This window comes from Neomonachus schauinslandi, chromosome 8 (genome assembly GCF_002201575.2).
Source record: "Neomonachus schauinslandi chromosome 8, ASM220157v2, whole genome shotgun sequence".
Lineage (NCBI taxonomy): Eukaryota > Metazoa > Chordata > Mammalia > Carnivora > Phocidae > Neomonachus > Neomonachus schauinslandi.
The window spans coordinates 95,849,141-95,964,256 of record NC_058410.1 but is presented as its reverse complement, the minus strand read 5'-3'; the positions used below and the strand labels follow the sequence as shown (position 1 = coordinate 95,964,256).

The 115,116-nt window shown below is 36.5% G+C and overlaps 2 protein-coding genes across 2 annotated transcripts; both read left to right on the top strand.

Moving 5' to 3' along the window:
• The first annotated feature begins 17,462 nt into the window (after positions 1-17,462).
• Positions 17,463-84,033, top strand: GFRAL (GDNF family receptor alpha like). Its single transcript, XM_021691943.1, has 9 exons — positions 17,463-17,484; positions 21,950-22,084; positions 24,153-24,311; positions 36,608-36,664; positions 37,516-37,846; positions 43,372-43,622; positions 80,884-80,979; positions 81,080-81,152; positions 83,961-84,033. Exons 1-9 carry the CDS (start codon positions 17,463-17,465, stop codon positions 84,031-84,033), a joined length of 1,197 nt encoding a protein of 398 aa, XP_021547618.1.
• On the top strand, positions 76,168-76,446 carry LOC110582141 (small nuclear ribonucleoprotein E-like). The gene has a single exon (XM_044917502.1). The coding sequence runs from the start codon at positions 76,168-76,170 to the stop codon at positions 76,444-76,446; it is 279 nt and encodes a 92-aa protein (XP_044773437.1).
• Positions 84,034-115,116: the final 31,083 nt, after the last annotated feature.

Sequence of the window (115,116 nt, the reverse complement as noted above, 5' to 3'; positions counted from 1 at the left end):
TTTCTTTCTTTCTTTCTTTCTTTCTTTCTTTCTTTCTTTCTTTCTTTCTTTCTTTCTTTCTTTCTTTTCTTTCTTTTTCTTTCTTTCTTTCTTTCTCTTTCTTTCTTTCTTTCTTTCTTCTTTCTTTCTTTCTTCTTTCTTTTCTTCCTTCCTTCCTCTCTTTCTCTCTTTCTCTCTCTTTCTTTCTTTCTTTCTTTCTTTCTTTCTTTCTATTTGACTGGTATTCATATGGTTATAATAATTTGGGACAAGTGAAGAAAAGACGTCTATAAACTGCCTATCTCCTCCAAAATTCCATATAAATAATAAGAATCTGAGATTTTTTTTAAAGATTTTTTTTTTATTTATTCATAAGAGACAGAGAGAGAGAGGCAGAGGGAGAAGCAGGCTCCCCGCTGAGCAGGGAGCCCAATGCGGGACTCGATCCCAGGACCCTGGGACCATGACCTGAGCCAAAGGCAGATGCTTAACCATCTGAGCCACCCAGGTGCCCCAAGAATCTGAGATTCTTGATGCCACAGACCTTCTCTGTGTTGTTTACTGCTATATTTCTGGGTCCTAGAACAATGACTGGCATATAGAAGTCACTTGATAAATACTGCTTGAATTAATGAATTAATAATAATCACATGGCAATTCTTTCCCCAACTCATCTTTTTGTTTTATTTTTTCTCAATTCTTTCCATGTGCTCTCTAAAACCCCTTTTTCACTGAGAACAAAATGCCCTGTATTCCCAGAGTCTACACTGCTTGGACCTTCGTATTTTTTTTTAAACCAAAATTAAACCACATGTTGAGAACACTAATTCCCATTCTCCAGTCACCATGGAATTGGGAGGTAGCACCAGCATTCTCCCTGTCACCCATCGTAGGCCCAGATGACTACTTTTCCATTCATTAGTAAAACTTGGCCCTTTTGAGGGCTTTCTCATCACTGACCTCTCTCTTTTGCCAGCACTGTCAACCTCTTCATCTCTTCTCCCCTCATTCACATACATTAGCTCCTGGATTGAGGTCACACTCTCCAGCCCCGGGTCCATGTAGATGATGCACCCCGCATCCAGCTCTATACTCCCCTGGTCTCCTTAATGTATAAGACTTTGACTTCCACTATTCTTCACCAAACCACTCATAGTTTTGCTTAGTGAAGTTCATAGGCTGCACTTTGTGCCTTATTATCCCCTATGGCAACATATCCTCCTCTAAAATGCAAAACTCTGTTCATTTATTCTGAGCCGACAATTTATTATCCTTTAATCTCATACTTGTGTTCCCACTATAACTTCCCCCAAACCCAAAGGGACAAATGGATTCTTCATCCTTTCATTTTATTCCCAGTTTATCAGTTACATCTTCGATTTATCTTCTTCCCCATCCAGGGAAAAATGAGATCATCAGGTAGTACTACACTCATTACTTGACATTATTTACTTCGAAAAAATTCTTACTTTTTGCTTTAATGAAAATCATGACATTTCCCATACAACAGAGTGCCTGCTCTCCAACAGTGTCGAAAATAAATTCGAGCTAGGCATAAAACCTTACTGAGTTAGACTGTCCAGCCATCAGAGCCAGCCACTCTTCTCTCATTTGGGATTGCATGCCAGAGACTTACATCTCCAGATGGAGAGTCTGCTTGGCATGAATCACATCACTTACTTTACCCTCTCTCTGCTATCGGGGGGCCTTTCTGGTTTTTGATCCTGCAGAAGTTGTTTTGAAAATTATTTCATTATTTACAAATTATTCTTAGGACCATATACATTTGCTTAATTTGATCTTGTAAATCCTCTACAACTCTTCCTATTGTCCAGTCTTCACTTTTAACTGTGTATGATTGAAGGCAGGAGTGGGTCATACTGCTTTTTTTCTTGGCTAGCTATTAATAATTTCCTTATTGATTCATCTTTTAAAAATTGTAAATTATCCATTTTGAATATCTCTGCAGATGAGGCCCTTTTACTTTATAAATCCTATGGCTTTATTCCCTCTGTTGAGAGCTGTTATAATAATAGAACTTACCCCACTCTGGTATCATGAAAAGGCAGCAGAGCTCCCTTCCTTGGATTCTAAAACAATCATACTGCATTTTTCCCACTCTGAGAGGAGGATTCCTTCTCTGCCAAACATTTTGGCTTTTAAGGATTGACTTAACAAATTTAAATATCATTAGAAAACTGTACCTTTCTCTTTACAAAGTATGTATCCTCCATTGCATCTATATTTTATCATATTTTTTTGAAAATGTCAAATCTGTTTAAATCCTTTCCCAACTGATGGGTTTCAAATCCTGATGAACATCTGTTATGATTTTCTTAAGACCGAAAAGGTAAACATTTTTAAAGAAGTATAAACAACTGTCCTCTCAGAAATTATTCAGTAATATACTAGAAATCCTTTCAGAATCCAGTTATTTTCTTTCCTTTCAGTACCAGTTATTTTCTCAATAAGTTAATTATTGAGATATTAATATTTCTCAATAAATTAGATTCAGACCTTTTGATTTAGGCATTTTCTTCCCTGGTAGCACATAAATTATTTGAAGGCAAGAACTAGGCTGTATTTATAAGATTTGTGTGTCAGCCCCTGGACCTCACACAGTGCCTCATAAGATGTAAGCCCTCAATAAACCTTTGTTGACTAAATCAGTCAATGAGGAATCCTTACCCAACATTGTACTTCTACTTTACTGAATTCTGAAAAGCGTTAGGAGCAATATGAGACATTGCTCACGAAGAACAAAAATCGTGTGTTTACGACTCACCTGAACATGGTACTAAGAAGGGTTATACAGCTGAAAAAGATTCAACCCCTGCCCACATGAAGCTAACCCTTTTGTAAGGAGGAATGTAAACAAAGTGAAAAATCAGGTGTTAGGTGCTAGATATCAGACAGGATGACATTTTGGGCTCTGCCTAAAGAAAGGTAGCTGTGGAAGCAAGAGGCTTTGCTGGAATTTGAAGGCAGAGATGAGGAAGGCGTTCTGAGCAGAAGGGACAGATCCACAATGTGATAGGCATGTGCCACAGCATGACCCCTTCAGGATTTGCACACAATTTAAAGGGACAACAGGGGCCAGTGGTTAAAAAAAATAATAACGTTGGTGGTAGGGGGTAGGTGGTAAAAAGTTTTGTTTTGTTTTGTTTAAAGATTTTATTTATTTGAGAGAGAGAATGAGAGACAGCACGAGAGGGAAGAGGGTCAGAGGGAGAAGCAGACCCCCTGCTGAGCAGAGAGCCCGATGTGGGACGCAATCCCAGGACTCCAGGATCATGACCTGAGCCGAAGGCAGTCGCTTAACAAACTGAGCCACCCAGGTGCCTGGTAAAAAGTTTTTTATAACATTTAAGGAAATTTAAAACTTGTGTTACATAATGGAGAACAATTTAGGAATTCTACCCAGAGGAGTGATGTGATTAGATTTGGGTTCTGGAGAGTGTATTAATGGCCCTGTAGCTAGTGAATTTGAGAGTTGGACATTGTAAGTTTAGATCTCAGATAAGGTTTTATGGAACTATTCATCCTCAAGAATAACGACTGGATCTAAGCCAAGGCAGTGGCAATGGGGCTGGAAAATAAACATTAGATTTAATAGATGTTAAAACTAGATGAAGATTTGGGGAATAAGTGAAGTCACATTAATGTTTAATTTTATTTACAGTGGATCTAAGCCACCATCCACTTTAACAGAGGGAGTGCTGTTCTGTCGATGACGTGCTTTAAATACATTTGTGAACTTGTCTTCCTCTTGTTAACATGCTTTTTTTCTGACTGTGTGTGTTTATGGGAGAGGGCAAGTTAGGTAGATATTCACCCTGTGAGCTGTCCTCTTTCTTTTTTACTCTAAACCAATGACGTCTGCCCCCTCCTGTGGCATATGTTGCCCCTGGCACCCAAATACTGCTGCCAATTTCTAGTCTTAGAGCCAAAAATCTGCCACCACCTTGAACACCACAGCTTGCTCTGCTAGCTGCTCCCTGGCTAATGGAGGCCTTGGTGTACAAGCATGGGTATTGAGGATTTTCCCTTCTCCCCCTCTATCTTTGCGTCCTTGTGAGAGTGTTCTTGTGAGTGTGGTTGTGTCTACTATAAATAGAAGAGAGCAAACTACATTTTCTACTCTTTTGTTATAAATATCTAAGGGAGCTTCACATCAAAATCTGTCCCAGGTCCAAGTCTTAGAGGCTCTTTAGTGGGGTAGCTTACACTTGAGCTGCTATTTCTCAAGGGGCCACCTGCTGTCAAATGAAATTGAAAATCCCATTTTAGTGTCCTCAGCCTGTAGTCCTCAGACCTTCTTGAATTATTCACCTAAGCAGGAGCAGAAGTCAGCTAACATCATAGTCAATGACAAAAGGTTGAAAGCCTTTCCTCTAAGACCAAGAACAAGACAAGGGTGTCTATTCTCACCACTCTTATTCAACATAGCACCGGAAGTCCTAGGTAGAGCCATCAGGCAAGACAAAGATATAAAAGGATTCAAAATTAAAATAGAGAAGTACCATTGTTGTTATTTGCAGATGATACACTCTTACATATAGAAAATCTTAAAGATCAACAAAAAAATGTTGAAACTAAGCAATGAATTCAGTAAAGTTGCAGAAAATAAAATCAACTTACAGAAATCAGTTGCATTTCTATTAGTAACAATGAAACATCTGAAAAAGAAATAGAGAAAACTATCCCATTCACAATAGCATCAAAAAATTAAAATATTAAGACGAAATTTAACCAAAAAAATGAAAGATCTGTACCATGAAAACTATGAAACTTTAATGAAAGACACTGAAGAAGACACAAATAAATGGGAAGATATATCATGTTTGTGGATCAGAATTGTTAAAATGTCCATAGCTATTCAAAGCCATTAATATATTCAGTGCAACCCCTATTAATGTTCCATTGCATTTTTCACAGAAATAGAAAAAAAGTCCTAAAGTCTGTATGGAGCTACAAAAGACCATGAATAGCCAAGGAAATCCTGAGAAAGAAGAAAAAAGCCGGAGGCCTCACACTTCCTGATTTCAAACTATATTAAAATGTTGTAATAATCAAAATAGTATGGTACTGGCACAAAAACAGGCACATAGATCATCATCAGAACAAAATAGGGAGTCCAGAAATAAACCCACACATATATGGTCAACTAGTATTTGACCAGGGAGCCAAGAATACTCAATGAAAAATGGATAGTTTCTTCAACAAGTAGTGTTGGGAAAACTGGATAACCACATGCAGAAAAATGAAATTAGACTTTTTTCTTACACCACTCACAAAAATTAACTTGAAATGAATTAAAAACTTAAATATAAGACCTAATACTATAAAACCCCTAGAAGAAAATTGGAAAAGAATCTCCTTAACGTTGTTCTTGGCAATGATTTTTTAGATATACACCAAAGCATAAGCAACAAAAGCAAAAAATCAACAAGTGGGACTACATCACATTAAAAATCTTCTGCACAACAGAAGAAACAATGAAAAAGTATAAAAAGAAAACCTATGGAATAGGAGAAAATATTTGCAAACTGTATATTGGATAAGGGTTTAATATCAAAACTACATAAGGAACTCTTACAACTCAATAACAAAAAAAAACAAGCACCTGGATTTAAAAAGGGGAGGGGCAGAGGAACTGAATAGCATTTGTCCAAACAAGATATCCAAATAGCCAACAGATACATGAAAAGATGCTCAATATCGCTAATCATCAGGGAAATGTAAACCAAAACCACTGTGAGCTATCACCTCACACCTATTAGAATGGCTATCATCAAGAAGACAAGAGACAAGTGCTGGTGAGGATGTGGAAAAAAGGAATATTTGTGTGCTACTGGTAGGAATGCGCATTGGTGCAGCCACTATGGAAAACAATATGGAAGTCCTTCAAAAAATTAAAAATAGAACTACCATATGATCCAGAAATTCCACTGCCTCGTATATATCCAAAGAAAATGAAAACAGGATATCAAACAGATACCTGCACTCCATGTTTATTGAAACATTACTCACAGTAACCAAAATATGAAAATAACCTAAATGTCCACCAAAAAATGAATAGAAAAGAAGATGTGGTATACACATATATGCAATGGAATATTATTCATCCATGAGAAAGAAGGAAAACCTGCTATTTACAACAACATGATTGGGTCTTGAAGGCATTATGCTAAGTGAAATAAATCAGACAGAAAAAAGACAACTGTATGATGTCATTTATCTGTGGTACCTAAATAAGCCAAACTCTTAGAAATAGAGTAGAATGGTGGTTACAGGAGCTGGGAGGGGGGCAATTGGGAAGATATTGGTCAAAGTGTACAAACTTGCAAATAGAAGATGAATGACTTCTGAAGATCTAATGTATAGCACAGTGATTATAGTCAACAATACTGTATTATATACTTCAAAGTTTGTAAAAGACTAGAAATTTAAAGTTCTCACCATAAAAAAAAATGATAATGATGTGAGATAGTAGAGGTGTTAGCTAATGCTATAGTGGTAATCGTATTACTATATATAAATGTGTCAAATCAACACATTGTACACCATAAACTTACACAACATTATATGCCAATAATATCTCAAGAAATAATTGAGCAAAATACAGACAGTATAAAAGACTGATAAAATTCAGATTATCAGGCAGTATTAATATATTTATTGCAGAAAGTAATATATCAAACAAAAATAAAAATATATGTGAGTATATATATATTTAAAACTTATATCTGAATACTACTCTGTATCCTGAAAATGCAAAGATAAATTATCTTAAGATATTGGAAAATTTGAAATAACTGAAAATGTATTTGGCCACTCAGAAAACCTTAACAATGACAAGAACGTAGAGATATTACAAGCCAATTTAATAATAATGTGATAATATTAGGCATAAAAAGAAGAAGTGTTATACAGTGGTTATGAACATAAACTGGACAATTAGCCTACTCTTGTAGTAGAAAACTTGGAAAGTTATGTATCTTCTTTTTACCTCAGTGTAATGATCATAATAGTTTCTGCAACTTAGGGTTCTTTTGAGGATCAAATGATTCACTGTATATAAAACACTTAGAACCATTATTAGCATGTGACATGTGCTAAATACATATTAGCTTAAAAAGTTAAGAAACATGCTGTGAAATAATATTTGATTTGAAATAAAATTAAAGCTTAAAATATGTTATTATTCAAAAATAATAAAGAGAACACTTCAAAACAATAGATGTGAAATAGTTATATCTATAAAAAATAGAGCACATGTCATTTTTTTAGACAATGAAAATAAATTAATTTTCTATTTTTAGAAATTAAATGTTGAGGTGTTAAAACAGAAGTTAATAGAAATTTTTATTAGAAGCAGACTAAAATTTCTGGCAAGAGTTGTGAAAAGGTACATTTTATAAATGTGGTAAATGTTTGCAATAGCCATCTTTGAGAATGGGGAATATTTTTAACTAGTTGACCGAGTGCTGTTTGCCATTGTCAAATACTCTAGGTGAGGATAGAAAGTAATAATAATAATGATGATGATGATGTTGCCACCAACAAACGTGGTCATACAGTTTTCCCCAGTATGAGTCAGTGGTGCAGATGCAGAGCTCATTTGATTTGGGGATGGACAGCTGTGGTGTATTTAAGGATCCTAAGTAGAAGCATCTGAGAGTACTAAACAGTGTGAAGAAATTTCTTAACAGGCTTCAGGATGGGAGGCAAGGAAGTGAAACCAGGAGAGTAACGAGAGAATAAAAAAATAAAAGTATGGAAAACTGGAGATTATGTCGAAGTATAAGAACATAATCTTGTTGGAAAAGAAACAAGATTTGAAAAGAAAAGAGATTTGTGTGCAGATTGTAATCTTTCAAAGATGGCTGCACCAGTGTATATCCAATCCCACATGCTATTTTTACAACACCGGCTTGATATTCCTCCATTAGGAGGTGAAGGTTCTATTTCTCCTTGAAACTAAGGAGAACTTCACAATTGCCTGACCAATAGCATGCAGTGGAAGTGATGTGGCATAAACTGAGAAGCTAACTCACAAAAGGCATTAATGGCTTCCATCTGGCTTTCTCTGGAGACATACCCTGTGGGAGCCCTGAACTGACATGTAAGAAGCTCAGCTATCCTGAAGTTACCATCTAGAGTGACCACATGGAGAAACTACATAAAGATAGGGATATGCGCAGGGAGTCCCAGCTGTTCAAGGCTTCCCAGTTCAGGTGCCAGACAAGTGAGGAATATGCTTTTGAGATCTTCCTTCTGAAATAACTCACAAGAGTCCTGAGCCAGAACTACGCAGGCAAGCTTCTCCCAAATTGCAGACCCACAGAAACCGTGAGTGATGCTAAATAATTATTATTGTTTTAAGACACTGATTATGGGATAATTTTTACATTGCATAGATTTAAAAAAGAAAAAACCTGATACATTGGAAATGTGGAGAAAAGGATCCAAAGTAGGAGAAAATATGGAGACATTAAGAGGAAAAATAATACCCTGCAGGAAAAGCCAATTGAATGACCCTCAAAAGGAAAGTTTGTTCTGAGCATCTCAGCGAAGAAAAGCTCAGATTATGTGGAAAGATCCAAATTCAGATACCATTAATCTCGGGCTCTATTTGTAGTAATTCACCCATTAGGAAAATATGAGTTGGAAATGAGCTTTACATCAACAGCGAAGTTGAATTTATTTAGAAATCTATAATGAGATAGAACAAATAAAAGCTGTTGGAAACAATTTTACGATAATTCCATTAAGTAGACAAAGTCCTTTCCAGGAAAGAATTAAAGGGAAGTAAACATATGATAATCTGCTTAAAATGATATAACATATTAACAGTTGCAGTGAGGCAACACACAGACGTAGAACACAGAGAGGGAAAAACAAGCAATAACACCGCAGCGAGGGAGGAGAATGCTAACTTCAGGTGGGTGCTTCCAGTTGCGAGACAGAAGAGCTAGAGGGTTACAGCCAGGATTATATTATAGATGTGACTCAAGCACTCATTTGATTTTTATTTGTCGTCAGGAAAGGTGTTTAAGGTATAGAATAAATATAATCTAGTATCTCCAATCTCTTCCTTGATCACATATCCCTCTCCAGACCCTTCCCCGATTCTCTGCTTCTCTTTATAGAAAATTTCCTTGAAGAAGAAATAACCAGTTATCAGAATTATTTTGCTTCCTTTTAATCCTGAATGTACCCTGTTTAGGTTTTTGCTCCCATATCCCACAAATACGTCTCTTATTATCATCACCAATAATCTCCACATTGCTAAATTAATATTCTGTCTTAATTTTACTGGAGCTATTAGTGGTGGCTTCCTCCCTTCTCCTGGAAACATTTCTCCTTGGCTTCAAGGATGCCCTGTTCTCGTGGATTTCCTTTCACTTAATTCATCATTTCTTCCTAGTTCCTCATCATCATCCCAAACTCATAGTTCAGTGCACCCAAGGCACAGAACTAGCTTCCCAAGTAGGCTTTCTGCTTTCACCTTGACTCCCCATGTGCTATTCTCCACACGTCAGTAGTTGGGATCCTTTTAAACAAAGCAAACAAATCTGCTCAATACTCTCCAATGACTCCTTATTTTATTCAAGTAAAAAAAAAAATCAAAATCCTTACTGTAAGCCTACAAAGCCCCACAACCTATCTGACCCCATGTCCTATCACTCTCCCCCTTCCTCACTCTGTCCCAGCCACAGTGGCCTAATAGCTGATCTGTGAACATAGAGAGTAATTATCTATCTCCCTCTGCCTGGAATCTCTCTCCACTTTTTCAGCTATGTGTCTTGTCACTTTACTTACTTATCCTATATAAAATAGTAATTCTTTTCCGTACAACTCTGGAATTTTTTATCTCCTTTTTTCTTTCTTATTTTTCTTCTTAGATTTACAGGTACCTGATGTAGATGGTATATACTTTTTATTTGTTTATGTATTCCCCAACTAGAATATAAACTCCATGAAGGCAGAATCTATGTCTCTTTAATTACCTATCTGTAAAACACGAGCTGTGCCTGGAATATAGTACATGTAAAATAAATATTTGTTGGATAAATGAAAGAATATTAGACTAAATAAAGTTTAAGTAATAGAATGCTACATAGACATAAATCTATGTTGATATTTACATATGGACATGGAAAGGTGTTCATGATGCATTGTTAATGGAACAAACCAAATTATAGAACAGTATGTAGCATATAATCTTAAAATATATATGGTGAATATTTATAATTATGCCTGGCAAATTTTTGAAAGTTGCACATCAAATCTCAACATCATTTATCTCTGGGAATGAAATTATACATTATTTTTATTTTCTTACTTAGAATTTTCTGTATTTTCTGAATTTTTGCCAATGATTATAGGTTTACTTGCATAATTAACCAAAAACAGCTCAGTAGTTTCCACATGCAAAAAAATGCATTACATGGACAAACCATTTATTTTATGTGTTAGTCATGGAATTTTAGTTATTTGGATTTCTATTTTAAAAATTTACAGTTTGAAAAGCCTGATTTTTTTTTTAAAGATTTCTTTATTTATTTGAGAGAGAGAGAGAAAGAAAGTCCGTGCATGCTGGGGTGGGAGGGGAAGAGGGAGAGGCAGAGGGAAAGAGAATCTTTTAAGCAGACTCCTCACTGAGCGCAGAGCCCAAGGCAGGGTTGGAACCCATGACCCTGAGATCATGACCTGAACTGAAACCAAGAGTCAGAGGCTTAACCAACTGTGCCATCCAGAAGCCCCAAAAAGTCTTTAAAAAAATTTATTCATTTAAATCCAAGAAGTGAATGTAGAGTTTTAATGGAAATAGCTGAAAATTTAAAATAGATAAATTTGCCATCTTTTTTCATATTATTTCCATCTATAACTTATTAATATTTCTGTGCTATCTATGCTTTGAAAAATGATATATAGGATACATATGGATGTATATGTATATGTAAAAAGACCTAAGAAATATAACCAAATATTCACACTAGTTACCCATAAGTGATAAAATCACTGATTTTTCTTGACCTTTGCAATGAGAAAAAATAAAGATGCTATTAACATTTTATTGTACAAATGTATATACAAATCCAACAAGGATGCTTCAAAAATAATTAAGTAAAATAATTTAAAGAAAATACACCAAAAGGTAAACAGTAGATATCTCTTGGTAGCCTAAATATAAATATTTTCATTTGTTATTTTTCAAATGCTATACATAAATATCAAATATTTTACAATGGAAAAAAAATTACCTTGAGAAGGAAAAGAAGATAATTTAAACAATATAAATCTGTTTCCAGCAGACTTAATACCATATTGAAAATAATATGTCTTATGTATTATTGTAAGACATCTCTCCCATGGGATGTCCAGAGTCTTTCTTCAATACTTCCCTGGGAGAATTAATCTTACAAAAATTGTCCAGTCTATAATTCAGCAAAAAGCATCCATCCACTACCCCCAACCATTCATCTCTCTGGAGGACAATGACTGCACTGTGGATGACCTCATTTCAAAGGCTACTATATCCTATAACAAAAGGAAGAACTATATTAAATTTAAAAATAAATCTATAGTGCTTTGAGGTGATCTGGTAATGAGTGGTTCCCTCTCTATTAATAATAAATTTGCCAATCAAAAGGCACGCAATATCTTCCCACCATGATAAGAACCTACAATAGACCCTAATATTAACATGAAATGGGAAGCAGAGAGCAGATGTGAAGGTAGGAAAAGGAAAATTTAAAGAAATTAAAGATCGTTTTCAACAGTTGGTCTTGATTATGTTTTTAAAAGTGTCGCTAATTTCTGAAAATCTGACCCCACTAATAGAAGTTATAGAACAGTTGAAAGCCAGATTTAGAACTGCTATTTTCAGTTACCCATATTAGCTGCTTCATAGACAAAACCTTCTATGGCATGCATTTGACCCTTATGATTAGTCCAATTATATGTGATGTTCTAGTATAAAATTTCTAAATTATTTGTGTCAAAGCAAAGGATATTATTAGTACATTAGAGTTGCTATGTTTTCTTAGAACTTGAAAGATATTATCTACCAAAGCCTAAACTATAAAATCAATAAAACATAACCATGGAAAGATGTCCAATTTCGCTGAAAAAGATAGCACTGTGTCCAAATTGGGCTGCCATGATTAAATAGATTAATTTACCCAAGGAAAGCAACAATATAGCATATACCTCATTTTTACAAAGAGCAGTATCTGGGGACTATCTTAACCTGATGCCATTAAATAATTAGTAATATAGAATTCATTACAGAACTAATCCCCTCAACCCAAACCTTTCATCTAAAAACTTTCCCCTATTGGCATGCCTATATGAAGTAAATATACAGGCTATGAGCTAGGTTTCTTTTTATGAATAAGTAAATTGGCAATATGATTAATGTTTCTATGGTTTTTTTTTTTTTAATGTTTGTGAATTCCTAAAGGATGAATCCATTCTTGATCCTATTAGATTGAGAGCCAGACCATGTACAGCAGGAATCCCCCAAAGCAACGCTGTCTTGCAGAGATGTTTTGATTCTCTTGGAGACAGCCAGCCTATCTTCCCCAGTGACACATAGACCCTAGGAACTCTTGTTTCATCCTAATGTTTAACTTCAACTGATAGAGTTATACTGTAGAGAGAGCATCTAATTGTGAGACGAGTGCCTCAGTAAGTGGCTCATCCGGGACTTTTCCTTCTCCCCATCCCCTCCTTCATCTCAAAGGGTCACCAGATCACGTAAATTTCAAATTGTTCAATATTTTGGATCTACCGTCTCCTCTTCATTGTCAATACTTTTTAGCTCATCCATTACCATGTCTCTCCTGAACTACTGGAATAACCTCAGAACTGGCAATTATCCTTATTCCCAAACCATCCTCCAAGCACTTTTCAAGCAATTTTTAAAAACATCAACCTGGTTGCTTCCTGTTTAAAATCCACCAACAGCTTCCATTTTCTTTTTGGATAAACTCTAGTCCCCTTGGTAAGGCATAAAAGGCTGCCCATAATCTGGTCATTTCTCTTTTCCTCTCGACCCACCATGAGTTTCAAAGATATTAGTCCAACTGTAGTCCCCCAAACAGACCTCAAGGTTGTCTCTATGCTGTTTCTCAGTTTCTTCTCCCAGTCTTGCTGCCCTGTCCCCTGAATCATGGTCATCTCCTGTCAGTTTGTTAGTAAGGAAACCAGTGAGCAGTTCATGGCAAGGTAATTCATCGTGTTGACTTAATTTTTCTTTTCTGGTGCAGATCTCCGGTAAAAGACAGTGAGTCTCTTATTCCCCCCCCTCCAAATGCTGTATAATGTCATCCTTTATTACTAAGTGTCTTAGAGCCTTATTGATAGGCCTTATAATCAAGGAGCTCATCACCAGATATATATATTCTTTCCAGAGCTGTCAATTTTAGGTTTACTCAGAATCTGAAGCTGATCAGATTTTATTTCTCTCTTCCAGATATGAGCATCTTACAAAATATTAAGTGGACAAATATTGGAACAATGCAGGAGTGGTTGGGGGAAGTCAAATGTCATTAAACAGAAAGTAGTTGCCTTATGTTCCAAAAATAATGTCTTCTAATAAATGTCTAATATATAGATGTTTCACTGATTTATTATATTTTTATTTTTTTCAACAATTTTTTCTTTCTTTTTTATACTTAGTTTCATCTGCACCCTATTTTATCTAAATGACACTAGGGACCATTCCTTATTTTTGGTTTTGCACAGAACTTTGGATAGCACCTGAGTAGGGGGAGGGGCAGAGGGAGAGGGAGAGGGAGAAGGAGAGAAGCAGACTATCCCCTGAGCACAGAGCTAGAGGCAGAGCTTGATCCCAGGACCCTGAGATCATGACCCAAGCTGAAATCAGAGCTGAAATCAAGAGTAGGTCTCCCAAAGGACTGAGTCACCCAGGACCCCTCTCACAAATTTGTTTTAAAAAATATTTTGGTGAATATATTTGAATATGATTACTTTCCTTTGTAATCCTTTAAAACAAAATGTGTGCCTTTAAAAATATTCTAAGGAGAGAGTTCTATGGAGAAAGGGGACTAATGACAAAAAATGCTAAAAACCCCTGCTTTAGATAATGACACAGCTGATTCTTACTATGGGATGAGCAGGTATATTGGCACAGATGTTTTCTCTACCTGTAAGCACTAGACCTCAGCAGCTGTACCTGTTTGGCCAAGATTAGCATCATTCACTGTGTGTCTTAACATTCAGTTTCTGTATAGCACTGCCTTCTAGAAGTCCTAACCAAATCACCTTCCTTGAGCAAGAAATTGTGTTTTGGTATTCTTTTCCTTTGTTTCCTTAGTTTATTTTTTCTTGTGGTGCCCTAATTCAGAATTGAGATGCTTTGCTGAGATTTTATTTTTTGTTCCTGCCCAGGTCTCTTCACTTGTCTTCTAATACCTTGACTTTCCTTGGTGATGCACCCCTCTCCTACCATCAGTTTCTGTGGTTGAAATAGGGCCAGTCCCACCTATATCCATGATGCTGGACACCAAGTGGGGTCAGTTCCACTTGGTGAGATTGATGGGTGTGGGACACATTGAACGGATGTGACACAAATCTAGAATTTTACTATGAAGAGTCATACTTCCTGCTCTGGCTTTGAAGAGAGAAGGATGTATGCCAAGGGCTTGATGGTCCCCTTCCCTTCCAGGGGAGAGAAGCTGCCTGAGAATGGGTTAGACACAGAAGAAAACAGCTAAGAGACAGGAGGGGAAACCCTCAGGCCCAAAACAAGGTTAAAACATGTCTGAAGTCAATTCTAGCCCTGGACTCTTCAACTATGGGAGACTGTTTTTTTTGTTGTTGTTGTTTGTTTGTTTGTTTTTAAGATTTTATCCGTTTACTTGACAGAGAGACACAGCGAGAGAGGGAGAGAGGGAACACAAGCAGGGGGAGTGGGAGAGGGAAAAGCAGGCTTCCCACGGAGCAGGGAGCCCGATGAGGGCCCCAATCCCAAGACCCCGGAATCACCACCTGAGCCAAAGGCAGATGCCCAATGACTGAGCCACCCAGGCGCCCCTATGGGAGCCTGTTAAAGGAGGTCATTGAGAGGACATGGCCTCCAATTGACCCGAGAGCTGAACCTAGGCAATAAGAAGCTCCTAACCCCTCCCTGTCCTTGGAATGTAGGTTACATTTACCACTCCCACCACAGGAGATGTTTCAAGGATGCAGCCCTGAGAGAGGACTGTGCTATTGAGATCCTCTGGACCATGGACATGACTGAATCCAGGTAAGGGTTCTATGTAAACATGTAAGATTCTGGCAGGCGATGCAGTGATCTACTCATCTTGAGGCTTCTGGAGACAAGCCTCATGTGTAAGTTCCCTTGCTTATTAAACCTGCTGCCTACCAGTCTGCAGTGCCCTGCCTTTTTCTTGAGTTCTCCTTGCCCTCCCTGTCGGGGGTGGGGAAGGCAGTTTGTGAACCAACAGAGCCACTGAATCTCTCTCTAGCTTTAGCCAATTTTAGTTGGCCTATATCAAAAAGAACAATTATCTCAGTAAAGTTTATAATACAAGTTTAGTAACTCAGTATCTTTAAAAGATTTTTATTTATTTATTTGAGAGAGGGGCTGAGTGAGAGAGAGAAAGAGAGAGAGAGTACATGAACAGGGGGAAGGGAGAGAGAGAAGCAGACTCCCCACTGAGCAGGGAGCCTGATGTGGCAGTCGATCCCAGGACCCTGGGATCATAACCTGAGCTGAAGGCAGACGCTTAACCGCCTGAGGCACCCAGACACCCATAACTCAGTATCTTTAAAAGGGAATAATTAAATTATTTTATGATATAACTCTTTTGTTAAATAATTAAGTCACTGGCTGTAGTCTAACTGGCATTTGTTGATCTCTGGGATATAAGCCCCATATGCATACTTAATGTATATAGCAACCATGGATATAATCAGAGCATTTTACAGAGGAGTAAATAAATATTAACAATTTCTGCTATAAAGTCATTTACCTACATTTATAGAGAAAAACAACTTTCAACTTGTTGGACTCCCAAGTCTATTTTTCCATTACGCATTCTGAAACCAAAATATGTTGTAACTTCTCTCTAGTGGAAAATAAACATGGAAATTAGAATCAACAATTCTTCCATTGTGTCACTGTGGATATAAAATGCTTCTGTCTCATCTCAACATAGTAGCTTACCCACACCTGTATTTTCCTAATTTCTTGCCGAAACAGCAGTGTATATTTCCAAGTACCATTACAGAAAGGTCTCAGGTGTGTTAAAAGTGGAAGCCCCCGTGGAGATGATGTGCTCCAGGGTCTTGTGAGGAAGAATACGACGAAATACAAGGTAAATCCAATCCATCCAGGCTGCTATAACAAAATACAACAGTCTGGTAGTTTATAAACAACAGAAATCTATTTCTCACAGTTCTGGAGACTAGAGGTCCACCATCAAGGTGCCACTATGGTCACATCCTCACGAGGACCCTCTTCCTGGGTCGTAACTGGTGCCTTCCAGCTGTGCCCGCACAGATGAAAGGAGCAAAGGGATCTCTCTGCAGCCTCTTGGTTGTATGGGACACTGAATCCCATTCATGAGGATTCCACCCTGACAACTTAAGCACCTCCCAAATTCTCTGCCTGTGAATATAATAATTTTACAGGGTCAGAATTTCAACATAAGAATTTGTGCAGAGACATAAATATTCAGACCATAGCAATGTCTCTCATCAAAGCTAGGAGAGAAACAGTTGTCAAGTGATGAATGCAAGTGGAGGCTTACCTTTCCAGGGGAGCCGGGCATTTCTGCATCGCTGCAGGAGTCATTTCTTACACTGTCACCGTCTCTGGTGGGTTTGGGGAAGTGTAGCTGAAGCAGTACAACTTGAAAGTATACTGGAGTGTGTGACACATGTAGAGAACATTTCTTGTTTGGGAAGATGAGGCACACCAGTTTGATTCCAGTGGAACTTGAATTCCCCATACATTTGCTTGGGCTGCTTAGCACTTTTCTCCTTTTCCATATTCTCAGATAAAATAAAATTGCTCTGGTGAGGCTTACTTAATGAAGTGGAAACTGAGGATACTCAAGCATCTAGGAAGTTTTTGGGGTATAGTTGGGAGCTTTTACACAGTTTAGAATTCTAGTTAAAGGGAAAAAAACTTTCTCATGAATGTGCTGAGCATGTATCATTTCTTAGTATCTGGCTTGTGGGCTTTCTTGGAAACCTAATATCTGAGATTAGTATGCTCAGAAGAAAATAATTGAATTTGGCCATAATTAGGAAAGTTCACAGCTCAGGAAAGATTGGTGAGGAGATGGTGACAAAGGAAGCTGACTTGAATCAGTAATGCTTTCAGGAAGCAAGAGCAGAAGCTGAAGCCTTATCTGGACAGTTACCGTTCAGAAGGCGGTTGGAGTAAACACATCTGCCTTTCTTTCCAGGTGAATATCCCCAAGTTGTCCAGCATGATAGTCTTCATTTTCCTTGGTAAGTGAGTCATGTTTCTAGGTTACCTGGATTCATAACACCAATTCTTCATGAACTGAATGCTGTCTTATCTGACTTATCTGTTGATTAAACTAATGGGCTTATAGTAAGTATCAATTACAAATGCATACTTTAACGTGGTTTATAACTTTTTCAGAAATGTACACTTATTTATAACTGTAGAAAACACATAATGCAGGAATTGCAATGATCTCTCAGGCTGTTTCTATTTCATTGTGTGAGATAATCCAGTTACTTTGAGTTATTTATTAGGATTTATGGAATTCTAGTATATATGGAATCTGTACTAGAGCCTTTGAGAAATGAAACCTTCCAGTATTTATTTACAAGTTATAAGATGACAAATTTCAAATTATCTATTTTTCTTTGAAATTAAATTAAAATGAGATTAATTTAAATCACTCAGTTCCCCTAATTTTAAAGCACTAATATTTACTGAGTAGGAGTCATTTTGTAGGATAAACCAACTTAACGTCCCATCAAATGCTTCACATTTCAGTCAATTTTTGTGAGCCAGAGATAAGGTTTGGATTTATCCTTCTTGTGTTGGGTAGTGTAAATGTATTGTAAGATGTTGGTAGAAAAGAATTCATTTATAGTTAAAGTAGAATTCATGAAGATCTACTTCCTATATGTGTTATTGGGGATGCTACTATATTTTCTTCAGAATTTAGTAGAATCTATAAAATGAATTCAGGAAAAGAGATAGTTATGATTATAGCTGAATATTAATATTCCATTCAATAAAACAAAGCCAGTATTGTTTTTTCTTATTCTACACTAATAGATATTGATGAATAAAGACATAATTGTGGGCATGAAAATGAAGAAGGTTATTTCAAATTATGTTGAACATAAAAGGAGAGTCAAAATAAATCAAGTGCAAAAATTAAGGGAAGAAGGAATGGAATCTTTTATGTATCTTCGGTTTTTCTTTAGTTTAAATAATAGTTATTCATTAGCCCAAAATTTTGCTTCTTGTATTTAGTTTAATAATATTTCCTTATTTCTATTCTTTATTATAAAGAGAAATCTAAGAAACTTTAACTTTTGTAGATAAGGCAACAATAAAACAGAACACATAAAATACACTACAATCTCATTATGGCCCCAGTTGAAAAAGCAAGGATGGCCGCTTGTTTTCAAGTTTCACTTCTAAATTAACCTTGACATTAGGATGCATGAAGGAGGGAAAGGATTTCTTTTTTTTTTTTTTTTTTTTTTTTTTTAAAGATTTTATTTATTTATTTGAGAGAGAGAATGAGAGAGAGCACATGAGAGGGGGGAGGGTCAGAGGGAGAAGCAGACTCCCTGCGGAGCAGGGAGCCCGATGCGGGACTCGATCCAGGGACTCCAGGATCATGACCTGAGCTGAAGGCAGTTGCTTAACCAACTGAGCCACCCAGGCGCCCCAGGGAAAGGATTTCTAATACTGCTAGGGTCAAAATTGTACTATTTGATAGGTTTAACCAGTATTTCCCATAGTGCATTCTTCAGAATACTTGTTTAACATCATCTAAGTAGGTCTTGTGATGTGGGAAAGTTTATATAGCCAAAGAAATGTTTGACATAGTGAATTTTTAAAATAGAAAATGTATTATCATGATAAGCCTTAAGAGGGTGATATTATGTACAGTATTCTTCATCTTACTATTTTAAAACAGAACTTGGGGCACCTGGGTGGCTCAGACAGTTAAGCATCTGCCTTCGGCTCAGGTCATGGTCCCAGGGTCCTGGGATCGAGTCCCACATCAGGCTCCCTGCTCTGTGGGGAGCCTGCTTCTCCCTCTGCCTCTCTCTCTCTCTCTCTCATGAATAAATAAATAAAATATTTAAAAAAAAATAAAACAGAACTTGTTTTTCACTGAGCATTTCAAGAGAATCCTTGGAAATTCCTGGATTAAGTATGTGGCTACAAATCATAGTAGGGAATGACTAAAATTTTGGAAAGTTATTTTCATTCTTGTGGGCCAGATCTCTGAGATGGTTTTCCTAGTAGATTCAATATTTCATCCAAATGGAAGGTGTGGAAAATCACGTAAAATAAACAATCAAGTGGAACTTAAAATTTTAAATATGGAAGAAAATGAAATAAATTTGGGAAAGATAATACGTAGAATTCATTAACCATCACTAGACTGAGGTACTGGTAAGGTTTTGATGATATATTCAGAATACTATCACATATAAGTTTCCTGAGGGAGCTATTCCCAAAATGTAATGATCAATGTCAAACAAATTCCAGTTTCTTATGAGTTGAGTTTCTGACATAAAATACCTGAGGGTCTTTGGCAAGCTGGATTAAAACAAATAACTTTGGGCCAGAATCGAAGGGGCTCTTTTCTCTTTCTCCAGGCTTGCTAACCTAGGACAGGATTTTGGCTAGATGAGGTTATCTATGAACACATGAAAAAACAGAAGGCTGATATGTCAATTTCCACTCCAGCCCTCGACAAGAAAAATGTGACCGAACCACACCCTTGGGCCTAATCTCCAAATGCAGTGACCCAGCAAATAGTACATATGATCCTATGAGTTGTCTTGGATTCTCCTTAGGAGAAGAGGTTTGAAAGAGGTAAGATAAAGACAAGATTGTAGATTTTACTTGAAGCCTATAACTCTGCATTGTCACAGGTGATTCAGAATTAACATCTTTTTAAAAATCCAAATAATTTGGCTCTAAGACATAGCTTGAGGTCTCTTGATTATACTTAATATATTGTCTCTATAATTCAACTGCAGTTCCCATATTTTTCTACGGATTGATTAAGCAAGTGTCAGTTTGTATGCTTGCAGAATCAATTCAGGTAATTTGAACAATATACTAAATTAGCGTTGCTACTTTCTTGATATTTTTAGAAAACTTACTGGAAACTTCTCTTCTACCCAAAATAACTTGTAAATATCTGGAAGGTGTTATTTTTATTATAGTATCAGTTACTTATTTATAATTCATTCTTAAACAACTATTCAGGTTGGTTTAAGTCAGTATACATACATAATGTGTCATTGTGTTTGATGATGAGGATACAATTATGAATTATGTCTAATGCCTGTCTAATAAAACCCTAGAACCCAGCAGTGGAGACAAGCATGTAAATACATACTTTCATTACAGAGCAGTAGAGCTATGGTTGGGGAAATCCTAAGATAGTAGTGAAACAAATGAGGGGTGTTAAATCAATTTGGATATAGGAAAAGAGGGTATTGAAGTCAGGGAAGGGTTCCATAAAACAGGTAATCATTGTGTTGAGTATTAACAGACCAAAAAAAAAAAAAAGTTATTCCAGCAGAAAAAGAAATGGAGTGCCTGCTAATAATCATAAAGTAAATACTCAGAAGTATAAGACAGCATGGAGTATTTGGGAAACTATAAATGTTCAAGGACTCCCCAGATTGCATATGATAAGGAATATAAGAGTTATGCTATAAGGAACCATCTAAAGGGTGAAGCAGAGAAATGGCAGGGCTAAAATGGTACAGTACGCAGGTTAGGGGGTGTAAAGAACCTATGTGAGTAAGATGAAACTGGAGGCACATTGAATAATTTGTGAGTTGGTCAAATATTCAAAATAAGAGTCAGGGAACTATGTAAAAATTGATATAGGAGAGTGAAGTTGAGGATAAAAAAGGTGTCTATCAGGAATCCAAGGTTTCTAGTGCGGGTGCTTATGAGAATGGTGAAATTGGTGGAGCAGGGTGGTCTACCAGGGAGTGGTGATGATAGAAAGATATTATAGTCTGGAAATGTGTCTGGAACATTTAGGTGGAGATATCAACAAATATAACTGGAATACTGAAAAATAATGGGATTGGGTGATACTTTTGAGAATCATCAGTCTAGAGGTTTTAGTTAAAATTATGATAGTACATGGAAGTACCCACAGAGAATGTGTAAAATGAGAATGGGAAAAATCTGAGGATAGACATTAAGCTAAAAATATAGTTCACCAGAAAAAGACGAGGATTCTGGGAAGAATTCTAACTATGGTCGGAAAAATATCAAATGAATAAGTATCAAGGGAACTAGAAGAGAGGGTTGCCAAAGGAAGAGGAGTTTCAAGAACAAAATGGCAACAAAATGTTCAGTGATAAAAGTAGGCAAGATGAAGTCTTAAAACTATTAAGTTTGATGTTTTGGAGATGATCAGGGAAGTTTAAAGAGCAGTTTCAATAGAGCAATGGTCATAAACCTATAAATCAAGGAATGAATGGGCATCAAATAAGAACACGAGTGTAGGCTCTTCATTGAAGAATCTTCTATAGGAGGAATCTATAGCTAGAAGGAAGGTTAAGATCCACTCCAACCTTGTAATGATTTTATCAGATTGTATTTTCATTAACTCTGTTCTTTATCATCAATGACTTAGTTTTGAGGTAAACAACTGCCATGCTGTAATATTGCAAACGTGTGGTTGTTGTTCTGTTCCTGTTGTTATTTCAGCTATGGTGCTAGGCTTTGAAAATGAATCTGCTTCCCAAACCACTGATTGCACGTATTTAAGAGAACAATGCCTAAGTGATGCAAATGGATGTAAATATGCATGGAGAATAATGGAAGATTCGTGCAATGTTTCAGGTAAAACATTATTTAAAACACACTCGAATGATTTCCTTTTACTGAGATAAAAATAGGTTTGGATTTTTTCTGTCACTATCCTAGGAACTAAGTTAGCTTTGCTCTAAACGCTTTACTCAAACTTGATATTCAAGTGATTCACCTTCAGTTGCTTATTAGTGAATGTGGTTACAAAAACTCAAGAGTCCTAATGCACTGTGGGTAGCTTTATGAAAGATTTCAATTTTTTTTTTTACTTACCTCACCATGTATAATGTTATAATTATATGCATGCTTGTCAGAAGTATGGCAAAAAATTTTCAAATCTCTTTTTGCTTACATGTTAATATCACAATGATAAAATAGAAAAAATAACATTTGTGATGATCAAAAGCATTGTTATTATTTGTATGTGTAATACATGTTACACACATCACACATGTTGTAATTCACATTTTATTTTCTTGTAACAGATATGCTGTCTTCCATTCCACCTGTGTCAAGAACAATTTAAATATATATTTTTTATTTTTAACTTGTCCTACATTCCAAATATTTGAGGAGAGTCCCACAGGGTAGAGAATATGAAGATAGAGTTACTGTTACTTGTGTAAAAGAAAAAAAAAGCCAAACAATATATCAATTAGTTGAATAAATATTGAATGGAGCATTATAGCAGAACTCCATTCGCTAAAAATAGATAAACGATGATATAGTGAGACATTGCCCTAATACTATTATCCACAAAATGTTACAAAAAATTGTATTCTAACATAATTTATCATCCTGTATAATGGATATTATAATACTATAAAAATGTAATAAACTTTCTGGAATATTCAGTAAGAAAAATTGAAAAGGGAAAATAACAATAGATTCTTCCATGTCTCACTTGCTCTATTCATTTCAGAAAGATTGAATTCTGTACTGCTCATGACTCTTGCCTATCTGCAATGTGCTTCCTCTACTTCCCAAAAGATGTAGAGGGGAGCGTGTTGGGTTAAAAGGCAGCAACCTATAGTTCTGATGGCCAACGTTTACAATTTCCATCATCAGAACCTCTGCCCATCCACAGGACCTCAAGGAATTACATGGAATGCAGAGGAAGGGAGAAAGATTTCCTTCTCTTTCCGGCCCTTGAAAGTAGTACATGGACTGTTCATACTCCATAGAAAGTTATAACTGTCTAACCCAACCTTCTTATTATAGTTCATGAAAAGAATTTTAAAAGCATAATTTGCTCAAGGTAACACAATAACTTTAAGATGAGACTAGAAGACAATGACAAAAAAAATCTGTCAATGGTTTTGATAATGCAGCTCCTCATTACATTTTATAAGGCAATTTAAAATACTGCATTCAGTGTGTCATGAATTATAACATTTACTTCAGTATACAAATAGCAAGTCATTTTCAGTGAATTGCAGTATTATTTGCATAATTATCCCATGCATAAAGCTGAAATAGAAATATTCTCAAATACACAGATGAAATGAACTCAAGTAGTTTTATTCAGAAAAATGAATAAAAGAAAATTGTTGGGTAGATGAATATGGTTTTGTAAATTAAAGCAGAAAATGAAATATTGGTAATTATGAAAGATTCATTATTCAATAATATTTACTGAGTGCTTACTAAGTGTCAGGACAACTTCATTTCTCATGGTAAATTCTGAGCCACCTGCATGTCTCTTATTATAATCTTAGAATGACATATGAAATAAAATAGAAGAGTATGACAAATAGCTAAAAAAATAGCTAAACCGAGAAAACGGTGAGGATTATAGATCATTCTGACCACCTTGATAAGGACAGCCTTGATTACTACTGAAGAGTAAAAGTTGGCATTCTAAGTGAGGACAAAGTCATGTTAAAATACAGCAAGCTTTAATCTATTTTAGAAAGTAAATACTGGGGGAAAAGTCAGTAAAAAGAGATTTTGTGATTAAAAAGTCACTTCCGTGGACATCTTGCAGCAACCCCAGAAACTCTTACTACAATAATGAATTCCTTAGGTTAATACGTTAAAAGCATTTGGGGTAGGGCAATACTCAGATTAATATCAGGAATATTTTATCTTTGACTGTGAAACCCAGGTAACCCCTGCAAGATGAAGGACTCATCAAACTGTAACCTGAGCATCCAGTCCTTGGTGGAAAGCAATTTCCAATTTGAAGATTGTCTCTGCACTGATAACCTCTATTGCACTATTAACAACTTGCTTGGGGAACAATGCATCAATGAATCAGGTAACAATAAATTGTTATATGGAATATAAACAGTTGTGAGAAAGAAAAGTACAGTTTCAAAATTAACCACATCTATGTAATTTAATTAATTCTCCTTTTTTGATAATTTGATCAATTCTTTGTGTAATTTAAGGTTCAGTGAGCTGTAGATCTCAGCAAGTGCCTAACATATTTCTGTAGTTGCTAACCATAATTTCAAGCTTCACTCAATTATAATTCATTAGAATTATAGATTCACTTGCTCAATTCATGTATTTGTGGGGTTTGCTATGGCTTTGCACAAGACCTAAATGATAGAAGACAAATAAGATATTGGAGAAAGTCCAAAATATAACCATGTGTCTAGATTTATACTTGCCTTTGGATAAGATCATTTAATCATTTAATATACATTTATTTACTGCCTGTTTGAGGGGCCAGGCTGACACTGAAGTAGTGGTAATCAAAGTACTCTGCATGTGTCCTTAAGGGTTCATAAAGATTTTCAAAGGATATGTGTGATAAAATAGTTCTAAAGTGATCAGTGTTTGGATCCTCAATGTCCCTATGCACTATCTCTGAAAAGTGGTCAGCTTGGGAATACACCTGCTGTCATGGGGTTCTTGCCTCTTCTTTCACAATCAACCTCCCATTTTATAAGAAATAGGTTTACCTCTAATCTATCGTGAATTGTCCCATTGTCACACCTCTTAAATCATCCATGGTGAGCTCACTGGACAATTTTCAGCTCCATGATTTTGCTTTTTCCAGAATTTCACATAAATGGAATTATGTACCATGTAGCCTTTTGAGCCTGACTGATTTTTTTTTTTTATTTAACATAATGCATTTGAGTTTCACCAATGTTTCATGTACAAGTTTGTTCTCTTTTTTGAGTAGTATTCCATTGTGTAGTTATACCATACGTTTGTTATCCATTCACCATTGAAAATGATTTGCATTGTTTCCAGATTTTTAGAAATTATAAATAAAGCTGCTATAAATATTCACATACAAGATTCATACAAATAGAAGTTTTTGTTTCTCTTGGGTAAGAAATTGTTGGGTCATATGGTAAAGTGTATGTTTAACTTTATGGAGAGCTTCCATACTGTATTCCAAATTTGATGTAACCATCAATGTATAAAAGTTCCAGTCGTTCCACATTCTCAGTGATACCTGATTTTGTTTTTTACTTGTTTTTGTTTGGGGGCCATTCTAATATGTATTTAATAGTGTCAAATTGTAGGCTTAATTTCCACTTGAATAATAGTAATGTTGAACATATTTTCATGTGCTTACATGCCATCTATACACATTATTTAGTAAAGCATCTCTTCAAAATTTTGCCTGTTTTAAATTTGAGTTTTGGCTTTTTTACTGGGTTTTAAGAGTTGTTTCTCTGTATTGAATAGGGTTTATCAGAATATGTGTTCTGTAAACAATATTTTCCTCTCTCTGTCTTTTATTTATTTCCTTAGGAATATCTTTCAAAAAACAGAAGTTTGTTGTTTTTTAAACTTTAATGATAACCAGTTTATTGGGTTTTTTTTTTCTTTTATGAATAATACCTTTGATGTTGCATCTAAGAAATCTTTATCCAACCCCAAATCACAGAGATATTTCTCATATGGTCTAGAAATTATGTAGTTTAGGTTTTGAGTTAATTTTTGATTTTGGTACAAACAATGGGTCAGATACTTTTTTTCCCCATAAGGATAGACAGTTGTTGTACCCCATTTGCTAAAGAGACTATGAGTTTCACCTTCCTCAAAAATCATTTGGGCTGTATATTAGTGGCTCTATTTCTAGATTTCCTATCCGGTTCCAATAATCTATATTTCTGTACTTTTGCCAATACTGTATAGTACTTTTGCCAAGCTTATTATAGCTTTATGGGGTGTCTTATATTCAAGTAGTATAATTCCTTAAACTTTGTTCTTTTTAAAAAATTGTTTTGGCTATTCTTTGATTTTCCATATAAATTTTACAATCAGCTTGTCAGTTCTACAAAAAAATCTAGCATTTTGGGGGCTTACATTGAAACTATAGATCAGTTTGGGTAGAACTGACACACATGCTATATCTCCCCCATTTATTTAAGATTTCTTTTATCAATATTTTATAGTTTTCAGTATATAAGTCTTACATTGTGTTAAGATATATACAAATATGCTTCATTTTTTGATGCTGTAGTAAATAGTAACTTATATTTTAATTTCCAATTGATTATAGATAATCTATCAAAATAAAATTGGTATTTTATATGGACCTTATATCCTGTAACTTGCTCAGCTCACTTATTAGTTCTTATGCATCTTTTATTTTGTAGAATCTATAGGGTTGTCCATATAGATCTAAATATTCATATCTGTGAATGGAGAAAATTTTATTTCTCCCTTTCCAATCAGTAGGTCTTTGTTTCTTTTCCTTGCTCTATCGTTCTGGGTGGGACCTCCAGGATAATGTTAAATAGGATCCTTGGGAGTGGCCGTCCTTGTCTCTTTACTTATCTTAGGAGAAATGCATTAGGTTTGCACCATAAAGAATGGTTTTTGCAGTAAGTTCTTTTTAGGTTCCCTTTATCAGGCTGAAGAATTCCTTCTTATAGCCCATTTGCTTAGAAATTTTATCACGAATAGATAAACGATGTTAAATTTTGCAAATGCTTTTCCTGCCTCTATTGAAATGATAATGTTTTACTTTTTTTTATTTTGTGAATTTTATTGTTGATTTGTGAATGTTGGTTCTAACCCTTCATTCTGAAGCTATATCCTACTCAGTGATGATGTATTACTCATTTTATATATTGCTTGATTCAATCTGCTAATATTTTGTTAAGGGTTTTTAATCTATGTCCATGAGGGATATTGGAATATTGTTCTCTTTTCTTACAGTGTATTTGTCTGATTTTGTCGTCCGAATAATGCTGGTTTCTTAATGTGTTAGAAAGTATTTCCTCCTACTCTTTATTCTAGAACAGTATACAAAGAATTAGTATTATTTCTTCCTTAAATGTTTGATTTAATTCAGCAGTGAAGATATCTGGGCCATTCTTCATTGGAAGGTTTTAAAATGTTCAATGTGTTTAGTTGTTACAGGACTGTTTTTACTTACCTATTCCTTATTGAGCAAGTTTGGTAGTTTGTGTCTTTCAGTGAATGTTCCCATTTGTTGGATTTATGTTGAATTTTTGTTTTTAGTGTTTCCATGTTACTTTTTTTTTCTTTTTTCTATCTCTCTGCTAAGTTGTCCCTAATATTCTCAAATTGTCCTTTAAATGTCTGTAGGAGTTATAGTGATGTCTTCTCTTTCATTCAGATATTGCAAACTTGTCTCCTCCTCTCTCTCTGTCTCTCTGTCTCGCAATTTTGCTCTTCATTATTTTTGGTTGTTGTATTTGATTTGACTTGAAGTTGCTCCTCATTTTCTGGTTTCTTGAGATAAAGGCTTATATCACTGACTTGAGATTTTTGTCTTTCCTCCTATAATCATTTCATTAATGATAAATTTCCTTCCAAGTACTGTTTTAGTTAGATCCACAAATCTTAGTATGTTGTATTTTCATTTTTATTCAGTTAAAAATGTTTTCTCATTTCCCTTGTAACTTCCTCTTTGATTCATCATTTATTTATAATACTGTTGTTAATTTCCAAATATTTTGAGGATTTCCAAGATACCTTTGTTATTTACTTTTAGTTCAATTCTTAATTAAAATGGTAAGTGATACATGCTAGATGATACACACACACACCCGCCACACACACTCTTACAAAGTACTTGAAGTTATAGAGGAATAAAGAATGGTGACTCAGAAGGTTTCACAGAAGAAATGACAGACTTGGGATTTTAGGGTGAATTGGGTTCATTAGGGAGACAAAATGGATGTTCTAAGCAGAGGAAATAGAATGAAGCAGAGTGCATTCGAGGAGAAAAAATCCTTTGTTAAGCTGGTCTGTAGAATGGAACAGTATTAGGAGAGGATGCTGGAAAGAAACCAGATGTTAAAAGAAGGAGGAAAGCTGAACTTATGGATCTTTCTAAAGGGATTAGACTTCAAACTGTTATTGCAAGGGGCTCTTAATGCATTTTAAACAGAGGAATGCAGAATCAGCTTTTCAAAGGGTATCACTGGCAGGAGTGCAAAGGACAGAATGGAGCAGAGGGAAAGATTCAGGCTAGGGATATCAATTAAAAGGCCATCAAAACCATTTGGGAGAGAGGTGATGCAAGCCTAAACTAACACAGTGGTGCTGAGGACTCTGAGGAAAAGGCCAAAGTAAGAGATGTTTATGAATTATAATTGATAGGAATTGGTGAGAGTTGGATATGAGGAATATGAAATGTATGAAGCATGTTCTACAAATTGCTGGCTTGGGACAGGATACTGGATACACTGAGATAGGGAAGAAGCAATAAAGTACAGGATTGGGGACAGAAGTGATGAGTTATATTTTGGAGACATTGCATCTGTGGAATGCTTTGGAACATTCATGTTAGGAATGTTGGCATTTTGTTTTAAGTTTTACATGATACAAATAATTTCAAAAAAAGAAAGGAAGGAATGTGTGTCATCTAGCTTGCATTTGGAAACATGGATCTTGCACTGAAGAGAGTAATCTAAAATAGACATACAAAAGAAAAGATAAAATTAAATAGACACACAGGTTTTTGAGTTAAAAGTTTATAAGAAGTAGATAAAACCATGAAGGAAGATAGGATTGGTCTGTAAAGGCTATAAGGTGAGAATATAAAAATTTTGATAACAACATTCATGATCTAGTTGAAGAGACAAAAAAGAAGATTTCAAAGACAGGAAAATAAACTACAGAAAGAGTTTTTGAAGTCAATGAAAGGGACACAAAGAAAATAGTCAACAATTACAAATGCTGAGATGTCATCAAAAAGAATAGAGCCCGAAATGAGATTAGTTAGCTAATTAATGGGTCTTTACTAGTTTTAGACGGAAATAGGCTGAAATGAAAACATATTGAAATACTAAAATATTTATTGACTTTTGTTTCACAATGGCAAGACAACTTAATTTTTCTCTCTCTAGCCACTTTTAATCATACCAAGTTTTGACAAAATGTAGTTACCAGTCAACAGGTACATAACAAAGAGCAGTTAAACTGAAATCAGTTCACGTATTTAAACCTTTTTTTTTTTCCCACAATAGATACTTATTAAAGACTACTGTGTGGTAATATTGATAAGCCAGGAATATAAAAACCCTGTAGAGGAGAACACTTAAACAATCTCATAAATGCACTTCATGATGGACATGACCTAGTTGTTATGTATACAGGGAGCACTAGCTGATTGCTTATAATTTAGCTTAGAGTGAGAAAGGAAATAATTGAAATCTTATCATTCATCCTATCTTAACTATGGCACCCTCACAAACTCTGATCATCAGTCCAGAAAGCCATGATCTCTCTCTTTCTCTCTCTCTCCCTCTCTCTGTCTCTCTCTTCCTCTCTCTCTCCCTCTCTCTGTCTCTCTTCCCCCCCATGCCCCCCCCCCCCCACTACCCTCCCCCCCCCCCTTTGGACTCCCAAAACATTCCCCAACATATATAGGCATGTACTTTTCTATTCTTCATTGATATATTGTAAACTTCTTGAACAAATCAGCTTTAGCATTTCTTTTTTTTTTTTTCTTAATATGATAAAGCACTCAGTGTAGTACCTGATACTTAGTACATGACCAATAAATATAATGTAAGTATTTTAAATTTTTAAACATATTTTTGAGCACCTAAATCATGTATCCATTTGTATTTATTATTCAGTTAATATGTGTAGACATTTTATAAATGCTGAAGGATGGATATAAAGCTGAATAAAACATGGGACACCTGGGTGGCTCAGTTGGTTAAGCTTCTGACTCTTGATTTCAGCTCAGGCCATGATTTCAGGATTGTGAGATGAGCCCTGCGCATTGGGCTATGCATTCTGCAGTAGTCTGCTTGAGATGCTCTCCTTCTCCCTCTACTCCTCCCCACCTGCTACCTCTCACTCTTTCTGTCTCAAATAAATAAAATCTTAAAAAAAAAAAGTGACTAAAACAGTCCCTGCTCTTGATAGCTGAAAACATAGTAAAATTGACATTTAGCCATATTATTTCATTTAGCCCAGCTGATTAAATATATAAATAGAAAGATATTTAGATAGATTGATTGACCTATAGACAGGTTTATAGATTATTTCAAAATATATAATTACCAATGTAATAGAGCTAATTCTATGAGGAGAGCATTAAATCACATGTATCCTATTCATGCAAGCCTGCATATGCTAGCCAAAAGGAATAGGAGAGAAGGCCTCTATTCTAGTAAAGGAGCCTGATTTATATAATTATAACAATCCATTGTGAGCTGTTATTTGAGAGATGTGCAAAATGCTATAGTAGCATATGTTTTCAAACACATACAGTACAGAGGCTAGACTTAGGATATGCTTATAAGGATGCCCTAACAATTTTTAAGGAAACATTTTCATACGATAAAACTGATTATGTTATCTTTGTCTTGTGTAAGAATGAGACATTTGTAGAAACTAAGATGAAAGAAAACTAATAAAACAAAATTAAACAATCTTTTTTTTTTTTAAATCATAATACTCCAGAAAAAAAAAAAGGTGACTTTTGGAAGAATGGTAGGGTCAAGGAATTTTTTATTGTGGAGATCTATTTGAAGTACCTCAAAGGAAGATAAGACATTTTAGAAGTAGACAGTATACCTCTGAAAGCCTATGTTAAGCTAACTCGGAGTCTCATGTTGAAGTTGTTTTTCTGATCTTTTCTTCTATAAAGTTCATATAATTATGGGCTTGTTGGAACTATCTAGTAGAACATGTGTTCTCAATGAGGAATAGAATCTCCAAGGGGTGAAAGTTGGTACATGGGAGTGGGCAAAAAATCTTTTACTCTTTATTATGTATGAAACACATATATACATCCAGTTCCTAAACAGATATACAGTATATCTGTGGAATTAAAATTTTATAAGGAGGCTTGTGAATTAGAAAAGTAAATGTCCAAAAAGGCTTGTTAAGGGGAAAATAATAAGTTTTTAAAAAGGTGGAGAAACACTTTGAGTACATTTCTAGTAGAAAATAGAAATCCATAAAAATTTATATAAGGGAAATAATTTATTACTTTATAAGTATCTTAAGTTACACACGATTTCTACCAGTCATCATCAAAATGTAATGAAAATTTGGACAAAAGTAAATGATGAGAACCAAATGTCATCAAAAGAAATTGAGCATTACCATTATGTGGTTACATAAACTATAAATAATCAGTGTTTTTATTTCAATTTTTAGAAATTCAGGATCATTTGTAATAACTCTCTTGAAATTTTTTAATGGTTTTTGCAAGACAATATAGATATAAGTATATAAAAGATAAGTCTAGGGGCACGTGAGTGGCACATTCAGGTGAGTGGCAGACTCTTGATTTCGGTTTAGGTCATGATCTCAGGGTCCTGGGATCAAGCCTCAGGTAGGACTCCATGCTTAGCAGGGTGTCTGCTTGAGGATTCTCTCTCTCCCTCTCCCTCTGCCCCTCCCCCTGCTCACTCTCTCTCCATCTCTGTCTCTAAAATAAATAAATCTTTTTAAAAAAAACAAGTTTATATACTTTTTATAAGACATTAAAATATAAGTAAATGAATTCATTTAATTTTTGGTCAATTTTTTAAATTTTATTTAAAGAAAAATCAGCTCTGTCTTTACATTTGGCTGGACAGTCAAATATCACACAATGGCTCCCTCAGAAAGACACATCATTAATGGTTGGAAAAAAGAGTGACTGTGTCAAAGCAGCACATATCTGCCAAGAATCAGAACATTGCATTCTGTTGTATGAAAATTTTAAGAAAACCTGTGGGAGTGAATCAGAACAATGCAAGATCCTTGATGGAGGCTACCTGTGTGCCACATTAAGAGAAAGTCTGAAAGAAACGATATTGTGGAATTGTCATTGCAACGACCCTTCAAAAGTAGAGTGCATTGAAATTTGGAAAAGTTTGTTTGAAGACGTTTGTATACAGGATGCTCAGATAGTTCCAGCCTTCAGTGACAACTATGAAGATGGATTCAAACAGGACATTTTTTCAGGTTGGTATTCTAAAGAGGATTTAGGAACATTAAGTATATAATCACAAATATGAATTAACTAAAGAATATTTAATTTCGGATTCCTGCTTTGTCATTTCAACCTGTTTCTCTTAAAAAATTAAAAATAAAAAATTAATGCCATGACTATGTCCGAAAGGGATTATGAAGAGGCAAGAAAGGCAAATGCTAAAAGGTTTTAGCATAATGTTAATTGTATTCATTCATTCATTCATTCATTCATTTGAAAAATACTTATGAGACATTTAAATGTGCTAGGTACTATACAGCAGGATTTAAAAAAACAATAACAAAACAAACACCTGTCCTTCATTTAAGGAGCTTCTTGTTTGTTAGAAGATTTAAGAAATTAAAGAAATAGATAAAGCGTGGTTACGTGCTAATTATTTATTTGATAGATACTTCTTGTGAGTCCCTACCATGTCTTAGCCCATGTGCTCAGAGCTGGAGGGAAAGTAAACAAAACAAACAAATCATTGCTCTCTAGGACATTACATTCTATATTGAGGAGCATCTTGAATCACATTCCCAGGCAACAGCTCTGAGACAGAGGTTTGCACACAAAGGATGTGTTTGGGCTGACGGTTTAGGAACAAAAGCTAGAAGGAACTGAAGAAAACAGGATTAGGTGGAGGGAGAAGCTGAAATACAGAGCTGCTACCATAGCAGACAGGAAGTTTGGACCTGGAATGACCCGTTGAGGCAGGGGACCTGATCCTTGAACCCCTCCTGTGGGCTAGTCTTTATAGATGAGATGTCCCCTGGGAAAGTCTGTCACCTTGCCTGTGGCAACTTTCTTCAAATGAGGGCAATGCCTAGGAAAGGACCGGTGTGCGTCATCACCCTACCAAACTTGTAGCAGCTGAGGAAATGAAAGCCTGGGGGGCATCTTAGTAGTGGGCCACAGCATCCACTATGGGGACAAAGAGAAAATTAGCAGGATAAATGACTTAAGATAGATATTTTAAACAGCATGAATGCTAAGGAGAAAACTGAAGCAAAGGGGGGAAAAAAGAGGTCTGAGTGGGTGATTTGTAATTTTAATAAGATGGACAAGCAGTTGTACTCTTAAGTTAATGTTTGAGCAAAGATTAAAAGAGATAAGGGAATGAGCCTTGTGTTTGTTTAGGGAAAGAGCAGTTAAGGCAGAAGAAACAGGGAGTTAAAGGCCTTCAACTGGACATGTGTCTGGAGGTTTGAGGAAGAGCTAAAGGGAGACACATAGGTAGAAGAGAGAATATGGGAGAGAGATGTGGGAGGTGAGATCAGAAGTAAAACAGGGACAGGATCAGGTAGGACTTTCTAGGTCATTTCTAGGTCATTGGCTCTTTCCCTGAGCGATACAGAAAATCACTGAAGAATTTTCACTAAGAGATTGTCATGATCTGATTCCTATCTTTAAAAGGATAATTCTGGTTTTTTTGTTGTTGTTGTTGTTGTTGATCATTGACTGGAAGACAAGCAAAAGCTCAAGTAGGAAGACCAGTTAGGAGGGTTTTATAACGACACAGAGAAAAAAATGATAGATGATGGACCACTGTGGGAAGTTGTCAGTTCTGGATATATTTTGTTAGTAGTAAACCATGTGGGGATGCAAGAAAAAAAAGGAAATGGAGGTTGATTCCAAGGTTTTTGTCCTGAGTTACTAGAAGGATGTGGTTGCCATTATTTTTGTTAACTTTCTATGGGAACAACTATAGGAAGAAGAGGCTTCAGTGAGGGACAGAGAAGTCAGAGGTCAGTTTGGGACATGTTAAGTCTGAAATGTTTATTAGATAGATACCCAAGTAAATATATCAAATTAGGCAGCCCCACATACGGAATTGATGTCTAAATTATCACTATCAACAAAGTGAGATCTGTGCAATAGGTGTAAATCTAAGGGGGGAGGGGTCTTTCACTTATAGATAATAAATAAGCCCATGGCCTAGATGAGGTCAACAGAGAAATGCATGCTATCTCGGGCCAGTGTGGTAGCAAGGGGAGAAAATATCAGATTCTGGATATATTTGACATTAGTGGATGAATAAGAAGGAACATTGTGCATTTTTTGATGTATATGATCTATCTCAGATGTAGATTGGATTGATACAATCTTTTATTTATTCCCGTGACATATTTAGCTCCTCTTCAGCATTAAGCTATGGTTTAAAATATCCTCCCGGAAAAATATGTATATACATATGTTGGTACCCTATGAAATTAGAATTTAATGTGCTGAGAATTTATATTAAATTACTCATAGGATATAAAATAGTACACATCCAAGATAAGGTTTATTTTACCATGCTAAAATAAATGTTTAGTTGTGTTTATAATAATTACCCACATAGTGAATATATTAGTCTGCTGGGGCCGCCATAACAAAAATACCACAGTGTGGGCAGCTTCAACGACAGAAATGTATCTTCTCATAGTTCTGGGGGCTGGAACTTCCAGATCAAGGTCCAGCAGGGTCGGTTTCTGGTGAGAGCTCTCTTCCTGGCTTGCTGACTTCCTGGTTTCTCTATGTCCTCACATGACCTTTCCTTGGTGTGGGAGTGCATGGAGGGAGAAGAGTAAGTAAGCGCTCTGTGTCTCTTCTTCCTAGGATGATCATCCTATCAGATCAGGGCCCCACTCTTATGACCTCATTTAACCTGCATAACTTTCAGAGACGCCGTCTTCAAACATAGCCACACAGCGGGTTAGGGCTTCAACATGTAAATTTTGGAGGTATATAAACATTCAGTCAAAGTGTGTAAATTTATACTAAGTGCATAAATACTCGTAATTTATGTTTCAGTGATAGATTCTTGAATATGTTATATTTAGTCAGTGGCATAGCCATACCAATCAGTCCCAAAGCAGAGATATTAATCTATAATAGAGGTCTAGCCTAGACTTTTGTATCTGTTACAGAAGCTATATGCCTCTCTGAGATTCGCTTGTGGGATTTCACTCACTATGGGATAGTGCATGGAAGAAGGAACATCTCAGGCTTCCTCAGGGACACAGGAGGGTGGATCTAGAAACATTGTGATTCTTGAGCTGAGACATTATTGGTAGAAAAGTGAGAAACCATGTATAGATGGAACAATGCAAGGGAATCTGGAAAGACTGTGACCCAATTGGGAATAAAAAAGAATTTTCTTGTGGTTGTACCTTCTTTTTTTGTGCAATGGATAGGCAGGCAGGGAGTTTGGACAGGCAGCTCAAGTAGGGACAAATTGAATCATGAAGTCATAACAGAAGTTATTATCTTAATAGCCAATGGCAACAATTCAACTTTTATTTTAAAATGCAAATCTGATCGTACTATTCCTCTATTACTTTATGCATATGTCTATTTGCACTCCTTATATTTTATTTGGATTTTTTATTATATCTCTCTATTCCATGCCAGGCTGTGGGTGCTCCATGACAGGAACTACACATTTGTGTCTTCAGTATGGCCCCTGGTACATAGTAGGGACTCAGCCAATGCTTCTTGAATGAAAGAGTTTGGAAGTAGCTGTCCACTGAGTTCACTTCCATCAACACAATTCTCTAGTTCTATGATTATAATTCCTAGGAACTCTAAGAGACTAAGATAATCAGAGGTGGAAATCATCTTTAAATTGCATTTCAATTTAATTAAGACCCTACTGGGAAGGATTTTTTTGATTCAGACAATACTGCTTCTATTCTTTCTCCCCAGATTCTTTGTTTACTTCAGTACACATGGTCTGATTGTTAGCATTTGTTTAAATCTTCAAGTAACTAAATCCTCAGAACAGGGCTGTTTAATTCACTTCATATTTGGGGGGGGGGTGTTTTTCTTTTTCTACACCTAACTAATTTTGAGTATCAAGGGTTAAATTAGTGTTACATGAGCTCAAATGGATTTTTTTTTATTATTCATTTATAAATGTAATCCGCATTCTTCTATTATTTTATTTTATTTTTTTTAAGATTTTATTTATTTATTTATTTGAGAGAGAGAGAGAGCACAAGAGGGGGGAGCGGGAGAGGGAGAAGCAGACTCCCTGCCGAGCAGGGACCCCGATGCGGGACTCGATCCAGGGACTCCAGGATCATGACCTGAGCCGAAGGCAGTCGCTTAACCAACTGAGCCACCCAGGCGCCCCACATTCTTCTATTAAATTTAAAAAACTGTTCACTAATGAATTAGTCTCTTTGTTTTTCTTCTAGGTAACGTGAAAGAGGATAATCAATCCAAGTGGAATCTAACTACTCTTCCCTATCATGGTAATATTTATACATTGTAATTTTTATCTGCATTGTAAATACTAGACAGTATAATTTAAAACATAGTTACTAGCTTTCTTAAAGATATGCCAATATAAAATTAATTGTGTGGCTTTTTACTTGTCTAATATTGCAAAATGCAACAAAATTACTGTGTTTCTTCCACTCATGTGTCAAAGCAACTGTTTTGCCCATCCATCCTCTGTTTACAGTTATGCTGAGGAATACATTATAATTAAAACCAAAGACAAGATCTTGGTTAAATTTCACAGGTATTTTGATCATATAAATTAATTGTTTGAGGCTGTTTTTGTGTATATATGTTTGGTGGGGGGGGTTGTGGAAGCACTCACATGTATCTGTGTTTTCCAGAATGTGAACATCTTTATGTACTAGAATAAGTATGTAACTATATGGAGCCTTTAGTCAAAATTTTTGCCCAAAATAAAAAGTGGAACAGAACAAAAATCATTTTGATTTGAGCCCATGAACTCACCATAAGCTATATACCTCAAATGCAATTTCTGAAGATTTATTGTTTACATTTGAGAAACTTGGACTCAAGATTTTTTTTTTTTTCCACTCAGTTTTGGCCCTACACACTTCCCATCACTTCTAGATCACAATATGTACCCAGTATAAATGAAAGATGATTCAAATAGCCCACTACTCAGGCCTCAGTAAATTTATACTAACTCTTAGAAAAAAAAAAAAAAAAGGAACATTGGCCCCAAATAGCACATTAGTACATCATTGTGTTTTGCTCATAGACTTCTCACAGTGTTTTGCAGATTCTGTATGTACAGATTTGTGTTTACTTTTCCACGACCCGGACATATCCTTGCTTTCAGGAATCAAAGGGATCCAGTCCTGTTTGGAAGTGGCAGAGGCATGTGTAGGGGATGTGGTCTGTAATGCACAGTTGGCCCCTTACCTTAAAGCTTGCTCAGCAAATGGAAATCTGTGTGATGTGAAACACTGCCAAGCAGCCATACGGTTCTTCTATCAGAATATGCCTTTTAACATTGCCCAGATGTTGGCTTTTTGTGACTGCGCTCAATCTGATATTCCTTGTCAGCAGTCCAAGGAAGCTCTTCACAGCAAGCCATGTGCAGTGGACGTAGCTCCACCCCCTACTTGCCTCGATTTAATTCACAGCTGCCGAAATGATGAATTATGCAGGTGAGTAGAAACATGCATACCTTACTTATTTCAGCACCTTATTTGTTACAGTCCAGTCCTAACACTTGATCTCATTACATTACCTAGAGTTCCCACCCTCATCCAACATGATGTAAACAAAGCCAGACAACTCATATTTTTCTATCATGTGTAGTGTCCTTTTTTGAAATTCAAATGCAGAACACGTTTTTGGAATCAGCGAATTCAGTGTGTCAGGATTTGGTAGCCATGAAACAGCATTATTAAAATTATATATTCAAGTTAGACTAATGAATTAGTAAATAGACATGATTGGCATGTCAGTTTAATTTGGTTTTTGGTATGATGATGTAAGGCTGTTAAATACCATAGAGCTTTGGCAAGGTGCCTCTTCAAACTTCAAAATGAATCTTTCTCTCTTAGGCTGGAGATCCGGAAGGAGAAGGTAACTTTGGACATCCCCAGCACATATGTATGCCATGGTGTCAGAAATGTACCCATTCTCCTCTTCCCAACTTCACACCCTTGATTTTCAGGGGAGTAATGTTAGTCATTTATTTGTTTATTTAAATAAATAATTATCAAGCACCTACTACTATTCTAGGTTCAGTGCACACAAGACCAATATGCTTGCCCTGGGGAGCTTATGTTCTGGTAGGGGGAGAAGGATAATAAATAAGTCAAATGTATATTATAAGGTAATGAGTGTTGTAGAGATTAACAGGCAAAGGGAGAGAATAGAATGAGTGGCACTGTGAATGGGCAGAAAGAGTTGCAATGTGAACAGTGTGGTCCGAGTAGGGGGCATTTTACCAGATTTAAAGAAGTGGGAGAGTGAGCCTCTCTCAGTCAGCATCTGAAAAAAGAGATACCAAACAGATCAGCCAGTGCTGAGGAAGAAATATGGCATGTCCAAAAAGCAATGAAGGTCGAGCACACACGGCAGAGAGCAATAGGAGATGCAGTTAGACGTTTAACTGGAATGGGGGCCAGGCAGGCCTAAATCACATAGGACCTAGAGGGACACTAAGGACTTGGTTTTTACTCCCAGCAAAATGGAGGAGTTTTGGAGGATTTTGAGCAGAGGTATGAATGATCTGGCTCACTTATTAAAACTTCCACTCTTGCTGCTAGCTGAGACTAGATGGAACTTTTGGGTAATTACTCTTGGGAACCATAAATCTAATTCAACACTGGCTTTTTTCTTTTCCTCACTGCAGTCTTCATTAACACATTTCCTTGTATATTCAAGATGAATTTATCTTTTGTGTGGTAAGAAATCCACAGTTAAGTGGGCCTCTTTGGACGAGTAAGAAAATACAGAAAAGAATGAGAGTACTGAATAAATCTGATGAATCAAAATGATTTGTAACATTGATGTTACCAGGTTAAAGGAGTTTTATTTAAACAACCAAAATTAAACATATAATTTATGGTTTCATCTTTTGCTTCTTCTTGGAATAATTCTTCATATCAATTTGCCCAGTGTCTTGAATTTTATTTAATTTCATTTAAATAAATAAAACTCCATAAATAGCAAAACCACTTAAAGATCAAAATAAACATTTAATGTGGAAGAGTAGTGTAGTGTGTGATATCTCAGAGTAAGGATTGTCACATTTGTCACCTTGCTTTGACCATTGGCAAGTGAGCTGAAAGATTTAATATCAACTGCCCGAAGGGATGGATTCTTGGTAAACTGCTTTCTTTTAGAATTTTTTTTTTTTTTTAAAGATTTTATTTATTTATTTGAGACAGAGAGAATGAGAGAGACAGAGAGCACATGAGAGTGGGGAGGGTCAGAGGGAGAAGCAGGCTCCCCGCAGAGCAGGGAGCCCGATGCGGGACTCGATCCCGGGACTCCAGGATCATGACCTGAGCCGAAGGCAGTCGCTTAACCAACTGAGCCACCCAGGCGCCCTTTCTTTTAGAATTTAACTATCTCCACTCCTTTACTCTGCCATTCCAACTTTCAGCGTAGGCTCCAGATCTTATAAATATTCATCAAAAAAGACAATTGCTTTCCTACAACACACATTCTGTAAGATAAGGGGTAGAGATCTAAGCAGAGTGCTAAAACACTGGTGTATTTTTTATTTCATATTATCACATAGATGGCCAAAGTTCTTAAGAATGTCTTATTGAAGATTCTATTTTATAAAAGTTTATCAGTAGTCTGAGGCTTTTTAATTATATCTCTTGAGTGAATAATAAAATTAATGATAAAAATATGTCTTACAATGCAATTTAGATATCCTTATTTAGTGAAAAAAGTTCTTATTTAGTGAAATATTGTATTTCATTGACTCTAAGATGCAATTTTTTCTTACACATTTTAATATCCCTAACAGCTTTGGAATGAGTCTTAAGCTCAACGACAAGAAAGTATTTATGAAATTAAAACAATAATTTAATTTCCAACAAGTTATTTGAGTTATAATAAGATAATGGTATTTCCTATAGTCAATGAAATGGGATGAAAATGTTTGATTACACTATTTTTATCATCACAAATAGAATATTTATACCTGTCAATCATCTATCTACACTAACAATGAAAACTAGTAATATTTTAATGAGCCAGGAAAACTTTTTTTAAAGCAATCCCTGTAAAAATACTAGATGTCTCCATGAATGGGTATCCAGCTTCACCTGATACCAGTGCCAAGACTGTAGGTATCCTACCTCATTATCCTAAAGTTATTTGCATTCTTTCAGAATGTCCTATATCTAGGCTTCCCTATCAAATTAAGTATTTTAATGGCAAGTGATGGGATCTGCTGTTAGAGTCCTTGAGAAGCCCCCTGATGGATTCTGAAGCACACACTCCTGAAAAAACTCATCTTGGCGTCAACACCTTCTCAGATTGATTGGTACAGAGCTGGTAATTTTTCTCCACCAGGACTCCTGGGTTTGACCACCTTTCTGAAATGCTTGGTGCACAGTCTGCAAAATCAGAGTCCCTTAAAAGATGTCATCCTGTTTCCCTCCACCTTTGAATAGCTTGCAATTAACTTTTATGATTTTTAATGTACATATACATATCTCTTCTTGTATAATTTCTGTCTTTCATGGATTAATTAAAATAAGAACTGTGTACTTTAGATTTCTTTTCACTGTGAGCAAATAATCCCTTAATGAATATTTTATAGAGGCAATGGAAATATTATGCAATATTAGTAGTCAAGATGAAAAGACAAATCCTGTCATTTTCTCAAGCAAATTTTGCCTTAGGGAGATTTCCAGGATTTATATTAACTTATTGTTAATGTAATTCAGATGGAAAAAAATCCAAATTCTTCAGTAAGGATGTTAAGTCCTTCATCTGCTACCTTTTTTGCCAAAGAGCTTATATGTGCAGAGAGAAGAGCATTTGGTCTTAAAATAAAACTTCTGTCCCTGTTCCAGATTCTCCAGAACAGGAGAGGTTTTGAAACTCCTTTATTTATTTGAAAAGGCCAAAGAAGGCTGTATAAAGACCATTTTATCAACCAATTTTGTCTCATAAAGATGTATACTGAGAAATGAGATTGTTTTGCCAATTATAAATGTTTAGGCGCTTACAGAAAATTATAATACATTATATTTTCATATAATACATTATATATTCATATATTTCATATATATATTTCATATTTTCAAATATGAAAAATTTTCATATTTTCATGAACTCAAGAAAGTGAAACAATATTTGCTTAAAAAAATTCTACTTTTTAAAAATAAAAATCTGCAATGTACACACTTATTTTAAGTGCCATGGAGTATTTACAAAATCTGATGACATATTAGGTCACAAATCCATGTGCAGAAATTATACCAACCACATTCTTTACATTTCGTAATGTAACTGGAAATCAATAGCAAAAATGAAAACAAAATAACTCTATTTTAAAAATTACCTTTAAATAATTGTTTGAACAAAATACAACATAGAATATCAAGAAAGCAGAATATCAAGAAAATAAGGATAACGAAACATTATACAGCAAAACATTTAAACCTGAAACAGAATTTCTATCATATAAAATTTTTTTTGCCATATTTAAATCCTTTTAAATCATGTAGGTAATGTGTACTAATTTTATGATTTTTTAATTTAATTTAATTTTTTAAAATTTTATTTATTTATTTGTCAGAGAAAGTGAGAGAGAGCACAAGGAGGAGGACTGGCAGGGAAAGGGAGAAGGAGGCTCCCCACTGAGCAAGGATCCCAATGCAGGACTGGATCCCAGGACCCTGGGATCATGACCTGAGCCGAAGGCAGATGCTTAACTAATTGAGCCACCCAGGCATCCCTGATTTTTTAATTTTAAAATATCCTTTAATTCAGCATATTTTGCATAATTTCACAACTAATTTTCTGAATGAAATAACTTCCATGAGCAGATAACTCACACAACTTAACTGTAGCAAAATGCATATTTAAAAATGAATAAATGGCACCAAGGTACAAATCTATTCTCTATCAACTCATAAATGATAATCCACACTGTGAATACTTATATTTACATGATATTTTCCATATAACCTTTAATTGCATTAAAGGAACATATTTGTTCTTCTGGCTCAAAACTTTTGTAGGATTTTCTTAAATATAAATTTTAATAGATACTAATTATTTTGTCCATTACATTAAAAAGCTGATTACTTTAAGGTTACTTAAAATATGCAATTATTAAAAATAATATTTATGGATTTAAGCAGCACCATGTGGACAAATAAGCTCATGATAAATGTCTATTTACTCAGAGGGTTTTCATGCTTGTTTGATGGTGATCTATCCAAGAAAGGGTAAGAAGTAATTTTAGGTGATAAATATTAAGTAGGAAGATTAATATCCTTGGTTCCACTGAGAATATCTTCTTTCTGTGAAAGTTTTGAAAATGAAATTATTGTACTTTATCCAGACTTTCATTCAAAGCTAGTATAGCATGAATCAAATACGTAGTCAGAAAAGTTATGAATTGATGGATTCAACTCAATTCTAATGGATTATCTCAGTCATTAAGTAAACTCCTAATTTTTGTGTTAAATTAGCTCTTGCTGCCAGAGAAGCTCAAAGTATTTTATAAATTCTAATTAGTCTGCTCAGAAATATTGAGAAAAAGAGTACAGTACCTTCCATCCTGTGGGAGAACTGGCTGGAAAGATCAAGAGCCTTATATGAAATCACTTGGTGTGAGATAGTGGCCAAAGGCTAGCCATAAAAGCACATTCTGCCTCAGAAATACTGCTACTAATTCCACCAAGTAGTTCATACTGCAAATCATCACCCATTGAAACAAAATTAGTAGTGAAGGATGATTCAACCAGGGAATCCTAAACTTAGCCTCTGTCTTTCATTGCAAAAGGAAAATAATTCACAATGTTTCTCTACTCGGACAGTCTCTATTGGGATGCGTGTGTGTACTAACTTTATTTTCAGCTATGTATTGGCATTTAGAAGGCCTTTTGTTTGATGCCAGTCTTTCATTAGGTGAGGCAGCACCACATGCTATTGCAAGATAATATTATTCAGACTAATCCCATTTCTTGATTCTTTCTAGGAGGCGCTATAGAACATTTCAGTCAAAATGCTGGCAGCATGTGACTAGAAAGTGCCATGAAGATGAGCTCTGCATCAGTACCTTAAGCCAGCAGGACCTCATTTGCTCGGGAAGTGATGACTGCAAAGCAGCTTACATTGGTACCTTTGGGACAGTCCTTCAAGTACAGTGTACCTGTAGGACCATTACACAAAGTGAAGAGTCTCTGTGCAAGATTTTCCAACATATGCTTCATAGAAGATCATGTTTTGGTAAGTTATATATATGCAGTAAATTATACACTTTTTTTTTTTGTCTATGCAGCACAAAGTGATAATCTAGCATAGAAAATTTAACAAAGACAACCTATGTTTGCTATTCCATGTTTTTTATTTTTTAAAAGATTTTATTTATTTGAGAGAGAGAGAGAGAGTGAGTGAGTGAGAAAGAGAGCACAAGGGGCGCAGGTTGAGGAGGCAGAGGGAGAAGCAGACTCCCTGCTGAGCAAGGAGCCTGATGTGGGGCTTGATCCTAGAACCGTGGGATCATGACCTGAGCCAAAGGCAGATGCCCAGCTGACTGAGCTGCCCAGGTGCCCCTGCTATTCCATTTTAAAATATATCTTCTGATTATGTTTTGTGTATTTGCTTTTACTCATTTATATGTGAGTGGTAGATGTTTTTTAATGTCTATGATTGGTCACTCCTAGGTATTATTTACTGATTTAAATATCAACAGCATGCAAGGTTTATCCTACAAAATTACTGAATATGTCAGTTATCTATCGTGAATAACACCACCAAAATGTAGTAGCTTAAAATAACCATTTATTGGCTCATAATTTTGCACAATGGGCTTAGCTTAGTTGGGTGGTTCTTCTGATGGTCTTGCTTGGGGGACACTCAAAGTAGCTACTGTGAGCTACTCAGCTGAGGCCAGGTGGTCCAAGATGGTGTCCAGCAAGCGCTACTGGTTGGGATGCACGATTCTCCCCCATGTGTCCTCTTTAGCAGTTGACCCTGGACTCTTACACAGGTGACAGCAGCATTCCTAGCAGCTAAGCCCCTATCTGCATGTACTTATCAATTGTCTGCCTCTGTCACATTTGCTAATGTCTCATTGGACAGAGAAAGTCCTGTGGCCAAATCCAGAATCACTGTGAGAGGAAACTATACAAGGATGTATATTTTTAAGGTTGGATTCTTTGGGCGATCATTAATTTAATGATCTAATATGGCTGTCCCAACCTCTGTAAAACATTGACTTTTGGATTTAGTTTTTCCACTCTTGGTCTTACCATGTCTGCTGATCTACCCATAATGAGAGGATGGAAACACATTTTTTAAAGCTATTATTTACCCAATTTTAAGAATAAAAAAACTGAGACTTAGGAATTTAACTAATGTATCCAGAGCCTCAGAATGAGCAAATGGTTGACAGGGATATGTGTATGAGTTTTAGAGAAAAAAATCTAAGGATGTGATTACACACTAATTCAGACTTCTCTATCATCCATCTTCAAGGGTTTGTCCTTATAACTATCCATGTCTTAAAATACCCCCAGGCCCGTTGGCTCCTCATTGTAACCATGGAACCTGCAAATACCATTCCCAGGAGAAAATAATAGATGTTTACTGTTTTACTGCAAACCAGATATTTATATTTACCCATAAATTTGACAGATACAGATATGAATATGTCTATACCATACCAATTTAACCATACATAGATACACAGATTTTAAATGTTTTCTTTTTCTTAGATACTAAAGAGATACACATTAACTAATGTGATCAAAATTGTGATTTGTTGTGTATTAGGTAATAGATACACAACTCAGAGTGTATGGTTTTAATTCCAACGAGGTCTCTGTGCAATTTCTACAATTTCTATAATTAGCACTATTTGAAATCAAATTTCATATTCAATTGAAATCATGATACAGACTGGAAAATTGTAACTCTACATGTGTTGAGTCATATTCTGTAATAGTCTTCTTCTCTGATTAATATTAGGTGGCTAATTCTGTTAGAACTAAAGGTACTTATAATGAATGGCTCATAGCATTATAGAAGGAAATACCAAATAAAAAAATTTAAACCAGCAGAAATACATACAGTTACATTACCATGGTAATTTATAAGTGGGTTTCTCCATATTAAATGATATCCGGGAAAAAAAATATGAAAATCCTACAGGTCAGCGATAACTCAGTTCCTAAAAATGCCATTCCCAACAACCTAATTCTAGTTCCAAGCCTGGTTTTCTCCCATGTTTGTTTGTTTTTTTTTTTATGTTTTGTTAATCACCATACATTACATCATTAGTTTTTGATAGTGCTCCATGATTCATTGTTTGTGTATAACGCCCAGTGCTCCATGTAGTACATGCCCTCTTTAATACCCATCACCGGCTAACCCATCCGCCCACCACCCTCCCCTCCAGAACCCTCAGTTTGTTTCTCAGAGTCCATAGTCTCTCATGGTTCATCTCCCCCTCCGATTTCCCCCCCTTCATTTTTCCCTTCCTGCTATCTTCTTTTTTTTTTTTAACATAAATGTATTATTTGTTTCAGAGGTACAGGTCTGTGATTCAACAGTCTTACACAATTCACAGTGCTCACCATAGAATATACCCTCCCCAATGGCTATCACCCAGCCACCCCTTGCCTCCCACCCCCCACCACTCCAGCAACCCTCAGTTTGTTTCCTGAGATTAAGAATTCCTCATACCAGTGAGGTCATACAATACATGTCTTTCTCTGATTGATTTATTTCACTCAGCATAATACCCTCCAGTTCTATCCACGACATTGCAAATGGCAAGATTACATTCCTTTTGATGGCTGCATAATATTCCATTGTATATAGCTACACCACATCTTCTTTATCCATTCATCTGTCAATGCACAGCTTGGCTCTTTCCAAAGTTTGGCTATTGTGGACATTACTGCTATAAACATCAGGGTGCACATACCCCTTCGGATCCCTACATTTGTATCTTTGGGGTAAATACCCAGTAGTGCAATTGCTGGGTTGTAGGGTAGCTCTATTTTCAACTTTTTGAGGAAGCTCCATACTGTTTTCCAGAGTGGCTGCACCAGCTTGCATTCCCACCCATAGTGTAGGAGGGTTCCCCTTTCTCCACATCCCCACCAAGATCTGTCATTTCCTGACTTGTTAATTTTAGCCATTCTGACTGGTGTGAGGTAGTATCTCATTGAGGCTTTGATTTGGATTTCCCTGATGCCAAGCGATATTGAGCTCTTTTTCATGTGTCTGTTGGCCATTTCGATATCTTCTTTGGAAAAATGTCTGTTCATGTCTTCTGCCCATTTCTTGATTGGATCATTTGTTCTTTGGGTGTTGAGTTTAAGAAGTTCTTTATGGATTTTGGATACTAGCCCTTTATCTGATATGTCATTTGCAAATATCTTCTCCCATTCTGTCGGTTGTCTTTTGGTTTTGTTGACTGTTTCTTTTGCTGTGCAAAAGTTTTTATCTTGATGAAGTCCCAATAGTTCATTTTTGTCCTTGCTTCCCTTGCCTTTGGCGATGCTTCTAGGAAGAAGCTGCTGCGGCTGAGGTCGAAGAGGTTGCTACCTGTGTTCTCCTTTAGGATTTTGAAGGACTCCTGTCTTACATTTAGGTCTTTCACCATTTTGAGTCTGTTTTTGTGTGTGGTGTAAGGAAATGGTCCAGTTTCATTCTTCTGCATGTGGCTGTCCAATTTTCCCAACACCATTTGTTGAAGAGACTGTCTTTTTTCCACTGGACATTCTTTCCTGCTTTGTCAAAGATTAGTTGACCATAGAGTTGAGGGTCCATTTCTGGGCTCTCTATTCTGTTGCATTGATCTATGTGTCTGTTTTTGTGCCAGTACCATACTGTCTTGATGATGACAGCTTTGTAATAGAGCTGGAAGTCCAGAATTGTGATGCCACCAGCTTTGCTTTTCTTTTTCAACATTCCTCTGGCTATCCGGGGTCTTTTCTGGTTCCATACAAATTTTAGGATTATTTGCTCCATTTCTTTGAAAAAAGTGGATGGTATTTTGATGGGGATTGCATTGAATGTGTAGATTGCTCTAGGTAGCATTGACATCTTCACAATATTTGTTCTTCCAATCCATAAGCATGGAACATTTTTCCATTTCTTTGTGTCTTCCTCAATTTGTTTCAAGAGTATTTTATAGTTTTCTGAGTACAGATCCTTTGCCTCTTTGGTTAGATTTATGCCTAGGTATCTTATGGTTTTGGGTGCAATTGTAAATGGGATCAACTCCTTAATTTCTCTTTCTTCTGTCTTGTTGTTGGTGTATAGGAATGCCACTGATTTCTGTGCATTGATTTTATATCCTGCCACTTTACTGAATTCCTGTATGAGTTCTAGCAGGTTTGGGGTGGAGTCTTTTGGGTTTTCCACAAAAAGTATCATATCATCTGCAAAGAGTGAGAGTTTGACTCCTTCTTTGCTGATTCAGATGCCTTTTATTTCTTTTTGTTGTCTGATTGCTGTGGCTAGGACTTCTAATACTATGTTGAATAGCAGTGGTGATAGTGGACATCCCTGCAGTGTTCCTGACCTTAGGGGGAAAGCTCTCAGTTTTTCCCAATTGAGAATGATATTTGCTGTAGGTTTTTCAGAGATGGCTTTTATGATATTGAGGTATGTACCCTCTATCCCTATATTCTGAAGAGTTTTGATCAAGAAAGGATACTGTACTTTGTCAAATGCTTTTTCTGCATCTATTGAGAGGATCATATGGTTCTTGATCTTTCTTTTATTAATGTATTGTATCACACTGATTGCTTTGCAGATGTTGAACCAACCCTGCAGCCCAGGGATAAATCTCGCTTGGCCATGGTGAATAATCCTTTTAATGTACTGTTGGATCCTATTGGTTAGTATTTTGGTGAGAATTTTTGCATCCCTGTTCATCAAGGATATTGGTCTGTAATTCTCCTTTTTGATGGGGTCTTTTTCTGGTTTGGGGATCAAGGTAATGGTGGCCTCATAAAATGAGTTTGGAAGTTTTCCTTCCATTTCTAATTTTTGCAACAGTTTCAGAAGAATACGTATTAATTCTTCTTTAAATGTTTGGTAGAATTCCCCTGGAAAGCCATCTGGCCCTGGGCTTTTGTTTGTTGGGAGATTTTTGATGACTGCTTCAATTTCCTTAGTGGTTATAGGTCTGTTCAGGTTTTCTATTTCTTCCTGGTTCAGTTTTGGTGGTTTATACATCTCTAGGAATGCATCCATTTCTTCCAGGTTATCTAATTTGCTGGCATAGAGTTGGTCATAATATGTTCTTATAATTGTTTGTATTTCTTTGGTGTTGATTGTGATCTCGCCTCTTTCATTCATGATTTTGTTGATTTGGGTCATTTCTCTTTTCTTTTTGATAAGTCTGCCCAGGGGGTTATCAATCTTGTTAATTCTTTCAAAGAATCAGCTCCTAGTTTCGTTGATCTGTTCTACTGTTCTTTTGGATTCTATTTCATTGATTTCTGCTCTGATCTTTATTATTTCTCTTCTCCTGCTGGGTTTAGGTTTTATTTGCTGTTCTTTCTCCAGCTCCTTTAGGTGTAGGGTTAGGTTGTATATTTGACACCTTTCTTGTTTCTTGAGAAAAGCTTGTATTGCTATATACTTTCCTCTTAGGACTGCCTTTGCTGCATCCCAAAGATTTTGAACAGTTGTGTTTGCATTTTCGTTTGTTTCCATGAATTTTTTTTAATTCTTCTTTAATTTCCGGTTGACCCATTCATTCTTTAGTAGGATGCTCTTTAGCCTCCATGTATCTGAGTTCTTTCCGACTTTCTTCTTGTGATTGAGTTCTAGCTTCAAAGCATTGTGGTCTGAATATAGGCAGGGAATGGTCCCAATCTTTTGGTACTGGTTGAGACCTGATTTGTGACTTAGGATGTGATCGATTCTGGAGAATGTTCCATGGGCACTAGAGAAGAATGTGTATGCTGTTGCTTTGGGATGGAATGTTCTGAATATATCTGTGAGGTCCATTTGATCCAGTGTGTCATTTAAAGTCTTTATTTCCTTGTTGATATTTTGCTTAGATGATCTGTCCATTTCAGTGAGGGGGGTGTTAAAGTCCCCCACTATTATTGTATTGTTGTCAATGTGTTTCTTTGCTTTTGTTATTAATTGGCTTATATAATTGGCTGCTCCCATGTTAGAGGCATAGATATTTACAATTGTTAGATCTTCTTGTTGGATAGACCCTTTAAGTAGGATATAGTGTCCTTCCTCATCTCTTATTATAGTCTTTGGTTTAAAATCTAATTTGTCTGATATAAAGATTGCCACCCCAGCTTTCTTTTGTTGTCCATTAGCATGGTAAATGGTTCCCCCCCACACTTTCAATCTGGAGGTGTTTTGGGGTCTAAAATGAGTCTCTTGCAGACAGCATATCGGTGGGTCTTGTTTTTTTATCCAGTCTGATAGTCTGTGTCTTTTGATTGGGGCATTTAGCCTATTTACATTCAGGGTAACTATTGAAAGATAGGAATTTAGTGCCATTGTATTGCCTGTAAGGTGACTGCTACTGTATATTGTGTGTGTTCCTTTCTGGTCCATGTTACTTTTAGGCTCTCTCTTTCCTTAGAGGACCCCTTTCAATATTTCTTGTAGGGCTGGCTTCTTGTTTGCAAATTCCTTTAGTTATGTTTGTCCTGGAAACTTTTTATTTCTCCTTCTATTTTCAATGACAGCCTAGCTGGATAGAGTATTCTTGGCTGCATATTTTTCTCATTTAGTGGTCTGAATATATCATGCCAGTCCTTTCTGGCCTGCCAGGTCTCTGTGGATAGGCCTGTTGCCAATCTAATGTTTCTACCATTGTAGGTTACAGATCTCTTCTCCCGAGCTGTTTTCAGGATTTCTTTCTCTTTGTCTCTGAGACTCGTAAGCCTTACTATTAGATGTTGGGGTGTTGACCTATTTTTATTGATTTTGAGGGGGGTTCTCTGTGTCTCCTGGATTTTGACGGCTGTTTCCTTCCCCAAATTAGGGAAGTTCTCTGCTATTAATTTGCTCCAATATACCTTCTGCCCCTCTCTCTCTTTCTTCTTCTTCTGGGATCCCAATTATTCTAATATTGTTTCATCTTATGGTATCACTTATCTCTCAAATTCTGCCCTCGTGATCCAGTAGTTGTTTATCTCTCTTTTTCTCAGCTTCTTTATTTTCCATCATTTGGTTTTCTATATCACTGATTCTCTCTTCTGCCTCATTTATCCTAGCAGTTAGAGCCTCCATTTTTTATTGAACCTCATTAATAGCATTTTTGATATCCACTTGGTTAGATTTTAGTTCTTTTATTTCTCCAGAGAGGGTTTCTCTAATATCTTCCATGCTTTTTTCAAGCCCAGCTAGTATCTTTATAATCGTCATTCTGAACTCTAGTTCCAACATCTTACTAATGTCCACATTGATTAGGTCCCTGGCAGTTGGTACTGCCTCTTGTTCTTTGTGTTAAGGTGATTTTGTCCATCTTGTCATTTTGTCCAGAGGAGAATAGATGAATGAGTGAACAAAATGCTAACAGGGTAACAATGACCCCAGAAAAACATACACTAAACAAATCAGAAGAGACCTGAAACCAGGGGAAAAGAAAGGGAAAGAAAGAAAAAAGAGAAAAAATGAAAAGATAAAGATTAAAAAAAAAGAATATGATCAAATATGATCAGGCTGGCAAATAGATCAGTGCCATGCACTAGATTTTGGGTGTATTTTAGTCTCTTAAAAGAAAGTGCCTCCCAAAATTTTAAAGAACAAAAAGCTTATATATGTAAAAAAATAAGGGTAAATAGGATGAAGGGATGGAATATGACTGTAAAGATGAAAATTATAATAGATTTTATAAAATGAATTGATAAAATAAGTTGGTTAAAAAAAGAAAGAGAAAAAAAAAAGGGAGACAATGTTACCAGGCAGGAGACTAGAATAAAGCCATACACTACAGATTTAGGGTATATTTTGGTCTGTTAGAAGAAACTGTATCCCAAAATTTTAAAGAGAGAACAACTTATTTATATACCAAAAATAAGGTTAACTACTATGAAGGGATAGAATATGTCTCTAAAAAATGAAAAATAAAAAAGGTTTTTTAAAAAGGGATTGATAAGATGTTGGTTGAAAAAGGGAAAAAGAAAAATTCAAAAAAAAATAAAGAAAAGAAAAAGAAAATTAAAAAAATTAACTTTGAAAGACTACAGAATCATGGTAAAAAAGCCATGGATTCTATGTGCAGTATTCCCCTAGCGCTGGAGTTCTGCCATTCTCATTCATCGGTAAACTTGGTCTTGGCTGGCTGTTCTTGCTGATCTTCTGGGGGAGGGGCCTGTTGCTGTGGTTCCCAAATTTCTTTGCCGGAGGTGGAATTGCCCCGCCCTTGCTGGTCAGGGCTAAGTAATCTCCTCGGGTTTGCTCTTGGGAGCTTTTGTTCCCTGCAAGCTTTCGGTACAGCTTTGGAGGACGAGAGTGAAAATGGCGGCCTCCCAATCTCCGCCCCGGAGGAGCCGAGAACTCGGGGCCCCGCTCCTCAGTGAGCCCCCAGAGAAAAGCAGTCAGTCACTCCTGTCTCCCCGGTCTCTAGCCGCACTCCGTGCTCACCCGGCCTGTGACCAAGCATTTCTGTCTCTGGAACCCGACCCCATGTGGAGTCTCCAAACCCAGCAGATCCCTGCGGTGTGCTCCCGTGCCGCTCCTCCCGGGGGAGCAAGGGGAGTCTCCCCGGATCTGCCACTTGTTGGCTCCCTGCTGGAGGAGCAGTGGCCTGACTGCGCCGCAGATCTTGGTTTATGGCAACCCCGAGCCTAGAGCCCACGTCTCCGCTCTGTCTCTCCAGCTGGCTTCCCTGCTCCGATACCTGGGAGCTCGGCCGCACTCAGGCGCTCGCGGTCTTTCTGTGACCCCGAGGGTCCTGAGACCACACTGTCCCAGCGAGTGTTCCATCCCCCGCTTAGCCACTGGAACCACGTCCCTCAGCGGAGCAGACTCCCCCCATGTGTTTTTAATCATTGTTATACTTTACTTGCATTGTATTTAGCTGCTGTAACCTGTATACAGCAAAAAACATTTGTAGAAAAACAGCAGAAATGGACATTTAAAAAGCCATAAGCATCAAAGTACTATGTAATGTTTTGGAAAAATGAAAACTCAAAACTCTGCTTTCTTTGCTCACTTAGACTACACTGCGTGAGATTTTCTTTTCAAACGTTACCTACTAAATTTAGGAGTTTCAAGTGATAGGTTTGAAGAATTAAAGGAACATTCGAGGCCTTCCATCACAGTTCTTGAATTAACAGGAAAAGTTTCAAACCAAGACAAGAACTGAGTCCTTCAGCCTGGCTAGTTCTAACAAACCCTTATCCCTTGCTCCAGGTACTTGAGAAGAAGCACAATGACAGTTTTGAATGAACCATTTCTCTAACATGTTTGCATCCTGACTTCTCACATCACTGTGGCATGCTCATGCATTATCACAATGATCCATCAGTGCAGCTCCTTTCCAAAGCTCTGAGCTTCTCTGCTCACTGTACTTGAAAGGAACGGAATGGATTAGGGCTGAGAGCAGTTACAGAAGATTTTGTTTGGTTTAGAAGCATTATTTTTCAAACTCATTTGACCCCAGACCGCAGGAGGCAATGCATGTTGCTTTAGCATTTTATGTGCAATGTCATATATATATATAATGGAGAATTCTATTCCATTAATTGTTTTCAATGCTGACTACTACCCACTAACATGGGACTTCATGACTAGCTAATGTGTTGTTTACTGAAGTTTGAAAAACACTTGCTTAGAGTGTAAACTCATCTGGAAATAATCTGCATTGAAATATCCAAGCCAGTCTTATAATAATTACAAATAATTATAGGGTAGCTAGCATTTCTTGAATGCTTATTTTTGGTCACATCTTCTCATCTAGTCTTAACAATTCAGTGAGCTAGATACATTATTTTCTCTGTTTCACACATGAGGAAAAGGAAGCTAAGAGATGAAATGGCTTGCTCAGGGTTCTACACCCAGGAGCACAAGGCAGACTCAGGATCCAGACCCGGGCTGGCTGACTCGGAGCCCACTGTGTTCTCCTGCTGTGAAATGGTAAAGACAAGCTTGTGTCTGCTGAGCATGCTCCAAAGCCCTCTCCGTGGGAACCTCTTAGTTCTGCTATCAGAACTAAGCTTTGAAAACACACAGAAGAACCCACTTCCATGCCTGTATGCAGGACCAGATTTAGACAAATGAGCATCCTGAACAAACTGTGTATTTGGCCACTAATTTCCTTTTAACTCTGCATTTCTAGATCCATACAGACTTCCTTTTCTCTGATATCTTGCAACACAAAGCAAACTTGTGGCAGTTCGAGCTGAGAGAGAGGTGGGTAAAATGGAAGAGAGAGGAACTGGTTAAGACAGAGGCCTCCAGAAGTGGAAGGAATCAAAGGAGCACTGCTGTGTTTCCTTGTTACGTTGAAGGATTCAGTCTGCAGGTGTGGGTGTACCTGGCACTAACAGGAATGTTCTCTTTTGCCTTGCTCAACGTTGTCTTTTTTAATGTCAACTGTAGTCATCTTAAAGAGATTTGGATACATCCCTATTCTGCCTCTAAAGACTCGCTTTTTTTTTTTTTCTTTTTGAAGAATGATTTTTAAAAAATAAAAATAAAAAGGGACTACCTTTCTCCATTAAATCCTACAGTGAATGGAAAGCATAACAATACAGAAATAACAGAAATTTAAACAAAATTTAAAGAAAACAGAAATAAAAATAAATTCTTCCCCCAATCCCATTCTTTAGAGAGTCAAGGTTAAGAAAGTTGGTGCACATTATTTTGAAACTTTTTTTCTTGTAATACATATATAACTTGATTACCTTGTATGTGCCTAAACAGATGCCCCCCTCACACTGACACACACATACACACATATTTTTTTAATGGAATGAAACTATACATAATTCTTTACAACTTGCTTTTTAACTTAAAAATATATGGGGGGCCATTTGGAAGTACGTACATATTTGATGGCTTTATTCTTTTTAAAGGCTGCATAGTATCCCACGGTATATGTGCACACACACATGCGTGCATGTGTGTATACCATAATTTATTTAATCTATAACTAATAATGTGGACATTTAGGTTGAATGTGATTGTTTATTATAATAGGCATTGCTGCAATAAATGTTACTTCACATTTTAGTGGGCATTTCAATAGAATAAATTTCAAACTGTGAGATTACTAGACCATAGGATTTTTATATTTTTAAATTTGGTAAAAATGAAAAAAAATGTTTGTTCCAATTACATTCTTAGAAAAATCTTAATGTTTTAATTTGCATTTTTATTATACGTGATTCTGAACAATTGTTCAGTGGTTTGTTGGAAATATTCTATTTCTTTGACCTACTCATATTCTTTGCCTGAAACATTTGCCTTTTTTAGTATTGATAAGTGGAATTTTTGTTGCCTATATCAGAAATTTGTATTGATATGTGAGAATTCACTAATCTACACACCTCTTACAATAACCTTGATTTCGTAGTCTCTTATGGCAAAGTGATGATCTGTTATATTGTGGGCTTGGGCTCAGATCTTGACCCTGCTATGTGTTATCTGGGTTCTTGAATAGTCAACCATTCTTCAACTGGATAATTTCCACTGCCATTGTAAAAGATGTTTTTTAAGTGATTAATAGTTACCAAAGAAAAAGTAGAATACAAAACCCAAAACTGACCCTTAAAATATAGATAACAAACTGGTGGTTGCCAGAGAGGAGGTGGGGGGAGGGGGCGGGGAATGGGTGAAACAGGTGAAGGGGATTAAGAGTCCACATGTGGTGATGAGCGCTGAGTAATGTAGAGAATTGTGAATCCTTACGTTGTATACCTGAAACTAACATAACACGATGTTAACTATACCTGAAAAAAAAATAATTTGGGAAAGATTTTTAAAAAATACATGTATGGAAAATAATATATCCACCATTCAGTTTAAGGTATAGAACATTACCATTATTTTTTAAGGTTTTTTTTAAAGATTTTATTTATTTATTTGAGAGGGAGGGCATGTGAGTGAGCTCCTAGAGGAGCAGAGGGAGAGGGACAAGCAGACTCCCTGCTGAGCACAGAGCCCCACGTGGTGTTTGATCCCAAAAACACTGAGATCATGACGTGAGCCAAAATCAAGAGTCGGATACTTAATCCACAGAGTCACCCAGGCTCCCCTATTTTTTAAGTTTTTTGAAGTTTTACTTCATATCCCATCCTTTCTCCCCAAATTCAGAGGTAACCAATTGCACATCAGTACACACATGCATGATACATAACAGAAATTCACATGCATGATATTGTCTAGGACAATGGCTCTCAATCTTTACTGCAGATGAGAATCACCAAGAGATTAAAAATTCTGAGGCCCAGTAAACCCAAAAAATTCCATTATGTGAAAGTAGGACATGGGTCAGTAGGGCTAGTCTCATGGGCATGTGGTCAATGTAGTCACACAGGCTCTGTGCTCAGAAGGGCCCTGAGCTTGGTGCTTCATGTTCTGCATACATCATCTTGAATTTTTTAATAATTGCATTATTGAATTTGTGTTTTGTAAATAGACTCCAATGGAGCATAAGCGAGGTGCTTAGAGGCTTAGCTCATATATGTTCCTGCCTCCTGCCACTTCTAGGGACATACAGGTTCTCAACTGCCTGCCCCACCTGCTCAACACTCCTCCTCCCCCCACTCTTTACCTGCCACCAGACATTTGTTTTTATATATTTTTAATGATATGGAGCCTTGGGGCGCCTGGGTGGCTCAGTTGGTTAAGCGACTGCCTTCGGCTCAGGTCATGATCCTGGAGTCCCGGGATCGAGTCCCGCATCGGGCTCCCTGCTCGGCAGGGAGTCTGCTTCTCCCGCTGACCCTCCCCCTGCTTGTGTTCCCCCTTTCACAGTCTCTCTCTGTCAATAAATAAATAAAATTGTTTAAAAAAAAAAAAAAATGATATGGAGCCTTCCAGTACATATATGTAGATTTTCCTTGATGACTTTCAGTAAGTTTTTATTATTTTCTCCATAAAAATAACTTCTCAATAATAATTTTCGTGCATAACTTTGGCTCTAATTATTTCTAGATATTACAATTGCTGCTGCAAATCACATCTTCCAAATCAAATCTATTCGATTTTCAAACTGTAGCTGAATAATAGAAATTGATTGATTTTCATACATACATTTATATGCAGCAACTTTTTTAAACACAAGATTTAACAATTTTTGGAATTCTTTTGTATTTCTCATGTAATCACATGCTCCTCAATTATTATAGTTTTGTTTCCTCTATCTAATGCTCATACTTTTTTTTTTTTTTTTTTTTACCCCCATTCCACATCTAGGACCCACAGAAAAATGTTAAATATAAATGGTGACAGTGAGTACACTTTCCCTGTTCCTGACCTTAAGGGGCATTCTTTCACCATTTTACCATGAGGTATAATGTTTTTCATTGTGTCTGTAGATACTCTGTATCAGAATAAAGAAGTTCCCTTCTATTCCTTGCCTGTAACTTCCTCTTAAAAAATGAGCGCTGAATTTTAGTAAATGCTTTTTCTACATTTGCAGTTTTCATTTAAAACATGTTCAGCATTTTCTAATCATATTCTTGTAAAAAAGCAATTGGTCATGGTGCCAATTTTCTCATACTATTAGAAATAGAAGTGCTCTTCATTTCTAAATACATGCAAGGATCTCCATTTGTATGAAAAGGAAAGGAAAAAAGAAAAACGCTGATTAACATCCTATCTCCTCTCCTTTATAGCCAGATTCTCGAGAAGAGTTGCCTGTGTTCATTACTTCAATTTCTTTATCTCTTACATACTGATCCACCCAGTCCAGCCTGGTCTCTGGATATAGATCCCTTCACAAAAGATGTCCTACAAGGTACCATGTCAAAGATTCCAGAAGTCCTTGTCTTACTGGAATGTTAAGTCATTTCAAAGAATAGTTTAATTCCTTCTTGATACACATTTTTTTCTCTTTTGGTTCTCATTCCTCTGATCAATCTGGATGCCTCTTCTATGTTTACCTTGTAGGCTTATCCAATTGGCCAACTGATATTTGTGCTGCTTAAGGATTAGCTGCAGTCTCTCTACTAGAGTAAGTCTCTAGTTTTCTCCTAGGAGATGTCCTCTATGGCCACCTCATTATCCCGTACATTGATTACAGTCTTTAGGGCAAACCTGTTTTCTAAGCTTCAGGTCCACTTATCTGCCCACCTACTTGGATATTTTCTTTTGGATTTTAAGATTATTCTAGATCTTGGGTGATGTGCAATCCAGATGTGATCTCTTGTAGTGGACAGGCTACCTATGACTAAAAAGACAAGTCATCACTCCAATACAAACACCAAACACCACACACACCCTATATATGTGTGTATGTGTGTGTGTATAGTATATACAGATATACTATACACACATATATATGTATATATAGTATATATTGTAACAGGAATAGCATATAACAGGGATAACATAACCTTAATAAAAGTTTCCACTCCAAATAAGGGAAAATGGGAGAGTAATAGCACACAGTAATGAAATCCTGCTTAATAGGCATTGTGAAGCCTCTCTTGCAGTGTGGATTTCCTTGGATAACCAGGAAGGAGCACCTTCTCTGGCTCCCATTTTGCCCTCTGAAAGATTCTTCCTTATCCATCTTCCTCCATAACCATATCTGAAGGAGGTTTGGGGGAAAATGCCCTCCTTGGGGAATATGGAGCTCTCAGAGACTGGATCCTGTTCATAGTTTGAGGCATTAAAAGTGTAGTGGTCTCAGACTTTTTGCAAATGGACTGTGGCTCCTTTGGCAATATAATCTCGTAAAAAATGTGTTACATTTCTGATCTTTTTTTTTTTGCTTTTATTCAGCTATATGTGCCAGTATCCACAATTAAAAAAAGTGTTTTCTTGACTTGGTTCTCAAGTCTGCCTTATTTCCTTGATTCCTCACCCCCATGCCCTTCTCTCTCATGTAATGATTTAAGCTAAACAATAGACTAAAGTGAAAATGTAATACCTTTAATCTGATTTTTGCTGCATAGTTGAGTCAATTTGTTTAACTCAGAAATACTGGGTCTTTTATAACTAGAGATCTTTTTTTCAATCTTATTTCTTATTATTTGGAATCTAGAAGCAATCAGGTTTCAATGTTGGGGAGTCCTCATTTTTAGCTGATCTCTGCTTAAAAACCAGCCATTTTCTGGGGCACCTGGGTAGCTCAGTCTTTAAGCGTCTGCCTTTGGCTCAGGTTAGGATCCCAGGGTCCTGGGATCGAGCCCCACATTGGGCTCCCTGCTCAGCGGGAAGCCTACTTCTCCCTCTCCCACTGCCCCTGCTTGTGTTCCCTCTCTCGCTGTGTCTCTCTCTGTCAAATAAATAAAACTGTAAAACTCTTTATTGTAAAACTCTGCACAATGCAGTCAAGAGTCATCAATTCACCCTATCACTTTAACTCTTTCAAGTTGCCTTGCTCCTTTTGGGACCTTCCAAAGTGCTTGGAGAAATGCATCGTAGAACTGTCTTCATGGTAGAAGAAAGGGGAAAGAAAGCCTTGACTCTTTGAATCCTGTCTTCCATTTCTGAGGAGTGGTCCCATGAGCCTTGATTCCCTGGAAATTGTGGATAGTGCATCCGTAAATGTGAAGTAGAATCCAATGTACATTTCCTGCTGCGGTGACAGAAAATCACCGAGGAGGAAAGAAGGAAGTGACGGGGCAAAAGCCAAGGTAAACACTGTCAGGCTGCATCTGCACAAAGACAGATTAGGCATTTGGGGAAGCATTTTGATGGTAAGGAATGAAGGCAAATCCATATGCATCATTGCCTCCTTTAGAGTGAAAGGATAATGGTATCATCAATCTGCCACCAACCTGCCAGACTGTGGGCACAGTGTAGGTCTCTGCTGTTGCTAGGAGGTTTGGTATTTATTACTAGCTGAACTTTGATGGATTTGCCTTAGGGAGAGACAATCCATTCTGTGGGGCCCATGCTTAACCACCATCTTTGTCACCACAACTGCTCTCTTCACACTCATTGCACAGGTGTAAGGTGGCCGAAGAGGAGGCATAATTTGCCTCCACTGGATAGATCATCAGTTTACCTGGTTGTTGAGGGCCTGCTCTGTAGTGGATACTGTGCAAGGCATTAACCCAAGATAAAAAGATCTGCCTTCTTTGTGGCACTATCATGGGTGTTTCCACATGCCTCTTTACCTCATTTGCCGTACCATGTCTACAATTTTCCAAGTTTGCTCCTTTCATCTCTCTGATCAAGCAATTTATTACTGCCCATCGGTCTTAACTTCTAATCACCTCTTTCTCTACAAAGTGAACAATCAGATGTACTGCTCACACTTGGCTGGTGGGGAAGATTTCCCTTCACCACTACCCTCTAAAGCCACTTCTAAGTGGATCTCTGGTGTGGCAGCTGTCCATTTACAGTTAGAACTGATATACTGTGCTCTCCTTTCTGGGAACCAATGACTTAATGGATCTTATAATACTCAGTAGCCTATTAGGAGCTATATTTCAAATAGCAAGTGGTCTTCCACTGCAGGTGGCATAACTTTGCTCCAGAGCATGAGGAGTCTGAGCTGTAACCCTCTTATTAGGGATTGCCAAAAATTCTGTATTTATCTAGAGAGTGAATGAGATTAAGTGGATAAAGTGCCTATTACATAGCAAATATTTTATACATTTTTTTAAAGATTTTATTTATTTATCTGACAGAGAGAGACACAGTGAGAGAGGGAACACAAGCAGGGGGAGCCCAATGTGGGGCTCGATCCCAGCACCCTGGGGTCATGACCTGAGCCGAAGGCAGATGCTTAACGACTGAGCCGCCCAGGCGCCCCAAATATTCTATACATTTTAATTGTCCAGGCCATAAAAAAAAACATTGTTTTTGGTCCCAGATTCAGGACTGAAGCATTGAGTGTCTTTCCCTAATGTTTTACAGAGACTACACACATTGTTAGGAATTTCTATATTAATGTTTCACTAAAGCCATCTGGTTCCCCAATTCTGTTAGGAACAAGCTTTCCAATGTTAATGAAGAGCCTGTTGATCACAAAGGCAACCCCAAAGTATTGAGAAGATGGACATTAAATTGTTAGTTCTCAAACCTGTTAATTTTCAGAAATATATAGAGAATGTGTTTAAAATGCATTTTACCTAACCTCAGTTATTCTAATTCAGTGGGCCTGAGGTGGAACTCAAAAATCTGTACTTAAAAAAAAAATGACCCAGGTGGTTGTGATTTTCAACCAAGTTTGGGAACCGCTGCTCTAATCCATGTGTGGGAAAAACCTGGTCACCGGCCATAGGTCCCAAAGCCTCTTTTCGCTCACACCTCTCAGAGAATGAGAAACGTCTGTGCCCAGAAAGGCAAGACTAATATCATGCAGCTTTCAAGGTGGTCTGCTTTACCCCAAGTGCCTAAAAACAGTTGGCATACATTAGCCACTCAATAAATAGTTAATGAATGAATGAACATATGAATGAATGAATGAACCAATGTCTACTGTCAGCACTGAATACTATTGTTTTTCTTTCCCTGATTAGAACTCTTCTAATAATACAGCTTCCTTATTAACAGCCGTACTCATTTATGTTTCCACTTAAGCTGGAATTTTCAATTCAAATATTTGACCAAAATAATCAGGAATTAACAAGACCGGGTTACTACTGCTCCCTTGAATAAAAACATTTCAAGCCCCTTCTATTTTCCAACACTTTTCCTCTTTATAGACCTATTTTCAAAAAGTCTGAGTAGTAGGAAATTTTTACAGTTGATCCTGAGATGGTGTCAACACTGTAAATAAACAATTGATCCTGACACAGTTTTGCTCTTAAATGTGTATATTTTCTTAACGAACTCTGTGATATAATTAGCTCTATTAATAATAAAGATGAAAAAAAGATTATCTCCCAACAATTTGCAAAAGTAGCTGGCTTTTATGAAATATTAATAAAGAAACTCCTAAAAATGTATATAGCCTTTTGAGACACTTAAGAAAAGAGCCCTTCTAATTAGTATCTTTTTCTACCACTTAATTTCCTTTTTGTAGCCCTTCTTTCCACCCATCTGTCTATTGAGGTCTCATCTTAGACATCAAGATTGCTAGTAAGACCCTTTTATTCATTTTTTTCTGCATTCAATGTATAGATTATTTGGCCCCATTTCCTCTTGCCTTACAGTATTTCATGTCTGTTCCTGGTGAAGGTCTTTATCTACAATTAACCTTCCATTAGTGAGCATTTTAATAGGAATTCCATTAAACACACCCATATATGTATGGAGGTGCATAATACATAGTTATATTACATAGAATTACAAAAAAATTACACTTATTTTTAGCAAAGTCAAAGTGTGCAATATGGATTCATAAAGGCTCAAACTCATTTTTACATATTCTTAATTTTATTGTCATCTAATCACAGTCTATCTGAGAAAGGAAGAATATAGACTATAAATAAAACAGTGAGCTAAGTGAATTGTGGAAGACATTTCCATTGCAAAAATATCCCCAGCCCTCTTCCACTCTGTCTCTCTCACATATGGACACACACACACACAAACACACACACACACCATCTTCTCTTATAGCCAATTCACATAGATTAGTATTCCAGGAGCTTTCTGTTAAGTTTTGGCTTTAAATAAATCACTTCACCTAGCCAAAACCACTGACTTTTTTTTTGGTTTCTACACAAAACTCTAATTCAGGTCCAGTTTCCTTCAAATTCAGTCCAGGTGCTAAAAAATCTCTTGGTTTTCCAAGGAACACTCAACAGAATTTCTTTCTCTGTATTCATATTTATAACATGGCCTCTAAATAGTCCAGTATTTTGTATTTGCTGGATTAAAGTGACTCCATAGTGAATTTGTAGTCCATCAAATTCATAGACACTCACTTCTAAGTGTATATTTTTCCTCTTAGAAATAAATGATTATTCCTTTAGGATCTTGTTTTTCACTTGCAAACTCTCTTGAATTCTTTAGAGAACAGGCATGTGTGTTACAAGTTAGCAATAAAAAGAATAATAAAAATAAATAAACCAGTTCTTTAGAATGACTTAGTTACAATCCAGTGTAAAAATTTAGATTCATGGTAAATTCTGTAACTTTTGGCTTTTATGCTATTTAATTTGTAGTTTTAGAAGTCTGGATTATTTCTTTGGGTTTGGGGCCTCAAGGATAAGTCAATGTTATTTAACCTTTATTAAATTTCAAACCTAAAGTATAAAGGGCCTCTTCTACCTCGTTCCTCCTCAGCCTCTCTTGAATTTCGGTTAAAAATCATGATCAGTGGGGCGCCTGGGTGGCTCAGTGGTTAAGCGTCTGCCTTCGGCTCAGGTCATGATTCCAGGGTCCTGGGATCGAGCCCCGCAGCGGGCTCCCTGCTCGGCGGGAAGCCTGCTTCTCCCTCTCCCACTCCCCCTGCTTGTGTTCCTGCTCTCGCTTTTCTCTCTCTCTGTCAAATAAATAAACAAAATCTTAAAAAAAAAATCATGATCAGTGGCAATGCCCCTAATAATCAGATAATATGTTTGGAAATGTTAATATACCTTATTAGAGAGCACAGCCATAGAGAAGTAATATGGTACCAGCATGTCTGGGTTCAAATAATTTCTCTACTATTTGTAAGATAGGTAACTGAACAAATTACTCTTTTTGCCACAATTTCTTGTCTGTGAAATGGAAAATATAATCAATTTAACCCAAAATGTTGGTGCAAAGATTATATCAGTTAATTTGTGTAATGAAATATCCAGAACATAGTGAAATTCAATAAAATTACCTCCTACTATAGATTTTGAGGGATTTAGAAAATCATTATGATGTCACCTAAGTGGTGTGGGAGACAGAATTATTTCTAGATGATCTAAGGTATCATATTTTCTCAAGGTAAGTGTCATCCTAAACATATCTTTGGATAATTTTAGGGTAGATGAAGAGTTCAGATAATTGGTCTCAAACTTTATATTAGAATCAAATGGTTTCCAGTTAAAATGCAGATTCTGACTCAGTAGGTCAGGGATGGGGCCTGAGATCTGCATTTCTAACAAGCTCCCAGGTGTTTTGTCTAGGGATTACACTTTGAGTAGCATGACCTAGGCAACCTCCTAAGAACGTTTTTAGGAAAAAAAACTAATTATGTGTGTGTGTGTGTGTGTATGCACTTGTATGTGTGTAAAATACTTTATGTATCTCATATATAACAGCCTGTCTGCTGCTGAGAAATAGACCAACTTAATTGATCTGATTCATTTTGTTAATGTAGTAATCTCTTTTTCATGGACACTATGTGTCTTAGTGTCATGAAAGAGTTTAAGTAGATGTTCTTATAATTGCTAAAATTCTTCTTGAGATAGTTGCTTAGAACAGTGGTTTTCAAACTTTAGCTCCATGAGGATCACCTAAAGCCTTGTTATTATTGGGTCTTTAATCCTAGAGTTTCTGATTCATTAGGTCTAGGATGGAACTTGGGCATCTGCATTTCTAATAAGTTCTCAGGTGTTGCATATACTGCTTGTCCAGGTACCACATTTTAAGAACCACTGGTTTAGAATACTCATTTGTTCTTTCCTGAAGTCAGAGTCTAGCAATATTTTCTTGAATCATCACTATAAGCATACACTTCTGTACTTCTATTGGAGGCATTTCAACATTGGTTGTTTTGAAATACTGCAATATTGTGATTTATAATAAAATATATATATTTCCTGTTCCTGGCATAGAGCTCCTAAAACCCTTGGAATTTCCTGTGACAAGAATGATAAAGGTGTCCTTTGTTAATTAGGTGACTCTTGGAAAGCCTAAGGATGGGGGCTGGTTGCCAGGGGAATCAATCAAGGAAGTGGTTAGAGGGTTGGAACTTTCAGTACCCACTTCTGGAGAGGAGAGAGGGGCTGGAGGCTGAATCAATAGCCAATGGCCAGTGAATTCATCAGTCATATCTATATAATGAAGCCTCCATAAAAACCCAAAAGGACAGTGTTTGGAGAGCTTCCAGATTGGTGAATACATGGAAATTCTGGGAGAGTGGTCCACCTGGAGAGAACATGGAAGCTCTGGATTCATTCCCTATGCACTTCTTCCATCTGGCTTTTCCTAAGTTATATCCTTTTATAATAAACCAGGGATCCAGGAAGCAAAACATTTCTCTGAGTTCTGCTGGACAGTCTAGCAAATTAATTGAACCCAAAGAGGAGGTCATGGGAACCTGTAATTTATAGCCAGTCATTCCGAAGTATAGCTAACAACCTGGACTTGCAACCAGCATCTGAAGTGGGGATAGGACGAGGGGGTCTTATAGGGCTGAGACCTTAACCTGTGGAATTTGACACTATCTCAGGGTGGTGGTGTCAGAATTGAGTTGAATTAAAGGACACCCAGCTGATGTCTTGCAAATTGCTTGTTGATGTGGGGAACTTCTCCCCTGCCACATTGGATTTGGTCTTAGAACACCAAAAAAAGATACCATCCCTAGAATCATGATTCTTAAATGTTTCAATTTGCTTACCAAGTCAGTGAAGCAGAAGATCTCATCACCTCCCATTTATCCCCACACAATAAAACATCCCCAGAGTCAATAGCAAGAGAGGTACTGGTTTTGATTAAAGAATAGTGAAATGATGTCTGTTTTTTATTAAGTATAAATAAATTATTAATATGTCCCAGATGTATTTAGTGCCAAGACTGTCATGTTATAAAAATGAAAAAGTAAACATGGATCACTAGAAGAATGCTCATTGGCCCCCAAATTCCATTGTCCATGTGAAAGTCATTGATCTGATGGATAAAAGTCATGATCAAAAAACATCAGAATAGTGTCATCAGTTGAGTTTTAGCATACAATACATGGTATTGAGAAAATAGTACAGAATGGATGCTCTACACTGAGTGAAATTAGGCTTGGAGGTAAAGAGCAGTCAAAGGGTGGGGGTGGGGGGAACCCACTAGGTAAAGTTACTTGTTTGAACCCTGAATATGAAACCTTAATGTATTTGAGTAAGTCATATTTCCCATATTAACTCTTGTGATTCTAAAGGACACTTTGAATAAACAAACAAACAAACACTTTGTCTTGGTAGTTAGAATCAGCATCAGAACTCCACAGATAGACCGGTCTCAGGACCTATCAGTTCACCCTAGATTTGCCTAACCTCCCAAGGATAGTTTTGAGTAAGTACGAAGAATGCTCTAACCTCTTTGATGGTGTACTTGGGGCTATTCTGGAAGGCACCAGTCTTTAGTATAGAGAAGGAGAGCCTATAGATGAGCTTTTCCCATGCCCTTAGCTTCACAGTTGACTTCACTTATAATGAAAAGCAATGACTATTAGCTGTTGGTGCTCTTTGAGCAAATTATCACCTGTCTCAAAGAGACTGCAGAAAGAATGAAGGGCTAATTGCCAGGAGGTGATCTTTAAAACATTGCATTAATATTAATAATATTAGGATCTGGACAAACTCCTGAAAATAATCCTACTATTTGACAAACTGCAATGAACATTTTAATAGATCTGCTTACAAACTCATCTCAACATTGTAAAATGATAACACGGAGGAAACTGAAGCTATAAAAGATACAATATCCTTAAAATGGAGGTTTAATAAACATCTAAAGATATTTCTTCCCAGTTTAAAGCTGTACCATGGCTATGAACACTAGCTTGCTTTTCTTTTGCTTACTCAGGGTCCCACAACCTAATTGAGTATTTACTAAGTGTGAGACACTATTCTACTCATTTTATATGTCCTGATTAATTTCCACAAGTAATATATGAAGTAGAGGCTCTTTCTTTTACCCTAGAGGAAACTAGGACACCTAGATGTTAGTAACTTGTCCAAGATAACACAGAAGACAATAGATGCAGAATTTAAATGAGAAAATTTTGGGCACCAGAAACTGTGATGTTAAAAACCATAATACACTCGTTTCATCTAATGATGGGAAATTTAGAATTGTCAACTGATGTCTATATAACGAGAGGATTTTCAGAAAAAAAATGTATTTGATGGGAGGCAGTATGTTGTAATATAAAGAATAAGAACTAGGAAACAAGTTCAAGCCCTAACTACACACAGTGGTATTGAGGAAGTCAGTTATACTCTTCCTAGATCTCTCAGATTTCTTGCATATTAAATTTTGATAATAGTTTAACAGAAATAGATGACCTCCGATATTAGATGTGGTTAATATTATTGGACTAGATGACTGAAGATACTGAAGGCCAGTACATTTTTAGCAAAACTCCACACTGCCTATGTATAAGGACAGATCTGAAGTGATTTATATTTCTTATGCCCAAAAGGCTGCCAAGAACTTTTTCTTCCTATGATTATACTAAAATTTTAAGAAAGGGTCTATCATTTATTTTTTTGCCCTTGAAAAATGCTCATTCTCCTTAAGATTTAAATTGAGATTTGTAATAAAAATAGTTTTCTCTAGTGTTGGATTATTTTCTATTGTTTTGTTGCCCAAATTCTAAATAGCTTCATAAATAACATATTCCAATCTCACTATCCAATCATAATAGGGCATGTGTCTTTGCTTCTATTTATATGTTTAAATCTATACAGTTGCATTATTTTAGCAAGGAACATGGTAATTTTTACTTAGAGCACATTTGGAATATGATTTGGGATTTTGCTGTGTACAAATCCAATAAGTTGGCCATTATTTGCTACGTTGACTAGGCACATGTGTGTGTGTTGGGGGGAAAAGGGACTTTTGTTTTAGTGAATATATGTGTATAGAGAATCATTAGCTATTTTAATTTAGGTAATTTAAAATCAGATTTCAGAAAGAGACCAAGCTTCCTCTCATCTCTCTGAAGATTTGACTATGAGAGGCATCATATCTGGTTGCACCTTCCACTTTTCATTGGCTAAGATTTCAATCAGGTACTCTAAGGAATAATCTGGAAGGTTTCTCTTAGGACCTTTCAAAATCCAAAACTCCCTCAAGGGAAGAGTCATGCAGGGGATAGCCCCTAAAGATGTAGCCCACGCCAGTGGAGACAAACCCTGGCTTTAGTTTCACCACTAGGTTTACTTGCATGCAAAAGTTCCCAATAAAATCCAGCTGGTTTAAATTTTGTCTGCAGACCTGAAACCCAGCAAATTTGGCTTGGCTTTCTATTTTGCAGAAAATGTTTCACACGGCTTTAATCTGGAAATACTGAAGTGTACAAACCCTCAACAGAAACAACAGGAGAACAGCTGTCTCCTACCTTCACTTTCTCCCACCTCTACCCTTAAAGCCCTGGGTGTTTTTAACAGAGGGGGAAAAGTCTGTCTCTGAGCATGAAAGATGGTATGAATCATCCATGACTACCTTTGTTGTTTGCTCTAAGCCAAAAAGGAAAGATTAAAGAGATGCCATTGATGAGTGAGACAACTCAACTTTTGGCATCACTAGAGAAGGAAGGAGCATTTAAGATCATGAAGGGAAATAAAACAACAAAACAAGACTGTTACAATTTGAACAATAACACGCTTCAGTATGTGAAAGCGTAGTGTTATCTTTTCCATTTTCCACTCTTGTGCTTTCATTGGCTTCATACAATCCCCTTGTTGCCTATAATTGGGGATGGAGTTAGTGCCAAAGCTGCATAAAATAAGCAATCTTTCCTTTATACTTTCTGTGCATCATGATTGTGTATGTGAAGTCATAAAAATAATTTATTATGAGCATGTGTATTCCTGGCTTAAAGAGCCAACTATTCTTGTGACAACAGTATAATAGCATCACATGTATTCCCATAAAACACCATATGTGGGCACTTAATAGTTATTGCCCTGGCACCTATATGCTGGGATATCATCTTAAAGGGAGACCCCTTAGAATTAAGAACACTTGGTACTTAGACAAATAAAATCCTGTAGATGAGATAGGTGAGCAAAGTGTAGAGATTTATTAAGAATCCACTGATAATGACAATCATTTATCTTCCATTAGTATATCAGATTGTCTCCAACCACTTTCTAGACTTTTTTCGTGGGTTCAGGAAAACCTTTTACGGATTGAAAACATCAGCAAATATTCTCAGTCTCAAATTTGCACGAATGCTCTAACATCACATAGATATCTAGTAAACTGTAAGAATGGGCATGACATAATTTTTCTTCTTCTCGCTCATTACTCTTTGGAAAGCATATATTTGGGGCTTGTGGAACAAATCACAGTAAACAAACTGGTTTTCAAACTAGATGAAAGAGTGTACAGAGTGGCTGAAAACTTCTCTGTGACCCAGTGTGAGTGCTTGGTGATGTTATGCAAGTGTTCCTCTGTGACAGAGACTGTTGCCCATTGTCCCTTTCTTTTCTGCTGGCCTCCAGCTTAGGGTGGAATGGCTTCCTTTGGTTGCCACTGAGGTTGAAGAGTGGCTTTCCCAGTTCTGATATGCATTGAGTGTGTCAGAACTCTGGGACTGGTGTTTAACTATTACATTTGCCCCTGAGTCAGGTGGCCAGACTCTCACTCTAGGCATATGATAGGGACTTTCAAAATAACTTAACTGAAGAAAGAGGCTAGAGCCCACTGGTTCCAGATTGTGTGTCTACTTTAGTTGGGAGTCAAGGTAATCTGCAAGGAGGGAAGCTAAATAAATCAGATTGTAGGGTTTTCTTCAAAGGGCAGCTTATCTTAGTGATACACTGCTGTGTGTCATTGGGATCTGTGTAGGAAGATGCCCTTTTTGATGTCTTAAGTTTCTAGAAAAAAACATGATTCAGTACCTGCATCTCTCTTCACCCACTCTTCCTAGTGTAACAACCTGAAACTTACATTGGTATTTTGTTTAAAGTACATATGGTAGTTATTACATGGAAAATGTACACTAAGCATATGTCTACAACCCTAATAGCTCCTTCCAACACATCTACATGGCTGCTTCCACCCAGTCCATTTCTCTCACTGTTCTTTGGCCCAAACTTCCATTCCAGCAACACCCCCCCCCCCCACAATGAAAATATTGTTGCTTTGAACTGTTTTGTTCTTTTTTTAAAAGTTTTTATTTTAATTCCAGTTAGTTAACATACAGTGTTATATTGGTTTCAGGTGTACAATCTAGTGATTCAACATTAATTCTTTTGTTCTTTTAATACTGATGGGTAGCTGAAAGAGAACTTTTGAAGTGTAACATCTCTTAGTGATCCAAATATGCATTTTTCTCAGTTAGTAAAACTGGCTTAGCTAGTTAGTTAGGATAGTAACTACTATCCCTATATCTTGTTATTCTCTACCAACTGCTGGGTTTTTCAAAGGCCTTTACCTTATTAAACTTAAGTCCTGACCTCTTCTCTCTTTCTCATTAAGAACTTCTTTCCATTAGCCTACCATAATGTGGTTTAGAATTTGATTTCCTTCCTGTCCACTTCCCAAATCATGTGTTTTCAATTCTCTACCAATGATTCTCCATCATGACCATTCATTTTATCTTCATCATTGGATTAGGAGCTATCTGAGAGCAAAGAATTTTGAGAACTTCTCTAAGCTCCAGTTCTCTAGGTTCATGAGATTTTTTTAAGAATGAAAATGTTAAAACTAATATTACTATCAACAGGGTTTTGGGAGACTTTCACGAGAAAGTGCAATTGTAGAGAGGAATAGAAGGGAAAGTAAGGATAAGAGAAGGGATTCCTTTGGTGGTGCTTTTCCTCTACCCCTCTCCCCCACCTGCGCCTCTTCTTTCCCTTCCTTGGAAAGATCTTCTTAGGCCAATTCACTGAAGCATTCTAAAACATCATGTCATATCAAGAACCTACAAGTCACCTTTCATTTAGTCCTCTGCATTCTCCATATCAAATAAAACTCTAAATTATATCACATTTAATAACTATATAATTTATTGAGCACTTTATGCTCTTTTCACATATCGTCTTGTTTAATTTTTAACAATAAATGTTGGGGCAGGCATTATCCCATTTTGAAGATAAAGGAACAGAGGCTCAGTAAATTGCCTAAAATAACAGAGCTGAGGTGAGGCAGAGCCGGTTTTTGATCCATACCTGATTTTAACACTTGTGCTACTATGCTCTGCACCATTCTGCTTTCCAACAAAACTCTTTGTGTTTTAAATATAACCATCCACTGTCTCTCTTCTCTACAGTAGCTTCTGCCACCTTTTTTTAGTTTTCATCTTCTCATATCTGAATTTTTTCCTAGTCTCCTCACCAAACCAGCCAATTTACTATGACTAGACTAATTCTCCAACTGTGTCTTGATCGTGCTATTTCTGTCTGCAAAAGACACTGTTGCTCTCCATTGCTCCTGCTTTCATCCTTCCCCCATGTAAACTTCATCTGATTCCCAAGAACACCCAGAATGCAAATCAGTCTTACTTCTCACCAGTCCTCAAGTGCATACCTTTCCCTTAGCTGTCCCTTGTTGATTCCCACCTCACTTTATTTAAATTATTTCCCTTACCTGAAAGTAGATTGAGAACTTCATAAGAGCAGAGTCATGTATCATCCTACCAATATATCCCCATGTTGACTGCCATGGTGCTAGCTCTGAAGTAGGAAGTAATTACTTATCTGGAAAATCTTTACTTGGATCCAAATCTGGTGGTTTCTGCCACATGGTCTTGTGGACATTCATAGGTGACTAGGTGTAAATGATCCATGAACTCCTTCTTGTTCTGCTGGAATGGGTCTCCTAAGTAGAGGGCAGATTCTAAATTCTCCATATCCCATGAGGACAAATTGAGAAATTGCAGTATGGCAGATTAACTGGCAGCAAATGTGGAATTAATGTTGCATCACACCAACCTCTCTAAGGGGCAATAGGAGTAGCATTTGGGGGTCAGGCATCTCCCAAGCCACAGGCTGAAAAATTTGTTTAACTCCAAGGAATAAAGAACAAGAGAAATTGTAGTATCAGGTACTTATACATATGTATGCTTAGTAGAGGAAAGGATTATAAATAATGCCTATATTCAGGAACACAAAATACTGTTAGTATGATTTCTCTGACTTCCACTGACTAAATAAAAATAGGAAACCTCAATAAACATTTTGTGCCTACCCAAAATATATAAATATTTCTCTATCAATCACATATAGCCATGTTTTCTAAGGTTTTTTGTTTTGCTTTGTTTTGTTTTTTAATGGATTCCTAGATGTATTCCATGGAGAAAATAAACTTAGGTAATGTTTCCCTTCTACCATAGCAAACACACACACACAAAAACAAAAAAAAAAAACAAAAAACTAGAAAACACTTGCAGCCAGGACATAATTTATTTTGTCTCATCTACAATTTTCCAAAGTCATTTATTTATGAGATCTTTTATTTGCCTAACACATAAAAGGGTTCTATAGAATTAGCATTTCATAAGAAACATTTAGACAACTCTGCCTTTTCCAACAAACTTTGAATTTACTGTGTTGACTTCAAATCAGGTTTCTGAAATAGGAAATGCCAGAATGTTCAACTTCAGTGAATTGACTCAAGAAGATCTTTCTAAGGAAAGGAAAGAAAAGAAGGAGGATACAAAGGGAAAGGGGTAAAGAGAAAGAACCATCAAAGGAATCCCTTCTCTCATCCCTGCTTTCCCTTCCATTCTTCCCTATAATTGCACATTCTTTCTCATGGAAGTCTCCAAAAACCCTGTTTATACTAATATTAGTTTTAATATTTTCAGTCTCAAAAGTTTTTGTGGACCTCGGTATTCTAGTTTCATTTTACAAATGAGAGAACTGAAGCTTAGAGAAATTCTCAAATTATTTGCTCTTATATATCTCCTAATCCAGTGATCAAGATACTTACTCTTTGTCTGTCAGGAAACAAACCTGATTGTTAGAATTAATTACCAGGCAAATAGTTCTTTAATGCATTACTATTGATCGGTAACGATATGCATTATTTACAGATGGGACAATGAATTTTCATTTTTTTTAAAGATTTTTATTTATTTATTTGACAGAGAGAGAGACATCGAGAGAGGGAACACAAGCAGGGGGAGTGGGAGAGGGAGAAGCAGGCTTCCCACGGAGCAGGGAGCCCGATGCGGGGCTCGATCCCAGGACTCCAGGATCACGACCCCAGTCGAAGGCAGATGCCTAACAACTGAGCCACCCAGGCGCCCCTTCAGTTTTATTTTTTTAAGATTGATTGATTGATTTGAGAGAGAGAGAGATTGAACATGAGCAGGGGGAGGAGCAAAGGGAGAGAGGGAGAGAGAATTCTCAAGCAGACTCCCCACTGTGCACAGAGCTCTATTCCAGGACGCTGAGATCATTACCTGAGCCAAAATCAAGAGTCAGACACTCAACTGACTATGCCACCTAGGTGCCCCTGAATTTTCATTTTTAAAACTGATAATGATATGTGAAAAATATGTGATTTATCTAATGACCCTTGGTCAATGTCAAAGATAAGAAAAAAACTAAACATTATATAATCATACACTATACAGTGATGATAATACACAGTGACAGATGTGCTATATCAAATGTAAAATTGCTAATATATACTTTTTGGCCATTAGATAATTGCATAGGCATGGCATTATAATCACCATACTGCATTGTAAATTAGGTAAATATGGTGTCTATTTTTAAGAAGTTTGCTATCTAAGGAAAGCTAACTACATATATCATCCTTTTATATTCAGCTTTCTCCCAGAAATTTGTAAATTTATGTGCAGGGAAGAGATACTGCAATTATATACCTTTTTTCCTTTTTTTTTTTTAAAGATTTTATTTATTTATTTGAGAGAGAGAGGGTGAGAGACAGAGAGCATGAGAGGGGGGAGGGTCAGAGGGAGAAGCAGACTCCCTGCCGAGCAGGGAGCCAGATGCGGGAGTCGATCCCGGGACTCCAGGATCATGACCTGAGCCGAAGGCAGTCGCTTAACCAACTGAGCCACCCAGGCGCCCCCTTTTTTCCTTTTTAAAACTCAAGTCTATGAAGACTTTCCAAAAGGTATCCCTTTCCTTCATCTTTTTTCCCAGCTCTCTTTTCCCTGGTGTTTTCAATCAGCCTATGAAAAATTGTGTAAGCTAGCCAGGTAAAGTCTTACACATTTTCAAAACAGCGGACATGAGGGAATCCTTAAGTTCCAAGTAGAGACATCAGAAAGCTATCTAGACAATTAACGTATTGTCACATATATTTTTTCATAAAAAAAATTTCTGTAAGAAACTTCCCTGTAGGAAAACAAAAACTTCTGAAGTTGATAAAATATAGTGTAAATTATTCCCACTCTTATCTTACATTTGTCTCATTATAAGCTCTTCTAGTGCTTGTATAACATAATTCAAGGTAAAAATTACTGTTCAATTTGGGGAACATATTTTTTTTCCAATAAATTCATTCCAGATAGAGGTAGTTTTTAAACAGTGGGGTTATTTTATATTTTTATCTGTTTTAAGTTGTATCAATGTAGACATAGATTGTAGGAACCAAAGAAATAGCCAAGTCTGATTTTAAACAGTTATAACTGATCTTTTGTGCATTATTCTTTGTGTGCCCTTTGCCTAGTGAAGACACTGGAAGACTTTATATATAGTCTTAACTCTACATCTGTAAAAATAGAAAATGCTCATACTGATAGCATAGTCTCAGATAACTACCTTGAAGATTGCAACATTTTTTTTTATATTTCTGTTAAATGTCGTTAAAGTGGTTGATTTATATCATTACACTGAAAATGATGAACATATTTCAGAAGGGTTTGCAAGTTGAAACATCCTACAGATGTATGTGAGTCATCTCAGAAGTTTTAGTTATTAGATGTGTGTCACCTTTTCTTTTGCAGATTTCAGCAACAGAAACATACATGATCATGAACATTTGCAAGCAGACTATGAGGTGTTTCTCATGCAACACTATTACAACTTGTCCCTGCTACTTTTCAAATTTCTTTCTTTTTTTTTTTTTTAAAGATTTTATTTATTTATTTGACAGAGAGAGACACAGCGAGAGAGGGAACACAAGCAGGGGGAATGGGAGAGGGAGAAGCAGGCTCCCCGCCGAGCAGGGAGCCCGATGTGGGACTCGATCCCAGGACCCTGGGATCATGACCTGAGCCGAAGGCAGTCGCTCAACCGACTGAGCCACCCAGGCGCCCTCAAATTTATTTCTTAATCCAGCTGGCTGCCACATTGGAAAACACTGAAAATGTTTTTGCATAATTTTTGTTACCTCCATGAGGTAGATTTTAGATATAAATTGTGGAAGATTTTGCTACAGATTGTGTCTTGGACATATATACCAACTCTAATCTTGGACAAGACAACTATTCTGAGTCGAAGTTTCTTTATCAAGTTGAGCTAATAATTCCTATTTGACTCGATGTTATAAAGTTTAGCAGTGTTTGTCAAAGTGCCTTTTAAGGTATTAAGCACCATATATATAGAAGTAAAACATTTTGTTTATTGTCTGAGCATATACATGTATTTCTTTCCCCCGTGTGTGTGTATATACTGTATATACTATATACACACACAAGCACACACACAATATATATATATATATTCTGCTAGCAGCATCAGCAGCATCTGGGAAGTTGTAAGAAATTCAGAATTTCTGCCTCATCCCAGACTTACTGAATCAGAATTGGCATTTTAGGGTAAACCAAGAATCATGTTAAAGTTTGAAAAGCTTTGTTCCATGTGGTCTACTTATAGTCTGATCTTTCCCTCTCTTTCCACGAACACACACATATATAGGTAGCAACCAGAGGGCTAGGCAAAAGAAGGTAGATTTATCATCCTGAGTTGACAAAAGAGCAGTCTAGGAAAGTACTTTATATTTTAACTAGAACTGACCATCAATAATAGTGGAAAGATAAAAGGTATTAAGTAGCTCATTCCTGGAATAATGTTTACTGCTGTCAATAATGAGGCAGAATGGATCATTGCACTGAAAGTTTGAGTTAGATAATCTAAGACATCTCATCTAGTTTTGTAATTCTACTATACTTACAAACTTATAAATTTATTGATATATATTCTAAACATGAATATTTGATTCCTATCTCCAACCTATATCTTTAGACATGTTTTGTATGAGCCCACAGGTAACAGATATTTTTAATTCCAAGATTTAAAATTGTTACCTTCTAAAGCAATCACAGTTTTTTTATGCATATTTATCATATATAAATCATAGTATATTTATCTAATCTAGTGTTGGTTATTAGATAGCAATGCATAATTTGCATTCTAATTGCTACCTCAGTTGCTTTCTCATTATTTTCAGAAACTATTAAGGAGAATGTAGAACAGTTGAGACTCACTATAATCTCTAAGAAATCTACTAGATGTGTGGACAACACTGTTACTCAACCAAAGGCCAAAGAGCTTGACAAGCCAGGCTTGTCAATACAGTTAGTTACTAACACTGAGCTTTTTGGTTCATGCCAAAAGATCAAGGCAAATCTTCTCCAGTGCATACTTATTGAAGTATGTGTTTTTTGCTTTTGTTTTTGTTGACATACAGAAAGCTGTATGTATTGAAAGGATACAGCTTGATGAGTTTGAAGATAAATATACACCACGAAACTCACATCACTACAGTCTATACCATAAGTGTATCTATCACCTCTACAAGTTTCTTCCTGTCCTCTATTTATGATTATTCTGTGTGAGTGGTAAGAAGATTTAACTTAATAGCTGCCCTCTCAGAGAATGTTTAAGTGTAAAATATAGCATTGTTAAGAATAGGCACCATGGTGGAAGTTGCTTTCTGAGGTAGCGTGCAGTCTTTGTCGGCTTCCACCATGGTGTATGGTGGCCAGGGCCAAAAAGTGCAGAAGGTGGTGGTTCAGCCCATCAACCTCATCTTCAAATACTTGCAAAATAGATCTCGTATTCAGGTGTGGCTTTATGAGCAAGTGAACATGCGAATAGAGGGCTGTATCATTGGTTTTGATGAGTACATGAACCTCGTATTAGATGATGCCGAAGAGATTCATTCTAAAACAAAGTCAAGAAAACAACTGTGTCAGATCATGCTAAAAGGAGACAATATTACCCTGCTCCAAAGTGTCTCCAACTAGAAATGATCAATGAAGTGAGAAATTCTTGAGAAGGCCATGTAGTTTGTTTTTTTAGATTTCCTTTGTTGGGAGTATAGTTCTAAAACATTTGTTCATATTGTTTTGATTACCTTTATGTTATTACCAGAGAACAATAAATGCTGTGGGATTTAAAAAAAAAAAAAAAAAGAATAGGCACTATGGTGTACAAGAGATCTCTAGGACTTACTCATTTTGCATAACTGAAATTTTGTACCCTTTGACTATGTTGGAAGAAGCCATCCGGAGGATATTACTGCTGGTTGACCTGTGAGCTGTACCAGGGAAATTGGAGGCTCCTTGCCCCCTCCCCTGTTCTTGGAGTGTACATTCTACTCACTTTTCCCATAGCCAGAGCTGTTTCAAGGATGCAGTCTTGAGAGAGCAATGTGTTGTTGAGACAATATAGACTGTAGATGTGACTGAACCCCATTTAAGACCTCTCTGTAAACTTTTAAAATTCTAGTGGGTGAGTGCCAAGATCTACTATCTAGTGACTGCCCAAGACAAGCCTCATATATAAGTTCCCTTGCTTATTAAAACAGCCACGAACCAGTCTGGAGGGGCCCACCTCTTTCTTCCATCTTTCCTCTTCCTCTGTGTATGGAGAGCCAGTTACAGATTTCACCCAGGGAACTCCTGAGGTTTGCAAACCAACAGGCTAATACCACTAAGTTTCCCTTTCCCCCTAGCTGCTGGCAAACATGTGGTTAGCCATACATAGTGCAAGAAAATAAATCTAACACATTGTTTCATCTCCTTTGAAGTTTGTCAACTAAATAAATGAATATGCTTTGTTGATGCATGTTATTATTTAAGGCAAGTATATTATTTGGTTGATTTACTTTTTACAATATACATTTTAGCAGCAGTGATGTTATACTGTCATTGTATGTGTTTAATGCCTTGGTTTATCATGTTACTAATGTGTTGTTTTTTCAAACTTAAAGATGTTTACATATTTTCCTTTCTTCCCAGCTGCAATATTTTTTAGATCCATTTTGGAAGGAGGTTTTTATACACTAATAATAGAAAGAGTCCATGATACATGAAATCTCACTACTGATCATTAGGTGAAAAAATTCAAAACTCATTTCCAGTTTGGGAATTTAAATACCTTCAGATGACCATATTGAAATATTGACCAAATTAGAAATAGCTCCAACCCTTAGATATGCAAGAAGGTCATCCTTGCATTTTCGTTCTCACTAAAATATTATCATGGTATTGGCAATATTTTACTTAAAAATGGAAAGAAGCCAATAACATCCAACTATGCCATGTGACATGTTAGCAATTAAGAAAAACAGCTACAGGGCGCCTGGGTGGCTCAGATGGTTAAGCGTCTGCCTTCGGCTCAGGTCATGATCCCAGGGTCCTGGGATTGAGTCCTGCATCGGGCTCCCTGCTAGGCGGGGAGCCTGCTTCTCTCCCTCTGCCTCTGCCTCTCTCTCTCTCTCTGACTTTCATGAATAAAAAAAAAAAAAAAAAAAAAAAAAAAAACAGCTACAAAACATATTATTCTATGAAAATGTTCACTTTGTCAAAATTTTTCTTCCAAGCAGACTTGTATATGTAAATAGAATTTTAATTAAAGATTTACAAATTTGCACTATGTCATATATTTAATTTCTATTTCAACTATTCTGGCATTTCTTTTTAAATCATTATTTTGTATCTGATCTATCGTATCTTTAATTATACATTTACCATTTCATATAAATTATAAAAAGTAAAGTTTTAGATCCCATCAGCTCTCAGCCACTGCTGCACAAGGATTTGGAAGAAAATAAAAAAGAAATGATCACATCTCTGTAGTCATTTGGGGAGAACACTATTTAAATTTGTTCTTAACACAGGGCTGAAATTAATCTTGATTTCCCATCAGATGTACAGGGATTTTACAATATAGTTCATAATAGTGTTTAACTCCTCTAGGGTATGAGTTAAGATAAACAAGTCACTGACAGTGTTTATCTATAAATATAGCAGATGGTGTGGAACTGAGGTTGGTTATTAACTCTGCCAACTTTAATTTCATGGTTATAAAACACTGTAAACCTCACTGTTTATAAAAGGCAGGGAAGATTTCTTGGCTTCAGTAGCCAAGAAACCCTCTGTAACATTAATCTCTCTAACTGATATTCGGTATCCTCCTAGGGTGCAATATTTAAGATTGTGGAGTGATTGCTAGACACATTAAAATTTTCACTGGGATCATTAGCTAACATTTCTGTCATTGATCTATTATAACTTTGTTAATGAGTTCCATGTGAGTGAAATTTAGTGAATGAGACGATTCTTTCTAAACTTTGCTAGGTGAATGTTTAACAATTACTTTAGGCAGATATATTTAAGAGGCAGCCTAATTTGTCAGAATAGTAACCTTTTTTTTTTATGTAAAGATGAATCATGGTACCTAACTAGACCAAATGTACTTAGGGATAGAATTTCATAAAGGAAAACTATAGCATCATTCAAATAATTAGCCAATGTATATTATATACATTTACATGTAAGCCATAAATCTGCCTCAAAATGCCATAGAATTTTAAATTTAAAAGAATTTTCAAAACATTGCAAAATGCCATAGAATTTTTTTAAAAGTAAAACTATCCTTCATATTCTGAAGTGATTTGAATATAAAATTTTAATATAATTTGTTTCACTAAAACCTGTAAGATCAACTTGATTAAAATTAATTCTTCCCCAAAGAAGGAGCCACTAGTATAAAAATGCTATTATTTGAAATAGCTGTTTTCCCATTCCAACTTTATAGTGAATAACAAAATGTATTTTATGACCACAAATTTGAAAAAAAAAATTCACATGCTCTACCTCTATTTCTTTTACACTTAGAAGAGATTGATTTTTCAGTTCCTAAGAAAGTCTGACTTCTATAAATATATGATAACCCAATATGTAAGGCGGGGATTAAAAAAATCTTGAACTAAAACATCTTTACCATATTAGAGTTCAAACTCCTCAAAAAATGGGTTTTCTAATAACAAAATCCTCCCTTTTCTACCTCTTATGTTGGGTTCCTTCTCTTGGACCCATATTGAGAGCTCTGTGCTTTCTGCTGATTATTCCTGGGACCTCAGATCTTGGCTTCCAAGCAGCTGGCTTGTGCACAGCAACCCTCGGTGGAGAGAGGACTGGATGGGACTCTTGGTAATATGTCTTCCCGTCTCCCTTCCTACTTGGAGCCTCTTGTCAGTAATTCTCATCAGATGTATGATTCCACCATTTGATGCACTCATTTCCACAAGCAACAGTCTACTCAGACTTCCAGGTCTTAAAGTATATGAAACAGAGTGGACAGCCAGTCTCTCAAGAGGAAACTTGATCTCATCTCCCCCACCCTTCTTTAAAGATTCTGATCCTACCTGAATCTTCATAATCAAAGAAGCTGGTTATTGGGCTATTGGTGTATTTAACATTCATGTCTTTGTTGAATCGAATCAAAACTAGGAGTGAGTTCACTTCAAAGTTATCAGTGAATGTCACCGAAAATGGATCTGTTAATTAATCTTAAGGATCCCATCTTTTTGTCTTGTGAGTTGTGAAGGGAGGTAGAAATTGTTTAGCAAAATGTTGCCACAAAGACTAGGGCCATAGAATGGCTTTTCCACAAGTGTGACACTTTCCCTTAAGTGTGACCAAAACTAGTTAACAATAATAGAAAGGGAAGGGATATACAAGAGACAGAGTAGGGAAATAAGGAAAGCTGGATGTTGAAGTCTGAGTGGAGGGGTAAACAGAGTGATTGCTTTAGGGACTCAATAAGAATTCATAAATACAGGGGTGCCTAGGTGGCTCTGTCAGTTAAGCATCTGCCTTTGGCTCAGGTCATTATCCCAGGGTCCTGGGATCGAGTCCCACATCATGCTCCCTGCTCAGTTGAGAGTCTGCTTCACCCTCTCACTCTCCCTGTGCTCTCTCTCTCTTTCTCAAATAAATAAATAATTTTTAAAGGATTCATAAATCCAAAGAGTCTTAGGGAAATGAGATATTGTTAAAAGCATATTGAAACAATCACTCTCGTAAAAAAAAAAAAGGAATCCTTTTAATATCACAATGGGTAGTTTCAAGTTGATGATTTATTCCCCCCTGGTCTATATATAAGGTACAGTGAACTGTCATAAAGTATAATCTACTTTCCTAATCATGGTTTGGGAATAAAAACGAAAACAAACAGTTTCTGTAAAGAAATTATCTGATTAAAAGGTGGGAAAAAAACTGTTAAAATATAAGGAAAGTGCTCCCGCTTTCATCCTCATCTATCAGATTTTATTAAGATAGGGTCAGAAATAAATTGCTGCCTTGTAATATAATATAAAGCAAATTACAACCCATGGGAAAAAGTAATGTATGACTTTTAAATACAGTAATCTCATTTTCATTATTTTCTTTCAGATTATCCGACCCTGTCTAATGTCAAAGGCATAGCATGGCATAAAGGAAAACCTGCAAAGGAGAGAACTCTAAGTGGATTTCATTCCCCTTTCAATGGTGAGTTAAAAATCTATCCTTTATATTTACTACTTATTCTCCCTAAAAAAAATCCAGTAATTTGTTGTTGTTGTTGTTGTCTTTAATCTTTTGTTTCTAGGAGAAGTAATCTATGCTGTCATGTGCATGACAGTCACCTGTGGAATCCTTCTCCTGGTTATGCTCAAGCTGAGGTAACTGGATACAACTCAGAAGGGAAAAGCTGGAACAGAATAGGCCTAGTTAAAGCACATTTCACAAAGGCAGACCTTACAAAGGGCCTGAGAATGAATGCTTCTCTGTTAAGACATACTAAATCATTTTTTAATGTGGGATAGGTCCATGGAAACATTACTCTAAGTCTTCAGATGCAAGAGAAATGTGATCAGGGAGATTTTTTTTATGTTGCATTTTACCAGCACATGTGCATTTTTTCCCCCCCAATTAAACTGTTATCAATCTTTCTCCTGGTTTTCCTACAAAATCCAAGTTGAACTTTGCTGCATTCCTCATTCAAATCATTTGCAGGATTCATCCGCTTACATAACAGAGCTGTTGTGGACTTCATACAGTATATATTTATCTGAAGATTTCCTCTTTACTCTAATTTCTTATATACTAATAAACTTTGTTCATGTTTTAATATACAATTATTAAAAGAGACATTTGATGAGGCCTCACAGGGTACCCTTAGAAACACTTATTATTTCCTGACATTAATTCACTCTTTCCAAATCTTTTTCCTTGGCTGCCCTCATTGCTGGAATGCAGTAATGCTCCAGCAAACATGTGAGACTTACATTAGAGATATATCAATCTCCAGATTTCTAAATGTCCAGGGTCTAAAATTTTTCCACTTATTTAACATTGACAAATAGATATAAAATGTTGTGGATTTCCCTACCTTTCATTTAAAAACCCTCATATTTATAAATCAGTGATGTTCATTTTCTTATTCATTATACATGTGTGTATATTTGTGTATAATCTGAGTATCATGCAATGAAGAAATACATATGTTTGCATATATACATTTTTATCATGTATATGCACACACACATAAAATATATTTATCAGTAAGATTAGGCCTAGAGAAGATCACTGGCAATAGACATTTCTCTTATGGCATTCACGGAGGAGGACTCAGCACACTACCCAATGCATGTACACTGATTACTCCTCCAGAAATCTCTCACTTTAAGACCTTGACAACCAGGCAGATAAAATGAAAGACTTAAGTGGGGAGCCATATGGCGATATCAAGAGGTAAGGCACTTGATGAGTCTACACTTTGCCTAAAGATTTTCAAATATATTTATTGTTAAATGCAATGTCTACTTATGTACTTGTTGGATCCCACCTCAAAGCATTGAATTTGGTGCTCATCAACACCAGGACCCAAACAAACTGCTTTTCTCCAAGGCCTTAAAAGCTGTATCTGTATGAGAAGATGTTCCTTGGATTCCATGATACAGTTTAAAGGCTAAATAATTAGCATCAGTTTCTAAGGGGGAAAACAGCATTGGAATTTATTAAACTTGACTTTATTTTGTTTAAAATATTTGAGAGCACTGTTCAGTTACTGGACTTGCCTACATATTCCATTATAGACCTATCATTTCAGATAGACACAGATGGTTTGCTAGTCTAGCAAAAATCTTATTTTAATGGTTCTGAATCTTTATTTCTTAGGCACACATAATGTATAAAGTTCATATCTACCACACAGGCCAATGGGTTTTTACAGATTACCGTTGTACCACAGATAAATAAAGTGTTGCCTTTCAAAATCCCCTGTGTGTCTGGTGTAAGTTCACCTCCTTTCTCATCTGCATAGAAAAGCCTATCCCTTTATCAGATGACGTGTGAGTGTTTTAGACAAAAATGTTGAAGTTAATGTTTATTTTTTTATTTTATTTTATTTTTTTTTAAAGATTTTATTTATTCATTTAATTGACAGGGAGAGAGAGAGACAGCGTGAGAGGAAACACAAGCAGGGGGAGTGGGAGAGGGAGAAGCAGGCTTCCGGCTGAGCAGAGAGCCCGATGTGGGGCTCGATCCCAGGACCCTGGGATCATGACCTGAGCTGAAGGCAGTCGCTTAACCAACTGAGCCACCCAGGCACCCCGTTAATGTTTATTTTAAGGCAAATCATTCATACTATTAAGTATACCACACGTAGTTACAAATTATTTTCCATACAATTTAAAATGAATCCTTACCCATAATCTGAAAGATCCAGAAAGTAAATGATCTAGGGTTAAGTAAATGACAAAATTACAAGCCATCATGGAAAGAACAAAACAAACAAAAGCATCAGTAACAACAAAACCCATGTTACCCTAGGGATGACCAGCGCCTCCTTAATGAAAGAAGGCTGGTTGCCACTTTAGGCATTGTGAATACCTTTCTGCAATACAGGTTAACATTTTTACATTTGTTTCATGTTATGCAAAATTAAAACAACCCTAAATCTTCAGAGAAATTTGCAGAGAAACCAGTAATTTAAAACTTAAATATTGAGGCACCAGGGTACCTGGGTGTCTAGTCAGTTAAACATCTGACTCTTGATTTCAGCTTAGGTCATGATCTCAGGATCATGAGATCAAGCCCAGCTTGGGTTCCGTGCTCAGTGGGGAATCTGCTTCTCTTCTTCACCCTCTCCCTTTGCCCCTCTCCCCTTCTCTTTCTAAAATAAATAAATAAAATAAATAAATAATAAATAAATAATAAATTTTAAATGTTAAGTAAATCTTAAATAATTTAAAACTTAAGTGTAATTTAAAAGACTCTTAAAAAAATGATTCCTTGGAAATCACAGTTAAATGCATACTTCTTAGAAAGACCATAGAATATGCAACAATTGAAACTTTACATTCAGGAACTTGATTATATTTTTTTCTCCAGGCACAGAATCCATCCAAAAATATAAGCACATAGAATCTCATTTGTAAAATCATTAAAATGGCATGTTGTTAACTTTTACTTTTACTTTTATGTAGAACTTCCAGGATATCAAGTCAAACAAGAGATCATTCTCCAATCCAAATACCTGGAGGACTCATGATTCATTAAGAGTCACGGATCATTAACAATCACTTTCTTTACAGGAAGGCTTTGTAGCCTGTCAACAGAATATTCTATCTGCCATCAGTAAGGAAAATGTGAAGATGGATCTAATGATATTGGATCATTAAGTATAATAATGTAAGAAATAGTAATAATGGCATGGTGTTAGATTTATTTTTTTCTTAAGAAAGTATTCAAGTAAAAATGTATGTGGTATCTTCTATGAGACTGGTAGAAAATTAAAGTCTCCCTTGAAGGCAAAATGTGTTAACCCAAGTTACAGTCTGCATGATTTGTTTCATGATAAATTTGAATCTATATGATAGTAATTAGTTGCATCAAAATATATTAGAGTTAGCAGGGTTTATTTTTCCTGATCAATCTTATAAGTTCCCACTGACTTGCCAAAAGGAAAATGCTAATAAGAATATCCAGTATAATTTGTTATTTGTGTGTTGTTATCCATTTTCAAATCATTAGCATTGACTTTAAGTGACTTTAAGTTCCTAAGTATATTTGACTAGATGATTAGTCTTAAATATCAGAAATGAGATCTTTGGTTTTTGCAATTTAAATACTGTTGAATTTAACTTTTTAAACTTGATGTCTTTATTTCATACCTATAAAAATGTAGAGCAACACATTACCTGAAAAACTCAATGTGCATTTTAATAATGACATACTTGTGAATTTAATTTTTTTCTATGCTAATTACTATGAACTTATACAATAATAAACTAACACTCTAATTATTATATTCTGTATTGTTTCCATATGTTACTTTTGGCCTGATTTGACACCAGAGTACAACTGTGAATAGAAAATTGTGAAAAAGATGTTAGTTTAGTTTTTGATACGTATATGCTTTTCACCTAAAAATACATATGAAGTTTTTATTACCTACAGGGGCACAGGAACACAAACATTCAATAAACTGAGCATGCTAATAAATAGTGATACATTTACATTTAAAGGTCAGATACTTTCTGTCTAGTCTCATATCTATGGCTGTTTACTATGTTTCAGATTAAATCGTCTATATTAAATTAAATTTGAACTTACCATTTGGCTATGTTTACTCAAAGTAACTGAAAAAGCCATCCGTTATCTTTTAAAACAGGGAAGAATGATTTGCAGAGTCAGAAATCTCCCTCAAGAAGTTCTATATATTCCAGTGTCTCTTAGCTCCCTAAATTATGTGAAGAGAATGTAGGCACTTCTATCTCCAAATCCCTGCTATTTAATATGGGCTTGCTAATGTCCAGGAAACACAGACTGTCTCTGGAAAACTGAGGAAAGAAGTCAGGCTGCATATTGTTTGTGTCGAGCAGGGAAGGGGAGAACAGAGTGTGAAACAGATGATGCCCTTTAAAAACAGAATCTTGTATCTTAGACCAGCAAGAACGAATAGGCCTTTTGGGCAGAATTTCAGAAGCAGGAATCCACATGCAGCGTTTAGAGAACTTTAAAGAATCAACTGTCCCTGGACAGGGAGTCTAAATTGAGAAAATATGGGACATAAAACTGACAAACATTAGGGCTGAGACAAAAAAGTCCTTAACAATGAGGCTAAGGAGTCAAGATCCTATAAATGTGGGCCCCTTCAGAACATGGTCCCCATCCCACCCCCACCTTTCACTCTTCCTCATCCTGCCCTCTAGAAAGCCTTTCCTCATAGCCTTTCCCTGCTCTGGGGTTAGGAACTCCTGCTCAGTGTTTCCCCCATCTTAGACTAGTATACCTTACTATGATTTATTTTTAATTATTGTTTTTCTCAGTAAATTGTAAACATTCTAATTGAATCTGTTGGTTCATCTCTGATTTCCCTTCCTTAATACATGTTCAATAATAAAAACTGTTTAATGAATGAATTGCTTCATTTGGAAAGCTATAAAGTGCCATTAAATAATTTTAAATAGGGGAGTGACTTCCAATTTATGAACGAGAAGAGGCATGTAAGCAGAAATGTAAATGGCAGACTGAAGATGGCTAACCCTGATGTCCAGGAGTCTGCTAAAAATGCACTGCAATGTGGAGCCAATAAATATTGAGGGCCTGCATTAATTCATGTGTTCAACACATATTTATTGAACATATACTATGTACCAGCCACTCTACTAGGCATTGGAGATAGAGTTCTGAACAGAGTCCTCGTGGAAATTTGGAAAATATACAAATAAAGACAGTACTTTATGAAAGTGATAGATGCTACTAAGAAATGATAGGCTGGAGTATCAGAGTGATGTAAAGTAACAGGAGAGAATAGCATGGACATAAATATTTCATAAATAGAATGGATAGGGATTTGAGATTAGATAATAACATTGTAAAGATCATGGCAGGAACAGAGACTGAGTAGGCTTCTGATTTGTGCCATTAGGTAAACCACGGCGCTACCTAAAAAACTGGCTCATAGAGGGGAAGGATGAACTTGGAAGGGGAAAAGACAGTCTGCCATTTATCTTCAGATATGTTCCCACCTTTCTCCACCTTGTATTTACCCCAGGAGGCTGACCTGTATGAAACACAGGTTCTCTTGTCCTCTGGCTTCCAGTTGGGTTCAGCCAATAGTGAGAAGATGGGGGTAGATATTCCCCTGATCCTTCCATGGGGGCCCACCTTGGGCTGGCTGTTTCCCTGGATAGAATACCACTGTTTCTGTCAGTGTGGCTTTTTCTACATGAATCTCTCCTTCTGGATTCCAGAAACATTTCCCTTTCCCTTCAGGACTAGCAGTATTAATGACTCAGCTATTACTAGTCTTGAGTTCCTGAGTTACTAGATTACTCATTGTGGTTTTCCTACAACTACCTACACCTATGTAAAGACTCCCTAAATCAAACACTCTTACAGTCATCGAGTTTTAGATAACTTGGACTTTATACTAATTTGAGCATACTGTTTGTTTCCTTTTGGGTCCCCGACTAATGATCCTAGTAATTATTTCAGGTTTGGAACCATTGACAGCAACACCTGTGGGATAGCCATATGGACTTATCTAGTGGCCAACCAGAAAACATGGTTGTGGCACTGCTGAGTGAGATCTAAACTAGATCCATTGAATTTAGAATTTTCCAAGATCTTCCTTATAGCTCTCCCTCCCCAGATGAGAAAGCAAGTTTACCACCAGAGGTTGCCTGTGATTTCTGGGGAAAAAAAACATTGGGGGAAGGGTTGCCAGATCACAGACTTCTCAGAAGAATTTGAACATCGATGAAATTCCCTCCAGAGGGGTGCTTGGGTGGCTCAATCAGTTAAGCGTCTGCCTTCAGCTCAGGTCATGATCTCAGCGTCCTGGGATCAAGCGCAGCATCTGGCTCCCTGCTCAGCAGGGAGCCTGTTTCTCCCTCTGCCTCTCCCCCACCCAGGCTTGTGCTCTCTCTCACGCTCACTCTCTTTCTCAAATAGATAAATAAAATCTTTATAAAAAAAGAAATTCCCTCCAGTTATAAGTTTTTGTTCCTCTAGCTTCTTCTGCATATTTACCCCCAGCCTTTTTCTCCCTAGAATTGTTTACATAAAGTCCCACAGGTGTTCCTTGGCAAGAGGAGTCAGCAGAGTGGTACCAGCTGAGACTCAGCACGATGACTCAGAAAAGCTTCTTGGGAAGGCATTTAAGGCAGAAGGAAAACAGAGACTTTGTTGTTACTCTAAAGGTGGGGCTCCCATCTATTCCTACTTTTGAATTCCTTATGGGACTTCTGAGAACATATTTTTGGGCCTTAGTGAAGCCTGCATCCCTTTTGTTGCCGTGTACGGTGAAATGAAGTTGAACAACTTAAAGAGTAAGTGGAAGGTTTCTTTTTACTTTTTTTAGAACCATCAAATTTGAGAGCTCTACAGCTGAAGAATAAAATCTAAGGAACTGATGGTCAAAATGTTGGCATCACTGCCTTAAAGGCATGCCAGGTTATCGTGTGTATTTGGTGCATTCCCACTGGTATTTTTACATGTTCTTGTCTACTCTTTCACAAGTTGCTCCTCAAAATTTTAAGATGAGTATCCGGCTGCAATCACTTACTGCACTCAGGTTTCTCCCTTAGTGCTGCTTTTAGACTTGAGTGTTCATTTAGACCACACTGATTGCATCCAGAAACTTAGGCTGGTAGAATGGGTGTTTCCAAAATTTTTCTGCACAGTCAAGTCAGTTTCAATAAATGTATCCTGTTTAATTAGGGATTTATAACACAGGTATCTATTATCTTGGTTGTACAAAGAGAAGGAAAATAGGCCTTTAAAACAGTGATTTAAAGTTTTAGGGAAGATTGTCAGATTTAATTTTAGATGAAGTCCTAAAACTTCATAAAACTGGAATTTCTCCATCTAGTGCATATAATTATGTTAATCTGTCTATTAATATGTCTGAAATATGTAACTATTCATTTTGAGTGTAATGGACTATTGGATATCTGCATGTAAGTTGAATTTATACCAGAGACAACAGGGACAATTAAGGTAAAATATTTTCTGAATCTTTTATGCCTAGGGAAAAACACAACTACAAACATAAAACAGCCATCTTTCAAGTAAAAATCTTCATTTGCAAGCCCGGAGTTTGCTTTGGTTGTATGTTTACAGTACTAATTAAGGAGTTTTTAATTCTTCGTTTAATGTAAATGTGTGTGCTCATGAAGTTATTTTGTTTTCTTAAAAATATTTGATTGCCTTTATGCAGTGGTTTAAAATCTTTAACATAAATATTACTGTTTTATTTCCTCTGACAGAAATTCTTAAAAAGGCTTAAGGAGGATGTATTTCCATGATTCTTAAACTACTACTTTACATAAAATAATAGTGGAAAAAAGAATACATATGTATTTAAGATGGCTAAATAAACAAATACTTTGAGACCTTACTGAAATTTTCTATCCTATTGCGTAATTGACTGGTTTTGCAGAAATATTTTTATAAGGTGAATATATTTTTACTGAATGCTTACATTTATTCTAGTCCTTTAATATTTTGAAACAAATGTAACTTGCTCTTCTGCCTGAAAATCCTAATTTAGTGAGTCACTGAAGGTAATGAGCCTCCTAAGAATAGCAAATGGTATTATTAGGGCAATGTAAACATAAAAGAAGTAGCTATAAATACAAAAGTAGAATAAGTCCTCTAGTAAGTATCCACAAACATCAAATATCTATGATGGACAAGTAACTTAATTGTGGTTTTGGCAGAAATATAAGTCCTTGAGATCTGGAACAGATGTTCTTGGTGGAGACAGAAGCCCAGTTACAGTGGAGTGAAGAGAAATAAGTGAGGAAATGTAAACAATGAATATTGGCAAGTGTTAGAGTTTTGCTTCTAAGGACAGCATTGCACACGGGATGGGTCTGTAGTTTCTGTGAATGTGAGGTCATCAACTGATAACTGAGAGAAGCAGATAGGAGAAGGAAGAGAGATTGTGAAATGGTTATTTTGGGGAATGGATAGTATATTTATTAGGGAAGTATTGTAGAAGCAACATTCCTAAGCTTATCTTGATTCAAATCCTTGTTGGCTCCTTCTTCTATGATTTGGATCAAAATACTTAAATTCTGAGCCTTGGTTCCCTCAACTTTGAAATAAGGTTAATAGCATTTACCTTAAGTTTTTGAGAGCAATAAATTTTTAGTATGTTTATAAATCCATTGTAACAGCTTTGGCATATGGTAAGAAGTGTATGTGGGCTTTCTCCTATATAATTACTTGAATCACCTGGCATGATATTTGTGGTCATAAAATATATATGTCAAAGTTGGGGTTTTTTGTTTTGTTGTTTGTTTTGTTTTTGCCATCAACTAACCAGGTGTAAAGAGCTGAATTTTGCCACAGTTGAATTTTTGCAGGTAAGTTCGATGGAGGGAAGAAGGGAGAGAGGGATTGAATTAAAAATTAGTTGAGTCACTTTGGCAATGATTAGGAAGATGGCAAACAGGTCAACAGGGTCAAGGCTTTGTGGTCTCAGTAGAGATCAGGGATTGTTGGATGGGAATTCTGGTACATGGGAGGTAGAAAAATGGGACCTGAATCAATTTCACAAGTTATAGTTAACAGGACTGTGAGGGTGGTAGACTGATTTGAAGGGGACACTGAGGAAAAGGTATTAAAAAAGAGGCTAATAAGGAGTAAAGGTCAGGTGTTGAGTAGTTAACACATGACTAAAAGGATGTTGATATCACCAAGGAATAGCAATGGAGGGGAAAACAAACAAAAACAAAAATGGTGAGCCAGGCACTGGAATTCATGAGAGAGAGGGAATTAAGAGAATAGTAAATGACCAAAACAAACAAACAAAAATCTGTATGGTGCCTAAAAGAATCAGCTGATGGGTAACTAAATTTGATGATAATCTCTTCAAAGATTTGGGGTGTTTTGAAGCAGCAATAATGAGAAACATTTTGGAAGCAGAGAGGGAATGAACAAGAATGTAAAATCAAACCTCTGGGTCCAGAAATAAGTGAGTTATGGCAGGAAACTGCCTAAAACTGGGAAGATAGAGTTCATAGGCAATAGTCACATAAACTAAACTAAACTCAGTCCTCCTCATGGGAGCTTGGAAGTTTTGTTAAACACAGCTTTCTGGGCCCCATCTCTCAGTTTCTATTTAATTGGGGTGAGCTGAGAATTTACATTCCTAACAGGTTCCCAGGTAATGCTGCCACTTCTGGTCTGAAGATCACCCTGATCTAGTGGCTCTCAACCCTCTATACTTCTCACCTGGGAAGCTTTTAGACTTACTAAAGGCCCATGCTCCATCCTTCTGGATTTAATTGATGTGACATAGTCTAGAGCATTAGTACAAATCTTCTGTGATGATTCTAATATCCAGCTCATGAGTTAAAATCATTGAATGAGAGCAAGGAGAAAGTAACATGAAGAGGTCAAAGATACAAGATGAGTTGGTTGATGACCAACTGTGAGTTCCTGAAGCCCAGTGCAAGGATATGGAAGGGCAGGAAGGAATGAAAAATGGGATTCTACTAGAAAATGAACAGAGTGAAGGAATAAGCACAAAATGGATGGTCTGGGCAGCTGGGACTTAAATAGCATTTGAGACAGTCCTGAGTTTGTCCTGGAAATCACTGAGCACAAAGAGAATGAAGAGCATGTAGTGATGTCATGCAAGTTTGAAATGTTGTGGCTATCAGCAAAACTCAGGGTAACTACTCTTGCACCTAGCTGGAGAGATTGTTAGATATAAAATGTTCTTCCCCAGTGTTGAGAAAAGTTATCAAAGAAACAGGAGGAACAGGCAGTGTCCCAGCCCCTGAAAACTGTGACCTTGTATGTGTTGAGCAATTACTGGTTTGATTTATTATTCCTAGCACTAAGAGGGAATCTAGAAAATAGAAAGGGATAAACAGTGCTCTGATTCCCTGCTGCCCTATGGTTGGGATAAAATGAATTTGTTTACTTGAAAACAGGCAATTGAAAGACAAGGTATTTATAGGCTTCACTAAGCATTTCTAAAATCTGTGAGTACAGGGGAAAAACTTGTTTCTTTGATCTGGTGATAAGTACTTCTATACACAACAAATGTTAAAGTTTTAGTTAAAATAGAAACATCTTATTTCCACAATCTCTTGTTGACACTAATGTAGTAGCCCTTTCTTTTCTCATATACATGCTTGTCCCCCCAACTGTCCGTGCTACTCCCTACCTCTCCATCTATTACTTAAAATGTCTAAATGGCTTCTCATAGCTTTTAGACTACAGAGTAAATTTCTTAACCCAGTCCTAAAGCAATAATTTCTACAACTTTGTGATGGAAAGGATAGTCCCCAGAGCAAGACTTCCGGGTGTGGAAACTCCTCATTCCATACCAATTAACTCAGTGAGTTTAGGAAAGTTACTTAAACTCTCTGTGCCTCCATCGCTTTGGGTAAATAACCAGAAGTGGAATTATTTGGTCATACGGTAGCTCTATTTTTAATTTTTTGAGGAACCTCCATATGGTTTTCCCCTGTGGCTGCACCGATTTATATTCATAGTGCATGAGTGTTCCCTTTGCTCCACATCCTCGCCAACATTTATTTGCCTTTTGATGCTAGTCATTCTGACTGGTGTGAGATGATCTCCTTGTAGATTTGATTTATGTTTGCCTAAGCACTAGTGATGTTCAGCATCTTTTCATGTGTTTGTTGGCCATCTTTGTGTTTTCTCTGGAAAAATGTTTCTTCAGCTCTTCTGCCGATTTTTTGTTTCTGGGGAGCAGAGCTGAGTAAGTTTTTCACATATTATAGATATTAACCCCTTAGTGGATATATCATTTGCAAACACCTTCTCCCATTCAGTAGGTTGCCTTAAGGTTTTGTGCATGATTTCCTTCAGTGTCTCAAAGCTTTGCAGTTTGATGTACTCCCAGTTGTTTATTTTCACTTTTGTTATCCTTGCCTGGGAAGATCTATGCACAAAAATACCGCTAAGGCTGATGATGTCCAAGACATTACTGCTAATGTTTTCTTAAAGGACTTTTATGGTTTCAGCTCTTAAATTTAGGTCTTTAATCAATTTTGAGTTTGTTCGTGGAAGATGTAAGAAAGGGGTCTATTTTCATTCTTTGGCATATAACTGTCCAGTTTTCACAACACCATTTATTGAAAAGACTCCCTTTTCTCCATTGTATATTCTAGTCTTCTTTCTTGAGATTAATTGATCTTATAAACATGGGTTAATTTTTGGGTACTCTATTCTGTTCCACCAAACTGTGTGTGTATTTTTGTGCTGGTACCATACTGTTTAGATTATCATAGATTTGTAGTATAGACTGAAATCAAGAATTGTGATATCTCCAGGGTCGTTTTTAACATTGCTTTGAGTCTTCAGGGTCTTTCGTGGTTCCATACAAATTTTAGGATTATTGATTTTAGTTATGTAAAAAAATACTACTGGTGTTTTGATAAGGATTGTGTTGACTCTCTCAATTGTTGTGGGTAGTATGGACATTTTTCCAATACATGAGAATGATCTATCTTTCCATTTATTGATGTCACCTTCAGTCTATTTCATCAATATCTTAGAGTTTTCAGATTACAGATCCTTCACCTTTTTGGTTAAATTTATTCCTTGATATGTTACTCTTTTTGATGTGATTGTAAATGGGATTATTTTCTTAATTTTGCTTTCTAATAGTTTATTAGTGTTTAGAAATGCAACAGATTTCTGTATATTGGCTGCTGTATCCTTTATTAATAGCTTCTAATAGAGTCTCTAGGGTTTTCTATATATATTATCATCTGCAAATAGTGACAGTTTTAACTTTACCAATTTGGATGCAGTTTATTTCTGTGTCCAATTGCTGAGGTAGGACTTCTGGTACTATGTTGAATAAGATTGGTAAAAGTAGGCATCTTTGCATTGTTTCTGATAGAAAAATTTAAACTTTTCACCATTGAGTATATTAGCTGTGGGTTTGTCATTTATGGCCTTATTATGTTGAGATATGTTCCCTTATACCCATTTTGAGGGTTTTTATCATGAATGGATGTCAGATTTTGTCAAATGCTTTTTCTGCATCTATTGAGAAAATGATATGGTTTTTCACTCTCCTTTTATTAATGTGGTGTATCATGTTGATTGATTTGTAGATGTTGATCTAACGTGCATCCTCAGCATAAATCCCACTTGATTGTGGTGAATGATCCTTTTAATGTGTTGTTGAATGTGGTTTGCTAATACTTTGTTGAGGATTTTTTATCTGTGTTAATCAGTGATACTGGCCTGTAATTGTGTGTTTGTGTGTCTTTATCTGGTTTTGGTTTGGTATTCGGTTAATGCTGGCCTTGTACAATGAATTTGGAAACTTTTCTTCCTCTTTGATTTTTTTTTTCTTTTTTTGAATAGTTTGAGGAGGATAGATATTAACTCTTCTTTATTTTTTTATTTATTTTTTTAAAGATTTTATTTATTTGAGAGAGAGAGAATGAGAGACAGAGAGCACGAGAGGGAGGAGGGTCAGAGGGAGAAGCAGACTCCCCACTGAGCAGGGAGCCTGATGCGGGACTCGATCCAGGGACTCCAGGATCATGACCTGAGCCGAAGGCAGTCGCTTAACCAACTGAGCCACCCAGGCGCCCTAACTCTTCTTTAAATGCTGAAAAATTCAGCTGTGAAGCTGCCTGGTCCTGGACTTTCATTTTTATGCGAGTTTGGTGTTTACTGAATCAATTTTGTGACTACTAATCTGTTCTGATTTTCTTCTGATTCAGTCTTGGAAAATTGTATGTTTCTAGGAATTTATTTCTTAAAGGTTGTCCAATTTCTTAGCATATAATTTTTTTGTAGTTTTTTTATATTCCTTTGTATTTCTTTGGTGTCAGTTGTGATTTCTCCTCTTTCCGTTTTGAGTACTCTTTTCTCTTGAAGTCTGGCTAAAGGTTTATCAGTGTTCTTTGTTTTCAAAGAACCAGATAATCGTTTCATTTTTTTTTTCCTAATATTTTCTTTTTTTCATCTGTTTCTGCACAATCTTTATTTCCTTCCTTCTGACTTTGGGCTGTTTGTGTTCTTCTAGCTCCTTTGGGTATAAGGTTTGGTTGTTTGATATTTTTTCTTTCTTGAGGTAGGCCTGTATCATTATAAACTTCCTTTTAGCACTGCTTTTGCTGTAATAAAGATTTCTTAACTGTTTCCATCTTTGCCTCCAGGCATTTTGTTATTTCTCTTTGGTTTCTTCATTGACCCGTGGTTGGTTAAAACCTATTGTTTAGCCTCCACATGTTTGTGGGTTTTTTTTTTTTTCCCCCCAGTTTTCTTTTTATAGTTGATTGCTAGTTTCATGTGGTCAGAAAAGATGCTTGATATGATAAGTTTAATCTTCCCATTGAGACTTGTTTTGTGACTTAACATGTAATCTATCTTGGAGAATGTTCCATATGTACTTGAACAATGTGCATTTTGTTTTTGGATGGACTGTTCCGTATATATCTTTCAAGTTCATCTGATATGTCATTCAAAGCTGCTATACTTCTCTAATTTCTGTCTGGATGATCTACCCATTGATGTAAATGGGGTGTTAAAGCTCCTACTATTGTATTACTTAATATCTCCCTCTATGTCAATATTTGCTTTACATATTTAGGTGCTCTTAAGTTGGGTAAACATATTTAAAATTGTTATATACTTTTTTTGGGATGGATCCTTTCATCATTATGTAATGCTCTTCTTTGACTCTTATTACAGTCTTCGTTTTAAAGTCTGTTTTGTCTGATACGGGTATTACTAACCTGGCTTTTTTTTTTCATTTTCATTTGCATAGAATATTTTGTTCCCATCCCTTCAATTTCAGTCCATATATGTATTTAGTCTGAAGGGATTCTCTTATAGGCAGCATATAGATGGGTCTTTTTTTTTTTTTTAATTCTGTTCCATTCTGTCACCCTATGTTTTTTTAATTGAGCACTTAGACCATTTACATTTAATTATTGATCATTATGTACTTATTGCCATTTTGTTGTTGTCAGGTTGTTTTTGTAGTTCTGTCCTTTCTCCTCCTCTCGCTCTCTTCCCTTGTGATTTGATGGTTTTCTTTAGTGTTATGCTTGGATTCCTGTCTCCAGTTTTTATGGATCTATTATAGGCTTTTGGTGGTTACCATAAGGTTCATATATCATATCCTATGTATAGCTGCCTATATTAAGTTGATGGTCACTTAAAATTGAACACATTCTAAAAACTACATTTTTTACCCTCCTCTGTATTTTATGTATATGATGTCATATCTTACAACTTATTTTGTCTCTCAACTAATTTTTTGTAGATAAAATTGATTTTACTACTTGTCTTTTAACCTTCATACCCACTTTATAAATGAACTACTACCTATACTGTATGCTTGTTTTTACCAGTGAAATTTTCTCTTGTCATAATTTTCTTAATTCAAGTTATGGCCTTTTCTTTTCACTTTAGTTGTCCTTAGTATTTCTTAAAAGACCAGCTTAGTGGTGATGAACTCCTTTAACTTTCATTTGGGAAATTCTTTATCTCTCCTTATATTTTGAAGGATAACCTTGCCAAGTAGAGTACTCCTGGTTATGTTTTTTGTTTTGTTTTTGTCTTTTTCCTTTGTAGCACTTGGAATATATTGTGTCACTTTCTTCTGGCCTGCAAAGTTTCTGCTGAAAAGCTACCTGATAGCCTTATGGAGTTTCCTTGTATATAACTGTTTGCTTTTCTTTTGTTGTTTTTTGTGTGAACTTAATTGGGTCCATCTTGTTCAGCTCTGTGTGCTTTCTGTACCTGGTGTCTGTTTGTTTCCCTAGAGTAGGGAATTTTTCAGCTATTTCTTAAACAAGTTTCCTGTCCCTTTAGGTCTCTCTTCTCATTTTTGGGACTCCTATAAAACAAATGTTTGCATGTTTGATGTTGTCACAGAGGTCCCTAAAACTGTCCTCATTTTTTTTTCTTTTTGTTATTGAGCTTGGGTGCTTTCTACTATCCTGTCTTCCGTATCACTAATCCATTCTTCAATTTCTAATCTGCTGTTGATTCCCTATAGTGTATCTTTCATTTCAGATAGTGTATTCTTCAGCTTTGGTTCTTTTTCATATTTTCTATCTCTATGTTGAAGTTCTCACTGAGTTCATCCCTCTCTTCTCTCGAGATCAGTGAGCATCTTTAGGACTATTACTTTAGACTCTATCAAGTGGATTGCTGGTCTCCATTTCATTTAGCTTTTTTTCTGGTGTTCTGTTCTTTTGTTGGATCATATTCCTTTCTCTCCTGATGTTTGATTCTGTTTTTGTTACTATGTGTTAGTTCAGCTACATCTCCTTGTCTTGACAGTAGTGGTCCTATATAGAAGGCATCATGTGGGGCCTAGTAATGCAATCCCCCTTGGTCACCGGGGCCGGGTGCTCCAATGGTAGCACCTTCATGGGCTGCATGCTCCCTCTTGTGATGAGGCTGTGACTGCTATGGGTGCTCTAGTAGGAGGGGCTGGCCTTTGCGGGTGGGCTGGTCAGTGGGGCTGGCTCCCTGTCCCCCCTTCAGTGGGCAGGAATAGCCATGGGGGGCAGTGGTGGTACTGGTCCTAGGGGTTGCTGTTTGCCACGTGTGGTGGGGCAGTAGTAGCTCTAGGGCACGCTGGCCTCCACTGAGCTTACCTGCTTTAGAGGGTCACTTTCTGGCACATGAGTTGGGCAGAGTGAGTCCTCAGTGGGACACCTGGACTGGGAAGGTAAAGTAATACTACCAACATAGATGGTGGTCAGAACTGGTTGCCATAAGTGTCAGGTTAGGTAGGCTAAAAGAGAGGAAGAAAAATAGTACCTGACAGCATCTCTATTCCCAGAGAAAGCTCTTGAAGATCTCTGACCCCTTGGTATGCATCTCAAAATTGTCAATGAATCTTCATAGATACCTCAAACACTTTTCAAACTGCTGCTTCCATGTTGGGTCTGAGGCCAAGTGATCTATCACACTGCCCTTTAAGAACTTGGTTTCCTGCAGCCTTCTGGCTTTCCTAGAGCCAAGTCCCACTGATTTTTTTCAAAGCCATAGGTTAATGGTTTACTGTCCCAGTGAAGGTCCTCACAGTGCTAGTCCCTGATTTAGGGCTTGATTGACTTGATTCTCAGGGAGTGCCTCAATGCCTGTGATACCCTGGTGTGGCAGTGACCCACAAATGGGAGAGGTTTAGTTCCCTATTGTACCTCTTTTCCTCATACTCCTTGATGTGGCTTTGTGGCTTTTTCTTTATGCCTTTTAGCTTTTGAAAGTCTGCTCTGCCAATCTTAGGTCATTTTTACAGTGAGTTAGATTACATGTAGTTGTTTCTTCAGTGTGTCCATGGAGATGAGCTCAGTATCCTCCTACTCCATCATCTTCTTCTATCTGAAAGTCTTTTTTTTTTTTTTAAAGATTTTATTTATTTATTTGAGACAGAGAGAATGAGAGGCAGAGAGCATGAGAGGGAGGAGGGTCAGAGGGAGAAGCAGACTCCCCGCCGAGCAGGGAGCCCGATGCGGGACTCGATCCTGGGACTACAGGATCATGACCTGAGCCGAAGGCAGTCGCTTAACCAACTGAGCCACCCAGGCGCCCTGAAAGTCTTAATACTGCATTTTATATGCACTTGAAAGTTTCTAGTAGAGTAGTTAAATGTTTGCACTACAAAAAAAGTAATTATGCAAGATGATGCATAGCATAGCATAATTAACTAATCCTACAATGACAATTTATCAATAAGGAAGTGTATCAAATCATCACATTGTATACCTTAAATATATACAATGTTTAGTTACATCTGGATAAAGCTGGGGGGAAAGAATCTTGATTTCCAATCATATCCAAAAATATACTCTATGAATTCAAGTCCTTGAATTATTTAGTAGGAAAGAAGAGATAACTATTAAATAATTTCTCTATTTGTATAAATATTCAGAAAATTGGTAAAGATAACCGGATTTTGGTTATGGCTCCTCCAAACATAGGGACTAAGCATTAAAGTATGGGAACATTATTAATCTGACTGCTTCATGTGAAGCACATTTGGACAGGCAGCCTTCTTATTTGAAGGCTGCACCAGTTCTGGCTCCCTAGAAAGGGTCTTAGCCTCCTTGCATTCCTCTGAGGAACAAAATGGTCCTCTACTCTCTTTGCTCATTGTTGTATTATGCAGTGTTTTGTTGGCATTAACTTGAAATCCCTCCTTCAGTCATGGCTTCCTTCCTGCTAGAGTTCCAGTGACATGTCCATTTGGCAATATAATTAATGTATGCCTTTGCTGAGAGAAAAGCAGTAGAACTCTTATACTGACATTTCCCACAAACTTATATGGATGTTAACACTGTCATTTCTGCCCTTGTACCAAGCGCATGGTGTGTTCCACTATGGATGGGGTGGGACAATGACTGGGAGTGGGGGTAAGTAGTGGTTAAGAAGGGGTCAGGACGAAATGCCAAAATTGAACCTCCTGCTTCTGCCTTTCTCTTCCCTTCATCTCTCTAGGGTTGAAAGTTTCCTATCAAATGTGGACTTTCCTTTCAGCATATTCTCCAGATTTTTTATGCTATAACTTCATATGCAGCCCTAGCACTCAGATCTACCAGAATTAGATCATGATATATACAGGAAAGTTAATAAAATTTAGAAAATACTCTCAACAAAGCCTGGCTTTCAATGCTATTGTTTCTTCATGTGCTTTTAGATTTTGAGCTCAAATTGAACAGTGATTTCTTTGGTCTAATACTGTACCCAAACTTTAGGAGTAATGAATACTGTTCCTTCACTAGTTTTGGAGCTGTAGAGAATCACAATTCAAGGAAAATGATAGAAAATTTTTTGATGACTTAAGATTTTCCATTATGTTCCTATTACATGCAGTGGGTCAACTAAAAGCTAGAGTTAATACAGGAAAGAGGAAATGAGGCCAAGGGAAATGAGAAGAAAAGAGTAGAGATGAGAGCAAGTGAGAAGAGAGAAAAGGTGGGGGTGGGGGGGGACTATGCTCTGCTACCCTCTCTTTCCATTTCTTACACCATTGTACCTCTACTGCAGGTAGAAAACAAGAGTGCCTGTTAGAGCAGAGAGTACCCCAAATTTAAAACTGTAAATCTATGCTTTTGTAGATTCATTCAGATAAGATTCAGATTAGGACTTTGGTGGTTTTAGTTGCCTCACTGTTTTGCAAATAACTAGAATGACTGCCACAGGTCAGAGAAGAAGACTGAAAATACTACAATTTCCCCACACTGGATTTAATTTGCTAGTCAAATATATATTTATAAACACATATGTACATTTTTTTGTGAGGATCCATGGGACGTAGTTAATATCTCTGATCTAGAAGTACTTTTGATGTAGCTTTGGAATGTTGGTGAGGTCTGGAGCCGACCGCCAAGAAAGAATTCTTGAGACCTGCTTGGTGCAGAAGGTGGTTTTATTAAAGCAGAGGGACAGGACCCGGGGCAGAAAGAGCTGCTGCACTGGGGTTATGAGGAATGGCTGATTATATACTTGGGAGTTGGGGAAGGTTAAAAAAGGGAGGTGTCCAAAAGGACTTTCATATGCTAAAGAAAACCCTCAGGATACTGGAGGGCTTGCTATTGTCAAGCTAAGGTTGTTTTTCCCTCTAGCAAAGCATTAACTTTAAGACAGTTGGGGGTTTCCTGGAGGAATGTCCTACATAACCCACCCAGTAGTGGGAGGGGAGAGTTTGCAGCGAATCAGCTTGTGCTTTGTCCTCAGCTTGCCTTCTGCTCCCTCATCAGTTTTATTGCCCTTAGTGACTGATTTATTGTTATATAATGGACACTGAATCTAATATCTAAATGTTTGCTTTATGAAGTAGCTAAAAGAAAGTTGAGTTTAATTTGCATCTAACATCGACAAAGTATCCCTGACTATACAGACTTTTATAATTTTCTTTTTTTTTTTAAGATTGTATTTATTTGACAGAGACACAGCAAGAGAGAGAACACAAGCAGGGGGAGTGGGAGAGGGAGAAGCAGGCTTCCTGCCAAGCAAGGAGCAGGGCTTGATCCCAAGACCCTGGGACCATGACCTGAGCCGAAGGCAGACACTTAATGACTGAGCCACCCAGGCACTCCCAGACTTATAATTTTCAATAACTATTTGCATTTGTCTTCATTATTTATCTTATTTATAATACTAGTAATAAGTGCATCAAACAGAGGAGGCTGGGTTATTTTATAGGAATGAACAGTCACAAAATGTCAGTGGATCACAATAACAAAGGTTTATTTCTTGCTCACACTGCAAGTTGATTACAGCTAAGTTCTGACTGTGCCTTGTTGCTTTCCCTGGGAGATCCAGGCTGATAAAGCCACTTCTCCCTCTAATACTACCAAAGGGAAATTAGAAATCATGACAAAGTACATTTTGGGTCTTAAAACTTAGATCTAGGAATAAAACCTGTCCTTTCTGCTCACTTTTCATTGGCCAAAGCAAATCCTAAGGCTGTCTGAATCAGTGAGGCAGGCAAGTACGTTGTTGCTACAGAGAAGCCCAGGAGATATTTGGGGATAACAAGACAAGTCCATCAAAAAGAGATAGCATTTAAGTAATTATTCTGAACTCTGTGTTCTTGTAAGAGTGATGCATTTAATACTCATCAGAGTCCTGTTGGGTATATACTAGGTTTTTCTTATCAATAAGCAATAATGAGTTTGGAGAGTAAGAAGTTAGCTCAGGTTTACGAAGTTGATAGTGGACTAAAATGGGATGGGAACTGGATTTTTTTCTGTCTCCAGATGTCTCTACTTACGTTTATTGCCCTGCATATGTTTTTATAAGCTCTCTGGGATAAGGAGGGAGTTGAATATTTAAACATAAGCTCATGAGAAGCTGAATGATCCACATTACCACTTCTGTGTTAGGAAAATCCAATTTGATGGTAGTGAGTTTTCCTCTACTCTTGTTTAAGGAACCAACTGCCAATAGGCCAAAGTAGCTGCAAATGAGCCAATGATTTTCTCTCGTTGGTAATTAGTTAACCGACAGCCTGCGGGCACTTGCCCCTAGGTGTTGAGGAAACCAGTAAAATGAGGGTCGACTAGGATAGCTGAAAAGGTCAAACCAGATTTTTGAAATATAAAAATTATGTATGTGATAATAAATTACATGTATATGTGACAACCGAAGAGGTGTTACAGTCAAATCTATATATTGCCTTTGTATTTTTTAAAGTGCCATCTATTTTGTATGAAAATAGAATTTCAGCAAGCCATGGGCTTCTTAATCTAACCAGTCACTGACACAGTACTTAAAACCATTTTGGGTTGTTGGATAGGCAGTGTTAGTTTTCTGGATGCCATTTCCCTTCACATACAAAATTGCTATTGCTTCCCACTGTTACACTCCAGTGTAATTCCTTAAGGCACCCCTGAGTGTATACTAAGGCAACATAGAAAAGAAATACTGGAACCCAATTATATCCCTGCGCTTGTGGTGAACCTGGATGTAAAAAAGAACTCTGCCCTCTTGTAGCTGAAAGTCAACTGCAGTGACTTAATTTGCAAAGGTATTTGTGTAATTAATATCAATCCTGGCAGCATTAAAATATTTTGACAACACATCCCATTTGTAATCTTTACCTACTGTCCTGATTTTGACAGAAAAGTAACATGCAAATTCATTGACTTCAGTATTAAGTTGTGGACTGAATGGTTGTATTTCTCCTGAAATTCATATGTTGAGATCCCAGCCCCCACTACCACCCCCATGTGATGGTATTGAGAGGTGGGCCTTGAGAAGGTAACTTATGTTATGAGGGTGGAGCCCTCATGAATGGGATTGATGTCCTCCCCAGAGAGAGCTCTAGCTTTCTTTTCCCCATGTGAGAATAACACAAGCAGTCAGCAGTTGCAACCTGGAAGGGGGCTCTCACCAAAACCTAACCATCCTGGAACTCTGATCTCACTTTCAGCATCCCAAACTGAGAAATAAATTTGCTTATGTGGTGGTTTGTTATAGCAGCCCAAACTAAGACATACTATGGTTTAACTTATACTACATAGAAGGTAGATATTTGTTAGTCTGGATAATTACTTATGCCTAGACAATTATATATCAGTGATTTAGCAATATATGTATCAGAATTAAAAACTGATGTATTTAAGCTTATCAATTTTGAAGGCTTCAAATTTCCTCATGAGGTTAAAATTATGTAATTTTTGAATGCTGCCATAAAATTTCAAATGTAGTTATAAGCAAACATAATGTTAGAAAGTATCTTTTGATAATTAAAACTTTGATTTGTCATGAGGACTGAAAATTATGTTACTAATAGACTTCTTTTAAAGTCTGTGAAAATGGTACTATATATTTAACTTTACTATAATAAAAGACTTATATTATCTGGTTTCCAGAATATATGACCATATATTCTCATCCTTGAACATCTTGAAGCACCCTGTGAAGCTTAGCATAAAAGTAACAGGCCCCCAAACAGGTGGATAACATAATTTTCATTTTCCTAATGTATAACAGAATCTAAATTGCATTTTGCCTTCATTTGAAACCCAACCATTTGGTTATGGTAAACTGTCTTGATGGGAAGTTTATCTTAAGACTTATATAATCTTTGCCCCTTGTGTATCATGATATTTGGGGAATATATTTTCTGGGGATAACATATGGTAGAACAATCTTTCAGGTTACCTGTTGTGACCCTGAGTTTGCATTATGGGGGGAAATATGCTTCCAATTAAAATTGTCCTATGGGGATGCTATTCTTTATGAATTCAGGGTGAAGAATAGCTAAAGAGTCTGGTCTGTGTCTGACAGCTGGTGAAAAGCACCTTGAATCAATAAAATACTTATTAATTCCATGTTAAGTACTTACTATTGGTTCACATGGACATGATTCTACAAAGAACTGTAGATTTGAAAACCTCTAATACAGGTTATCGTTCAGAACAATGCCAATATTCCTGAGAAAAACCTACATACTGACAAAGATGACATCAAGTAAATACCTACCCACCAGCAGTTTGTGGTCAGTGTTTTTAAGAGCTTTGAGGGTTACAAAGAAGTTTAAAGACATAATTATTTCCTTAAATGGTATTTCTAGAAAAAAAAAAAAAAAGACCTAGAACTTTAAGGCTATATAGACTAGGGTTTATAGAAATTCCACTTTCTGTTGAAAATGATCCAGCCATTCACAAATGATCTCCTAGGTTGCACCCGGTATACTGCTAAAATTATTAAACATTCTGCAGAGTCGAGTAAAATTTAATTATAGGAAGATTTATTTTTTCCTTACTGTTCTCCAAGCTTTCAGGTTGTTCCATATTCAGTTTTTCATCCAGGGTAAAATAGGACAACACTAAGTCATGTTAATTCACTGTTTAGCCTTCATTAGGCATCTCTAGTTTGCTGCTATACCCCACTGGTTTTCTGGAACATATCCTACTATTTTATTGTCTAATTCAGCCCCTCACCTTCAGTAGAAAATCAGCTTTATGGCCAATAATGGGGAAGGAGTTGACCATTCATTCCTTTTTCCCTATTACAAGAATCTCAAGGTCTTTAACTTTTTTAAAGATTTACTTCTCATTCCTAATATTCCTTAATAGCCAGTCAATAAGACAAAAGATCTATATCTCTTTTTCATTTTTGCTTAGTCATAAGGATTTGGGAGTTGTTGAACAGAGAACCGTTTCTTGAAATGACATTACATGACAAAATTAATTCTTGTTAAGTAATTTAGTCCTTTTAAAATTTTGATCTTTTACTGAACAAATACATAGGTGCAGAGTGATTGTTGTGTCTTAAACACTGAGCACATGGTTGTAGAAGAATTTTGAGGCTACAAACATAATTCCCAAGCATCTGCCCCACTGAAATCCTTGTGTATTATTTGAGCAGTCTTTTAACCAATGTGTATCTGTATGTCAATGTTACTCTATTTTTCCCGGCGCTTCTTTGGGTTTCCCAGATGCCTCGTGCCCCTTCCGTGCAAAGGATCTTTACACTTGATGTTCCTTTCACATGAAATGATCTTTTCTCTTTTATTTAGCACCTTAATTTTTTTTTTAGACTTTACCTCACAAATCATGTCTTACAGATGGGCCCACTTGGCAAGGTCATACGTTCTATACACAGAAAAAAAACCACATTTCTTCTTTATAGCACTTATTACAAGTATAATTGTCACTTGATGATTTTGATTTCCCCCATTAGATAGTTCTATAAGGAACTATGGGTGATTTTACTCATAGTTACATCTCTAGCACATCATACAACCTGGCCCCTATTTAGGCTGGTTGACAGTTGATTTCTCAGGATCCAGTCTCACTTCTGTACATAGAACTATGATTTTGTTTAGGGTAGCAATATGCTCAAATGAAATGCTTGAAGTCCCCGACTCTTTAACAACTAAGTATAGTGATGACATATTTCTGGCTAATGATAATGGTAAGATTATAATTTTCCTGATAAAGAGACAGATGTAGCAAGACTGCTGTTGCCCTCATTTCTGACCTTGAATGTGAATGTAGAGACTGGATCTACAGAAGCTATTTTGAGACCAGAGGAAACCAGCAAAAAGATGAAAAACAACATACTTTCATCATGGTGAAGCAGAAATATAGCATTACAGTGTTGTGGTCGCTTACAGAGACAGGGTGGACCTCCACCCAAAATTTTAAGAAAATTGAAAATTTTAATTTTCAAATAGTAAAACTGATGATGCTTCTACATATACCAAGATGTGAAGAGATGTATTCCTCGGACATAGTGAATCTTTTTGAGAAGATCAGAGATACACAAGCAGATATAAAAATGGCTTGTGCAAAGGAAAAGGACGATTGGACCTGGATTTTATTGTGGCTAGGAGGTAGAGCCAAGGTGGAGGTTCCTGCACAGTTTGAACTTAACTTGCTGGTGATTGCATGACTTGAACTTCCTCACCAGCACTAATGGAAGGAGCAACTGGGCTTTCCTTTGAGCGTGTCCAGATGTGGCTCAGAAGGATAGGGAAGGGTGGGGGAGATTTAAAGTCTGTCAGTGGTTATACGCCAAAAGGGAGTCAGACATTTTATTACATAGGGCATTAGAACAGTAACTGCAACCATGTATCTCTGTATTCTTGTCACTAGCAGGCAGTCACAATCGTAACTATATAATAGGTGCTGAAAAAATACTATGCATTTGTCTTTGAGTTATAATAGAGCTATAACATATTCTAAGTATATAACATAATGATTCAATATTTTGTATAATAAAAGTATCACAATAAACCTGGTTAACATCTATAACCATACATAATTACAAAAAAAATTTCCTTGGGATGAGGACTTGTAAGACTTATTCTATTAGCAACTTTGAAATATGTAATACAGGATTAACTAACTATAGGCACAAAGCTGTACTGCATCTCTGTGACTTATTTTATAACTAAAACCTTGTACTTTTTGACCCCTTTTACCTGTTTTGCCTACCTACCTACCTCCTCCACCCTGGCTTCTGGCAACCACCAATGTATTCTCTATATTTAAGAGCTAGTCTTTGTTCTTTAATTTTTTCAGGATTCCACATAGAAGATCCTATGACATGTCTTTTTCTGTCTTAGTTCATTTAGCATAATGCCCTCAAGGGCCATCCTTGTCACAAATGGCAAGATTTCATTCTGTTTAATGTCTGAATGATCTTTCATCATATATACACATATATACATGCATGCACAATATGTGCAAGTATGTTTCTATATCATATCCACATAACCACATTATCTTTATCCATTCATGTGTCAGTGGACACTTAGGTCGTTTCTCTTTCTGGGCTATTATAAATAATGTGATAAACATGGGGGTGCATGTATCTTTTCAAAATAGTTTTTTTTTTATTTTAAGATTTTATTTATTTGACAGAGAGAGAGCGAGAGAGGGAACACAAGCAGGGGGAGTGGGAGAGGGAGAAGCAGGCTTCCCGCGGAGCAGGGAGCCTGATGCGGGGTTGGATCTCAGGACCGTGGGATCATGACCTAAGCCGAAGGTGGACACTTAACAGTTGAGCCACCCAGGCACCCCTCGTTTTTGTTTCCTTCAGATAAATACTCAGAAGTAGAATTGTTTAATCATATGGTAGTTCTCTTTTTTAATTTGTTGAGAAATCTCCATACTGTTTACCATAGTGGCTGTACCAGTTTACATTCCCACCAGTGATGCATAATTGTTCCATCTTCTCCACATTCTCACCATTTTAACAGGTGGGAGGTGATACCTCCATGTGATTTTGATTCATACTTATGTTTAGTGATGCTGAGCATCTTTTCGTGTACTTGTTGGCCATTTGTATGTCTTCTTTGGAAAAATATCTATTCAGATCTTTCTTTTAAAATTGGATTGTGTGGGGGGCGCCTAGGTGGCTCAGTCAGTTAAGCGGCTGCCTTCGGCTCAGGTCATGATCCCGGGGTCCTGGGATTGAGCCCCGCATCGGGCTCCCTGCTCAGCAGAGAGCCTGCTTCTTCCTTTCCCTCTGCCTGCCGCTCTGCCTACTTGTGCTCTCTGTCAAATAAATAAATTTAAAAAAAAGTGTGGTTTTTTGCTACTGAGTTGTAGGAATTCTTGATATATTTTGGATATTAACCCTTATCAAATACATGATTTGAGAATATTTTCTAATTCATTAAGTTGCTCTTTCATTTTGTTGATGATTTTCTTAGCTGTGCAGAAGCTTTCTACTTTGATGTAGTCCCACTTGTTTTTTAGTTGTTGTTGTTGCTTTACTTTTGTAATAAAATCTAAAAAATCATCACTAAGACCAGTGTCAAAGAATTGACTGCCTAGGTTTTTTCCTAGGAATTTTATAGTTTCTGTTCTTACATTTGGGGTTTTAACCCATTTTGATTTTATTTTTGTGTATGATATAAGAAAATGGTCCAGTTTCATTCTTCTGCATGTAACTGTCCAGATTTCCCCAACACCATTTATTGAACAGACTGTGTTTTCCTCTATATATTTTGGACTCCTTTGCTGTGTATTAATTAACGATATAAATATGGGTTTATTTTGGGGATTTTGGGGCTTTCTATTCTGTTACATTGATTTATGTGTCTGTGCCAGTCCTATACTGTTTTGATTATTATAGCTTTGTAGTATAGTTAACAATCTGGGATTGTAATACTTCTAGTTCTTTCAAGATTGCTTTAACTATTCATGGTCTTTTGTTCCACACAAATTATAAATTGTTGTAGTTCTGTGAAAAATGCCATTGGAACTGATGGGAATTGCATTGAATCTGCACATTACTTTGAGTAGTATGGACACGTTAACATTATTCCTTCCATCCATGGTCATAAACATCTTCCCATTTATTTGTCTTTAATTTCTCATCAGTCTTAAAGTTATCATTGTATAAGTCTTTTACCTCCTTGGTTAAATTTATTTCTCAGTATTTGTTTAATTTAAATTTTAGTTAACATATAGTGTAATATTAGTTTCAGGAGTTGAATTTAGGGATTCATCACTTAAACATAACACCCAGTGTTCATCACAACAAGTATTGTTTTTTATGTAATTTTAAGTGGAATTATTGTCAATTTTTTCTCATATCTTGTTATTAGCATAGAGAAACGCAAAAGATTTTTATATACTGATTTTATATCCTGCAACTTTACTGTATTTTTTAAATTAGTTCCAAAAGTTTTTGTGGTGGAAGCTTTAGAATTTATATATTATGTTATATGTAAATAGTAATAGTTTTACTTCTTCCTTTACAATTTAGATGCTTTTTCTTCCCTAATTGCTCTTGTGAGAACTTCTAATATTATGTTGGATAAAAGGTGAGAATGAGCATCTTTGTCTTGTTATTGATCTTAGAGGAAAAGCTTTCAGCTTTTTCACTGAGTATGAGGTTAGTCGTGAGCTTAAAATATATGGCCATTATTAAGTTGAAGTATATCCCTTCTACACCCACTTTTTTTTTTTTAAGATTTTATTTATTTATTTGACAGAGATATAGCGAGAGCAGGAACACAAGCAGGGGGAGTGGAAGAGGGAGAAGCAGGCTTCCTGCAGAGCAGGGAGCCCGATGTGGGACTCGATCCCAGGACCCTGGGATCATGACCTGAGCCGAAGGCAGACGCTTAACGACTGAGCCACCCAGGCGTCCCTATACCCACTTTGTTGAGATCTTTTTTATTGCAAATGTATATGGAATTTTGTTAAATGTTTTTCCTGCATATATTGAGATGATCCTAAGATTTTTAACCTTCATTTTGTTAATGTATCATGTTGACTGACTTGCAGATGAACCGTCTTTGCATCCCTGAAATCCCACCTGATTATGGTATGCTCCTTTTAATGTATTGTTAAATTTGGTTTGCTAATATTTATTAAGGATATTTGCATCTATGTTCATTAGGAATCTTAGCATGTAATTTTTTGTGGTGCTCTTGTCTGGTTTTGGTATCAAGGTAATGCTGGTCTTGTAAAATGAGTTTGAAATTACTCCCTCTTCTATTTTTTTGGAAGAGTTTGAGAAGCATTAGTGTTAATTTTTCTTTGAATGTTTGGTAGAATTCACCAATGAAGCTGTCTGGTTCTGGACTTTTGCTTGCTGGGAAGCTTTTAATTATTGCTCAATCTCCCTATCAGTAATTAATCTATTCAGATTTCCTATTTACTCATGATTCAGTCTTATAAAGTTGTATGTCTATGGATTTAACCTATCTTCTATGCCCTTCAATTTGTTAGTGTATGCTTATTTATAGTAATCTCTTATAATGTTTTATATTGCTCTACTATCAGTTGCATTGTCTCTGTTTCTGATTTACTTGAGCCTTCTTTTTTCAGGTGAGTCTAACTAAAGGTTTTTCAATTGTTTCTTTTCAAAGAACCAGCTCTTACTTTCGTTGTTATTTTTTTGTCTTTTTATTCTCTATTAATAAGTACTTGTTAAATGATGAAAAAATCAATGTGAGTTTACAAGGTATCCAATGCCCTAGACTTTCAGAGTTGCAACTTTTATCTTTTTCTGTATATACTATGCCCTTTCACTTGGGTATTGTAACAAAGTACTGAGGACCAGTAATAAATAAATTCACACAATGGTATATTGTTATTTATATATGCTAGAGTTTGAGGCCAGGTAGTGAGTCAAAACCAACTGAAGTAATATGGAGGTATTATGACTGAGAAAGATAGATGTTGGTATAAAGACAGACCACTACACAGAAGTACATAATGGGCCTAAAATTGAGACGAAGTCTTCCCAGATTTTTTTCTCGTGTTTGATTTCTAATTTCATAGTGTGTGGTCAGAAAAGATGCATGCTATGACTTCAATCTCTTTGAATTTGTTGAGCTTTGTTTTGTGGCCTAATATGTGATCTATTCTGGAGACCAATCTATTCTGTGTACCTGAAAAGAGTGTGTATTTTCTGTTTTAGGATGGAATGTTCTGAATATGTCTGTTAAATCCATCTGGTTCATTGTGTCATTCAAAGTCACTGTTTCCTTGTTTAATTTCTGTTGAGATGATCTGTCCATCGATGTAAATGGGGTGTTAAAGTCCCCTACTATTACTGTATTACTATCAACTCATTCCTTTATGTTTATTAAGTATTTTATGTATCTGGGTGTTCCCATGTAGGTGCATATATATTTACAACTGTTATATCTTCTTGTTGGATTGTTCCCTTTATTATTATGTTGTATCCTTCTTTGTCTCTTGTTATAGGCTTTATTTTAAAGCCTATTTCGTCTGATATGAATATTGCTACTCCAGCTTTCTTTTGACATCCATTTCTGTGATAAATATTACTCCATCCATTCACTTTGAATCTGCAGGTGTCTTTAGGTCTAAAATGAGTCTCCTGTAGGCAGCAAATACATGGTTCTTGTTTTTTTTGTGTGTTTTTTTTTTTTATGTACTTCATCACTCTGTATTTTGATTGGAGCACTTAGTCCATTTACATTCAAAGTAATTATTGATAGTTGGGTATTTATTGATATTTTATTACTTGTTTTGTGGTTGTTTTTATAGTTTTTCTCTGATCTATCTTCTCTTTCTTTCATAGTTTGTTGGTTTTCTTTAGTGATATACTTGGGTTCCTCACTCTTTATTTTTTGCATATCTATTACTGTTCTTTGATTTGTGGTTCCCTTCAGTTTATATACAACATCTCTTAGATATATCAGTCTATATTAAGCTTAATTTTGAACTCCTTTACTCCTCCCCCCTCTGTGTTTAAGATATTTGGCAACACCTTTTATATCCTTTTATTTTGTGCTTCCTGTTTTTCTTACTTACAATTTTTGTTTTCCACTCATAATCCCCCTTATCATTTTTTATAGAGTGGGTTTAGTGGTCATGAATTGTTTTAACTTTAGTTTGTCTGGGAAAATTTCTCTCCTTCTATTCTGAATGATAGCCTTGCTGTGTAAAGTATTCTTGGCTATAGATTTTTCACTTTAAGTACTTTGAATACATCATGCCACTTTCTTCTGAACTGTAAAGTTTCTGCTGAAAAATCAGCTGATAGCCTTATGGGATTTCCCTTGTAAGTACCTTCTCTCTTGCAACCTTTAAAATTCATCACTATTTTTTGCCATTTTAATTACTATGTGTCTTGGTGTGGACCGCCTTGAGTTGAACTTGTTAGGGGATCTCTGTGCCTCCTGAATCTGGATCTCTGTTTCTCTCTCTAGATTTGGGAAGTTTTTAGCTATAATTTCTCCAAATACGTTTTCTGCCCCCCTTTCCCTTCTCCTTCTGTGATCCCTATAATGCAAATATTATTAAGCTTGGTGTAGTGACTGAGTTTTCTAAGTCTATTATCAATGTAGAGTATTTGTTTCTCTCCCCTGTTCAGCATGATTGCTTTCCATTACTCTATCCTCCAGATCACTAATGCATTCCTCTGCATCCTATATTTTATTCTATTTTTAATTATATTTTTAGAGCAAGAATGCATTTGGGGCAGGGGGAGCGGTAGGGAAAGGGAGAGAAAGAATCCCAAACAAGCTCCACATCCAGCCCAGAGCCCAATGCAGGACTTGATCCCAACGACCCTGAGATCATGACCTGAGCTAAAATCAAGAGTCGGCTGCTTAACTGACTGAGCTACCCAGGGCCCCTTGTGCTTCTTTAACCCACAAGACAACCTGTAAGTTTCATTAATACCATACTAACTTGTATGTGAGGCATTTGTAGAAAAGGTGGTTCAAATATCAAATATATCTTGGCTACTAACTGAGATTCTGCTGGGTTTCTCCATCTTCAGGGCTTTTTAAATAGTAGGTGAAATAGAAAATGCCAAGAGGTGACTTAAGAGTAAGAGCTCTTCCAAATTAGGAAGATAAAGGCACAGTGTCCCAAAGGAACACAGTCTTAGGGTACTGATGGCAGGGCTTACGTTTATGCCCTATACATCTCAATAGCAACTGAGACCACTAACTAATGAACTAAAAGAAATAAGTGAATAAAGTTAATAATAAATTCCCATATTAAAATAAAGGTATGTCAATTCATTTATTCATGCAACATCCATTCATGAGGTCCTATAATTTGCTAGATATCATGAGTCACTGGGGATATACAAGTACATATGATGCAGACTTTGAATTTCAGAAGTCCACAGTCCAGTCAGATGGGTACATAGCAAATAATCACACTGAAGAGTGATCAAGTATAAGCAAATTCCAGTGGGAATATACTGGATGAATAGTAGCTACCCAAGGGAGAAGATATCAGAGGCCAAGACATGAGCACGAAGAGAGGCAGAACACTGAAGAGTAGTGTTTGTTTGAACAGAGGCTGTAGAGGGTAGGATAGTAGAAGATAACGAAGGTAAACTTGAAAGGTAGATGAAACCCATACTGGGAATGGCCTTGTGTGTTGTAAGGAGTTTTTAAAACTGGAGAACAAATAAATCGTGACCATGGCAATATTTCCTACAGAAATGTTGATTCTTTAGATAGTTGTGATGTAAAGTGGAAATATTCACTCAACTGGAAAAACCTGTATCATTAACAGCCCATCCCTAATTCATATAGATAAGTGGCACTATATATAAGTTATGAGATATAAAAAATGATTTTTAAACAAACAAGATAGAAATAAATGATACCCCTTCAAAACTGCTGACTTGAAACTCTAGGCACCTATTCAAACATTCTGCCAGTAATGCTAATGTGTTTATTTATGGCTCACTGAAATTGTTTTAGAAAAATTTTCACATTCTTTTGAATTATCTAGAAAGCTGAAAATATCTCTTGTGTCAAGTTTTAGAAATGACTGAATATCATTTGGTTAGAGACTTAGTGAATAATGTGGATAGTTGAATTGGTATTATGTTAACTACTAAAGAATGTAAAATAAAATATGGCAAATACTATCTTTGTTAACAATACCAGCATAATATAGAAACTGAATGTGACTATACATCAGTGAAATTTAGTTGTTTATATGGAAAAGAGACAATGCAATTCTAATTCTAAAAGATAGTATCACTGACATGAATGCGTGGCTTCCCAAAATGACAATTTTGAAGGACAACCTTTCCTGCACATATAAAATATTTAATGATGATGGTGTACTGTTAGAGTCCAATGGGTCCAGGGAATAACCTCTACTCACCTGAGTGATAAACGACCAGGAGACAGAAGCAGATTAAGAGCATGGCAATGTCTGTGTTGGCCACCATCCTTTACATGTGTGTGTAAACCCCTTACAGAAACACATACCCCCACACATGTTTCTAACATTTGTCATCACATAATTCTCCCTTCTTATTGCCCATAATTCTAACCTGAATGCATCTGATCCTCAACATCTGTGAAGACCTTAAGAGATGACAAACTCAAGATGTACTGTTTTTTGCTTAAAGACTGGTCCATAGATAGGCTTTTCTTTACATAGATGTGATAGGTACCTGAGTGTACAGACTTCTGTAAAAAAGAGCCAGAGGTTATATCCCTAGAACTTCGTCATCTTATAACTAGAACTTAGTCCTCTTTGACCAAAATTTACCCATTTTCTTCAACCCTAGCCCCTGGTACACACCATTCTAGCATGATGATTATAGTTAATAATACTGTATAATATACTTGACAGTTGCTAAGAGAGTAAATGGTAAATATTCTCACCACAATAAAGTATTTGTAATTATGTGATGTGATGAATGTATTAGCTAACTACTGTGCTAGTGATCACTTTGCAATATGTGAGGATATTAAATCAATACAGTGTGTACCTTAAACTTATACAATGTTTATGTCAATTATAGCTCAATAATGTTGGAGGAGGGGAAGAAAGCTACCAAAGATAAATGAATCTAAATAGAAGTAAACTGGGGACTATGCTTATAAAACCATGACTTAGGTTTTAAATCCCATCTACCAATTTTATAGAAAAAGTTTTATTGAAATTCACTAAAGTATTGTTGCCTTTCTAATGTTTATCAGTTCTTCTTGCATATTTATCAGAATAAATAAGATTTTTATGTTTTTAGCAAATGCATTTCAAAAAGAAAACTATTGAGATTTTTAGACAAACTAAAATAGTCACTTTCCAATGTTTTAAAACAAGAATATAGGAAGTTCTTATGGAGGACATACATTGTTTTTTAGCAACAAAATCTAACAATCTAAATATTTCCAAATTAACTATTCTCAAAAAAAAATTTCTGGTATTTCAGTTTTAATTCTTTCCCTTTCATTTGGTGTATACACACATTCAGAATGTTGAATTTTACCAGCTGACTCCCAAATGATCCAGTTGCACCTAGATGAAGCTCCTAGGAAAAGTAAACAGTGTTCTCTTACAATGCTACGGCCTCGTAGAATGCTTTCTGATTGTCTGCCCCAACAATTCAATACATTGGCATTCACGTACAGATAGGCCACTGAGAAACCCTGATTGGGAAGCAGCTTTTCAGGATTCAGATGCTTCAGGGTAGTGGTCTGGCTACCTGTGATGTATTGGTCAAATTTATCAATGACAGGGGCCTTAAAGAACTAGCTGGAGAAAGGAACATTCAGGTGAGAGTTATCAGAAGTTCTGAGGTATTTCTTCTCAATTCTTAGAAATATAAGAATTTCTATAATCCTTTCCATATGCCACGTAAGCTGTGATACTATGGCTCAGTTAGGATGGAAGATAATTGACTCCCATGGAAGCAGAGAACAGCTCTCTTTAACCACACAGCTTCATAAAGGAAGCATGTTAATTGGTATTCTATAGAACAAGAAGAAAGCAAAGCCTGCCTAGATAGATAGCCCACCAGATAAATACTGGCAACTCGTGTAGCATTGAACATCAAATCTACCTGCTCACTTGTCCAACTGCCAAAAGAGTAGAACAAATTGCTAATTTTCATGAAATTCCTGCCTTTAGGTGATGCCTGACATGGAGACTGAACCTATTGTGATATTCTTCAAACAGATTTACTCAGTAAAATTGTTTACTTAGTAAAAATCTCATAGTAAGTTCTGAGTTACAGGAAAGGAGAAAGTAATTAGTTCAGAATGCATAACTCAATGATGCAGCATAATAAGTAAAGCATAAGACCTTGTCAATTTAAGATTACATGGTTCTGGGGTTTGATGGTGAGTCGTCTCTTCTGGGATCATGGCAAGCTCTTTAAGACTATGCACCCTTTACATGGAACATGATGAAGGGTGATCTTTTATAACAGCCT

What these genes read in the sequence shown, in the direction of transcription:
- GFRAL (XM_021691943.1), top strand. Translation starts at nt 17,463, where the DNA reads ATGATAGTCTTCATTTTCCTTG. An exon ending in GATAGTCTTCATTTTCCTTG is followed by an intron (nt 17,485 to 21,949) that starts GTAAGTGAGTCA and finishes TTGTTATTTCAG; the next exon opens with CTATGGTGCTAGGCTTTGAA. An exon ending in ATTTCATTCCCCTTTCAATG is followed by an intron (nt 80,980 to 81,079) that starts GTGAGTTAAAAA and finishes TTTTGTTTCTAG; the next exon opens with GAGAAGTAATCTATGCTGTC.
- LOC110582141 (XM_044917502.1), top strand. Translation starts at nt 76,168, where the DNA reads ATGGTGTATGGTGGCCAGGGCCAAAAAGTGCAGAAGGTGGTGGTTCAG.